This window comes from Leptidea sinapis, chromosome Z, assembly GCF_905404315.1.
Source record: "Leptidea sinapis chromosome Z, ilLepSina1.1, whole genome shotgun sequence".
Classification (NCBI taxonomy): Eukaryota; Metazoa; Arthropoda; class Insecta; order Lepidoptera; family Pieridae; genus Leptidea; species Leptidea sinapis.
Window position 1 is genome coordinate 32,500,288 of NC_066312.1, and position 141,839 is coordinate 32,642,126.

At 34.7% G+C, this 141,839-nt stretch overlaps 3 protein-coding genes and 1 non-coding gene across 10 annotated transcripts; 3 read left to right on the top strand and 1 right to left on the bottom strand.

Moving 5' to 3' along the window:
* Positions 1–2,209: 2,209 nt before the first annotated feature.
* LOC126978783 (ETS-related transcription factor Elf-4-like) lies at positions 2,210–41,249 on the top strand. Its single transcript, XM_050827853.1, has 2 exons — positions 2,210–3,169; positions 38,460–41,249. The coding sequence occupies exons 1-2, from the start codon at positions 2,280–2,282 to the stop codon at positions 38,695–38,697; spliced, it is 1,128 nt and encodes a 375-aa protein (XP_050683810.1). The 5' UTR covers positions 2,210–2,279; the 3' UTR covers positions 38,698–41,249.
* Positions 41,250–45,239: 3,990 nt separating this feature from the next.
* Positions 45,240–89,586, top strand: LOC126978781 (cytochrome P450 9e2-like). 7 transcript variants are annotated; one of them, XM_050827851.1, is made up of 11 exons: positions 45,240–45,541; positions 46,929–47,161; positions 49,076–49,239; positions 75,613–75,750; positions 81,954–82,153; positions 83,524–83,659; positions 85,069–85,167; positions 85,774–85,995; positions 86,470–86,570; positions 86,778–86,946; positions 88,375–89,586. In XM_050827851.1, the coding sequence occupies exons 2-11, from the start codon at positions 46,962–46,964 to the stop codon at positions 88,539–88,541; spliced, it is 1,596 nt and encodes a 531-aa protein (XP_050683808.1). In that variant the 5' UTR covers positions 45,240–45,541; positions 46,929–46,961; the 3' UTR covers positions 88,542–89,586. The 7 variants fall into 7 exon arrangements, with proteins under 7 accessions (XP_050683808.1, XP_050683807.1, XP_050683806.1 ...); XM_050827850.1 differs by lacking the exon at positions 75,613–75,750 and adding an exon at positions 50,871–51,008 and having other exon boundaries at positions 45,241–45,541; XM_050827849.1 differs by lacking the exons at positions 75,613–75,750; positions 81,954–82,153; positions 83,524–83,659; ... (2 more) ...; positions 86,470–86,570; positions 86,778–86,946 and adding exons at positions 50,871–51,008; positions 54,069–54,268; positions 56,906–57,041; ... (2 more) ...; positions 65,160–65,260; positions 65,468–65,636 and having other exon boundaries at positions 45,242–45,541.
* Positions 89,587–109,833: 20,247 nt separating this feature from the next.
* On the bottom strand, positions 109,834–109,905 carry Trnae-uuc (transfer RNA glutamic acid (anticodon UUC)). The gene has a single exon. It is a non-coding gene; the product is annotated as a tRNA-Glu (tRNA).
* A 9,691-nt stretch (positions 109,906–119,596) lies between these two features.
* Positions 119,597–120,784, top strand: LOC126978784 (15-hydroxyprostaglandin dehydrogenase [NAD(+)]-like). The gene has a single exon (XM_050827854.1). It carries the CDS (start codon positions 119,624–119,626, stop codon positions 120,377–120,379), a length of 756 nt encoding a protein of 251 aa, XP_050683811.1. The 5' UTR covers positions 119,597–119,623; the 3' UTR covers positions 120,380–120,784.
* Positions 120,785–141,839: the final 21,055 nt, after the last annotated feature.

The window sequence follows — 141,839 nt, forward strand, 5'->3', positions numbered from 1 at the left end:
AACTTGGTAAGTAGATGTTTTCTGTGAACCGCATTAACATTATCACACAAAAATCGAAAAAAAAACAATAAATTTTGGGGATACTTATACTTAGAACTGAAACTCAAAAATATTTCTTCATCAAACCCATACGTGTGGGGTCGATCGACAGGTCTTCAAAAATTATATTTGGTTTTTAATATCATTTTTTTTTCTACAGAGAACAGTTTGCGCGAGAGACACTTCCAAAGTATAAGTTTGAACAAATATTTTTTGCCTTTTCCATTTAAATAAGTTAATATTTTTTGTTATTATTTTTTTTTTATAAGTTAATTTGCTGCTACGGAACCCTTTATGGGCAAGTCCGATTCGCACTTGGCCGCTTTTTTATTATGCTAGTCGTGAACCGATTTTAATGGTATATTGCTATGGGTCAATGCTTCCGATATCAATACCATCTTTGTGCTGCAGTATTTATTTAATCTCAATATTTATTCTTGATATTCGTTATGTATGTACATAGGCACATAAGTGAATTTGCTAGAAACTGTTAAAACCAGAAACAGACATAAACTTGTAATGCTTACTACTCGGCTAAGTCTTTTGTGGGGCGAGGTATGCTTTTACAACAAGGTACTGGAAAAAATTGTACAAAACTAATGTATTACGAAATTCAAAAGAATTGTTAAAAATACGTCTGTGTGTTGGTAAAGGTAACATAAATGACTTTTTTAATGATACCACAGTTTGGGAATAGTGCGACCGCCCTCAGGCTTATATAAAATAAATTGTACACTATAACCATATCTCTATAATAAAAAACGAAGGCTTTTGTGTTACTTGCGCCCGTGCTTCTCAGGTCTGAGGCATACTTTTTCAAATGGGTGGTTTTTTTTTACTTTCAATAATTTCATATTATATCCTATGATATCACCATCGTCACCACAAACATATTATTATATATAAAATATAGTATTGTGTGTACTCTGTTATATATAAGAATACTTTGTAACACGTACCTAACACAAAAAAATACTTTCTCATATACCTACTTGTTTGTAGCAAAAGCCATAAAACTGGGGCGCTTCTGAACACAGCTACTAACTGTCACAGATGGCCAGATTTGAGCGAAAAAAATATGTTATATAACTATCTGATTAACCTGTATTATATGTAGAATGTTCTTGCGTCGCACGGCCATTTTGTGGAATCAATTAACGGCTGGAGTTTTTACGAACCGATACTATTAGGCACCTGTAAAATCAGACCATATTCCTAACTTAATAGCCGGATGTCTATTGCCCCCTTTTATATGTTATATAACTATCTTATTAACCTGTATTATATGTAGAATGTTCTTGGGTCGCACGGCCATTTTGTGGAATCAATTAACGGCTGGAGTTTTTACGAACCGATACTATTGGGCACCTGTAAAATCAGACCATATTCCTAACTTAATAGCTGGATGTCTATTGCCCCCTTTTATATTAAAAAAAACGCTTTATTTTTCCCGACTAGAATGCGACATAATATTATAATCTTTTTCTTTTAGAAAAAGATTACAACCCTACTTGGTGCCTTAAAACAAAACATTTAACAAGTACTACTCGAAGTAACTTATTCATGATCCGAATACCTAGTAGGGATGTTCTAATATAAGTTATAACGAATTTCTAAATATACCTAGAAAAAAGTAATATTTTTTAGAGGGAGGTGCAGTTCACGTGATGGTAATTTATACGCCCTGCCCATTTCAATGATGTACCGCTCAGGATTCCTGTAAAACTCAAAACTTCTGAGCGGCTCTACAATAATTGCGCTCGTAACCAATAGCATTATATTAGTGCATCACGACAGAAAAAGGCGCCGTTGTGGTACACATTACATAGCTGGCATCCTCGCAAATAAGCCTCCCACTGATGAATACCCTAATAATAAAAAAATACTATTTCAATAATAAAATATTGACACAGTAAACAAATCTCTCCGGCGAGAAACTGATCACTATTCATCACGTGTCCATTACATAATAATGTGTCAAAACAAATACGATATTCATTTTTATCATCGTACATAGTACCTTATTCATTTATTCATAATGGAAGCACCTTCCAAGCGCTCTACATCGGATTGGTAAACAAAAACAAGCGAGCTACCGTGCCTGTTCACTACGCACTACACGAAACGAGTAATGATGTAAATAAACGGGCTGCAGATATCGCAGTATGAATATCGTTCGCATCACACCCGCCGCTCATTCTCTCGCGAACCGCCAGCACTGACGGACGTCGCCTGTCGCCATGATCGATTACGCGCGCCCGTACGACGCAAACATTAGCGAGTTCTACCAACTGCCAAACTCGCCGGCGCCCGCGCGCCTCGACGATTTCCAAGTCTTCAAAAAGAACCACATCACCTACACCTATGGAAGCTACTACAACACTTACGATGTTCTCGCCGAACCTGAAGTGGAAGCAACTGCAAACGTTTACCACAACCTCGTCAATTCCAGAGATTACTACAACGACAGTTGGAAATACAAGACCGTTGTCGAATGGAATGCGGATGATACAATCTCCTGGCTCTCCGATTGTGCTGTTTCTCATGGATTCTTCGAATACGATATCCCGTACTATAATTTCAGGATTCCGGGAATCGATCTCCGAAATCTACGGCGAGAGGACTTTCTAGACAGAATGAGACTACAAACCATGGACCATTATTTATCAATGAAGATTGCTGACACTGTTTTCGAAAAGTTGCAGTGTCGACTTAATGATGAAATTCACCGGCAAACGACAGTTTTCAGATACGCGGAAGAGTCCGATTTTTTAGACTTGGACTCTTTAGATAATAATAAAAACAGGTGGAATACACATTCAGAAACCAAGCCGAACATTATTAATTTATTTCAAGTTGATTCGAGTGATGACACTGAAGATGCTTTTGGTCCACCTGAGGCAGCCTCGCCGGAGTTTTCATACGTGAGTGATGGCAGTAAATCCAGTGATGAGGATGAGAAGAGGAAGTTGTTCAAGCGACCTCCAGGCAGACCTAAAGGAAGCGGTAGGAGACCCATAAAGCGACCAAAAAGTGTGTCCGTCCCAGAGTTCCTTAGAAACTTATTGTTCGATGAAAGATACTGTCCGTCAATTATAAAATGGGAGGATTACTCACAAGGGAAATTTAGGTGAGTTTAATATATTTTTTTATAACTTGACTGTAATAATTAACATACTTCTTCTGTTTTATGTGCTGCGATAATATCATGATATACTCTTTTTATAAATTCTGTAATATTAATCTTTTTATTTTTAATATTCTTTTTAATTAATCGATAGTTAATTAAACTGTCGATTTTTGGTAATTGTTCTGTTTTTTCTCCAAATAAATTAAAAATACTCAAAGTTTCATAGGATATGGGCAGCATTGTAACATAAAAAATAATACCTTTTATACTGTTAATATAAAAATTAATTATGCAACGTTTTTTCACGTAAATAAATATTAATTAGCCAATAATTCTGAAAGCTACCTTTGAAATGGAAAAAAGAAATGACAATATGGGTTATATGATTGAAAAGTCTTTTGATAGTCTTTTGATAGTTTTTTTTAAATTTAGATTATTGAACTGTCTCTTACAGAGAAAATTTGGTATTTTTTTAGTCAGCTGTGAAACTTACACTGACCTATGTTTTACGTAAGTAAACTCTGAGCAAAGTCTTAGTACGCTGTATAAATCTCAGCCTGAGTTTATGGTCCGGAACGAATCCTACTATTATTATAAATGTGAAAGTTTGTATGTCTGGATGTATGTTTGAACTTCTTTAACGCAAACACTTCTGACTGGATTTTGATGAAACTTTACAATAATATAGCTTACACACCAGAATAAAATATAAGCTATAATTAATAAAAATATTGTGTGAATTATCTATACATACAAATAAAATTGTAGTGTCTGTTTGTAATATTGAAATATCCGTTTTTTACTACATGCATATTATGAATATATATGCGGTACATACACCAAAATATTTTTTTTGCTATTTCTTTCTGTCTGTCTGTCTATCTGTTTGTTCCGGCTAATCTCTGAAATAGCTGGACCGATTTTGACTGGACTTTTATTGGCCGGTAGCTGATGTAATAAGGAGTAACTTAGGCTACGTTTATTTTAGAAAAATAAAGTAATGTTGCAATATCCAAGAAATGGCCTAGCTCTTAAAATAATTTATATGGCAAAACAACGTTTGCCGGGTCAGCTAGTCATTCATAAATAATATCTACTTAGGTATAAGGTTTTTGAAGTGAAAACTTCTATTACGACGTTGAGCGATTTTTGGTAGGGGAATATCTTATGGTTTCGCGTCACGGTTGATGATAATGGACATGTCCGTGATGATATTTGTTTAAAATTCTCTCCGAAGCCTCGCATTAGATTTCTGACGGGGAAATGAAGAAAGAACCAAAATTATTCGTTTTTATATTTTACTTACCATAAGACTTTAAAATCAGTTTTTGGATATGATGCTAATAATGCAAGAATTGTTTTTATTATGAATGTAATATGTTGAAAATTCAATTTGATAAATTTGTCTGTTTGTATGTAGGTAATAATTATTCTTTATTATGTTTCACTCAAATATCGAACTTTATAAATACGATGATAACATAAATTGTAATAATATACTTTCTTAAATATTTCTTAACAATGCAAAAACAATCACTACATACCTATTATATATAAAAAATTCCTCCGCCGCGTCTGTCTGTCTCTCTGTTCGCGTTAAACTCTAAAACTACTGCACCGATTTTCATGCATTTTTGACCAATGGATAGCATGGTTGTTCAGGAAGGTTTAAGTATATAATTTGTTAAGTTTCTAAATACAGATTTATAATACATTAACGATATTTGTTGGAGGTGTCGGCAAAAAATAAGCCGTCGGCGGGCTTTCGACGAAAACGCTGTCTAATCCCTTTGAGATATAACATAATTATGTATGGTGGAATTGTGTATCTTATGTAGTAATAGCATTTGTCTATCTCATAAGAGTAGGCATTATATCAATTTTAATACTTTAAAAAATTATAAAGCGGTAATGTAAAAGTTAATATTATTTTAATCCTTATCATTTTATTAGTACAATACGTAATCATAAAATCATTGAGAAATACGTTATTACCAATTTTCAATGGCTTTAGACGACATTATTCCCGAATACTTACCTCATTTTTTTCTATTGACAGAACAGCGTCTGACGGGTTAGCTAGTATTAACATATTTGCGAAATTTAAATTCTGCAGTCCTATTGACAATTTCGTCGTGTGTTTAAACTCGATTTTATCTGGAACTGACAGTCGGATTTGAATAATTATTTGTATATTACGATTGTAGGCTGCATAAGGAAGGCTATATATAATTATTACTCTTGACTTTGCAAGTCTGAAGAGAAATACAAACAGAAAGAAAAACTCTACCGAGTTGGGTTTTTCGCGTCCTCTAAGTAGTACATAAATATTATGTACTACGAAAATATTGACTTTATGTAGATACTAAATACTAAATATTGACTTAAAAAGTATCCGCAGCTATACTAATAGTACTTATATTTAATTGATAAATCTCAAGAACAAATTTTGTATCGAGAATAATTAACAAACCCTGGTTAGGTTTAGCTTTTGGTTACAAGTTTTGCCAACTTGGGGTGAAAAACTGCAAACTTGACTTTTGTATTGGGCTGTCTTAGCATAAGCTAATCATTATTTCAGCTGTCAAATGACTATAAAAATGAAATTTAAGTTTACGTTAACTCACCCTCTGTTGAGTGTTACATGAGTTAGCCTTAGTTAGCTTATTAATAACGTATTTTTATTGGTAGGCTATCTTGATATTCATCTAATAATCAGAGCTTGTAACTCAGAAATATGTTTTACAGTATGTTGTGCAAACAATTGAAATGTTAATAAGTGTCGCATAAATCTAGAAGAGTATTTAAGATTCATTTCTACTAATCACTAATACGTGTTAAAGGCTCTAACACACGTTGCATGAGTTCAGTCGTATTTTGTTATCAGCGAACAAATAGAAATACTATTGGACAAATACACATAAACTATTATTTTATTTAATTAACCAGAAAACATATTTCTATATATATTCTTTGAGCAATGCGAGTGTCATTTAAATAAAATACTTTTAAAACGCAAACTCGTACAATTGTAGTTTAGTTTTAACATTAGTTATAAGTAGTGAATAAAATGTTAATGATATACCAAATTTAGCTGAAGCGTTTTCAATTGCTAACAGTGTTTGAGCGAATTTTATCATAAACTTATTTGTCCAGTAAATTCTATTAGAAATTTTGTTGTAAGATAGGATTATCAGTGGGAGGTCCTACTCATGTCGGCTAGATTATGGGTTCCAAAACGGCGTTTATTTGTGCCGTGAAGCAGTAATGTGTACGCATTACTGTGTTTCGGTCTGAAGGTCGCCTTAGCTAGTGAAATTACTGGGAAAATGAGACTTAACATCTTATGTCTCAAGGTGCAAGCGCAACTGTAGTGCCGCTCAGAATTTTTGGGTTTTTCTAAAAATCCTGAGCGGCACTGTGTTGTAATGTGCATGGTGTATCAATTACCATCAGCTGAACGTCCTGCTCTCAACCTTTATTTTCCTAAAAAAAAGGAAAAGGTAAGTACATAATATATTTAAAAGAAACAATAACTTTGTAGTATTTATTGGTATTTTCAATATATATATATATATTATATAAATAACAATTAGTTTCACATAATTATTATTCATAATTAAGTTTTGTAACATAAAGTATTTGAATCGTAATTAAAAAAACATGCACCATAAACTCGGAAAAAGTAGATCATATAAGAACACAAAATAATCTTTGGGGATAATACATTTTCTATACTATAACGGACTTTATTTAAATACTTTTTAAGGGATTGAAACGCATGCAGATGTGACTGTATTTTTAAAAATAGGGTGTTGTGTAAAAGGAACATTTCATTATTATTATTTAATAATCTGACGTTTCGTGATCTTTACAGGATCTTGTTTTTAGTGGGCTTATATTGATATATTTACGTAGGCGAATTTTAAATGGAAATAAATTAATGAAGGTACGTTAAAATTCGAAAAGGATGTAGCCGTAAACCATCTTGGATAAATTTCGTATCGAATGGTGGTAGTTTTATATCGATACCGATAGACCATTTTCATTATATATATATGGACCAGCTGACCCGACAGACGTTGTCCTGTACATAATAAATAAAATACTATTTTTTATGTATTTGTCAATAATTTTTCATCACATCAAGAATTATTTCGTAACGTATGCTCCTTGTTGTTATAATGAAATTGTTTCACAGCAGAACTGTCAAACCGTGCGTCAATAAATTCTCTCACAAAAAATATGTCCATACAAAACAAATACTGGAAATAAAAATAAATGGGTCCCAAATCAAAATAAAAAGTATCCTATCTCTCAAGTTGGACCACTGCACTGCACTCCATGAAGTAATCCCCATTAAAAACCGTTCATTAGTTTAGGAGTCCATCGCGGACAAACAACGTGTCACGCAATTTATACATATTAAGATTTGACACTTGAATGTCTAATTGCATGATATTTTAAACCTTTAAATCCTGTCAAACAAGCAATCATTGCCTAGTACGATTGATGAAAGGCTAGTAATGTACTAGTCCTTGAACTATTTTTAAACCAACATTAAAAATAAGAGGTCTGAAATTGATCTGTTTAATGTGAGACATAAAACTTGTTTAATTAGTCTGTAAACGTTAGCTTAGTACAGGATCTCACAGTGGTTTTATTTGGCGATCTCAAAACATATTATACTTAAATTAAATTAAAATTAAATTATTGCATTGTTATTTTTTTACTTACTCTTTGAGTATTTGTATTGTAGATTGTATTTAAGCTATTAACAACATGGTGAAGCTGTAAACATTCATTTAAAGGAGTATTTATTTCCACTTCTCTCTCATTAAATTTCAACTTATCCGAATTTGTGGTAGATGGTGAAATGCATAACTTTCACATGCAAAAAGTGTTTTTTTTTCTTGAATCTACTAGATGAATAAATAACTTTGATTAGATTTGAATTATCATTTTTATACTCATGGATGATCATAAACATAACTTGATGTTAGAATTATACCCATGTATAACTTAAGTATATAGTATATACTTAACTTAAAGAAGATTCACTACTTGAATGTAACGTCAGTATTACGCTCAGCCCCTATATCTTTATGTATATAATTCTTCTGTACGTGTGTTGACAGTGAACTCCTCCTCAACGGCTAGACCGATTTGAATGAATTTTTTTTAGGTGTGTTCAAGTAGATTCGAGGATGGTTTAGATTCACAAATGAAGTACCTCCTAAGCGGCAGGACCGATTTTGGTGATTTTTTTTGTGTGTTCCAGTGAATTTGAGAATGGCTTAGATTCTCAATTCTGTCCATATTTAAATATCCTGCCCACGTGTACGTGTGTCAGTGAGCTCCTCCTAACGGCTGCACCGATTTTTCAAAATTAAGACGTGTATACAGGACAACGTCTGTCGGGTCCGCTTGGCAACTTATGACAACCGGCCAGGTTTATTACTTTAGTGTGGATAACAAGCTACGTCTTACACTCGTGATACGTATGTAACTTTGTTTTAGTGTGCGTGCGTTGCTATAAATAGAGATTAACAGCTGTTTTTTTTTTGTTTCATTTAAAATCTACTCGGGAGATTTCAATTAGGTCTCTTAAGTAAGACACTTCCGTTTATCTAAAAAAATATTGCGGTATCTACATTTAATATAAAGTAATTATAGTTTTAAGAGACAAAGATTTTTATAAGCACCTGGTGCTCAGTCGCGAGTATCAGCTAGGTATTCTACATTTAAAGGATTAGTTTACACATTTCAATAAAATAGTTTTCAAAGATTAAAACGCTTGCTTTTGTAACTGTATTTTTACATTATACTTTTGCGTAAAAGAAGCCTTTTTATTATTATTTTACTAAACCCGACGTTTGTACCTTTTCGAGCACTTTCCTTCTTAGAGCATGTTTTCAGGGGGATACCTCCTGAAAACGTGTAGTTTTTGTGTATCTTTATATATATATATATTTCTTATGTGCGTGTGTATGTCACTGAACTCCTCCTAGACGGCTGGACCGATTTTGATGAAATTTTTTGTTTGTTTCAGTGAATTTGAGATTGGTTTAGATAATCAATTTCGTCCATATAATATAATTCTCCTGCTAATGTGTATGTTAGTGAACACCTCCTAACGGCTGGACCGATTTTTCAAATTTAAAACGTGTGTACAGGAAAACGTCTGTTGGGTCCACTAGTAAAATATAATAATGCAATAACAATTACATGCGTTTTCATCCTTTGTAATTTTTTTTTTTTATTTAAATTTGTTAGTTTATATTTCGAACTGCATAGAATCGAAACATGTACATCATGACATTCAAACTATAAATTATATTTAACATTACAGCCACGTAAAAAGTATGAATCAATGTTTTTGTCGTCAATACAACCTTGTCAGATGCGACCTTAGTGAGGCACAATAAAATTATTCGCTAACAATCGTTCACGAAGCGATTCCTCGAACATTAGGAATTAATTAATTTTTAATTGATTCTTACTAATTACATTCAATTATTGCGTTATACTGGATGTGTTCTTGAACAGAAAGATAATCTTGAAATCTCCAACAGTTTAAAGTGAAAAAGTTAATTCAATTCATTCATTGAATGTCTTTAAGTTGACTACTTTTCAATACTAAAGTGTCGTTATGAACTTATAACAATCTTGACTCATTTTAACCGCAGTCCAAACAGAAGCGTTGGGTTAAGTAAAATAATAATAAAAATCTAACTTACAGTTACTTAGAATTAACAATTACAAGCGTATTAATCATTTAAAAAGTCTTTTTTTTATATGTGTAACTCTCGCGTTATTCAAAGACAATATTATACATATGAAGTAATACATTATTGTAAAAATTATGTAATATTTCGACACCTCTTATTACCCCATCTACTTAGAACAAGTGTTGCCTGCGCCTGCTCATTGTATCAATTGTCATATGTAATGAAATGTCATTGACTGAATTAGTTGCATTGCGAATATAAAGGTATTTCAAAGACAAAAATATATAGGTTCTGGTTAAGTAACCTTTTTCGAAACACGCTGCATCTCGCCTATTTCTTCCGTGAAGCAGTAACGTGTAAGAATGTGTTTCAGTCTGAAGGGCGCCGTAGCTAGTGAAATTACTTGGCAAATGAGACTTAACATCTTATGTCTCAAGGTGACAAAGCAGGTCGTATCAATTACCATCATCTGAACGTCCTGCACATCTCGTCCCTTATTTTCATAAAAAACTCTTATGGTATAAGTACTATTTCGGTCGGTTCAGTAGTAGTCAGTTAGCAGATAGTGAACTGGTGATTTGGATGTGTAACGTTCTTCCACAATACGGATGTCAAGTAAATATCTTCCACGTACAACCAGAGTGTGGAACAAGCTTCGTGATGAGGTATTTCCTGATTGATACGACATAGGTTCTCTAAAGTGCGTACATTCACTTAAAAGGTAGGTAGGCTGTTATTTCGCTTGGTGTTAAAAGATATATAGTCATATTTTTCTCTCTGGGCACGAGATGCTCACGCGATGAGGAGTGGTAAGGCAACTGCCCATGGACATCAGCAACACCAGGGGTCAATAGATGTTATGCTGGCCTTTAAGTTGAGAGTATGCTATACGCTTGAAGTTACGTCGTATCAGTAGTTGCCGTTCGGAGCCACTCTTTATGTATTTTACAATGACTGTAACATTTTCTAAATTGGTTTGAATAAAAAGCATTAAAGAATGAACTGTATAAATATAAATTATCATATATTGAATGCATCAACCTTTTAGATCTTGAAATCATTGTTTGTGTAATGATGTTTGCTACTTGAACATGATGGTCGTGATTACTGTTATATTTCTTAACTTTACCATCTCTACCTGGCAACACAAGCAGTGTCCATTCAGGAATTGACGCAAGTATCAGTCATCGTTCCCTTCGCACATATTGGCGCGAAGAAGACAATGTGGCACATGATGCCGTCGCAAGAAAGACCATTCTAGTGTATATCTTTGTTTATTTCGTATTAGTGAAGCAGTATTTTCGGTGATGTCTCAAGTTCCTCCTCCATAAAATATGTACATAACATTTGCACTCACTATTACTAGGAATGGTCTCTGTGTACTTTTGATTCCAAGTATTTTATATGTAAAGTACCGGCGACCTTGTCACAGTTTTATTGATACAGATAAAGTCACACACGATGCTACATTGAGTTGATAGACAAACACGTAGAGTGCTCTGTACACTCTATATTAATACGTTTTTACGAGTCGAGTTTTTACAATAATGTTTGTCATTAGTGGTGGTTATTCATGTTTAATAAAATAAATACCATACCGTGCTCGATGGCCTCAATATAAACCCAAAGAGTAGGTCTCAAAATGAACATGGACAAGACGAAGATCATGTCAAATGTCCATGTCGCACCTACTCCAATAAAAATTGGGAATTGTACTCTGGAATAGACAGGACCAATTTCGCGATAGAGGTCCCTCGTCGAATCCAACTCGGATGGGCAGCGTTCGGGAAGCTCTGAAAGATCTTCTCGTCCCAAATACCACAGTGTCTGAAGACGAAGGTTTTCAACCAGTGTGTGTTGCCAGTGTTGACTTACGGTACGCAGACGTGGTCGCTAACTGTGGGCCTGATGAAAAAGCATGCTCGCTCAGAAGGCAATGGCTCACTTTTGGGCGTAGTATTTAGCTGCCGCAATTTGCGACTACGGCTGCGGTATCTAGTTGTAGTACAGCGGCGACCAGTCCTTAATCTAAGTGGGTCTGTTATAGATATGAGACATTTCAGTGTCAGTGTCAATTGCGACATGTTTACTTACTCTATCACACAGATTATAAATAGTTACAAAAGATAACACAGTGTTGATCTTATATCTTTAAACGAGCAATTCTTGTACATATATATATATATATATATATATATAGTAATAATGGTCATTGTTTGAGGCTCTTTCACACCTAAACCACTGATCGTATCGACATGAACCTACCACCATTCGATGCGAAATTTATCCGAGATGGTACTTATTTTTTTATTGTATTTGTTATTACAAACGATGAATAAAAAATAATTTATTTCTTTTTAAAATTCACCCAGCAGGGCGTTTACGAACGGCTTTTATATGATATATATAATCTGAATTTAGGAAACGACTCCAACGATTTCAATGAAATTTAGTATATACTACCGATCTAGCTACGTTTTAATTTAAAAAAGGTAGTTTTATCTGTGTTTTAATGAGAAACTGCTAATAAGAAATGTTATTCTAATGTATACAACGGTAAATTTCGCCACTATTTGCAATTCAGTAATAGCTCAGATGGGACATTGGGTGTTCCGAAAGCAGAAGACCCCGGTTCAATTCAGACGTCCTATAAGTTTATTTTTGTTAAAGTTTTGTACATTCTTAAAAATCTGGGCAAGGCTTGGTGGTAAAAATGAAATCTTGTAAATAGATCGCATAGGTCTGAGGCTTTTTCATGAAAATAAGGGACAAGACGAGCAGGAAGTTCAGCTGATGGTAATTGATACGCTTTGCACATTACAATGCAGTGCCGCTCAGGATTCTTGAAAAACTCCAAAAATTCTGAGCGGCTCTACAATTACTGCACTCGTCACCATGAGACATAAGATGTTAAGTCCCATTTGCCCAGTAATTTCACTAGCTACGTCGCCCTGACCGAAACACACTAATGCTTACAAATTACTACTTCATGGACGAAATCTAGCCGGCAAACTGTGCAAAGGAGCCTCCCACTGGTAGTAGCTATCGCTAAATGCTAAACTTCTCTACATAGAATTCGATATAAATAATTACAATTCTGATTTCCGATCAGGTTTTTTACAATTGGTGTGCAGATAATTCTCAAATCCATGACGTTTTTGTTAACCTTAGCCTTGGTCGCTTGCGTCCTTGCTTGGTTCACACATAGCTGGAACAATAATGAGATTTATATTAACAGCGTTAAAGTATAAATCTAATCGTTCTCATAAAATAGTTATAGTCTTTTAGCCTTGACTGATATGTTAGATTTATCAATTCAAATAAACCAAGTAAGCTGGTTGGCTTTTCTCATTTGCGAGCTAATGGTATGGATTCTTCTTGAGTATTTAGATGAAAAAAGAGTTTTCACATGTTATATTTTATTAAAGATTTTTATTATGTAGGTTTTACTTATAATAAGTAAATATCGACTAAATTAAATCATAATCATAATAACTAGCTGATATTTTTTTTTAAATCATAAATTTGGTTCGGGTGAACCATTATCAATTATTATTATTTTTTTATGAAAATAAGGGACGAGACGAGCAGGGCGTTCAGCTGATCTGTCCAGTAATTTCACTAGCTACGGCGTCCTTCAGACCGAAACACAGTAATGCTTACACATTACTGCTTCAAGGCAGAATCAAGCGCCCTTGTGGTACCCATAAGATATCTAGCCGGCATCCGGTGCAAAGGAGCCTCCCACTGGTATTATTACCGTCCGGACGGTACCAATCACGAGGCCGAACTAATTGGTGCGAGGCGCCCACCAGACCGTCCGATGGTCCTGTCGTACCAAATCCGACTATTTGTTAAAGCTATAAATATAACTAAAATCATTATAACTTTGCCCTGTTAAATGAGTCGACAATGCAAAAACCAGTCTTAACCAGTTTATCAACTAAACCTTTAATAACTAAGAACTGTAAAATCTTTGTAAATAATAAAATTGTTGCAACGTAATAACACTGTAAAATGAGAATAAAAATGATGATTGTAAGTATGTTTATCTCTTCGGGAAATATGAAGAACTACTGAATAGATTTAGATTTAGAATATTATGCAAAAACCTCTAACCCATTGGCTTAGCGAGAATCATAATTAATATGACGAGTGAAAAACATCTGAATTTGTTGTTATAAATTTAGACAAATATATTAATGTGTTAAATAAAATAAAATAGGCTGCAAAGTGTATTATTACTATATAATGTAACTAATATAAATAATTTAAGCATTTAAAAATCATTCTAAGTCCTAATATTTCATCAATCACATTTTAATATACATTAATTATATCTTCAAATGCTTATCAAAATTGCCTTAAATTTCAAGAATATCTTATCAATATTTTACTTCATACTATAATGCTTGTTAAGATATAAAATTAAGATAATCTTTATCAGTGTGTGTTCGTACACACCTACAATATTACTATGTTTACAGCACACATATAACGGTAATACAATTGAGTGCGGCACACATACAAACATTTATGCATAATATACAATAATTATGTTAAACACACCTACACCTTCTTTTTTTAAACCAGTTGTATAATTGCAGTATTCATAGACAAAGTAGTAAGCTAGACCGCCGTGAAATATAATAATCATTTCGAAGCTTTTTTTTTTAGTCACAAATGACAGTTATGTTCAGATGTTTATACATCTTGTAAGTATTTATATACTTACAAAATTAAAACGGATTATTGTTTCATTTACGGCAGTTCCCCATATTCAGTCGATTTCCGGTTGCGGCCATCTTGAGATAAAAATCGTAACTATCGTTGACTTTTCTGTCCCAATAAATTTATCGACGGTAACTCACATTATCCGTACACGCTGTCTGTCAATGGGACGACGTAAAGCTTACCAGCGATAGAAGTTTGTATGTAAATTGCAATTCACGCGTCCCAATATAAGGCGATAAGAATGAATTATCGGGTATATTAGGACAGCTTCAGATTATTGACAGCTAATTACTGCCAGTAGAAGGTAGTAATTTATAGGTATATGTAGATAGTATATTGGGAACTGCCGTTAGTGTATAAGCATATGTTACTTGATCATTATTTCAAACTCTTGAAGAAAGTTTTATAAAGTTAGGCCCAAGATGGACCAATGATCTGGTCAAGATCGCCGAAATACGTTCGATGAGTATTTGTCCAGTATTGGACAGTTTCTGTCTGAAAAAAAAAAGAACGAAAACTCTACCTAATAGACGTATAGGCAGAGTATTGCTTCGGACAAGTTTTTAACGTTTTTGTAAGTCTAATTTTTAGTTGTAGGCATAAATGACATAAAACTTCGATCATTTATACATCTAGATGTGGCTGCTGTGTGAACGTCGAAAAAAATTGAGTTTGACAGTTAACCTCTATATTGAGCAATACACGCACACTAACACAAAGTGATATACAAATCGCGAGTGTATTGTAGCTTGTCACTCACCCTAAAATAAACTCGGCCTGTTTTCATCGGTTGTCTAGCAGCAAGAGTCTCTAACTAGACATATACATTATGTACGATATATAACATTATGAATTTGCGTAGAGCAAAGCTTGATACAATTAAATCATTATAAAATAGTTGGTACTTTTGTACAGTCGCGTTCAGATTCACAATTAATATATCTTATTACACAATAATCAAAGTGTAAACATAGATATGTTCGCGACTGTACACTGTATTTTCCCAACTAGGCCACCCTCCTTCCTATTATAGATTTTTTCTCGTTGCCACGCAGGCTCAAGGACGATTTTCGCTTCCGGAAGCTTTTCTTTTCTCTAACAGAATACATATACATAGATCCTTCAAATATTGAAAGAAATTTAGCCCTTAATAACTGAAATTTTATTTAATTAACTAAAATTATACTGTATAATATAACGTCTTATACAATTAAGATGAAGAAATATGACGTATAGAGTATACGAGCTATAATAGCAGTTTATTATGTTAAAAACATTAACTTAATGCAACTCCATGCTGTTTATATAAGTAATTGTTATGGTGTAGTAATATTAACCAGTATTGAATTATTAATTACTTTCAACATTAATTTGAGGAGGTATTTTATAAAGAGAGATGTCACGAATGCTTATTTAAAAGTTTTTTAAGATATATTAAAACCTTATATTTAAAAGCAAAAAATTTAAAATTATATAAAGTATTTCGCTATTACTTTGCATTGTAGACTCTAACCATGGAACCCCGGTTCGATCCTTGCCGTCACGTAGGTACAATTGCTTCAGAATTTATAAATACAATTTTCTATGTTTTTAAAGTTATAACCCTCACTTCTAGGATTAATACACAAATAAAATTTAGAAAACAAAATTTTATGAACGACGCGGGACTCTAACCCACGAGATCTGGCATTCCGTGCCAGTGCTCTCAACAACTGAACGGTTGTTACTATTATTTATTTATATTATTAATCATTTACAGAAAGAAACTTAAAAGCTAACATAGTCCCGCAAAACTGTTTCAACAGTTTGTCTGCAGGATCAAGTCTCTTGTAATACATTAATGCTTATTAGAACATTGATTTTATGCAAGTGTAATTAACAAATATTGATAAAAATATAATAAAAAATCTAATTTTAATTTTAAGGCATAGTTGACAATATATATGTTTAAAAGCATGGTTAGCTCAGTTGGTTAGAGCACTGGTACGGAACGCCAGTTCATAAAATTTTGTTTATCGTTTATAATTTTTTTTTTTGTATTCATAAGTACGTGTATACGCCCCTTTATAAGGTCGCCACCGCTCTTGTGATTCCTCTGGTGTTATAAGAGTATTTAGGCTGCAGTGATCATATACCATTAAAAAAATACCTGCACTCAACACAGCTCCTGAACAAATTTTTAGGAGACTTCAAACCGAAACAACATACTATATACTTAATCAGTTTTAAAATTTCATAAAAATCGCTTCCGGAGGAAATTGAAACGAACACCGCGACATGAGAATTTTATATAATATTAAATAATAGCTTATCTTAATTTAAATATAATAGTTAAAGTTGAAAAATATCTAATTACATTAATAAATTGTTGCTACAAGCAATTCCGCATTCCTTGTTTTTTAATGTAAAAAGGCCCACGCAGAATCCTAAAATGGCAATATTAATAGAATCATTTAAGTAACAAACTCGTATTATAAATACGGCCGAAGGCAGCCCCGTTGCCATGGAAACCCCGGGCAGCATCCAGCCACGTGTCATCGTTTCCGTTTTCCGCGTTTTTCTTTCGCATTTTTTTCACCCCCCGATGGGGGCTGTACCCCGCCAGCTCGTGTACACGAGCCTTAATTGCGTCTGTGAGAGTGTGGTCCAGAGAAATTAGGGCAAGATTAATCTACATTCAGAGGCTACAGTATGTAAAAATTTTTTCGAGTTGTTGTTTTATTTTTTTTTACTCTGTATTTATATCTGCGGTTTCTTTCACGGATTCTTTACGAACGAATATTCATATTAATGCAAGTTAATAAAGTGGAAATTGAGCTGATATGTGATTTCATTACAAAATATTAAGATTTTAAAATATCATATGCGGAAGGATTTTTGGACTATACGTTGTTTTTTTATATTTTCCAGATGGCCAGTACAATGTGGTCACGCTTTTAGATATTCATCGACAATTTTGAGCTCAAGCACCACATATCTGTAATATAATATGTTCTTGTCTATCTTCAAATAAAGTTGGCCAATGATAGCAGTATCTATATATAAATACGTCACGCGAAAACTTTGTACAACTTTTAAAAGAATTGCGCGAACGGTAAACGTGAAATTTAATACTGTTTATGTAGGGAAGAAGTGTATAAGTCTATTTTTATGTATACTTCTTTTTAAATAAATTCAATCATTAAAAATAAATTTCAATGCTTAAATGACTCACATATCTTAGATCATTTATACGTCTAGATACACTATAACAGCTGTGAAAAGGTCGAAAAATATTTTGTTTGGAACTAACCTCTATTTTGACCAATGCACGCACACTAACACAAAGTTTCACACAAATAGCGAGTATAAGACGTTGCTTGTCACGCACACTAAACTAATATTCCTGGCCTGTTTATATCGGTTGTCTAGCAGCAAAATACTCTATCTAGGCGTATAAACTATATAAGAGGTATAGAGTGTACAGTCTTTGACATATAATCCAAATTATAAAGTATAAACCAAACAAAAAAGTTCAAACCAAAAAATTTTATGAATTATGGACGTTTTTCGACCTCTGAGCGTCCACGACTTATTTATAAAACTTCAAAAACTGGTTTTAAAACAAGTTTAAATCCAAAGCGTGTTTACTAAAATTGCCAAATTTTTTTGACACCCAAAAGCATTTGTTGTCTCCTTCCTAACTTGCACTTTAGTAACTTTGGTGGGTAGTTGTACATTAAAAGTGATATTGTCTACATTACATTTTTATGCAATGTTTAAATAATTATCCTTAGGATACTTAGGATCTCATTTAAATGAGGCCTTAGGTGCTATAATTTACATATTTACTACATATTTGTTGCTAGCTTTGTTTTATTTTTGTTTAGTGTCTAATTAGAGACACACTACAGGCAAAACCAGATCATATGTAATAAATTACTTACACATAAGATCAACACCATTAATTAGTCGTAGTAAATTGTTAATTGTTTTCATGTTATTGCAAAGTAAAGATTTCAACAAGTGAGATAACTCCACGTGTAATGATATAATGGATGTTTCGATTATTATTATTGTAAGATGTCTTAGGAACTTAAATAAATTAGATCGTTTATACGTCTAGATAGACTGACGCAGCTGTGAAAACGTCGAAAAAAAATTAGGTTGACAGTTAACCTCTATTTTGAGCAATGCACAATAACACAAAGTGACATACAAATCGCGAGTGTAAGACGTAACATGTCACGCATGCTAAACTAATCTCTGTCTCTAGTCTCTTTCTAGACAGCTAAGTTAAATAACTATAAATCACACAAAACACTAAAAAATATTAAAACTTAAAAGGCTTAATAAAAATAAATAGGAACACCTCTGAATCACTTTAGTACTCTGTGCGACAACTTGCACCAAAGTCCCTGTAACGTTTCTTTTTCGAGAAAATCTATTTATAACTAGGGCAGGCTCGTGTTGCTTAGACGGAACAAATTTGTACTTAATTTTCGTGTAGTAGGGTCTACTTTTGCTTAGAATGAACGAATTCTTACATAAATGTATAAGTACATATATTTTTTCTTATAGTGCCTCTATTATATTGATTAGTAGGCCCCCTTCCGGGTGCTTTTGCTTGGATTCTCTTAAGTTTTCTTTGTTTCTTGTCCTTTTAAGATTTTCAATATTAGATCTCAAATGCTCCGTGCTACACGATAATGCGTTTGTTTTAAAAGTTCATATAAACGTTTCTCAATCTCTTTTATTTCGTACTAAACAATATAAAATAGTAAAATAAAGTGTTCTGCAAATAGAAATGATGGTTTTATAATACCTTATCAACAACTATAAATAATTTATTTTTATTAATTTCCTATAATTTCCTATACTGCCGCACTATCGGTCAGTTCGGTGGACACCTCGCACCAATTGGTCCGACGTCGAACTCGGTACGGTCCGGATGGTAATAAAAATAATTTTGTGCCATGGACAATGTGACATACCATCGCATATCGTCCGCTACCAGACCGCGTCCGATGGTCCGGTAGGACCAAATCATATCATGTATTTAGAATTTTAGAGATCTAGCCTTAGTTGGTTGACCTTTACAACAATTTATACAAAAAGTCCCTGCCCAACGAATAATTACGATTAATAAAAAAATACATTTGTGTAATCGCAGTCGCATTATTAACAGATATTGTACGATCGTCAATGCGACATACCATCGATAATGGTCGGTACCGGACCGCGTGCAATAGCTCGGCCGGACCAAATTCGACCATGTGTTTCGGCTATTATGCCCACATGAACAAAAGTACTAAGAAAGCTTGTAATTCAAGTATACTAATCTAAATTACATAAGACTATCAATCTCCTACTTAATAAAAGGATATTAAAAATAATACTAATATTTTTTTAATAATATGATCTGCAAAGTCGTAGTTTTATTCTGTCATCAATACGTTTCGCAGCGCACGAGAAGTAAAGAATATTTTAGACAGATAAGTTTTTACACCTTGGGTTGCATTATTGGAGTTTTAGTAAGGATCCCTAATTTTTTTAAATATAATAATGCCTATGTCACCGGAGGATAGTGTAGCTTTCCAACAGTGAAAGAACTTTTCAAATCGGTTCAATAGTATCGCAGCCTATTGCAATGCAAACAAACAAATAAATAATCAAATCTTTCCTTATAATATTATTATAGATGTATGCATAGATGAAGTACAATTTCCATGTACTCATGCTCTTTCACGTAACTTTTCGCTAATTCAATTGAACTTATTTTTGGGGTAGAAGAATTCCTCCAGAAGGTTGACAATGTTCTTGTTTTCCCTCTGGCATAGCAAGAAAACATGGAAAGTGAACATTTTCCAAGAAAGAAATCAAAACATTCGTCGGTGGTCCTCTCCTTTTTTTTGAAAATAAGGGACGAGACGAGCAGGACGTTCAGCTGATGGTAATTGATACGCTCTCTCCATTACAATGCAGTGCCGCTCAGGATTCTTGAAAAACCCCAAAAATTCTGAGCGGCATTACTGCGCTTGTCACCTTGAGACATGATGTTAAATCTCATTTGCCCAGTAATTTCACTAGCTACGGCGCCCTTCTGACCTAAACATAATGATGCTTACACATTACTGCTTCATGGTAGGAATAGGCGCCGTGTGGTACCACTGTATTAGTATCACGTAACTAAGATCATATGAGTCATAAAATTATTTGTATTACTCATTCACATAAAACCACGCAACAAGCAAAAATATGTTTGCAAAAGTGAAAGTGCTGCTTTTAATTTATCGACAAAGAATTAATTGGTTTGATTTAAATTTTTATCTGATTTATCACAGCAACCACACAATGCGTGGAGCGATAGTTACAGCACTTGGTAACTATCGCTCCACGCATTGTATTTTGCTCGATAGAACAACGACAGGAAGATAATATGTATAAATTGCAATGCATAAAACGTAATTTTGTTATGTAAAGTCTTTTATATTTCTAAGTTTCTTATTTGTTATTAATATATATTTTTACTAGCTGCCTCGACAGACGTTGTTCTGTAGATAATAAAAAAATACTGTTTAATAGGAATTTACCAATAATATTTCAAAACATCAAGAATTATTTAGTAAAATAAACTCCCTGTTGTTATAATGAAATTGTTTCACAGCGGAACTGTCAAACCGTGCGTCAGTAAATTCTCTCATAGAAAATATGTCCATATAAAACAAATATTGGAAATAAAAATAATTATGGGTCCAAAATCGAAATAAAAACTATCCTATCTCTCAAGTTAGACCAAACTGCACTCCATGAAGTAATCCCGATTAAAATCTGTTCATTAGTTTAGGAGTCCATCGAGGACAAACAACGTGTCACGTAATTTATATATATTAAGATTATTTAAAATATAATACTTTTAAAGGATTAAAACGCGTGTAATTGTAACTGTGTTTTTAGTTTAGATTTTGTGTTAAAGTTACATTTTTATTATTATTTAGTTAACCCGTCGTTTTACGAGAGACTACGTTTTAGGGGAACTGATCTGATGTTAAAACACAGGTACAATAACACGCGTCTTAATCGGGTTAAAAACTCAAAGAACATACTATTTCAATTGTTATAATATATATATTTACATTTTTCTTAACATGATTATGCTATCAGTCTTACATTATTTATAAAACGTTGACCTCAGGAAAAGTTGGCACTCGTCTCACACTCACTCTCGTCTCTAACTCACTATACTCTAACAATGATATAATTGAAATTAATGTTCTGTTAAAACACAATTGGTAAAAGTTTTTGTTAGCGATAGACTCACTACGGGGGAAATCTGTAATGTTACCTAAATGCGACTCGTGAGCGTTTCTTGGTAGGCTGAAAATAAGGTGATACAACAATTTGCACCGGGGAATTCCCCGCGGCCGATGTACACATACACATAAGTATTATCAACGCACACAAGGAAATAACAACACAACACATCGACAGTTTCGCGATATGTCACGTTACCGCGGAATGTAGAGCGAAAGGTATACTTCAAAGTGTCTAAATTAAATTAGTCAAAAAAAATATGGTCATCCTATCGAACTGATGACCTGAAATAAGTCCAGCCACTTAGGAGTCCATCTGGGGAACTGTAGATTAAACAAACACCACTCAATCCTAGGCCTCAGAGATTGTAGATTTCAGATAGCGCCGATAAAACCCCGCTGCACATCCTCTCTGAATGTGGTCCTTTAATGCGTAAACGTAGAATCTCTTTGGGAAGTCTAATTATTCAACCTTTTGAGAAACGTCAGCTCACTGCAAAAGATATAACAAGATTCATGAAAAGAATAAGTCTTAGCAGTGAGCTATAGGTAGCAGTGGCTATCACAATAGATCACATTGGTCGCAGTGAAAAAGGACTGAACTGAACTGTAATGACGGCTTTATTACAGTTCAGTTCAGGCCTTTTACAAACCATAACCATAGGAGTCCATAGGAACATTTGGCTTGGAAGATTGGCTGCATGCAACTTTGCACGCACGACCGCGACGTCTACTTAGTAATATGACCTTTGGTTAAATAGTATGAAATTTCAATAGTTCCGTTAAATGTATATACTCCGCTAACATTCCACAACAATATATTAAGAATACAATAGAATTAAAACTTTTTGATTACAAACCATCGCACAACAATAATGAAGTCTTAGACACAATAAAACCAATCAAATAATACATTCATTACTAAAAATGGAAGAAAAATAGTAACTTTGAGGCAATGAATCTCATCAAATGTAGCTAGCTCAGTAATAAGTTGCACTAGCGTGGCGCTAGTGTAGCGCTGGTTTTCAGTAGCACCAAAAATTGACTTCTTCAGTAGCACCTAATAGTAACTCATTAATTACCAGTTATGATGAATATAACTGATTAATTAAAGTTCAATCAATAAATATGTACCAATCTTAAAAAAACCTAAGAAAAAACATCAAAATGTACAATTGTATAATCTGAAATAGATTGTTATGGTTTAAGATCAAAAACATGTTCTAGTAGTCACGCATTATAAACCTAATAAATTTCACTAGGTAGGTAAGTTTTGGATTTATTATGAAATTCTAGATATTTGTGTCAAATATCAATTACCATCACTAAAGACGCTCAGCAATGAGATGACATCTAAAAATTCTATTTAACAAAAATAATTCTAAACGAATAAATTTTGAGAATATGCCTTTAGCTTGTAGAATATCTAAGTCTAAAAAATATTATGAGCATATTAATGATGAAGTATCATAATAAAATAATTCTCATCGTAATTTATTCATAATTATTATTCAAATGAGTTTATGTTACATTATAAAGTGTTAAAGAATTACTAATTTGTTGAATAATATAACTTAGCAATGTCGGCTATCTTGTATTACTGGATTTAACAACTTTGTGATACAAAAAATAATATGTAAATAAACAATTATTGTCTTTTATAAAAGCGCCTATATAGTTTCTGATTTAGCTGCAACATACACAGACATAGACTCGGGCGTGCGAATTAATCAGAGTAAAGGTGTATACACACAGGCACCTCACAATGATGCGGCGATACAGTTATTTTTAGTTAGTTAGGGAACATGCTCAAGAACAAACCTACTGTTTGTACAAACTGTTACGATTTTTACCTTCAATAATTAATTATTTAAGTCATTTATTAAATTGTTTAAGTATAAACAGTTGTACCACGGATATGAGCAACACTAGGTAATAACATTTTATACTAACAGTTTTGGTGTGGCCTCGGCTTTACAGATAAAAATAGCGGTGCAATTATATTGGCGATGGCATCTTGACTGGTGCGAGAGAGATGGCATGAGGATAGCGTGAGCTAAATCGTAAAAGTGATTTATCTCGTACGATCCATCGAGTGACGTTGACATCGTAAAGTCATCGAGATGTGACTGTTTTGACATTTCCAGCTAGAGCGCTGAATACGTCTCATAAGCGTGCAGTACACGGGTAGAGTAAACGGTATACCGTTTACTCTAGTAGCAAAGTAGAATACTAACTTTTATTGTGACAATAAGGGACGAGACGAGCAGGACTTTCAGCTGATGGTAATTGATACACCCTGCCCCTTACAATGCAGTGACGCTCAGGATTCTTGAAAAACAAAAATTCTGAGCGGTACTACAATAGCGCTCGTTTCCTTGAGACATAAGATGTTGTCTCATTTGCCCAGTAATTTCACTAGCTACGGTGCCCTTCAGACCGAAACACAATAATGCTTACACATTATGTCTTAACTGAAGAAAAAGACACCATTGTGGTACCCATAATCTGGCCGGCATCCTGTGCAAACCTTACTATAACAATGTAAACAATATTGGTAGAGTAGAGTAATAAAATATAATAGAGTTTCACGGAGAAGCTCCTCTACCACTTACTTTCGCTCCTACTGCGTCCACTCTACTTTTTTTTAATGTATGAGTTCTTAATGATTTGATTTGACGATTACAATCAAAAACACGGAAGGACAGCAAATACTATATCTATGACTCTGAGGATAAATCAAATCAAATCGATGTCACCTTTCTCATTAACATCAAACCACTTAAAGCATATCTTTTCCATTGCAATAACACCTTTTTTACTATAATAATAGTCGACGTCATCTTGGTCACTTCCCAGCAAGCGGTCCTGGTCAAAAGTCAGTTGCAACTTGATTTCTGGCATTGAACTATAGAATGAAAAACCCAGTCGCCTTGACAACTCTTTCGCTAACAATTTGTTCGAATACACAACAAAACCCTATGCCATATACACGGGCCATGCAGTTCTCTCTCGGGAAATCGTCGACCAGTGCCGGGAGAAACTTGTGTCTTCTATCGAGTCCTCTCTTGAGAAGGTCGCGGAATGGGGAAAATTGAACCTTGTCCAATTTAACCCCCAGAAGACTCAAGTTTGCGCGTTTACCACTAAAAAAAACCCCATTTGTCGTATCACCGCTCTTCGACAACACTCCCCTCAAAGCCTCGCCTAGTATCGGAATACTGGGTTTCGAAATCTCGAGCGATTTCCAATTTCGTGGTCATCTGGAAGGCAAAGCCAAATTGGCTTCAAAGAAACTGGGCGTCATTAATAGAGCACGGCAATACATCAAGCCGGCCCACATACTAGCGCTCTACAAAGCGCAGGTCCGGCCACACATGGAGTATTGCTGTCATCTGTGGTCTGGCGCACCCTAGTATCAGCTCGATCCATTTGACCGCGTGCAACGCAGAGCAGCTCGAATTGTCGCGGACCCAGTGCTCTGTGAACGGCTGGATCACTTGGCGTTGCGTAGAGACGTCGCTTCATTGTGTGTCTTCTACCGCATTTATCACGGGGAGTGTTCCGAAGAGCTGTTCAACCTGATTCCTGCCGCCGAATTCCACCTTCGCACGACACGCCACAAGTTAGGATATCATCCTCACCATCTGGATGTGTGGCGGTCCTCCACAGTGCGGTTTTCAAGGAGCTTTCTTCCACGTACTACAAAGCTGTGGAATGAGCTTCCTTGTGTGGTGTTTCAGGGACGATACGACATGGGTACCTTCAAAAAAAGCGCGTACACCTTCCTTAAAGGCGGCCGACGCTCCTGTGATTCCTCTCGTGTTGCAAGAGATTGTGGGTGGCGGTGATCACTTAACAACAGGTGACCCGTACGCTCGTTTGTCCTCCTATTCCATAAAAAAAAACCCTTGTCATCACTAGCAGCCGTTTTCAATAGCCTGTCGAATTTATTAATTTGTCAATAATATTTCATATCATCAAGAATTATTTCGTAAAATATGCACTGAATGAAATTGTTTCACTGCAGAACTGTCAAACCGTGCGTCAATAAATTCTCTCATAGAAAATATGTCCATACAAAACAAATATCGGGCGACGTTGTTTTTGTTTAATTCCGAACACTTCCATATTTAGTCACCTTTTAAACCTTCCCTGGACTTCCACAAATAATTCAAGACCAAAATTAGCCAAATCGGTCTAGCCGTTCTCGAGTTTTAGCGAGACTAACGAACAGCAATTAATTTTTGTATATATAGATGTACAGAACAACGTCTGTCGTGTCAGCTAGTACAATATATAAAAATCCATTTTTATAAGAATAGATAAGTAAAATATCAGACACAAAAAATATTTAGTTTGCGAAATTAACAAATTTTTAAATTATATTCTCACATGATGACGCAGTTTGATGCAATTGGTTTTTATCACACGGAATAATATCAGGGGATTTTCATATTATGAAGTCTCAATAACTGGTTTTGAATATTAAATTTAAATTAGCATTATATTCTGACCACGTACTATAACACCTGCTTACGGGGAATCACCAGTTTTATTATTTTAGTGTTAATATTATTACATAATTTCATTGCAATTAATCTTAATTATAATATGGGTTTTTTAATAGTTGTTTCCAGTAATGGTTTTGCATTTTTAACATCGGACCAAGATTTTACATAATGTTATGTAAAATCTTTAGGAAGATGTTCTTATATGAGATGTTATTAGCTTTTTACGTCTATGGAGGATCCTAAACACATCCTTCTGGCATGTGAGGCGCGCAATGAGGGCAGGTTGCCTCAAGGCACTTTATATCCAGGCAAAGGATGTACCCCACCTGTGGTCCTTTGAGGATACTGCGCCTATTAAAGGCTATACGCCTGGAGGACGTGATTTAGGTACAAATTGAAATCCGAATGTGCAAGGGAAAAATTCAGTAAACGTTTTCCAACTGCCTCATCACAATGAGCATAGTCATCGCCAGGGCGTGCGTCCAAGAACACGTAGGGGACACAATAGATTTAAGTGCTTATTTACCCAACAATAAAAAAACGTCAATTTAGGGAATTAATATTATAATTTTCCTCAGAAAACATTGTTTATCAGATATAAATAAAATAATAGTGGTTATACTATAGATAGTGGAAAATCTACTGGATATAAATTGCAATTAAGTCTTCTTAGTTTTATTCCTTAGACAAAAGTGAAAGTGGGTACTAATTGAATTTATTATTTAACTAATCTTACACAAACAAAAATTAAGTTGGATATTTTTGAACCACATTTACATAAAGTACACAACAGGCAATAAACTTTGTACACATCCTTGGTTTATTGACCTCCAGTAATTCTTTGTAACTCTGACCAGCACAAATAACTGAATATCCTTGTCATCGCATTTTAGCAAACTATGTCATGTATTTACAGTCCATTTTTACTTGAGCCTATTCATGTACAACATGTTGTATGTATACATCGAGGTAGGGGCTATACAAGTGAACAATTTGCATTACGCATCGAGAATTGGTTCCTTGACCGACAAAAATAACAGGTTGAAGTAAACAAATAATTTCTACAGCAGAGTTCATATAATACTTTGTCGTTTTCATGTATAATAAGTTTTATATAAAATTTATCTGTGTTATATATATATATATATATATATATATATATATATATAACACAGATATATATATATATATATATATATAATGAATATGGTCTTTGTTTGAGGCTAAGTCACGCCTAAACCACTGATCATATCGACATAAAACTACCACCATTCGATGCGAAATTTATCCTAGATGGTTTGTGGTTATTTATTTTTCGAAATCCAACGTTCCTTCATTAATCTATTTCCTTTTAAAATTCTCCCAGTGAAGCAGGCGTGAACGGCTAGTTATATAAATAAATACGAAGTAAAATTACTCCAAGTAATTACTTCTCCCTGTCATGTAATTTGACAGCTGTCACAATCTATCTAGTAGTTATATGAATACAATGTTCCGTGAAATTTCAACGAATATTAATTCAACTTTTCAACGAATGAACAATTAGATCTTTATGTGTATTATATGATGTAGTTTGGCAAATAAATTTATAAATATTTTATGCTACATAAATATAATTATGTAAGTACCAAATTTATTATATATTTTCTTTTGAAAATATTACCCTTCATTTTTGGGGATTTTGAAGAATAAAGTCAAAAATGCTAAAATAACTAGAGAATTCTTTGTGAGTCACATTGCTTCGAGTTTACTGTTACAACCTTTTCTGTTTTATTAAATATTAAATGACATTGTTCATTTGTGTATGATTAATATTAAGTCGTTCTTCATGACCTGGTTTATGCTACGGATCAACAAGGAAGGCCAGAAAGAGTAATCGAGCATATAGAAGATTTAACTAGGCATGCAGTACCTTGCCAAGTTTAATGTATCGCCAACATTTCAATAGACATGATGACATTATTATTTAAGATCCGGAAAAAAAGCATATCGAAGAAAACTTAGAATCTGCGAAAAATATTGCTTAATACTATTTTCTTACACCGTTTATTGCTAGTTTCTACACTGGTAGTAACCGATTGTATAACACACTCACAAATAAGCATTCTTTTGTTATTTTTAATGCTTGTGTTAACAAATTCTGATTCTTATATATAGGGGTGAGGTCCTGATGATCTGGATGTACAGGTTAAACCTACTTCAGACACCAGCTGCTCAGATATACATTCTTAACAGCTGGATAAGATTGTAACACTTATGTACAGCTGTATTTATTAGTTTTAAGATCTTTTGTGACGAGATAATAAACAGGAACAGATATATTTTTATTATTATTTTGGATTCCCCATCTATTATCCAGGTACACTTTTACTTGCTTAAAATGATTATAAAAGATATTAAACGAAAATTTAAACATTATATGAAAAAAATAGTTCTGAATGTGACTCTATTTTAATTACCTATATATGTCGACTTAGCTCTATACTGGATTTTTTCTTTAGAATAATATTAACATCATTGTACAGGGTTTTTAAATTTCTATAAATGTCTAGTAGTATTATTCTATAAAAACAAATTCTAATAACTTACGAATATCAAAAACTGCAAAATTCATCATATCAGTTTATCTTTATTAAACAAAATTAAATTTTCATACTATATGAATCCTCTTAAAGTACTTATTTTCGCAATAAAATAACGTGTAACGCAAATTAATGTATTTTATGAATCCAGTTTGATGAAGTTGTGCAGAAGTAACATATTTATGAATGTTCTTGATATTATATTTTATATAGTAATTTCTTTTCAAGGGTTTGATCTAGTGTGAGTTTACTGGTTTTTTTTACTATACTTACTTTGATAATACTTATATTTTAATAATAAAATTGCTAACTGCTCACATAATATTATATAGCAATTAGAATATATATTCTCTATAAGGGAATATTGTAATATTCTTTTGAGAAATAAAGTTCTAAAATCTTAAAAACGCGAGGAGGTATCATGGAGTTAACATTATGACGTCACGCCTCAATGATTATGCTATAGCAAGCAAATCTTCAAGCGATGCAGTGATGGTATGTGAGGCGTGACGTCATTCACGTTTCAGTTAACATGGCCGACAGCGGCTGATACTTTTATTCCATTGAATATCTTATTAATCTCAATATTTATATCAAAACTGGTCATTTCATCGTATATTTTTGCTTATAAATGTTATTATTCTTTTATTATTTAATACTATCAGTACATTCTTACAAATGAAATCTATTGCATTTAAGTGTCTCTCTCGCCCGCTTTCTTTGTCTCATCATCATCAGCTGGAAGTCGTCTACTACTGGACAAAGACCTCCCCCAAAGATCTCTACGACACTCGGTCCTGTGCTGCCCTAATTCAACGTATTCCGGCGATCTTGACCAGATCGTCGGTCCATATTGTGAGGGGCCTATCAACACTGCGTCTTCCGGTACGTGGTCGCCATTCCAAGACTTTACTGCCCCACCGGCCATCTGTCCGACGAGCTTTGTTTCCTGCCCTCTGCCACTATTTCAGTTTCGCAATCATTTGGGCTATATCGGTAACTTTGGTTTTCCTACGGATCTCCTTATTTCTGATTCGATCTCGCAGGGAAACTCCGAGCATAGCCCTTTCTCCATTGCCCTCTGAGAGACCATGAGCTTTCTCATCAGGCCTCCTTTGTAGATACGCCAGTAAGTCTATGTTCAAAACAATGTCATGGGACTTTTCCAGTAACGTATTCGAAAGTCCTTTGTAATAATGTCACAAGTGAATCATACAAATTTGGATGCTGCCCGCGCCTGCACGAGGTTACAGTTTGGCCTTGCGAAGTATCGCGTTGTCAGCTGGGCCAAGGAGCAAGCATGTTACGTGCGACGCATCCGTTACGTGATGGCAATAATCCAAACTTCGCATTACTTAAGGGCGTTTTGTAAAATTTCTGTGACGAAATTAGGTAGCGACATATAATTTGTGATGAAATAGACATTCAAATTCAAATACTTTTATTCAAAATCGTAGTAAGTAAGTAGTTTTTGAGTTAATTGCGAACAGACAGACAGACGCGGTGGAGGACTTTATTTTATGATGTTTAATGATTCCACAAATACAAAGACTATAGAGTATGTATTATAACAAGTTTTATATGTCCAATATTTATATATTTTATGAGCCGGCGGTCACGTTCTGTTCCATCCTGATTGCTCAAACAAGCCTCCAAATGATTCATTGTCTTTCAGTCATGAACTAATAGAAGTGCCATTGGCTCTTAAGGTTAGCGATTCTGTATTCAATGTGCATCACTACTCCAATTCCGACAAAGATGGTGTTAACGAACTAACTATAATAAATTTCGCAGAATACCTCATGTATACAGGTTATAATTAAGTTTTAATTTGCTTCTATAATTTTTTTTTTATTATTATTTATTTATTCAGAAACAAACGGTTACACAAAACTAATGACAATTTATACTTAAAAATACTTAAAAACCTATAGTTTCCTTTATTTTTAAATATAATGAACTAGATTTGCGCTACATAGAGGTAATATTAAACAAAATTCAATATTTGACATAAGATAATATACTTATATATAAAGAGATAGGGGATATTATAAAGATACAAATAGCATTAAATTAACAAATCAAGATTTTTATGTGGAAGAGGAAGACAAACTAACGTACAGGTCACCTAATGTTAAATTCTCTTGCAACACCAGAGGAAGCACAGGAGCGCATTTTTTCAAAGTACCCATGTCGTATCGTCCCGGAAACACCGCACAAGGATGTATGTTAATACACATTTGCCAACCTTATTTCGTCACACATATTATAACTGATTATTTTGGACGGTTCTGTGGCGCAGTAGGTAGAACCGTTGGCTCTCACCGCGGAGCCCCCGGTTCGATTCTCGCCCGCCACGTAATAATGTGTTTTCGGTTTTCCAATTCGTATTATACGTTCATTGGACGATAGAAGATCGGCAACGCTCTGATGATTCCTCTGGACAAGTGAGAATGGGTCGAGGTGATCAGATCCCATGTCAAACCAGTTCTACCAGTGGGAGGCCTTAATTATGGGTACCATAACGGTGCCTATTTCTGCAGTGAAGCAGTAATGTGTAAGCTTTATTGTGTTTCGGTCTAAAGAGTGCCGTAGCTAGTGAAATTACTGGGCAAATGAGACTTAACATCTTATGTCTCAAGGTGACGAGCGCTATTGTAGTACGGCTCAGAATTTTTGAGTTTTTCAAGAATCCTATGCGGTATTTCATCGTAATGGGCAGGGCTTATCAATTATCATCAGCTGAACGTCATGCTCGTCTCGTCCCTTATTATCATAAAAAAAAGAAGCTCGTTTGTACACCCGTTACAAGCTATACATCTTTGGCGGAAGAAAAAACTTTAAAGTAGTAAAAATGATAGATTAATCGGAGAGAAAATTACAACAATCACTCATTTCAAAGGTTTTACGTTAACATTAAATTTAATAAGCAAAATATAAAAAAATAATTATCGATATCACACGTCATTTCAATAATAGACTTAAAATTGAAATACATTCTCATCATTCACAAACATTTTTTTCTGTACCATATTCAACTTCATCAAACCTGACTACTATATATTGGCATAAGTCAAATTCGAAGTAATACATTGCTTGTCATAAGCTTCGCAGGATTTTTACTTTATTTAATGCATCTCCAATGTATATTACACTGTAAAAAATTACGTGTTTGGGTAAAGCGATGAGTTACAGAGTTATTATTAATATTGTTCATGAACACAATACTGATTCTCCGAGGTTAGGTGTTAGGTTTTATTAATCATTTCTGCCTCATTATAATAATTATCTTGAATGAAGCATAAATATTGAAGACAGTCCCAATGCCAGTACTGAGGGTGAACTACAAACTTTACGATCTATAAAACATACATATATTTTTGTTTACAACTATTATATATTACCAGCTGACCCAGCAAACGTTGTATTGCGATATAAAGTAATAATTAAAATAATCCATTGCCATCTTGCAACCCTATTGCGGATCTATGGATGGAACAGAATAATAATATAGAAAAATAGGTGTTTATCGTAGACGGGTGAAAATTTGAAGTTGTATGTATTTTTTAAAATTAAAAAAAAATACGGTTGGACCACCCTTAACATTTAGGGGGATGAAAAATAGATGTTGTCCCATTCTCAGACCTACCCAATATGCACACAAAATGTCATGAGAATCGGTCAAGCCGTTTCGGAGGAGTTTAACTACAAACACTGGGACACGAAAATTTTATATATTAGATATATAATATTACTAGCTGACCAGACAGACGTTGTTCTGTACATAATAAATAAAATACTGTTTATGATGAATTTGTCAAGAATTTTTCATAACATCTAGAATTATTTCGTAACATATGCTCCTTGTTGTTATAATGAAATTGTATCACGGCAGAACTGTCAAACCATGCGTCAATAAATTCTCTCACAGAAAATATATCCATACAAAACAAATATTGGAAAAAATAATAATTATGGTTCCCTAATTGAAATAAAAACTATCCTATCTCTCAAGTTGGACTAAACTGCACTCCATGAAGTAATCCCCATTTAAATCTGTTCATTAGTTTAGGAGTCCATCGCAGACAAACAACGTGTCACGTAATTTATATATATTAAGATAAATACCATACTTAAAATATATTTAGATATTATAGAATAACAAAGCAAGCTAGAGAGAAGAGTATCTCTAAACGTACAGTAAGATAGACAATGAAACTCTTGACTAAGAAACTGAAACTCTAACGCAAACATTGATAAATTGAAAGTTATCGCTAGTTAGTATATTGTAAGTATATAGTATTTCCTACGTAAGAATATTTATTATTTTCTTATAATAATAATAATAATAATAATAATAATAATATTGACACACTTTTCACACAAATTATCTTGCCCCAAGTTAAGCATATATTGCCTGTGTTATGGGTTACAAGACAATGATATATTTAATACAATATACTTACTTACATACATAAATTCATATAAACATACATATAAACATACATAAATACATTTAGACATCCATGACTCGGAAACAAACATCCATATTCATCATATAAATTCTTGCACCTTATGTATACACTTTTATAAAGTCTCAGCCACTGTTCAGGCATTATCTAGAAATAAATTTATATGTTTTATAAAAAAATGGTTATGTCGTAAATGCTATTACTCTACAGCTGAATATTTAAGTGATCGGACATCCCGGGACTAGATTATTATTATTTTATAGCGATAGAAATGACTGTACAATATTGTATATTTTTATTGAAAAGAATGCTGGGAGAGTTTCTTGCGCTGCTTCTTCTCTCTCAGAGCGCCATTTATTACCGAAGCGGTAGTAGTATATTAGAAATGACATCAAAAAGAATTCTAAAGGAATCAATTTTGAGAAAATAAATGCCCTTTATCCCTTTTTATGGTAGAAGGAGACAAATGAGCGTACGGGTAACCTGATGTTAACTGATCACCGCCGCCCACATTCTCTTGCATTTTGCTAGCCAGAGGAACAGGAGCGTTGTCAACCTCTCAAGAAAGCTAATTTCATAGTTTGGCCAAACGTGGTAAAAATATCCATATTGCGAATAAGTAAATTGTTGATTTAAAATTTAAATTTTAAAATGCTTGGCTGGCTTATGCAAATACTTGTAAGTAATTTAAAAACTACAGATTTCGACTCGGCAATTGCATTTTTCTTGCTGTGCATATATATAATACATTTAAGTACAGTATACCAAAAAAATACTTAACAAATTCAACTAATATATTTATTTAATTAACGTATCATTTGTTGGTATGAGTTGGTATATTATACTTAATAACTGCCTGCGAAGTTGTCCGCAATAACTTTTGCATTGCGTTCTCTCGAGAAAATATCCTTTATCTGTACCTCTGACTACATAATATGTGCTTACGGAATTTCATCGATTATGATTTTAGTAATCCTAGAAGTGAGGGATTCATTCATTCATTTCAAGATCGCCATGAGGATCGGACCTGCGCTGCCCTCATCCAACGTGTTCCGGCGATCATGACCAGATCGTCGGTCCATATTTTTTTTTAATATTTACACAATTTTTACACAAATTATCTTGCCACAAATTAGGCATATAGCCTGTGTTATGGGTTGCAAGACAACGATATATTTAATACAATATACTTACTTAAACATACATAAATATATATAAACATCCATGATTCGGAAACAAACATCCATATTCATCATATAAATGCTTGCACCTACCGGGATTCGAACCCAAGACCTCTAGCTTAGTAAGTAGGATCGCTAACCACTAGGCTATACAGGTCGTCAAGTAGAAGTGATCACTTAAAGATAACTACTTGGAATGCCTTTCTTTTAGAGATTTGGTCTGTGCCCATGTATTGCAACAGTACCTTAGCATAAACAAGAATTATAAATGAAGACGCCATCTCAATTATGGAGATTCAACTATGATAGAGCATGCTATACTCAAGCGAATTAGTAGCATTATTTATTTTTATGTTTCCATAAAGGTAAACACCTCGAGGTAGTCTGATATAATAATATGTTAACAGTACAGTGTTGGTTACTTAATGTTTTGTAAACCTTGTCATACCATTATAAGTATTATCAACCAAGCGATGTCCGTAAGAGATGGCATCTTTATTGTTAATATATAACTTCGTAGTAACTCTTTGGTTTTTATTTGCTTCCACGCAAGGTCAGATTTAATTATATTCACGCTTAACGCGGCGAAATAAAGATTATTTATGTTTTGTCGTGTTTAAAGGAACTTCAGCGTAATTTAGAGAATAGTGGAATGAATAAGATTTAATAAGATAAGAGAATTTGGCGATTTAAAATATGTTCTTGCTACATAAAACGCTGTGCATACTTATAAGTTAGATATTATGTAAATATTAAATATAAGCAACCTTACAAATAAACTTGCTAATAAGTTGTACCTGAGAATAAACCAATAAATGTATTTATGTATGTTTAAGTAAATATATTGTATTAAATATATCATTGTCTTGTAACCCATAACACAGGCTATATATGCTTAACTTGGGGCAAGATAATTTTTGTAAAAAGTGTGTCAGTGTGTCAATAGATATTTTGCTTATGATTGGTTTATATAAGAATATATGTTACTAGCTGACCCGACAGACGTTGTTCTGTAGATAATAAAAAATATACTGTTTTATAGGAATTTGCCAAAAATATCAAGATTAATTTCGTAAAAAATGCTCCCTGTTGTTGAAATTGTTTCACAGTGGAACTGTCAAACCATGCGTCACGAAATTCTGTCATAGAAAATATGTCCATACAAAACAAATATTGAAAATAAAAATAACTATGTTCCCAGATCGAAATAAAAACTATCCTATCTCTCAAGTTGGACTAAACTGCACTCCATGAAGTGTTCCCCACTTAAATCCGTTCATTAGTTTAGGAGTCCATCGCGGACAAAGAACGTGTCACGTAATTTATATATATTAAGATTTATTATTATTTACAATCAACTTCTATTCTACGCTAGCTAGATACAGCCTCAATTTATAAAATCCCACTCGAGTTGCCAAGGCAATTATTGTCTTATAGCTTGTGTTCGTCACGTTGCAACCTGTTAATGACTTTAACAAGGAAACCTTGACTCTTATTTCAATTAGCTGGACAACATCATTACTAGGTGTGTGTGTATATACAGTATTATGCTCTTAGAGAATCCATTTAATGAGCTGCAAATTATATGCGAGGTTTTATGCTGTCGAACTTGACTCGAATATTTTGCCTTTGGTGATGGGTTTTTATCGATGACCATTTGAATGGGTTGACTGTGGGTGGTTTCTTTATATATAAGGACTGGTGGTTCCTTTATGTATCGACTTGCATTGAGTAGGGACTATTGATTTTACAATTGAGAGTTATTACGTAAATGTAGATTATTGAATTTTGTGTATGTACATTATTAGTATCATTATTTAATTCTATAAAAGTAACAATTGGTTAGAGTGAGAGAGGAGGAGCCTGCCTACCGTTAACGTATGCGTGAGAGAAAGGGAAGCCAAACAGACTAGCGTCGTAACGCGTTACGTTACGAAGCGGCTTATCAGGGGGAGGCTCGTTTGCACGGGGTGCTGGCTAGCTATGGGTACCACAACGGCGCCTATTTCGGCAGTAATATGTAAACATGATTGTGTTCCGGTCTAAAGGGCACCGCAGCTAGCGAAATTACTGGAAAAATGAGACTTAACATCTTATGTCTCAAGGTGACGAGTGCAATTGGAGTACCGCTCAGAATTTTTGGGTTTTTCGAGAATCCTGAGTGGCACTGCATTGTAATGGGCATGGCGTATCAATTCACGTCAGCTGAACGTCCTGCTAGTCTCTGCCCTTTTTTTCATAAAAAGTCTCGCATAGGAAGTTATCACTTTAAAAATATAATTAAAATTTTAACTGAAATATAGTGTTCAGTTTTATATTGCAACATAGTTCATAGCTATTTTATCGTAAGCAAACGACTAACGGGTACCACTTTCTTGCAAATAGTAAAGAATCTCTTTCCGCAACATTTTAAATTCAAGGTTTTAAAAACATGACAAGGCTGCCTATACAGATGTCTGATTCTAATTTACTGGAACAATGAGATGAAATAGTCAATTATATTAATAATGTTTAATAATAGGAAGTTATTTCTGCGCTGATAATCTTAGAATAAGTATTTGTCACAGTGTATTTTTTATTCCATGTTCAAGAATAGCTATTGCATATATATACTTGTGTAACGAATACATTTACCCCCTTATTCATTATGGTCCGCTAACTTTAAACAGCCGCTAAGGAGTGTTTTTTCCCATTCTGACTTAGGTCAATAGAAGAAGACAGAGTGATAATTAGCAATGCTTTAAGTTAGCACACTATTATGTATAAGGGGGTTATAAATTACTTTGATCATATATTATTCAAGTCTACTCTAAAGGGCCTTATATACTGCGTGTAGATGACCTAACAAGCTGAGAATGCGTAGAAAATTGTGATTTAACAATGTGTGCGTTAGCTAGTGTATTTTATTACTCGAAATACTAAGGAACTAACATCAAGCGTGGCTGACTGTTGACGACTTGTCATTCAAAATCGGTTACAGTAATAATAGATTCGATTTCCTTTTCTATCTTGCTGTATCTTCGTTAGAAATGTTCTTTCTCTTGCATACTTTTCTCTTCTGTACGCTATTATATTGTAAATCTATATGGCAATTACTTGAGTTCGTCCCGGGGCTTTTAACACGTAGAGAAAAAGTTATAAGAAACTCCCAGTCCATCTTTTAAATCATATAACAACTTAGTCGATTATATATAATACTAGCTGACCCAGCAAAAGTTGTATTGCTGATATTAAAATCGCGATACAAAAGTAACTGTTGATCGTAGATGGGTGAAAATTTGAAGTTGTGTGTATTTTTAATGCTGACTCATAATCAAAAAAATTAAAAAAAAAATGTCAATAAATTTAAATAAGAATTGGCGTGGACAACCCTTAACATTTAGGGGGATGAAAAATAGATGTTGTCCGATACATAATCTGCACTCAAAATTTAATGAGAATCGGTCAAGCCGTTCCGAAGGAGTTTAACTACAAACACCGCGACATGAGAATTTTATATATTAGATTATACAATATAATATAAACCAGACCAGAACCATACATCATTATCCTCTATATTATCTGCTTAACTATAGAAAGCCTTCTGTGTCAAAGAAGCTTTAATATATTTCTTGAATTTGTGCTGAGCGATTCCTAGTATACTGTAGATATATAGTATTTTATTGTTAAATTTAATATGAAGACCTATGAAGGAGCAGTTAACTCTAGCTAACCGTCTTCTATATTTAAATTGTTTCTTTTTTTGTAGTATAAAAAAATGATACAATTCCTTTCTTCTTTCCAGATTCGTGAAGCCAGATGAAGTAGCAAAGCTGTGGGGTCAAATGAAACAAAACGACAATATGACCTTCGAGAAGTTCAGCAGAGCAATGCGATATCACTACCGGCAGTTCGTGCTCGTCTCTGTACCAACAGCGAGACTCGTCTACCAGTTCGGACACAAAGGTCCAGACTATAAGACCGATAACCCCAACTTCGTCAAAGTAAAGTCCGAAATCGACGTCCCATACTCAAACTCATAGTTTGTTATTCATACGATTAACTAACTACCAGTTTGTTTTAAATGGGTTTGATTTAAATGCTCAGAATTAGATGTGCTCAAGGGAAGTTACTAAGGTGTGGTAGTGAAATTGTTTCTGGTTGGAAAGTGTTGCCCAGGAGCTTAATTGTTTGAAATTATTATAGGCTAGTTTAATGTTGAAGAGTTTGCATGTTGATCTTTCAATGGTTGTATCGAAATAATTGTTCCCGTCAATTAAGGTTGTTAAAACCGGTTTGTTGAAGTGTCCATATTATTTTAAGTGAGTGAATTTTACTTATACATTTTCGTAAAATTTTCAGAGTTACGAATTTTTGATAAACTATTTTTGACAATCGAAATATTGTTGTTACCGTAGCGTAAGCATATTTTTTAGGTAATTCGAACAACATTCCATTTTTAAATGCTTTATGTTTTTTGTTATGTGATGCCATACCTAATCTATCCGTATATTAAAACTGAGATCTTAAAGGTGCTATTCATTTGAAGGCGATTAGAAAAACCCGATTATTACGAGAATTTTTAATTTCGTACCTTCACTGGAATTGTGTTGTCTAGTATTAATTTTAATTTTAACGTTTAAATAAATCTCAGTGTTAGGTTAAGATATAAAAAGGCGCGAACGTGCAATATGACAATGACAAGTAAAGATCTGTAGGCCAAAGATTATGTATTGAACAGAACTTCTTAACGAGTTTATTTTAAGGTTAATTATGTAAGTTTTTAACTCTCTAACAATAGCTGTGATGTTTAGGTTATGTTAATATTTTATCTATTTTATGGAACGTTATCAATTCTTTAATTTTTATTTTATAAATTAAGCGAACTATATACACGCATTTGACTTATTGAGATGCCATTTTCATTAACAATTGATAAAATATATTCAATGTATGGAAACGTAAATAGATATTATTCTGCAGTAGAATAAAGAAGTATTGATTTTCTTATTGGCATTTAATGTCGAAATCTATAATTCTAATAATAGTACTCTACATCAACATGAGAATAAGTAATCAATGTAAGAGACAATTTTTAATTTATTATTTTTTATACGAATCTCGTTATTGAAACACAAACACATCACAGTTATTTATTAGGTTATTGTTAATATTTTTGTACTATATTATATTATGAATATATTTTTAGTTCACTAAATTTTTATATTGTTTACATAAGGTAATTGTTTTCATATAAATATCAAATATCACATAATCAAAATAACATTCCTCTAACAAATTATCTGACCTCAGTACAACGGCGTTGTCTTAAACTTTACAATATAAAGTCTAGTTTTGCGTATATTATTTAAATTTAAATGTATTACAATAAAATATATTGTCATAATATTAGATATAGGTTACTGTAAGTTGTCTGATTCTATCACAATCATTTTATATTGTTACAAACAATAAAATTACATTAACATTTTTTTTTACTTGAAATCTATTAATTGTACAATTAAAATAGATATCTTTTATCTAGAGATGAAACGAATAGTTATCTGGCTGAAATCAGCAATCTTTAAGGCCTATTGCCGAATACCTACTTGTTACGCTACGTCAAAAATTGCGATATGTTTATTTAGACTTCCGGTCGCGCTGATGCCACGCGGTTTTTACCATAAATTACTGATTATGATAGTTACTAATGTCTTTTTCATCACTGCAGTTTACCACTTTGATAATATAGTGAGCAAATTACATACAAATTCAATAATAAACAACAATTTATAAGTCTTTAATCAAGCTAAATATTTTAAAATTATTTTATAAATAATATGTTTATAAGCTATTGTGTTATGTATATTATCACTTAAAATCAGGTGACCCCCTAAACTTGCTTAACCTCTTATTCCATTAATAATTACTTGATACTCTAACATATGCAAGGACTTACTGTCATGGAAACATGAATGGTAATAATAGCAAGTCAAATTATATTATTTCTTTACAATAATATAATTTTGTATAAAAGTATTGATGATTAGACGTAACATACTCCATTTTTCTTAATTAACAAATATATTCCATCTGAATTACTAACGCCACAGATTACGTAGATGCTCTTAATGAAGATATATAAAAACCATTGGCATAAAGCCTATGCAATCGCTAAATTAAAAAAAAATAAAAGTATACAACGATTAATTAATTACCATTATCGCCATCCATATAAATTATTTATATAACTAATTTGTAAACTAAAATTTTTGTACACTAAAGTCACTTCAAAGTTCACATTAAAATTCTATAATTACAAACGGAATGCAAAAATTTATGGTCATCATGTCGAGTTATTCTTTTTCATGTATTATTTGTTTCCACCTATGAGATTTGTACTTAATTATAATTAAACGTTACCAAGATTCTGTTATTTTAATTTAAGACATAAATATTCAGTTTGTTCTTAAAGTAGGTTCTAATTAATAAATATTTTTAATCTATGTTAAGATTGAACTGTTGAAATGGATGTACCTATTCTTAAATATGTCAGATGTAAGAAAAAAAATATGATTTATAAATGTGTAAATAATTGTTTTATTTGATATCCTTTTACATAGCTAACATTACTTATGTAATTAGTTAATTAAGCTACAACTCAAACTACAAGTTGCATAAACGCTGAAAGAATTCCTCTGCGTCAACTGTAGCTTGAGAGAGGTAGCCTTTAGTAGTGGGAGGCTCCTTTGCGCCGGATGCCGTCTAGATTATGGGTACCACAACGGCGCCTATTTCTGCCGTGAAGCAGTAATGTGTAAGCATTACTGTGTTTCGGTCTGAAGGGCGCCGTAGCTAGTGAAATTACGAGGCAAATGAGACTTGACAACTTATGTCTCAGAATTTTTGGGTTATTCAATAGTCCTGAGCTGCACTGCAATGTAATGGGCAGGAAGTATCAGTCACCATCAGCTCAACGTCCAGTCGTCTCGTCCCTTATTTTCATAAAAAAAAAGAGAATAGGAATTGCGTCGAAACGTCACGCGAATCAGTCGAGTTGATTCAATCGTGAATCGGGTGATTTCAATTATATTCTGGGTGATTTAATAAATACAGAATAGATCTATTTCTGACCACATGAATTAATTTATTTGCATCAATCAATCAATCGGCGATTTCTGAAATAAAAATGTAGTTTCGCTAGTGAGAATACAACTCGGCACAGCAACAAAATGGCGGCCGGCGGGCGTAAGTGTGGCTGCATCGAAGCCGATCGCCGAAGCCGGGCGGGGAAAGAGATAGCATTAGAGTTTTATCTATGCGTTAGAACAGGCAGTTACGCTAGTGTTGCTTATGCTACATATGGACAAGACATGGCGAAATTAAAGCGGTTATTTGTTATGGTTTCGCAGTGGAGAAATTTGAGATTTAAGCTAAGTAAATTGGAACCTAATATAAAATCTATGTGCAGCAAGCATCAAGCACAAAGATCGCACTAAATGAATATAGAAAAATCAATATTATATTATATTATTTTGAACATCAGTTCTTCATTAAATGTTTTGAAATTTGACTTACGATGTTTGGATAGCAATTTGATAGTGATTTCTTCCTAAAACTTATCATTTATACTTCTTAAGGGAACAAAACATTTTTAAAAGGTTAAAATTAGAATTTGAATTTGAAAATGCAAAATACATATACTTAACTATATACTTACCATTTTTATTTGTAAGGCCGAATGATTTAAGACGTAGTTAGGTGAACAACCCGTACGTAAGCTTTATAATGTAATTGTATGATAATATGTTTAAAATACCTACAATATAAAAAGGAAAGTACCAAAATAGAACAATAATAATTAAAAAAATTGCAAAATTATTTGAAAAGGTAATAAATAGGTAGAAATGTTTCCTTATTGTTACGTGTTTACAGCGCCATCTACAAATGTACTAAAACACTGATACATCGTTGCTGGAAGACACGAGATCTTTGTTTTATCAATGTACGATAGATGGCAGGCTATAGTAAATTTTGACTTGACTTCTCATGATTTGTAATTATTATTGATGGATTTTCCAATGTTAATTACTCTTTTAAAGCCTATTCAAGTAGAATTTTAAATTATTACTGTTGTTTTTTCATTCTTCTTTTCGCTGCGCTCCAACTAGATAAAAGCCAGTCTCGAACAATGAGTAACGTTGACGTATCACGTGTTCTGTTAAACTTTGCTAATAATTGAAACTAAACTTTGTAAAAATAATAGTACTACAATAATACTACTACAAGAAATAAGAAAGACACAGCTGGGATCACATATTATCTTCAGTAAGTATTATTAACCGACTTCAAAAAAGGAAGGTTCTCAATTCGTCCGTATATTTTTTTATGTTTGTTACCTCAGAACTTTCGACTGGGTGAACCGGATTTGATAATTCTTGTTTTATTTAAAAGCTGGTGCTTCTCCTGTGGTCTTATTGATTTGATCCAGATCTGACAATTGCAACCATGAGAAAACCATAAAAGTATTTTATTTGCTATAAGTATGTGCGCGACAAATTTACGAATAACTCAATATCACGGCAACCGATTTCAATGATTCTTTTTTTATTGGAAATAATATAGTAACATCAAATAGAGTTTGGTTGTGGCTTAGTTAGATTCTGATTCAAAGTAACGGAACTCTTCAATTCTTAGGAGCAAATTAACGATACTAGGCCAAATCATTTTTATGCTATTCGGATCTTTGGGTCACCTACCGTAATGTCGTTATGGTCAAGTAATTGTCGTAGTCAAATATGATGTTCAATAGAACTCCTTAACGACTTATAGTAAGGGTGCGATGTGTGGCAGAATTTCTGTCTGTAACAAAATTGCAATCCGCTTACGTTCATTGCTTAAAATATTTGCGTTATTAACATTCAGTCACTTAGGTTTGCTTAAAAAAACTGGACTAGTTCTTTATTATAAGTAATTTTTAATTATTTAAAGACTCATGAATATAATAATAGATACTCATTATTATACAGTTATAGTACCACTGCAGCTTCAATATCCATCTTTACTGCATATGTAGGTAGTTAATTGTCATTTATTTAAGTAAACTCCAGCGTGAACACAATATCACTTCAAAATAGTGTTGCCATAGCATTATTAAAAAATTGGGCTTTCAAACAAAGAACAATGATTTTTTAACCAAATTATTTTCATTAAGATGAACATCATACAGCAATTAATGAAATCTCAATCCAAAGTTAATTAAGTACGAAAAATTATTGCAGTCAGATACTGGCACCTTTTCAAATTTTAGTTTTTTTTTTATTATAGCTCTCGTTGCAGCAGCAACAGTGTGTATTTAAAAATCAAAAATAATATGCTATATCACTAGTGAACGCTAAAGCTGTCATCATTCAAATCCCCTAAATGGGGGGGAAAAAAAATCTAAAAGCTGTCATTGTCAACATAGACAATAACCAATATTCACGTATAAATTTATATTTTTTCAACGTCATCTTTAAATATCATAGCATATTAATAACTATTTCACAAAGGCATAATGTGACACGCACGTTGTTTTATGGACGTACGATAGATGGCAGGCTACCAAAACAGATTTAAGCGGTAAAAAATAAAAATATAAATAATGTTATTGTCCCGCTAACACACCGTTGATCGTACACACTGTAGACATACTACTATGCCATAGAGCACTTGAAGTTGTCATCTTCAATTCTTCAAACACGCACTGTGGATTGCTGCTTAGTGCGAGGATGGTAGCGGTATGAGTATATCCCAAGTTCGACAGTTGTTACAATGTAGGATAATTATCTATCATTATTAAATTTTAACGTAAGCCTCACCTTACATTTGCTGGGATGCTATTATTGTCTGGTTATAGTTATGGTTTATAACAGTAACGCTGACTTTAACATAGACTACGGAATGTATGGTATTACTTGGCATAATAGCACAAAGTAGGGATGAATACTTATTTAATGTAAATAAGTGAAATATCCTGTCAATATTGAATACTTTTATAGGTATGATAAGAGCTTTATCAGGATATGATTGAATAGATACGGTTAAAAGTTATGACGTCATCTAAAAATTGTCAATTGGCAACTCATTCCTTGCTTAACCGGTACCTTAACATGTTTGCCATTTGCTTAAGTTAGTTAGCAATAAAGCCTATGTTTATAAGTATGGCAAAAAAAACACGAAAGCAGAAATAACTCAGTAAAGATGCCATCACTGCGTGGTATATGTGGAATATACGAGCGCGCTGTGGTAGGAAAGAAGATGTCCTGACAAGGATTGAGAAAGGAATCATGAAAATGTTTGGACACGTGGAGCGAATGAAGAATGACATGAATCAAATATATATAATGCAAGTATGTGTGGGCAAGTCGGTCGGGGACTCGTAGAACAATCGACCAAATTTGAGACGTTTTGAAAAAAGGAAATTTCCCCTAAACCGGCGAGGATGTATGAAGAGTAATAAATGTAGAGCAAAACGCGAGAGTTTTGTAAGGATAAAAGCAAGTGGCGTTCTGATGTCCTTGCCTACCCCGACGGTAAAAAGGCGCCAGACGCCAGTGTGTGTAATAGCGCGGAAGGCAGCGTGTAATTCGCACGCACTGCTAATTATAAACATTAGTTCGTGAGTGATTTTTCTCTGAAACGCATAATAAAACATCATCAACTTTAAATAACGTGTTATTATAACCTGCTCGAAGTACACAAAACAAATATAAATAATGTATATATAGAAAGATAACACGAATAGTACTTCTAAATATAAATTCAAACAAACATTGTCATTCAAGTGTTCTTCACGTCAACGGTGTGCACTCTGCATCCGTGTCTGACAAAAACAGCTGATTTAAAGTAAGATTTTATTTACCTTTATTCATATTCAAATTCAAATCTGTTAATTGCATTAAACATAGTACAAAGGTGTCAAATGGGCAAAGGAGTTTGCAAGTTCGACTATTATACAGCATGCAATAAGAAAAACATTAATTGGAACAGAGGAGGACAAACGAGCGTACGGGCCTCATGTTAGGTGATCACCGCCGCCCAAATTCGGCTTACAACACCAACGGAATCAAAGGAGCGTTACCGGCCTTTTAGAAAATTATACGTTGGCTAATTATACGCTATTTTACCAGTGGGAAGCTCCTTTGCACAGGATGCCGGCTCGATTATGGGTACCACAACGGCGCCTATTTCTGTCGTGAAGCAGCAATGTGTAAGCATTATTGTGATTCTGGTGCCTTACCTTACTCAAGGTGACGAGGTTGGATTATTCAAGAATCCTGAGCGGCACTGCATTGTAGTGGGCAGGGCGTATAGATTACCGTCTAGTCAGCTGAACGTCCTGCTCGTCTCATCATTTGTTTTCATAAAAAAGCTCTTTTTTGTAGGTATCCATGTCTTATCTTTCTTGAAACACCGCGCAAGGGAGCTTAATTCCACAGGTTGGTTGTACGTGGTCTTAATTCTTTAAAACCGCACTGTGGAGGAGCACCAGACATCTAAGTGTTGTGTAATCATAGTACATAACTCGTCTCCATCTTTTTGGAACGAAGTTCCTTATCGCGCGTTGCGAAAAGGGGCTAGACGGAAAAAATTAAGACCAAAAGTTGTAACGACACTTTTATTTATATATAAATAACTGACAAGTAAAAATTATTGACATTTGACACATTTCTGACAAATTACATTGATTGTTTATTTTATTTATTTAGAGCATTGGTAACAAGGCCAAATCAAAGCAAAATACAATAAACTATAATGACGTTTACCTGTACCTTTTTGATGTTATTGAAGATAAACTTCATAAAAATAAGTTTTCAGAAATTTTCTGACGTTTGCGACATTTGTATTTTTTTTTTGGTTTCTTTATCTATTCTTAGGACAGGCAAAGGGTTCAAGCCAATACAGCCGTATTCCTTAATATTCTTTAATTTATTTTACAATTTTTACAATATTGTTTTTTCTACAAATGTAGAATAATTAAATAAAAAATAATTTTAAGGATTTGTTTTGTTACGCCAAAGAAGTACAACTTCTTGCGTGCATACATAAGTGCACTCACACTTTATTTTTATTTTTGACAGTGGAATTTAGTGCAAACTGCCCATTTTTTTTTAGAAAATCAGTAAAATTAATATTTTTATGATAAGGAACTTCGTTCCTATCCGGTGTCCCACGACACCACACGGCTCATTTCCTCACTACAATATTATGAAACAATAACTCTTAATTTTAGAATTGTTCTTTGGATTTTGGAGTCAAATTAAACATGCTGTTTCTAATATGGACGGTGGTACTGTTTGCTACCTTGTACCTTTATCTGCGGCGTGTCTACACGAAATTCTCGGCTAGTGGTGTGAAGAATCTGCCCACAATACCACTGCTGGGAAATCTGCTTCCCATTCTATTGCGGAGAAGACATTTGGCCGAGGACATGGATTTTTACTACAACCAATTTCCTGACGAAAGGTAATTGTTTTCATGCTCTCAAAAGTTACAGAAAAATCGGTAAAATGTATTGAAAACAAAGGCATTGTATTTATCGCAACTCAAAAAAGAGTTTTAACTGAGATTTATTTCGAATATCACAGTCGTAAAAACGGTTTAATTACCTTCAAAAAACGGATAGTTCTATTTTGTCATATCAGCCAGAAGACGACCTCCTCTAATTATCTCCATGACGATGGGTCCTGCGCTGCCCTCATCCCGTTCTATTTTAAATCTGGCAAAAGTAATGTGTCCCTTATGAGGAGGCCTACCCATATCTGTGAGGCAATTAAAGGGTTGTGTGTGAAGTTTGCCAACTTGTACCAGACCACCGTGGTGAATAAGAACTTCAGCCTTAGCGTTATTTCTGCGTTTCTTTTATTATGCAATCAATGTGGTCACTGGTGTCTGTGCATTAGTATTGTAGTACAAGGTTCGAAAGGAAACAATTCCCATACAAGGTACTATGACTAGCAATAATCCGAGCAGGAATGGATGACTTTTACCCTCGTAAGATGGACTCTTATACCTAGTCATAAATACTGAAACAAAGAAAAAATATTCTATTGCAAATATCATTTATTACTTTAAAAGTGTGTTAGTATAATACATAAATATAAAATAACTTAAAATATATAAAGCTTATTCGAAGTTCACTCCATTGGCTGCAATACAGTCCTTTAATCGTTGAGGCCAGTTATCAATAGAATCACGCACTCTTTCCATGGGAAAATTCTTCACTGCCAATCGCACGAATTGTGTTAGGGGCTCCAAATTATGATGGCGTCTAAAACAAGCCGTACCCTCTTAAAATAACCATAAATCATAATCCAGCGGATTAAGATCGGGACTAGACGACGGCCAGTTTTCTGCTCTGATGAAGTCCGAAACCTTCGCGGCGCCGAGTCTTGCTGGAAGGACTATTCTTGGTTACCCCAACAAATTATCAATGAAGTCGGATAGTGCCCACGTTGAACTATGTCGACTAATTGGGAAGCTTCCTTAGAGGTTTGAGCATAAATACGGTCATTTTGTTTGTTAAATTGTTGGTCAATTGTAAAAAAATTCTCATCCGTAAACAAAATATTTCTGTGACTTCCCTTTGCGTACCGCTTCAGTAGTGATTTCGATTTTACCACCTTATTCTTTTTTAAATTATCACTTAAGAAATGACTAGTACGTCTCTTATAGGCTGCAATCCTAAGTTATCTTTTGAAATACGCGACATGGTTCTAAGTGCTATCTTTATCTCCCGAGATAAACTCTTTTGCTTTCGGACATGATTTCTTCGAATTCTTTCCCTTACTGCTTTCACCATAAGAGTTCTCATTGTACCTAATAATAGCCCGGTACACAAACATTTAACTGATACTAAGCGTTTGGAGAGTTTTAAAAATTGCATTTGGCTCCATACTTACTTTGTGTAATGCAATCACAGGGATTCGGTTCTCTTTATCACCCCACTCCATGTTTGTTTGTTCAAAAATGACACAATCCATATAGTATGTTAAGTGATAGACATATGCGATCGCGAACTTTTCGGTAGACCTATAGAATTCGGTAGAATTGGGTATCTCATAAGATACCCAATTCCACCATACATTATTTTGTTATATCTCAAACGGTTAAGATAGCGTTTTCGTTGAAAGCTCCCGGATGACTTATTTTTTCCGACACCTCCAACAAATATCGTTAATGTATACTAATATATATATATATATAACCAAACCATACCAAACTAATCAAAGTATATTCTAAAACCTTCCTCAAGAACCACGCTATCAAATGGAGAAAACAGCATGCAAATCGCTGTAGTACTTTTCGAATTTATCGGCAATAGACAGACAGACTGACGCAGCGGAGGTATAAGTTTAATAATATGTAGTGTATTTTTAGGTTTGTTGGTCGTTTCGAATTTGTCAACCCAATCGTGATGGTTCGCGACTTGGATTTAATAAAGAGAATTACGATAAAAGATTTCGAATACTTCCTCGATCATCGAGGCTTTACTGATGAGAAGGTGGAACCCTTATTCGGTAGAAATCTTTTTTCACTCAAAGGTAAGATGGAAATTTTAACAATTATGTTTGTTCCTGTGAATAAAATACGAATGGAGATATATCATCATTTCAGCCGGAGGACGTCCACTGCTGGACAAAGGCCTCCCCCAAATATCGCCATGAAGATGGGTTCTGCGCTGCCGTCATCCATCCTACTCCGGCGATCTTGACCAGATCGTCAGTCCATCTTATGGGGGGCCTACCAACACTACGCCTTCCGGTAATTGGTCGCCATTCGAGGACCTTACGGCCCCAACGGCCATCTGTTCGCCGAGCTATGTGCCCTGCACACTGCCAATTCAGTTTCGCAATCCTTTGGGCTATGTCGGTGACTTTGGTTCTCCTACGGATCTCCTCATTTCTAATTCGATCTCGCAGGGAATCCGAATCAGGGATCCCGCTGAGCAACAGTGAGCTTCCTCATAAGGCCCATAGTAAGCGATCACGTCTGTGTTCCGTATGTCATCACTGGCAACACACATTGGTTAAAAACCTTCGTCTTCAGACACTGTGGTATTGTGGACGAGAAGATTTTACGAAGCTTCGCGATCGCTGCCCATCCGAGTTGGATTCGACGAGTGACCTCTTTCCCGAAAATGGACCTGCCCAACTGGATTATTTGTCCAAGGTAGACGTACTCGTCAACAATTTCGAGAGTATAGTTCCCAACTGTTACGGAAGTAGGTGTGACATGGACATTTGACATAATCTTCGTCTTGTCAATGTTCATTTTGAGACCTACTTCTTGGGAAGCTGTATTGAGGCCATCGAGCATATGGCTTAAGTCTTCCATGATCTCTGCCATGATTACGATATCATCTGCGAATCGAAGGTGAGTGATGTATTCGCCGTTGATTTGATGCCCAGCCCGTTCCAGTCCAGAACCTTAAAGACATCTTCAAATGCAGCGATGAACAGCTTCGGCGATATAACATCGCCTTGTCTGACTCCCCGCTGCAGTCGGATAGGCTTCGAGAACTGATCCTGGAGACGGACTGACATGATGGTGTTAACATACAAACACTTCAACGCTTTGATATATCGATAATCAATGTGGCACCTCTGAAGAGACTGAAGAACCGCCCAGATCACGATCGGATCAAAGGCTTTCACATAGTCCACAAACGCCAAGCATAGTGGCTGGTTATACTCCTCCGTCTTCTGTATAACCTGCCGCAGCATATGTATGTGGTCGATGGTACAAAAGCCTTTTCGGAATCCGACTTGTTCGGGGGGCTGGACGTCGTTGAACCTACGCACGAGACGATTCGTGATAACCCTAGAAAACAGCTTATATACATGGCTCAGAAGTGATATGAGCCTATAGTTCTTCAAAAGCGTTTTATCGCCCTTTTTGAAGAATAGCGCCACTTTGTGCCATGCTTGCGGCGTTTCGCCCTCGAGGATGACGGAATTGAATGGCTTCTGGAGAATCTTCAGCAATGGAGTACCACCAGCTCTAAGAAGCTCAGCTGTAATTCCATCATCACCCGGCGCCTTGTTGTTTTTAAGTTGTCTGAATCCAAAAAATAATATGAAAGACGACTATCTACTAATCTGACATACTTTTCTTGCTTTCATCAGTCACAGCTTGAATATGAAAGAATGCATTGTGTTTATGACTGTTGTAGGTGATGAATGGAAAGACATGCGATCAACTTTGAGTCCAGCCTTCACCAGCTCTAAGATCCGATTGATGGTTCCATTCATGGAGGAGGCAGGGAACCAGATGATAGCGGCACTCATGAAGAAGACTGCTGAAACTGGTGGTAAGACTTGTTTTAAAACCCAGGACATTGTTTAATTTCCAACGTAATTGACATAAGACCAAGCCATAAGGAATTGTGACTAGGCTTTATATAATAATTAAATAATATATTAAATCGAGTTTATAGCTAAAATTATTTATTTCATTTATAATATTTATTTTTCCTGACTAACTGACTGACTGACTAAGGTTACCTTAGCTAAAAGCTTGAGCTAAGATTAGCGCCATTTATTGCCTGTGAGGTTGTATTTATGGTTCATGGACTGCTTTTAGTAAAATTGGCTTACTTTTGGCATCAATTGGATTAATTATTTTAGCTTTATCTTTTAATGGACATGGTGGATTTGTATTGTTAATATTATATACAAACCTTCTCTGTTTTCTCCTCGAATTAAAACCCCTAGATGTAGTTTTTTTTAAATAAGATATATCAATATTATCATTATTTCTGTTTTTATTTTTTGAAGTATTTAATACGGCTTGTATGGAAATGTAAGCAGTCAGTCAAGGAACATTTCCTCCTAATTCAATTTTTTAAATTTCTCATATTAATCTTATCATAATCTGTCTCTCTATTTTGTTTTTTTGATGATTTTTCTTTTGAAAGTTCTGAAAATGGTTTGTTCGGAAATGAAAACACGCCGACACAGAGTTGCTATTCGGATTCTAAAATTTTCTTACGATTGATAAAGTTTTGGTGAAGGATGTAGTCGAGAATAAAACCCTGATTGTCAGATTTATTGCATAAGGTTATTAAGTTTTTAGTCTCAGTAATTTTACCACTTAAGACGCACTCCTGTTCAGTTTTGTAAGGGAATTATAAGGAAAATTATAGGTCTTCTGGTGGTAAGTATTCAACACCTACCAATGCTGTCTGGTCTACCACAACGGCGGCTATTTCTGCCGTGAAGCAATAATGTATAAACATTACTGTGATTCGATCTGAAAGGCGCCGTGACGAGCGCAGTAATGCCGCTCAGGATTTTCGGGGTTTTTCATGAATCCTGAGCGGCACTGCATTAAGACATGGCGTATCAATAACCATCAGCTGAACGTCCTGCTCGTCTCGTCCCTTATTTTCTTTAAAAAACTCGCTTGTTTTCATTGGATCACTTAAGAACTTGGCATCAGTGCTTCTCGCAATGTTACTCTTTTTTTTTCTTTATTCTTTTTACAATATTGTGCACTGTGCCCCATTTGTTATAATATCAGATGTCTACTCGATTGAATAACATGAAAAATAGATATGATTACTCATATGCTAATGGATGTATAGTCAGACTTGTTGATTACAATTCAAGGTTATATTCATAAAATTTTTATTGCAATGTCAAAGATGTCGTTTGTGTTTGAGTTTTGGGATCGTAATAAAGCTTTGGATGTGAATAAAATAATAATGTATATCCATAAAATTAAATATAAGGCGAGGTCAGAATTTTACAGAGTGTGCTACTTTACTAGTATGCTTGTCGAAGATAAATACGTTATTTTGTTTAATATTACTCGTAGATAGAAGATGAACACTAGATTCGCTGTCAATGTATGTAAATGAGATATCGATGGTATGTGACGTGTGTTATGTTTTCGTTTGTACGAAAAGTTTGTTTCTTTTTTGTATTTTTTTCAAGTCGAACTGAATTCACAATCAGAATTATTTCACTATGGCAGCCATTGTTTCTTGGGAGCCGATGAACAGGGTCGAAACAAAAAAATCGCATACCGGAAAGGAATAGCAAATATTGTAGTGTATCTCGCTTACTCTCAATACCAATTTAATTTATTTGTCTCTGTCATATTATTATTGTTATTTAGTGACGCATCACGACGCAAAATTTGCCTCTAAAAAGATTGTTGTACTCTTTCTAAGGCGCAAATTCGGCCTCACATGGAGTACTGTTCTCACCTCTGGGCGGGTGCTCCCCAGTACCGGCTTCTACAATTAAACCGCATACAACGAAGAGCGGCTCGAATCATCGACGTTCAAGTCATCTCCGATCGGCTTGATTCTTTGGCATTGCGTAAAGATGTGGGTTTTCTCTGCAGCTTCTCCCGCATTTATCACGGGGAGTGCTCAGAGGAGCTGTTCGGGATGATTCCAGCGACCGAATTCCACCACCGGACATTACGTGCAAAGTACCACCAGCATCATGTTGACGTCTGCGGTTTTTCCGAATAGATTCAACTTAGGAACCTTCAAGAAAAAAACATACTCCCTTAAAATATCAAGAAAACTTGAGACATCACCGAAGAAAATTTTAGGAACCAATACGACTTAGGGACCTTATTAAGCGAATAACATATTCTCACCTTTAAAGCCGGAAACACATTTCTTGCCACTTGTTGTTGCGAAATTCCATGGGCGATTGTCTCACCTCTTCCCATTCCGTGAGCCTCTTGCCCGTTTGCCCCCTTTTATATAAAAAAATCAGGTTCATTTCTTTTATATATTGATAATGATGTTGATTTTGAACAATAGTGATAAAACAAAAATATTTATTTAGGTAAGTATAAGTTTCTAAGGCCTTTGACATCATATGACGTCTTACATGTCATTAAAAAATTAAAAGACACAAGTAAATATAATTGTTAGGAAACCGAAATGTAATAAGTTGAAAACATATTAAAAAACTCTTAATATAAATTATTTTCTGATTTATTTGTATAATATGGATAGACAGGACTTATGACTGAGGAATGAATGCTAGAAAAATCAAATACAGAATTTATATTCTTGATTTTTTAGTTTTACTAATAATTTCACACAATAACATAGAGAAACCTTCACTGGCCAACTTTACTGTTCAATCTGATTTTCATAATTTTATTACCAATAGAATTGTACCGACCGGTATTGGGGTATCCGACCCTAAAACGAATGTTAGCAACTAGTTAGCAAGTCTGCTTTCAGTCTATCATATAAACTTTCATATACTTTTGGTTTAGATTTAAAAAGGAAAAATATGCGTAGGTACTATTTACACTTTGCTATCAATTTTATTAAAAAAATATGGTAAATATTTACACTTTACAGTACGCTGTAAAAATAAACTTTACCTTTCAGGCCCAATTCAAGTTGAATGTAAAGACCTAACGAGTCGTTACGCCAATGACGTCATAGCATCATGTGCATTTGGACTAAAAGTTGATTCACACCTGGATGCAAACAGCACTTTCTACGAAAAAGGGAAGACTGCTTCCTCGTTCAAAATGCGGCAAATGTTGATGTTCTTTGCATATAGTGCTTTTCCCAGTATTGTTAAGGTAATTTCGTTGTGTCGGTCTATATTATTTATTTTAATATAATTTTATACTTTTTTTACCATAAGGGACGAGACGAGCAGGATTTTTAGCTGATGATAATTGATACGCCATGCCCATTACAATGCAGTGACGCTCAAGATTCTTGAAAAACTCAAAATTTCTGAGCTGCACTATAATTGCGGTCGTCTGTTTGAGACATAAGATGTTAAGTCTCGTTTATCCAAAATGTTCAATAGCTATGGCGCCCTTCTGACCGCGACACAGTGAACGCTTACACATTACATCCTACCTACTAAGCTAGAGGTCCCCGGTTCGAATCCCGTGTAGGTGCAAGTTTTTCTATGATGAATATGGATGTTTGTTTCCGAGTCATGAACATTTAAATGTATTTATGTATGTCTAAGTAAGTATATTGTATTAAATATATCATTGTCTTGTAACCCATAACACAGGCTATATATGCTTAACTTGGGGCAAGATAATTTGTGTGAAAAGTGTGTCAATATTAATTAATAATAATAATAATTACTATTTCACGGCAGAAATAGGCCCTTTGTGAAACCCATATCAGCATCCTGTGTTAAGGAGCATCCCACTGGTAAATGTTTATTTATTTGCTAAATAACATATTAAGTACAATAGACTTTGTGTATAGACGTCGCCTCATTGTATGTCACCTGTCGCAGTATCCCGAAAACCTGTAACTATATGGAATTTTATCATCACACCACTTGCCACAATCTTAATTTATGCCATCGTAATCATCTGAATCATCATGTACAACTGCACAAACCATAGACATAGAATAAGCTGACATGATAATCTTCTATACGTTATTAACAGCTTGATCATGCGTAACCACTTTTGATTTGATGTGTGCGTTAGCTATTGGTGTAATATTCAAAATTCGTTTGCGACTTATTAATTTAGTTCTCCGTAAATCTCCGTTAGAGATCCTGTTTACCCTTGCACGCTTATTTCGTCTATAGTTAGTCTATATACTGGCACATAGTCTGGCCATAAATACTGTTACAATTAAAAATAAACAAAATATTACATTTGAATTTGAAATGAAATGAAATGATTTATTTGAATGAATCGTGGTAACATAGTTGTTAACAATTAATTGGTGTACAGCACAATTCGCCAATTTATCGGCATACAAATATTTGATTGTCAATATTGGAATTTTTATATTTATACGTCATTAATACACATTACATAGCTTTAATTCAATAATATAATATAAAAAAAACATTAGCTTGTAGGTACCTCTCAAAAAATTACATTTAAATACTATTATTTTTGGCTAAAGAATTCATACTAATTAATACTATAAAAGCATTTATCTATTAGCCATCATTTTAATTTTTTATACATTAATGTTTTAGGCATCTCTCTAATATTCTTTGGAAGGTGGTTAAAGACCCTAATACAAATACGAGTAACATTTGGAATCTGTCATTTTTATATGATTGTTCATTGAGTTTTCTCATTTTGGCGCCAATACATTGTACAATATTTTGCGATATTAAAATGAATTGGGTTGGTAAGGAGAACCGAATCGTTGTGATTGATGTTACACAAAGTAGGTATGGAGCTAAATGCAATTATAAAAACTATCCATTCGCTTGTAAAATGTTTGTGTACCGAGCTATTAATAGGCACAATGAGACCACCTCTGTTTGTGACAGAAATAGATCTGACCGTTCACGAAGTGTTCGTACGAAAAAGGTGGCCAAAGCAGTAAGGGGAAGAATTCTAAAAAATCCTGTCTGAAAGCGAAAGACATGTCGCGTATTTTAAAAGATTACATAGGACTCACTGCCTATAATAGACGTACTGGTCATTTCTTAACTGATAATTAAAAAAAAGAATAGGGTGGTAAACATAGAGGTCACTCGTCGAATCCAACTCGGATGGGCTGCGTTCGGGAGGCTTCGTAAAACCTTCTCGTCCCAAATACCACAATGCCTGAAGACGAAGGTTTTCAACCAGTGTGTGTAGCCAGTGACGACTGACGGTACGCAGACGTGGTCGCTAACTATGGGCCTTATGAGAAAGCTCATGGTCGCTCAGAGGGCAATGGAGAGGGCTTTGCTCGGAATTTCTCTGAGAGATCGAATCAGAAATGAGGATATCCGTAGGAGATCCAAAGTTACCGACATAGTCCAAATGATTGCGAAACTGAAGTGGCAGTGGGCAGGGTACATAGTTCGACGGATAGATGGCCGTTGAGGTGGTAAAGTCCTCGAATGGCGACCACGTACCGGAAGACGTAGTGTTGGTAGGCCCCCCACAAGATGGTCCGACGATCTGGTCAAGATCGCCGGAATACGTTGGATGAGGGCAGCGCAGGACCGATTGTCGTGGAAATCTTTGGGGGAGGCCTTGTCCAGCAGTGGACGTCTTCCGGCTGATGATGATGATGATGATGATGATGAGGGTGGTAAAATCGAGACAACAAGAGTTATTTGCAATAGATTTTTTTTTGTTTCAGTATTTATGGAAAGACTAGGTATTGCAAGTCTGTGTTTCAAACAGTATAGTATTTATTCTAGCATTCAGGTCATTTCCCAGAACACAGCCTGCTAAGATGGAAGCTATGCTTAAGATTTTTGACATTTGTTTTTACAGAGACTGAAGCTGACATTATTTTCGAAAGACACTACAAATTTCTTCATTAGCCTGGTATTGGATACGATGAAGAACCGAGAAGAAAACAATATTATTCGTCCTGATATGATACATCTCCTCATGGAGGCTAAGAAAGGTTTTTTTGAATTATATTGAAATTTAGGTCTAACATTTTTAATGTCCACAAAGCATATACTAAGGTATAGACTATCTGTCCAATTTTGTCAATGTGTTGGCTAGTGGTTTAATATTCAAAATACTAAGGAGTGTTTACATCTTCAAATCAGTCAATAATAATCGGTTACGGTAGCAATATATTGACTTACCTTTTCTATCGTGCTGTATTGCCGTTAGAGAGCTTCTTCTCTTTCGCTTGCTGTGCTTGTCTATAAGCTAGTATATTGTAAGTCTATGAATTAAATAGTGGTGAACGGCTAATGTTCATAATACATTGAATGTCTTCACTAGAACTGTTATATTCCAGTGACGTACTATAAACAACTAGGCTCCTATTTAAAGGTCCTCAAAAATGTCCAACGGGCGTTGTATATACATATATTAACTTATATAGATACTTTATTCAAACAAAACAAATCTTATACAGATAGATAGATATGCTGTCTTCTTATACAGATAACATTCATTCAAATTAACACCTTAAATGTTCAATATACTCTCATAACAAGTGTTAGCACTAGGTCACGCACAACGGACGCGAACACGAGGCATGAACATTTTGTTTTAGCAATATAAATGTACATAGTATTTTCTTTGATTAACGCGAGTGTTACACATTTAAATAAAACACTTTTTTAAAGGATTAATACTCTTGTAGCCATAATTTTTACATTAGATTTTGCTTAAAAAATACATTTTTATTATTTATTACTTTAGCTAACCCGACGTGTCGAGGCCATTCCAGATCACGTTTTTAGGGGGACTGCGGCTGAAACGAGTCAGTAACACAGTTACAATTACACGCGTTTTAACTCTTTAAACGAGTGCTTCATTTAATTTTATATGTAATTGTTTAGCAAAAATGATTAAAAACGTCAAGTTAGTTACACAATTTTCTTAATGTAAAGCGATACTCCATTATCGTTAAGTTTGAATATGCTGTTATTTGGACAGTATTTCATTGAACACTTTGGTATTGCGTGGCGTTGAATTCAAAGCGCTGTCAAAGCACAACTGAACTCTGCATGTTGTGATTGTGAGTTTAGATGTTTCATGTGCGTCAATGCTATACCAACAAAATTTCCGGCCACTTCTTCTTCATTGAAACTTCAAGCCTTGATGGTGGTCATAATTTGAAACTTAAATATAAAACTTGGAGATAATATTTATTAAAGAAAATTTAATAAGTGTGTTTCCTGCATCGTTTGAACTTGGTTCAGATGATTTTGCAATGAATCATCAATTTTCGTAGATTTGTACTGAGACCTTTAATTTTTCTGATTTTTTTTTTATAACATTACTTTGTTTATAATTACTTATCTGCGATAACATGTTATTATTAAACATTATCAATTAAAATCTTGAATTAGTACTTATCTACTATATTATCATGAATCAATTGTGAACAACATAATATGAATACAAGTATACTGCGTAATTTTGCCCTGTACTTTTCCCGGGGCGTAAAAAGAATAGGGGAGTCCCAGGCCCATGGGTGTCGTAAGAGGCGACTAAGGGCTTTTTAGAAGTGGGAGAGTCACGCTGACGTCTTTTGACGTCAGCACAATCGGGCCAGACTCGTCCGGGTTAATTACCACACTCGCACAGAATACCGGCGTGAAGTAAGATTTTACCCCAGGAGGGTACCGGCTCTACAAGAGTTGGATAATCCCTCCCCGGGCACTCTAGCCCGGGCTGCCCTTCGTATTCTGGAGAGGGCACAGAACCGCGCATGACCAAGGACAAACGAGGCAGTATCACCACGGCACTCCGCTCCACACTCAACGTGGACTTTTGCAATATCAGGGGAATTCACTCCAATTTAAACGCCGTCCACCACCACCTTGAGACGGCGCAGCCGGCCTTGTGTTTCCTTACTGAGACGCAGATATCTCGACCTAGCGATACGTCATATTTAACGTACCCCGGGTACAAAATTGAGCACAATTTTTTGCCTCATGCCGGGGTATGTGTGTACGTTAGGGAGGATATCTGCTGTCGCCGTCTCGGCAATTTTGAGGGTAGGGACCTGTCCACTCTCTGGCTCCGCGTAGATTTAGAGGACCGCGTCCGCATGTGTGTTTACAGGTCCCATAGTGGTAACGCAGAAACCGATCATCTCATGGGCTGCATTCAAGCGGCAATTACCGACGTACTACGATTACAGCGGAGGGGATCTGTGCAGATCCCCTCCGCTGTAATCGTAGTCTTGGGTGATTTCAACGGGCACAATGCCGAATGGCTTGGATCACGTACCACTGACTACGCAGGGCGATCTGTGCATAATTTTGCATTGGCGTATGGTCTGTCCCAATTGGTTGAGTCGCCAACGCGGCTCCCGGATGTGGATAGCCACATGCCGTCCTTATTGGATCTTCTGCTGACTACACATCCCGATGGTTTTTGTCGACGCCCCTCTCGGAACGTCCGACCATTGCCTGGTCAAGAGTGTAGTGCCTATCCGACGCCAACGTCGCAGACCACCAGCGACCCGCCGCGTTTGGCACTACAAGTCAGCAGATTGGGATAGGATGCGTTCCTTTTTTGCATCCTACCCTTGGAGCAGGATTTGTTTCCCTTCGGATGATCCTAGTGCCTGCGCCGTTGCAGTAGCCGATGTGATACTACAGGGTATGGATATTTTTATACCAAACTCTGTAGTACCCATCGGTGGCAGATCACAGCCCTGGTTCGATGCGTCTGTTAAAGCATCTGACTGCAAAAAACAGGCGTATTGAACTTGGGTTGCGGCGCTAGGCACAAAGGATCCGAACTGCACAATTCTTAAGAGGAAATATAACCGTGCCTCCAGATTTTTTAAGCGGCAAATCGCCCGTGCAAAGTCAAAACACGTCGTCAAAATCGGCGAGCAGCTTTCCAGTTCCCCGAAGGGAACACGCAAGTTCTGGTCGTTGTCGAAAGCTGCTCTTGGTAACTTCAGCCAGCCGTCCATGCCGCCGTTGCACATGAGGAATAACACCCTGGCCCATACGGCAAAAGAGAAAGCCGATCTCTTGTGCACTCTTTTCGCCTCCAACTCGACTCTTGACGACAACGGAAAAACACCGCCGACCACCGCGGTGTCAGAGTTCTATGCCTGAAGTACAGTTCAGACAGAAAACTGTTAGGCGAGCTCTGTTTTCGTTGGACGTCTGGAATTCGAGCGGGCCGGATGGCATTTCTCCAATCGTGCTTAGAACGTGTGCCCCTGAGTTGACGCCGGTGCTAACGCGTTTATTCCGGCACTCTTATTCTAAAGGCGTAGTCCCTGACTCATGGAAGTCAGCCCTTGGCCATCCGATCCAAAAAAAAGGAGACAGTTCGGATCCGGCAAACTACAGGCCTATTGCTATTACCTCCCTGCTCTCCAAAATCATGGAGAGCATAATTAGCCGTCAGCTCGTGGTATATCTAGAGGGTCACCAGTTGATCAACGACCGACAATACGGGTTTCGCCACGGTCGGTCGGTAGGTGATCTTCTGGTATACCTAATACATAGATGGGCTGTGGCTATTGAAAGCAAGGGGGAAGGCCTGGCAGTTAGCCTGGATATAGCGAAGGCCTTTAATCGTGTATGGCACAAGGCTCTCCTCTCCAAACTTCCATCATTTGGGCTTCCCGAGAGCTTGAGCAAGTGGACCTCCAGCTTCCTCACTGGGCGCAGCATACAGGTCGTTGTCGACGGATATTGCTCGAACCCGAAGCCCGTGAATGCTGGAGTGCCCCAAGGCTGTGTGCTGTCTCCCACGCTGTTTCTTCTGCATATCAATGATATGTTGGACACCTCCAACATTCATTGCTATGCAGACGATAGCACTGGTGATGCCGTATACACTGGCCATGCAGGTCTCTCTCGGTAAATCGTCGACCAATGCCGCGAGAAACTTGTGTCTTCTATCGAGTCCTCTCTTGAGAAGGTCGCGGAATGGGGAAAATTGAACCTTGTCCAATTTAACCCCCAGAAGACTCAAGTTTGCGCGTTTACCACAAAAAAAACCCCATTTGTCGTATCACCGCTCTTCGAGAACACTTCTCTTAAAGCCGCACCTAGTATCGGAATACTGGGTCTCGAAATCTCGAGCGATTGCCAATTTCGTGGTCATCTGGAAGGCAAAGCCAAATTGGCTTCAAAGAAACTGGGCGTCATTAATAGAGCACGGCAATACTTCAAGCCGGCCCACATACTAGCGCTCTACAAAGCGCAGGTCCGGCCACACATGGAGTACTGGTCTAGCGCACCCCAGTATCAGCTCGATCCATTTGACCGCGTGCAACGCAGAGCAGCTCGAATTGTTGGGGACCCAGTGCTCTGTGAACGGCTGGATCACTTGGCGTTGCGTAGAGACGTCGCTTCATTGTGTGTCTTCTACCGCATTTATCACGGGGAGTGTTCCGAAGAGCTGTTTAACCTGATTCCTGCCGCCGAATTCCACCTTCGCACGACACGCCACAAGTTAGGATATCATCCTCACCATCTGGATGTGTGGCGGTCCTCCACAGTGCGGTTTTCAAGGAGCTTTCTTCCACGTACTACAAAGCTGTGGAATGAGCTTCCTTGTGCGGTATTTCAGGGACGATACGACATGGGTACCTTCAAAAAAAGCGCGTACACATTCCTTAAAGGCCAGCAACGCTCCTGTGATTCCTCTGGAGATTGTAGGCGGCGGTGATCACTTAACAACAGGTGACCCGTACGCTCGTTTGTCCTCCTATTCCATAAAAAATAATACTTAATGTGACAATTATGATTGTACAAATAAAATCTTGTATGTTTTGTTGTCTCTTAGGTTGCGCCTTCATCTACAGGATCTACTTTACATTTGATAACCTGCTCGACCTCAATATTTGCATATTAGGGAATAGACTGAGATGTGGCTCTTGCAAATCTAGTTCGCTCAGTTGGAAAGAGCACTCGCACGGAAGGCGAGAGGGTTCGAGGTTCGCTGGTTCGAGTCCCCCATCGTTGTTTAAATTTTGTTGTCAGTTTTTTTGTGTAATTAATCCCAAAACTGAGGGTTATCACTTTAAAAACATAACTATTTTACACATACTACATAATTATTGTTTCTCTTCGTCAATAGATAGTTGACTGTTCAATTTGGCGAGTTTGATTCGCTTCCTTCTTGATTTATCACTAGCATTCACCCAAGGCTTTCCTCGCATTGATGTCCTTTAATAAGCGTCAAATATTAAGTATTCCTCTATTGCCTCGATATCAGTACACCTTGTTAGAAAAATGCTCATATAGCATTATTGCAAAATACGGTTTGTCATCTCTTATTCTTGTTCATCATCATCATCATCTTCTCATCTTGTGGGGGGATACCAATACTGCGTCGTCAAATACATACGTGGTCGCCATTCGAGGACTTTATTGCCCCACCGGCCATCTGTCCGTCGAAATATGTACCCTGCCTAATGCCACTTCACTTTCGCAATCACTTGGGCTATGTCGGTAACTTTGTTTCTCCTACAGATCTCCTCACTTCTGATCCGATATCGCAGGGAAACTCAGAGCATAGCCCTCTCCATTACCCTCTGACCGACCATGAGCTTTCTCATAATTTTCTCATAGCCAATCCTGTTCATTTGCTGTAAATATAGTAGCTGAAAGTTTACTACAGTCAGATCTGAACGTACTATATGTTTTACAGTAGGTACAAACATTTGTTGCCTTATCAGTTCGCTATGGCCTGTTTGCATGATCGCTGTAAGATTCTTATCGCAGTTTTAAAAAGTATTTTCTTATAAAAGTCAGTAAGAAGACAGTACAAGATATGTAGTCAATTTAGCCTAGTAGTAGGCATAATAAGTCTATGTCTGCTCCTTGTGTTAATCATCCAAATACGTGGGGTGCCCAAGTAATGATGTCAGACGAGGATTAGATAGATGTCATTTTTCTTTGTCCCTTTTTAAGGAATCGGTAAGAATTTTTCTTGATAAAATGTGTCCTCTTCTGTACCCCTGACCATGTGTGTACAAAATACCATAAGGCCCGGCTTCCACCAAAGCGGAGAGAAGAGGAGACGAGAGGAGATTAGCCCCGAAGTGGTCAGGTTATTTCCCCTAAAGCGGAGAGGAGATGTGAGCTGTGAGAGCTCGAAAATCAAAATGAGTTATTTGATATCTACGAAATTAAGACGTCATGTTGTTACAAAAGTCATATTTCAATTTGCTCGAGGAAGAGGAATTACAGGTACACAATTATTTCTTCAATATTTAAACTTTGACGGCAAATATTATTTAAAAAAAACCGACAACAATAACAAAAATTGCTTAATAATAAATATTTAATGTATTACCGACTATATTATATTTACAACAGTTAATGTAATTCTATAAGAATATTTTTGGAGCCTTCTCCTTTTTTTGAGTTAAAACACGTCGCTAAACTACTAAAGTTGGTTAAAAATACGGAAGGAACGCCTTTTGCATTCAAGATCAGTGAATCGAATAAATGACGCCTTTGGGTGTGCGAGACGCGGGGAGAAGGTGCGGGGAAGAGCCCAACAGGAAAAGACCGCCTGACTACAGACATCTCACATCTCCGCTATGCCGCTTGCTCGCCCGCGGCACAATATCAAAGAAAAATTAGACCTAATCTCCTCTCCGCTTGATCCATTTCCACCGAAGCTAAGCGGAGAAGAGATGTGAGAATAACGACATCTGATTGGTTATCAAAACGCATCTCCCCTCTTCCCCGCTTTGGTGGAAACCGGGCCTATTGATAGGCAGAGTTTGTTACACCATGAAAACGTAACAAACAAACAAATACATATTCGCATTTATAATATAAGTTAGGATGGTAGACAAGAGTTAATAGTAAATGTTGTGAACTCTATACCCTAATACGCATCGATTATTATATCGGTCTTTTAATTAAATGTCGTGCATGAACCGTTTTTGACGTGATAATGTCTTATTATTCGATGAACGCCGCGGCCGGCTGTACGCACGAAAAATGTCACGTTCCGTCTGAGCCGAGGGTGCAAGCGAGAGAGAGGAACAAGCGATAGAGAGGCACGATAGGCCTCAGCTTCGGCTTATGACGCATCTTGTTCTTTTATTATTAGTATCGGTCGGCGATTTCCGTAATAATAGCAATAATAAACCAACCACAACCAATTTTTTACCTTTAAGGACATTTGAAACATGATGAAACGACAAAAGACAAGGTTGGCGATACTGGTTTCGCGACCGTTGAAGAGTCTGCAGTTGGAAAGAAATCATCACATAGAGGTAATAATCAAATAACATGTTATTTATTTTTAATGAGTTCAGATGTACAAGTTTAATACATGCGGTACAGCAGATGGTAAAATAATGTGATAATATCTGCCCATATTCTCTTGTAACACCAGAGAACCTATAATAACGTTTATAAACCAATGAATTAACGTAAATATAAATTCGAAAGCTGAAAATTGTTACTTACTTGGCAGGCGAAGATCGAACCGAAGCACCATTAGCAAGAGTTAGATCTATTTTCAATAGTAAATGAATTTTAGAGATAGACTGAACTTTTAATACTTCTTTTAATGTTTAATATTTCATTATATTTTGCTTTATTAAAAATGTATCATAAAATGAAAATGACAATATTTTCAGAATGGTCTGATACAGATTTGGTCGCCCAAGCTGTGTTGTTTTTTATCGGAGGATTCGAAACCATCTCAATCGGCATGTCATTCACTCTTTATGAGTTAGCACTCCACCCAGAAGTTCAAGAAAGACTAGCTCAAGAGATAAAAGAGACACACAGCAAAAGTGAAGGAAAGTTGGACTTCGATCTGATACAGAACATGCAGTATTTGGATATGGTTATATCGGGTAAAAATTTTAAGATAAAACCGTCATTTCTATAGGCTTTTAAGAATTTGTTAGTAATGTACAAAGAAACATGTGTCTCATAAAATATTTTTAAGTAATATTATTTTAATAGATAAAAATCATTGCTCAAACGAATATATTTTAAATTGTATCCAAAAGACAATCATGCCGGATATTCCGGAAAGAAATATTACACCGTTTTGTTAAAAAATACGATTAATCAATTTTCATATTATGCCCTTTCAGAGGTTCTGAGATTGTGGCCCCCAGGCATATTGCTTGACCGGATCTGCTGTAAAGATTACAATATGGGAAAACCAAACAAATATGAAAAAAGAGATTTCATTGTAAGTAATTTTAAGCATGATAATATAATTTATTCTACTAAGAAAATTAATTAGTCAAAAAGAGAGACTTGCATGACACACAGACTACAAAATTAGATGCCATCGACCCACAAATAAAACGTATATACTTCAGTTTTGTTATTTCTCCATTCAGACAACATTTGAGTTATATTAATGTGTTCTAAAATAATACTTAATGTTTAACAGCTTCGTAAGGGAGATCTGATCGCGATTCCAGTGTTTTCTATCCATCGCGACGCAAAATACTTCCCTGAACCTGAAAAATTTAACCCAGAGCGTTTCTCCGATGAAAATAAACATTTGATCAACTCAATGACTTATATGCCGTTTGGTTTTGGGCCCAGAAATTGCATTGGTAAGTGTAATAAACAGTATTTTTCTGAATCTTGTTAAGGCACGATATTTAAAAGAGAATCTATTTCGAATTTGTTAAGATTCTCCCTAGATGCATCTCTATCTCGCCTTCAAAAATATTACTATATAGCAACATTTCTGAATTTTTAATTTTACGTTTTTTGTCCAAGTGTCTTAAAATATATTCTTTTAAAAATAATATTTAATGATTCTAGACAATTATTTCGCAGTAATATATCATATGAATAGGAATTATTGGGGTTTTTCAAGAAACCTGAGCGGCACTGCATTGTAATGGGCAGGGCGTATCAATTACTCTATCGGGCGTGTCTCTATATTTCTATTGTTACATATTTATAAACTTTCGTATATATGTACATTATTTTAATTTAGTGTTCAATTATGAATAGTAAAAGTAAAATATGTAGTTCAATTTAAAAGTTTGGTAAAATCATGGTATAACACTGACCTCTACTATATACCACTGGACTGGCGGCTGTCAAAGTGCTTTTGTGCCTGTTTGATTTTCGCCATTATGGCGCTGTTGGCCATGTAAAGAGTCTGCGGTACTAAAACTAGTGACGACAACCTCAGCAAACATCAATAGATAGTGGGAAACCATTTACAAAAAAAAAATTGTGTACTTTATTACGTTGATTCTTGAAGTATAAATAGCACGAAAAACGAACGAAATTAATTCAAAATGCAAAAATACTTCAGAGTTTTGTTCGTTCCTTCGCAGCCATTTGTATTTTATGTCAAAATTCGTTCCCTGGACGTTCGCGAGTGGCGCTTCAAATAGGCACAAAAAAATTACTGTCAAACATATGGAACAGCTTGTTCAGTGGTCTTATACAGGTCAGTGTGGTATAATAATATACTCCGCCTGGTATTCTCTTCCAGTGACAGCTGGTTCACATGATATTCCTAAGAATACATTATCAGTTGCGTTGACTGCTCTTAAACTATTTTCGAGTGAAACAACGCCATAGTTTGTGATGTGACTACAGATCACAGTATAACAGACAATATGTATGTATATGTCTACTGTGAGGATATTGATGAAATGGCGAGCTGTCAGAATGACATACATTATATCGTGTCGTCATCTTCGGTCATTGTGAGAAGAGAATACCAGGCGGAATAAAATATAATTAAATATTAATATAGTTTAATGCCAATGTATATTTTGTCAAGTCTTCACTAACTGTAAAGTTTGGCGATTGCCAAACTTCACAGTTTTAGATAAGTTTAAGATTTTATCGTCAAGCCTGATTAGGCTGAACAAGGCATAAGGCTCTCTTAAGTGATGATTTCTATACAATTTTTGGTCTAATTGTACCAATAAGTTAAGTGATTCCATGGGTATTAAACCATCTCATTTAATTGTCCTTCATTTATAATAATTTCTATTTTAATTTCAGGTTCAAGATTTGCTCTCCTAGAAATCAAGATGCTGATCTATCAGGTTCTACTGCGCATGGAAGTATCACCATGCGAGAAGACCTGCATCCCATCAAAACTGTCCCCAGAAACCACTAACCTCAAGCTTGTAGGAGATCATTGGTTGAATTTTAAAATTCGACAATAAATTTTAAATTGGCTCTACGTTCGTCTTTTAATGTTAAAGATGGTATGATAATAACAATCAGGGTTGAACAAAGCATATAAGATTTTATGACGATACGTCACTCGAACGGTACGCTCAGTTGGAAGAAGACTCGCACGGAACGCGAGAGGTCGTGGGTTCGAGTCCCGCATCGTTCACAAAATTTTATTTTCTAATTTTATTGTTTAATAATATTATATTAAAAGTTATAAGTATTTTAATAATATATTAAATGTAACGCATTTATTCATTCTGATTTTATGTTAGAATTGCATGTTGTAAGTAGTGCAGTTATTAAAATTTGAAATTGAATAAAGAAATTATTACATAAATGTAGCTTAGATTTTATACATGAATTCAATAAAGTTTTGCTAAAGATGGTTTTTAATTTGAGAATTGACAATAAACCAAAATTATTCATTATAATAAATACTGAATTTACTGTTAGCTTATACTTTTGAAATTATTGATTTGAATTCTGTTGGTGATGGTGGATTACAGAAACAAGTCATAATAGCTATCAGCGTATGAAACAATTAATTTGAAATATTATTTGTTACTTATAGACTAAAAATCAATTCAATTTTAACTCAATGTTCTAAGTAGATAAATCTAAGAATGTGTTCATTAGCACAATTCTTATTGTGTCTATTAAGGCGAAGATAGTATATTCTTGTGTTCTTTACACTAAGTATATACGAGTAGTAGTTATAGCTATTCACTGCTCTATAAATATTAAACTATGTTATCACTACACTAACTCAAGAGGATTAGTTATTTTGAGTCTTTTCTCTAGGTTAGTGTTGTCAAGGAGTTGGATACACTCAGCGTTCCCATGATGGGGAAGTCTTAGCTCATGAACTTCTGCATATTTTTGAATAATTTGTACGACTTAATCCACCTTAAGGTCTCGATGAAGGTCGTCGTTTCTTACGTACCAGGGGGCATTTACAAAACCTCGGAGCACTGTAATCTGAAAGAGTTGTATAATTTATATATTGGGTACAAACAGTTTACCAATGGGAGGTTCCTTTGCACCAGAAGTCGGCTAGATTATGGGTAACACAACGGCGCCTATTTCTGCCGTGAAGCAGTAATGTGTAAGCATTACTGTGTTTCGGTCTGAAGGGCGCCGTAGCAAGTGAAATTACTGGGCAAATGAGACTTGTAGTTACTTAAGTCTCAAGACTTAAGTAACTACAAGTTGACTTAAGTCTCAAGGTGACGAGCGTAGTAATAGTGCCGCTCAGAATGTTTTTTTTTAGTAATGGGCAGGGCGTATCAATCACTATCTAACTCGAACGCTGTTAAAAATTCTCAGAAATTTGAAAAGATATTAATCGTCATCCTATCCCGACTACATGAAGTACGAAGCCAATTTCACCGTTGAAGTAGAACGTGATTAGACCTCTTGAACGAATCTTACGCGTGTAAACGAGTTTACAATTTCGAATCGGGTTTCACCAACACAAAATAAAGGCAACTATAGGCCAAAACGCATTCAAGTTAACAATTGTAATATTGCTCATACTTAGCGATGACATTCTTGTCAGTTATTTGATACTTTCTTTTGTTTAAGACATGTAAACTCAGTTTACGTCAACATGCTCAAAAGTAATTGGTGAAATCACTTTGTGTTTAATCTACATCAGGGGTGCTCAAACGGTCGAATGCTTTTTGAGTCGATCTCGAGAAAAAAAATCCGATATAGAACTATTCACATATTTGACAGTTAGTTACGTACCATCTTATGAAAAGTATATAAACATCCAAAGTATACATCCAAAGTCACTCTTTAATTAAGTTTAGAATTTTAGACACTAGAACGCGTTTGTTTCGTAAGAACCATTAAACTCTCAATAAAGAATAATTACGACTTTTTCATTGATATTTTATACCTTATGCAGAACTACACTTACCTTGACTAAAAAATGCATATTATTGTGCGCAAAACTAATATCTATGTCATCGTGACACTCGACTTAGACGACAATCCTTCATCATACATACTTGAAGCCTCTCAGAGCCGATCGATCATAGTCTAACTATTTTGAGGTTCTAACTAACACTATCTAGAGCAATACTGGCATTTGAACTCTGTCTTATCAAGTTTGAAGTGTCATTGGTGAAATCGGGCGTTAAAAGTAAACACGAAATCAATCCGGCGGTTTTTGGCGTCACATATTAGGCCTCCTTTCGAAAAGTGGATTCGAACTTGGCCAACCTTTCTCAAGTGCTGCTGTTGCAGATGCTTTCATAAATTTCTTTGCAAGCATGTTTTCTACAAAGCCGATGTACAATCGACGTAGATGTATCTTATATGTAGGACACACTAAAAGTTTTGCGTAACTTAAAAAAAACAACATGTTATAACAAAAATATTAAGTTTATTGCTTTTCAAAATACTCTCCTTTACATTTTAAACATGTTTTAATGCGATCGAACCATTTTTTAAAACAGGACGACCACAGATCTGAAGGCATGTTTTCTACGTGCTGATTAAACGCTATCACTGCCTCTTCGGAATTGGTAAAAGTGAAACCTCTCATCTAATCTTTGATTTTGGGAAAAATACAGAAATCGCAGGGTGCTCACACACAGGTCGGGGCAATGTGCAGGATAGGTGAGTTTTACTTTTTCGGAGATAAAAATGACTTAGTTTTGTTGGCCGTGTGTGAAGAAGCGTTGTCATGATGTAGGAGAACGCGGCTTTTTGGTCGTCTTTCGCGATTTTTTTTCAAAACCCTGGGTAAAAAATGGTAGAGTACCACTCGGCATTAACACTCTTTTCATCTTCTAAGAATTGCGCAGATGGGACCCGTAGCTGAGAAAAAAAATTCGATCATTTTTTTACCAACGTTTCTCGCCTGCCTCACTTTTGTTGGCCTGTTCTAATTTTCAAACTTTTAGTGTGCCCCATATAGTTCCTATTCATATATTGTAAAATAGTCTATTGATTGAAAAGAGTAGCCGTTGAGTATCTTGAATGTTCTTCTCACGAGCTCTACATTTTCCAAACTTAAGCTAGATTTAGTTATTCAAAAAAAATATATTTATAGTGACGATTCAGAAGCGCTTACCTTAAGCCTTATTATATTATATAATAAGGTTTATTTAACTTTGGTATGACGAATAGTAATTATTTCGGCATCTTTCGTATAACGTCTGATAATGTAAATTATTTTTCGGGACAATGTAATTATTATGGTTCTTTCACCCATCATTCATTGTGTATCACTTTTTCAGATACGATGCACTGAAGTGGTTAATCAAATTTCCACGAAATGTTTCAAAATATTTCAAAAGAAATATTGTGCAACATTAGTATTGCACCATTATTATGATAACAATTTCTCCGTGAACCGATCTCACCGTGAAAAAGGACTTATTTATAAATCTGAAATTCGATAAAATACAGTGTTTAATCTGTTTTGACTGTTTTATATAAAACTGATATTGACAGTTACGAGGGTGATATATCATTTTATGTATTTACATAAATTAAGCGCTGTCTGTATGTTAATAAAAAATATCATATTGAAAATTCAATCATAACGCAAATTGAGTAAACATAAGTAGATCATCGTCGCGATGAATAGGCGATACAAGTGAGAAGGGGTGGTGCGCGGGGAGCACGCTTGCCGGCGATCTCTACGTGAGTGCCGGTAGAAGATTCAGGGTTTACACATCTAAGTTATTAAATTATAATTATTTAATAATAAAATACCTCGGAGAATAATTATTATTTGGAGATAACAGCGAGGAGGAAGAAGTCGAACGCGGGGTGAATATAACCTGGAGAAAATTCTGGAACTTAAAACAAATTTAAAAAAAGTGTTTTCCTCTGTATTTGAAAAAAAAAAAATGCACCTGCATTATACCGACTCTCACATGCGTTTGTCAATCGTGTACAAACAACACAAAAATAAAAACAAAACTATCTCACTGACGACCTGCCAGAAAGCAATGAAAAGGAGTCTGTTGAAAAGAAAAAAAGATTATAAGAGAAAACTTTAGGAAAAGGAGTCATCAATAATAGTTCTAATGGCATCAAGTTTGAAAAAATAAATGCCTTTTATGTCTTTTAAGTACGCTCTAACAAAAGGGCAGATCATGTGGTGAGATTCATGGACAAAAGATAATGAAGAGACAGTTGAAACGACAATTTGGGAAGGATCATCCGGCAGAAAAAAAAGAAGACCGCCCAAGAAACAGATGTGTTTATAAAATAATATAAAAACAGCAGGAAAAGAATGGAGAGGCAAAGGACAGAAGAGGGATGCATGGAGTAATGGAGTAAGCTGAAGGACGCCTACTCCCAGAGTGGGCTAACAATAACTTAACTTTTATATACGCGTAGTCTTAAGAAAATTTGGCAATAATGGTTGGAATAAAAAAGGCATATTATAGCATAAAATATAAAATCTCAGGTAGTTCAAAAATATTAGATTGCAAGTGATTTTTCTCAGAAACGCATAATGATACATCACCAACCTAAAATCACTTGTTATTGGAACCTGTTTGACGTACGCAAAACCGCGCGGTAATATTATATGCCAAACCAGATACAAATCATATATATAAAGAAAGATAATATGAATAGTCCTTGTAAATATTAATTCATACAAACATTGATACTCTAGTGTGCTTCACGTGAACGGTGTCCATCCGGTTTCGACTTAAACAGCTGATTTATAGTAAGTTTTTATTAACTTTATAACAAGATCTTATATTATGTTTATTTTGTTTTTAACACACTGATTTATTTAATTTTTATTATTTATTCAAGTTTACATACTAGATACATAATTTAAAATGAATGAATAAGCAATACTATAAGTGTTACTAAGTTTTTATTTACTATATAACTAACTCTATATTATTTTGGTTATAACACATTGGTTAATTTATTTATTTTTATTTATTTCTTCAGGCTTACCAACTAGATACATAATTTAACATATTATACAAGTAAGATTATAAGTGTTACTATTTATATATCTACACTAAAGGTATGCACATCGTTAATAAACTCAACAAGAAGAGCACTAAACAATTTTTTGTAATAAAATAAAGAATTATCTACAAATTACGATATTTACTAATCCATATTTATTATTTTAAATGAAAAGGATACATAGTTTTTTTTTAAAAATTAAAATAATAGGAATCAATTTTAAGATCTAATAGTTTATTAGTTAAAATGAAGTTTAAGTTGTAGCTATTTCTATAAAATTTATTAAATATTCCGCAATAAGTGCCATTATTTTGGAGAACATTAGGACAGTCTATAAGGTTTTATATGAGTTCGTAATAGAAAACCAACTCTTACGCCTTTTTCCACATATCATTTATATTTCATTCTTTTCTAATTCTTCCATTAATTTAAAACTAGTATTTTATCAAAATACTAGCTGACCCGGCAGACTTCGTACTGCCTCAATCGATAAATAAAATACCTAAACTTTTGTATAAAACAAACAAAAGGAATCATTTTACTACTTACGGTACGAATAAAATATTATTATTATTTTCGTTTAATTTACAAAATAGAGTTTTCCTGAAATACTAGCTATTTATAAGGTTTCGTTTTTGTTGGTGAGGTTAGGTTCAGATATATTTTTGGACAAAACTTAAGATTTATCAATCTACATAAAAATGCTGTAGTTAATCAACCTACAACAGTTACCTAAAATTAAGTTTATTTTTTACATCCCACACATCAAAGAAAAATTAAAATCGTTGTTTTTATTTAATGCCAAGCATTTTCATATTCATTCAATTCTTTTAAACCTTCTCTGGACAAATAATTCAAGACCAAAATTAGCCAAATCGGTCCAACCAATTAATTTTTATATATATAGATGTTGTATTGCTGTCAAATGGTTTAAGTAATTCAATATTAATAATATAGTCTATTCATCGTCCTTGTCTAATGTATCATGTATAACTTATCCAATGTTTTTATCGGTCTATTAATATCGATTGCGATTTCCGGAATCAGTTTGCGAATCTTCTCAGTTCCTTTTTTTATGGAAAAGGAGGACCAATGAGCGTACGGGTTACTTGAAATAAGTGATCACCACCGCCCACATTTTCTTGCAACACCAGAAAAATAACAGGAGCGTTACCTCTTACCATCTCCTATCCATCCTATAGACCCCTCACTCTATTGGTAACCCACTCCTTTTTTGAGGTCGTTAAAGTAAAATGGAGTTATAATAACATTAGGTAACAAAACAAATTGAAAAGCCTTGATTATGTCTTTCATAAAACATAAGCAATAAGAAAATGCGATGTTTCATCGACAAGTAATGACTTGGTAACCGAAAACTTGTCTTCAATTTTAGATTATCCATTGGACTTTGGAGTCCCGAACTAAACATGCTGTTTCTAATATGGGCGGTGGTACTGTTCGCTACCTTGTACCTTTATCTGCGGAGTGTCTACACGAAATTCTCGGCTAGTGGTGTGAAGAATCCGCCCACAATTCCACTGCTGGGCAACGTTCTTCCCCTTCTGTTGCGCAGAAGACATTTCGCGGATGACATTGATGTTTACTACAACCAATATCCCGAAGAAAGGTAATTTGTTTTTGTTTCTGATTTACTATCCGTATTTTGGTATTTAAATGATACTGCTTATTATATACTTCAATATATCTATGAGTATTTACCTAATATATATATAAAGAGTCATAATCTATCAAAATAAGATTAGATTTTATTTCATAAATAATGGAATAGGTTGCACGAAGTAATTATCGATTTTGTTCGACGTCGTACATATTGAAAGATAGAATACACTAATCTTAGCTAGTCGAAAAAAACTGACTTGACAGCTAGCCTCTATTTTGAGCAATGCATGCACACTAACACAAAGTTACGTACAAATCGCGAGTGTTAGACTTAGTTTGCCACGAAGACAAAACTAATAAACCTGGCCTGTTTAACCATTAGTTGTCTAGCAGCAATAGGCTCTATCTATACTAATATGTGGATAACGAGATATAGATAATAATAATATAACGCAGAACACAATAATAAAATTATTTTTAATTAATATCTGAAAACACAGAACAATTACGATAAAACATTAAAATTAAAATAGGTCCAATTTGACAGGAGACTATTGGAGACTAAATTGTGTCAAAACGTTTTTATGTAAGGATAGTTATCTCACTCTCACACAGGGTTCGACTTTTACGTAGTATACTAAGGTTATGGTATAGTTGGTTACACATTGACAAAATATATACGTCTAGTATAATCAAGATATCTGCTATGATTCTTTTACCAGCCAAGGTGTGTGGAGCACCATCTCCGGAGCATGTGAAATGATAATAATGAAAAAAAAAAAACATATATCGCAACTAAATTAGGTATTTTTATTTTGATTTCTTTGATTGTATGTCTGATGCGGTACTATCAATCATCATCAAAACAACACAATATGAAACTACAAAAAACAAACATAATATTAAAATCACATTTCTGAGAAGGCAATCAATAATACAATGTTTTTATAAACAACAATATTACGTGATAACCGGAATCTTTTTGCGACGGTAATTTGTAGTCATAATAAACATTACATAAGATGACGCATTAAAATATAAATCATAATATTGTCTAAGTAAAATACTTTTTAATGAATTAAAACGTGTGTAATTGTAACTGTACTTTTTAAAATAGGTTTTAGCATAAAACTTTTATTATTAATATTATTTTTTTTATTTTACCCGACGTTTCCTGAACAGAGCACGTTCTCAGGGGGACTGCGGTTGACAGGATTCGAGATTGGTATTTTTTATAGCTGTCATTGTGAAGATTTATCTATTTTCTTTTGGCAAAATTGTTAGTTAGTCAAAACCTAGTTGTTTTTAATTTGCGCAATGCGTTTTTATATAATAATAATGTCTTTTAGTATTTGTATTTAAATTATCTTTTTAGGTTTTTCGGGCGTTATGAATTTCTCAATCCATTAGTGGTGGTCCGCGACTTGGAATTGATAAAGAAAATAGCGATCAAAGACTTCGAATACTTCATCGATCATCGAGGCTTTTCTGATGAGAAGGTGGAACCATTATTCGCGAGAAATCTTTTTTCGCTCAAGGGTAAGAAGGCCTTATATATGTAATATTTCCCATCTATCCTTATCTTATCTATCCAAATCAGTTCCAGTAATAAAAGATTCGCTTTCCTTTTCTAACTTACTGTATTTCCATTGGAAATTTACTTCTGCGCTTTCATTTTTGCACTCGTGTTCATCTTTCCGCTAGTATTTTGTAAGTCCAGGCATACTTTTCTTACTTTCATCTTTCCCAGCTTGAATATCAAAGAATACTAAATATTAATGACGGTTGTAGGTGATGAATGGAAAGACATGCGATCAACTTTGAGTCCGGCCTTCACCAGCTCTAAGATCCGACTGATGGTTCCGTTCATGGAGGAGGTAGGGAACCAGATGATAGCGTCACTTAAGAAGAAGATTGAAGAAACTGGCGGTAAGATTATTATTTTAATATTCGGCATTCTATAGTTCCTAACATATCTTTGGTATTGGTATTGGTAAAGGGCTCCTGCTTCCGCAATTAGACCGCTTAATTGGGTCCATTTTGCGTGCAGTGTTGGCCAGTCATTCCAACCAGCCCAGCTCCTTCCAGAAGTTCAGAACACTCCTGGGGTGTTCGCAGACTTCCTGGAGCGACCTTGTATTTACTAAGGTTTGTGCCCGTTGGTTGGCCACCCCAGCTAACATATCTATTGTAAGAAAAAAAAAATTGTTAGCTTGACGTGACTGTACTTTAGATTTGTTTTCCATAAAGCGGTGAATAAGGTGATATACCACAGACAGTGGAAATAGTGCGAACACCCTCAGGCTCTTTCATTATAATTTTTTTTGTACGATGTAACATTGTAATTCAAATTTTTATTTTAAAAAGCCCGCCGAGTTTCTTGCGCCCGGTATTCTCAGGTCTGAGAATACGGGCGGATACGGATCGGACTCTGATCAGACGTAGTGCGAAAGCTCTCTGTGGTACACTATTTTTAATGGGTGGTGGTTTTTGACTTTAAATAAGTGATTTTAAATCCTCTTTTGAATAAAAATATTTGAATTTGATTTTTAATTTGAACAGTAGTAGTATGTTTGTAACTGAATACAAATATACAAATTTCATAACAATTTTCGGTCAGTCTGCCTGTCTGTCTGTGTTTTTTTCACGGTTCTATTGAACAGATTTTCATGAAACTTTCACGATATCCTTTAACGTAGATTGGAGCAACATTCAGGCTATATTTAAACAAATTCTAAAGTTTATGAACAAAAGGGCACAATATTTTATGACGCAGATATTATAGTATTTTTGATTTTATTATTTAAAAAAAATATATTTGAAATACATTGTACTTCTCAAATACATTTCATACTCCCTCGTCATTCATTTAAAATTCGTTTTATAATAAAAATAGATTAGCTGGAGAATCGCGCCGTGGGATCTTGTACTATTGCGTGAATCATTGCACGCTTCAAGTACATAGCCATTATTTTTCAATTTGGTTAACCGTCTCCTCGCCTATTATATCATTTAAGTAAGACGACAGATAAGTTTATTTTGGGAGCAAAGGGGAGATTGGTTAACCAAGGTCAATAGGTGTAATACGCAATTCACAGTGTTTAGATATTAGGTATAAAGGTTTATTTGTATTTTTGTTACCCATATAGCCCAGTGGTTAGTGAACCTGCCTACTGAGCTAGCCAGGTTCGCATCCCGGTAAGTGCAAATATTAAAATGATGAATACCGATGTTTGTTTCCTAGTCAATATCTATTTATGTATGTTTAAGTAGGTATGTTGTATTAAATATATCGTTGCCTTGTACCCATAGTACATGCTATGCCTAGTTTGGGGAAACATAATTAGTGTAAAAGTGTGTTAATATTATATTATTTGCAATTATAGTCATTTGTGATTATAGTCTGACCACTTCGTCTCACGTGGTGTCAGACGGTGTACTAAAGATGTCAGCGGGTACTGTTTACGGCAGTCTCACGCATTACCTTACCCCGCAACACCCGTTATCCGCTGACATACCCCGTCCCCGCCACCCTCTGTCACCCCGTGGAACGGTCGCGCACGAAGTCGTCGGTCTAAGGTTGTCAGCATCTCTACTAAGTTGTTTTTCTTATTTTTTAACAATTATTCTATGACCTTGAAAACCAAGAATGAAATGCATGAAAAATCTTTATTACTTCTATTGGAGATAACTATAGCATATCATTTTTATTCAATAGTTAATCCTAAATAAATTCTTACTGCAACTTGAATATTGAAGCTTGACTGTGTTATTAATAAACGCGAAGTAAATTTATTCAAAATTTTAAACTTTTTTTCTTTATCTTATCTTTGTAACTACAGAATTACATGACAGGGAGAATTAATCTTAAACTTGGAGTAACTTTACACTGCGTAAATTCAAACCTAAACATCCTAATAAATAAAACGCAAAGCTATTGAAGATAAAATATATTAGCATTTATTTGACTTTAGCTGGCGGCGCCATTTTTAGAATTAGCTTAGCATACAACAGGTATATTTTTAGAATAATTTTCTAAAAATCTTCCCAAAACATCAAAATCTAATGTAAAAACACAGAAACCATACATAGATAATTATTATATAGAGTCTCTAGCTGTAAGGCAACGCATGATAACAGGCCCGGCTTATTACTTTAGTGAGCATGACAAGTTACATCTAACACCCGCGATATGTAATGTCACTTTGTTTTAGTTTGCGTGAGTTGTTGAAGATAGAGGTTTACAAATCGACGCAATTTTTTTTATCATAAGTATATTATTATATAAAACCTGATATAGTATATGATACAATAACATAGTCATGCTTATTTATTATTCAGCAAACATTCATTAACATATCATTTACTACTGCGCAGTTTGAACAAAGGTTATATGTCGCACTATAACTGGAAGGTAATTAATATTATGTTGTTATCTGACGAAACATAAAGTTCTAAAGAAGTTTTTAATTTACCTTCAATCTATTGTATAAAATGATGACAACTTAGAAATTTGTTATTGTTCCGTAAGATTAATTATATCTGCTCAGCTAAGCAAAAATATTTACAATCAGTAACGGTCTATACATATAGATAAATCACTTCGTATAAAAACAAAAGCCGAAATATGGAAAATGTCACAAATTACACCATAATAAGCTTCAACTGCTAAATGTATATCTATACATTGCGGCATTTACTCCAGTTGTTTAAAATAATCTTGGTTAATAAGAAGCAATGTAAAACATTGTTGAAATAATATTGAATTTAGAACTCACAGTGACAGTTGAGACACAACTAAGGAGAAAAATTTGCTTACATTGTCTTTAAGCACTCTATTACCGTTCCCCTATGAGACAGCGAGTGATATGTCCTTATATGTTTTATTATATAGGAAGGCAAGTTTCTTTGAAGCCTAATTGGCTTCAAAGAAACTGGGCGTCATTAATAGAGCACGGCAATACTTCAAGCCGGCCCACATTCTAGCACTGTACAAAGCGCATGTCCGGCCACACATGGACTATTGCTGTCATCTCTTGTCTGGCGCACCCCAGTATCAGCTCGATCCATTTGACCGCGTGCAACGCAGAGCAGCTCGAATTTTCGGGGACCCAGTACTCTGTGAGCGGCTGGATCACTTGGCGTTGCATTGAGACGTCGCTTCATTGTGTGTCTTCTACCGCATTTATCACGGGGAGTGTTCCGAAGAGCTGTTTTACCTAATTCCTGCCGCCGAATTCCACCTTCGCACGACACGCCACAAGTTAGGATATTATCCTCTCCATCTGGATGCGTGGCGGTCCTCCACAGTGCGGTTTACAAGGAGCTTTCTTCCACGTACTACAAAGCTGTGGAATGAACTTCCTTGTGCGGTGTTTCCGGGACGATACGGCATGGGTACCTTCAAAAAAAGCGCGTACACCTTCCTTAAAGGCCGGCAACGCTCCTGTGATTCCTCTGGTGTTGCAAGAGAGTGTGGGCGGCGGTGATCACTTAACAACAGGTGACCCGTATGCTCATTTGTCCTCCTATTCCATGAAAAAAAAAAGGCTTTTGCATGGGGTGCCGAATGGTGGACACCACAGCGGCGATATTTTCTGTCATGAAGTATAGTAAGTAATGTGCTATCCATATTGTGTTTTAATTACAAATGTATAATTTTCAGACTTTTACGTGTAATATTAGACATAATTCCATAGCTTTATGTCAACGGATTTAACAACCTTGAGAGAGTCAAAATACACGTTTTTTGCGCCATAAACGGCGGTATCTTTTTGTAACGGTAGCTTAGAAGTTTTGATGTTTCACAGCTTTAAAATACTGTCGACATGAGCATTTCGTTTTAATGTCAACTCGATACCTCCACGCGTACCTGAGATAAAGGGTCTTGACAGACAGAAGGACGGATGTAAGGACGGACAACAAAATGATCCAATAAAGGTCTCGCTTTTGCCTTTTGAGGAAGCCAAAATAATAATATATTGCCTTTAATTTTGATGGTGAATTACTAATCATTAATTTTTTGGCTAAGGACCACCTAGTGTTACTGGATGTAAGAGGAATTGCACAGGGAGATTACATAGTTTGGTTGTATGCGGGAGAAAGTCTTTTTTAACCCAGCTGTGAATAAACATCTAGATAGTAATCATGTTAGGTATTCTTGGATACTCTGCCTAATATGTAGGCAGAGTTTTGCTTGAGATAAGTTATGAGCGAGATTGTCTTGAATGAGTCTAATTGTTTATTTTACGTCAATGATTAGAATTTTTGAAACTTATTAGTCATTACTTTAGACTCAGCCTTGTGACCATTCGTTGTTATATCGGGCAGGAAGGGGAGAGACAGTATGGATCACCTAGACCAGAGAAATAATGGGAGCGTTACGGGCTTTCAATTGATTTGACTTTTTAACAGACTTTAAACAGTCCACCTGTTCTCAATCAGTTTGGAAACTTTGTTTTTATGTATGTACACCGATTACGCTGAGATTTATGGTCTATTTTACGTGATTCTTTTGTAGTTATTTGGTCCCATAAAAATTTAGCACAGTTTTACCCAGTACTTATCATGTTATGATAATTATTGCTTACATGGACACTATAATTTTAGTTCAATAAATAGTTATTTACTTTACCTATAATTAAAGGTTGCAGGAGAGGAGAGAAATCTTTATTAAGTATAATACTTTTTCGTTTTTGAATTCGGTTTTCATTTATTATAAGCATCGCTTCATCTATTAGGTATACTTAAAATTCTTTGCACCTGTTCGTTGGAGTATGTTAATTGTACTTTATACAATAAAATGCGATAATTTATTAGATATGGACGAATGATATTGTTATCAGTATATCACAGCACATTGACTTGTATAATCAATTCAAGGTTATTTCTATAAATTTTATGATAAATTAACATTTTATGACTGTCTTATTATACTAATTTTACGATTTATGATATTTTCGTCAATCTGTGCGTATTTCTTCTTTTATAACTCGAGAACGGATTGCATGATCTTGATGAAAATTGTTGTGAATATCATAATTGTTTGATGCGATTACTACTAATGACAGTAATCACGACCATCATGTTCACGAAGTAACAGTACACAAACACTGAATTCAATGTTTGATACAGTTTATTCTTTATCTTATTTGTTTATTTTCTTAATCTAATTTGTTTTGTATATTATAGCCATTGTAAAATACTCTATTGATTAAAAAGTGTGGCCGTTGAGTTTCTTGTATGTTCTTCTCAAGAGCTTACTAGCTACGTTTTCAACATATAGTACATTCAGTAATTTAAAAGAAATATTTATAGTGATGGTTCAAAAGCGCTTAGTTTAAACCTAAATGAATAAAGTTTATTTGACTTAGAGTTTGACTTTGACCGGGTTAATGGATGACTATATTTGTACCCAAACTTTGTCGATTTAAAATTGGTAGAACAAAAACTACAACAATATTATTATAACCAAATGATTTCTATTGAAGGGTGAATTTTTTTCGTCATTTTCACTAAGCAATGTGAATGTATGTGGATTTGTGTGTTGTTGCTGTAGTTTTCCACGGTCTAGGTTTAGATAAATTATAGGTCTAGATGGAGCCTCTTGCTGCTAGGGAACCGATGAAAACAGGTCAGGTTTATTATACTTTAGTGTGCGTGACAAGCTACGTCTTACACTCGCGATTTGTATGTCACTCAGTGTATGTGTGCGTGAATTGCTCAAAATAGAGGTTGAACTCTCACCCTTAGTTTTTTTCGACGTTTTCACAGCTATCACAGTCTATCTACACGTATAAGTCATCTAATCTAATATCTATCTATGTATAGCTCTCTCAATCAATGTGTTGCCATTCGTATTGAATTAAGTATGAATTTTAGCAAAGCACACGTTTTATCCTTCAATTAAACCATCAATTATTTATATATCTCATTTCAATACCTATACATTGCCACATTTACTCCAGCTACTTAAAATACTCTTGGTGAATAAGCAGCAATGTAATGTAGAAAAGTGTGTGTGCTTACATTGCCTTTAAGCAAACTTGCAATTCCGCAATCAGACTGCGAACGATATGTCTTTATATGTGTATAGACCATAATTTGCTGTACTAATACACTTTACCTTTCAGGCCCAATTCAAGTTGAATGTAAAGACCTAACGAGTCGTTACGCCAATGACGTCATAGCATCGTGTGCATTTGGACTAAAAGTTGATTCACACCTGGATGCAAACAACACATTTTACGAACAAGGAAAGACTGCGTCTTCGTTCAAAATGCGACAGTTGTTAATGTTCTTTGCATATAGTGCTTTTCCCAGTATTGTTAAGGTAATGTTTTCTTGATATGAGAATGATCAATACAAAATGTGTTAATAGATATTTGTTTTACAAGATAGTTTCCGTTTTTGTTGCGAGTGCCGTGTTAGCCATGAAAAGCGAATTTTTCTATATTATATTATTGTTATAAAGGGTCTAAACTCAGCTGAGTTTTACGTAAGTTAAGTCTGAACAACTTATAAGTACGCTCTATAGACAGCCTTAAATAGAAAGATGAGCCTAGTGAGGGACTCAACGGCAAAAGAAACAAAATATTTGGTTGTCCTGTGACACATACAATTATTCATTCCTCTAGTGAAAAAATAAAAGATGTAACAATAATATTTATTTACATATATCACCATTGTCTGTTAAATGAAAATATAATATCTCCTTCATACCTTCTCTAACCAACTCGGCATTGGCGAAGTGTATGGCGCTTATTTCCATACCTAGCGATGTTGTTTTAAGAGCAAGCAAAGTTGACCTGTAATTGGATCTGCATCTCTATTTTATATCGAAACTTGTTGTCATAAATATATGTTTGCAAAATTTGGGTATGGAACAAGATACTCAATATATACTTGATGTTTTATGTATAAGTACACTACTTTAATCTACAGCTGCATGTCCAGTTAGTCCACAGTGCGGTTTTCAAGAGACTTTCTTCCAGGTACTACCAAAGCTGTGGAATAATCTTCTATGTGCTGTATTTTCGGGACGATACGCCATGGGTATCTTCAAAAAAAAGCGTGTACATTTTCCTTAAAGGCCGGCAACGCTCAGGTGTGATTCCTCTGGTGTTGCAAGAGAATTTGGGCCGCCGCGGCGGTCACTTAACACCAGGTGACCCGTGCGCTCGTTAAGTCCTCCTTTTCCATGAAAAAAAGGTTTAAAAAAATGCACGGAGAGGGGCCGACAGCCTTGACGGGGAAAATAGAGGGTAAAAAACCTAGAGGCGGTAGTTCTAAACAGTGGTTGGGTCTAATTTCCGAAAAACCTAAAGATAACCTCCATAAGCGACGCAATCCACCAGGGGAGGGAGTGAAACCGATTGAGACAGCTCGTGCCCTATATAATACCTACTATATGTAGTGTAATGTGTATTTAGTGTGTGTGTAGATGTCTTTTCATTGAAAGTATCCTATCGTAGTTCTGAAATCCTTATAGTATTTAATTATTTTGATTTCTACCGCTGAATTTCATCATAACACCACAAGCCACAATCTCAATTTATGTTCTCCTCATCTTCTGTTTACAAGGTGCTTTCGTCCACGTACAAAACTACCACTATTACAGTGGTATATTGTATATAGCTTTATGTCTCTTCTAAGACCGCAGCCTTCTTAAACACCGTAGATTATTGGCATTTGTTTTTACAGAGACTGAAGCTGACATTATTTTCGAAAGACACTACAAATTTCTTCATTAGCCTGGTATTGGATACGATGAAGAACCGAGAAGAAAACAATATCATCCGTCCTGATATGATACATCTCCTCATGGAAGCTAAGAAAGGTACTTTATGTAAATTCAAGCAAAACATTGTATTGATAGTCATGTAACATTTTTTTATAATTTTTGTGTAAAATGAACTTAGTTTAAATTTACAAGTATTTGCCAACATTTCAAAAGCAACAAACGCTTGAAATAATTTTATTCGCTTATTCAATATAAGAAATATTGATGAGCACGAGAAGAACTTGTCATTCCAACAAAATTTTTCGCCAGTTCTTCTTTATTGAAGCTGCAAGCCTTGTTGGCGGTAATAATTCGAAGTTGGAAATACTTAAATACTTAAAATTTTGAGATGAAAAATATAAAATGATTGAGTATTCTGCATCACTTGAATTTGGTTCCGGAATTCAAATGATTTTGCAATGAAATATGCAAATTCGTGAACTTTGTCTGAGAACATGAATAGTTTTACCTGATTAAAATATTTATTATTCAAACAAAACAAATCTTATAACAATATATACAATACTACGACTACATAAAATTAAAACTTTCATTACGTGGAATCGTACCAAGAATACTGGCAGCATTACCGCGTTGGATAGCAAGGCTGATCCGTTGACCGAAATAGCTGCCAGCGCTTGGGTTTCCAGTAGCCTTATTGAGGCGCGAAGATAGTATTTACCTGATTGTTTTCTATATATGACAGGTATAATAAAATTAGTTAACCTGTGATAACATAAAATGCATTATCGTTCATATTTACATTATTAAAGCAGAAACTTCAAGTAGTACTTATCTGACTACTACAATATTATCAATAATCAATATTAAATAACACAACACTACAAGTACTGCGCAGTTACTAAACATGACGATTTGTTTATGCTGATTTTGTATGATAATTGTTTCTGTACGACTAATGATTTGTTTAATTTCCTTCTTCTATATATCGCAGTCGCTTAATCATATTATCCATCGATTATTCTAAGAACAAATACTTTTATTAAACACTAGCTGACCCAGCAAACGTGGTATTGCCATATAAAGTAATAATAAAAAAATCAATAATTACAATTTTTGTGGTATAAAATGATGACAACCGAGTTTATTATCAAATATTAAATCGTACATAAAATCTACCAAGTATAGGCAGTTAAAATTAATTTTGTTTTTTACCTTCAGAGAAAGTTAGTAAGATATTCTTATAAGTTATTCGTTTAAAACTATTTGTTAATTTCTGAACGACGGGGGACAGATCAAAGGAAAAACAAATTTGTTGTTTTTATTTAATTCCGAATATTTTCATATTTATTTACTTCTTTATTTTATTTCCTTCCACAAATAATTCAAGGCCAAAATTAGCCAAATCGGTCCAGCCGTTCTCGAGTTTTAGCGAGACTAACGAACAGCAATTCATTTTTATATATATAGATGTATCAATATTTTTTTTGTTTTTTACCTTTAAGGGCAATTGAACCATGATGAAAAGACAAAAGACAAGGTTGGTGATACTGGGTTCGCGACCGTTGAAGAATCTGCAGTTGGAAAGAAAACTTCACAAAGAGGTTATAATCATGTTATTACGTAATATCTAGGTTTTTTCATGTTATAACGTAATATTTCAAAAAGCAAATACAATGGTTATTAAAATTAAAGACATATGGGACGCTACGTATAAAGGTACTGTAATGAGCTGTTAGTCGAAAATCTATGTTCAATAAATATCACAGATCCAGAGGTAAAAATCATGTTAATGCTTACAAGATATTAAAATGGTCACGTTTATGAATCTAAAATTTGTATATGTTTAGTAATATATGTATTTTGTTTAGTAAAATATAGTTCATATTTTTTTTGTTTTTAAATGCCGGATAGATTATAGGTACCACAATGCGCCTATTCCTGCCGTGAAGCAGTGGTGTGTAAACGTTACTGTGTTTTGGTCTGAAGGGCGCCGCTGCTAGTGAAATGAATAGGCAAATGAGACTTAACATCTTATATCTCAAGGTGACGAGCGTAATTATAGTGCCGCTCAGAATTTTTGGTCTTTCCAAGAATCCGAAGCTGCACTGCATACTAATGGGCAAGGCGTTTCAATTACCATTAGCTGAATGTCCTGCTCGTCTCGTCCCGTATTTTCCTAAAAAAAATTAATAAGAAAATGTTTTCAGAATGGTCTGACACAGATTTGATCGCCCAGGCTGTGCTGTTTTTCATTGCTGGGTTCGAAACCATCTCAGTCGGCATGTCATTCGCTCTTCATGAGTTAGCATTGCACCCAGAAGTTCAAGAAAGACTAGCGCAGGAGATAAAAGACACGCACGAGAGGAGTAAAGGAAAGTTAGACTTTAATCTGATACAGAACATGCAGTATATGGATATGGTTGTGTCGGGTAAATTATATCTATTGACTTCGTTTAATTATTAATTAATAATATTATGTATAACGTATGTATACAAAACCTTCTTCGTAAGGGGTTGTTTATTGTCTTAGGATGAGATACTTGAACTAACATTAGCAATAACAAAGATGTCAAAGTAACGGTTAGGGAAAAATGTTTGTCAAACAGCTATTGTTAATGTTTAATGGCTATCAAAAGTTTCAAATAAATGTTCGAGCCAAGGAATACGATTGTGCAACACATTTCGCAGTCTATGTTAAACTCAACGTTACTGTTAACGTTAAATTTGACTTAGACCTTAACTATAACAGCAAAAATCATGCAACCCAGCCTTACTATTTGGACAGAAATAAAATCGTCCCTAAAACGAATATTACATTTTATCATTGGCTGAAAATACTGAAATGATCGCGCTGAATATGTCGTATATTAATTTCATTATTCATATTATGTGTGTCGTTTCAGAGGTTTTGAGATTGTGGCCCCCAGGCATATCGCTTGACCGGTTATGCTGTAAAGATTACAATATGGGAAAACCAAACAAATATGAAAATAGAGATTTTATTGTAAGTAATTTTGAGTATAATAATATAATATAATTGTGCAAATAGATATTAAGTTTAATAGAGGGATCCGCTGTACAAACAGCTGGTTACATTAAACGCTTTCAAGCGAGAATTAAAATATGTATTTCAGAATTCTCATACTTCTTCTTTGGTGATATCAACTAATTTTTGTGTGATCTAAATTATTATTTTATGTTTATAAAACAGCTTCGTAAGGGAGACCTGGTCGCGATTCCAGTGTTTTCTATCCATCGCGACGCAAAATACTTCCCTGATCCTGAAAAATTTGACCCAGAGCGTTTCTCCGATGAAAATAAACATTTGATCAAATCAATGACCTATATGCCGTTTGGTGTTGGACCTAGAAATTGTATTGGTAAGTGTAATATACAATATTATATTGAATCTCGTTAATGTATAATATTAAAGGTTTGCAAGGTGCTGTTCAGATGTTAAGATTACTCTTTTGAGGGCGTAATGCACCTCATTCTACACCTGCAGCCTGTTGAGTGGGAAATTAAAATCTCTATAGCACGGTGCAGTCTTGCAGAAAAAGTGCAAAATTTTCAGCTGTTTATTGTATTTTTAACCGACTTCCGAAAGGAGGAGGTTATCAATTCGATCGGTATTTTTTTATGTATGTACACCGATTACTCTGTGATTTCTGATCCGATTTACGTAATTCTTCTTTGTTTTGATGAAAAAGGGATGCCATTTGGTCCAATTTTACATAGTTTGGCCCAGTAGTTTTCATTTTATGAACATTTATATGAAAATTTTCGTCTACCTGGATGACATAATTATTGTTTTCTGTGGACGACTTTGTTTGGAGTTTTCATTCAAGTTGATTATATATTATTATTAACTGACACTAAAATGTTAAAAATAAAAAGTTTATTTATTCTGTGAACATTGTCAATTACCAAATTAGATCGGATTCCTTTGTATTGTCCATCTTTTGTGTAAAAAGTATTCTTGCAGTATGTCAATTATTATAGATAATTATTTTCCGTCTCACTAAGATTTCATCTTAAAATGTTGTGAAATATCTTAGAATACATAGATAGATTTAGACTCAAGCTTAGTTTCCGTCATGTTTGCAAAAGTTGCATATGGATGGAAGCGAGAGGTGGGTGCTTGTAACTTCCTCTCAACGTGTGTAAAAAAGGAATTTTGCTTGTCGTTACACCGAGAACTTAAAGATTAGGTCCTCAACAACGCGTATGTTGTCTATGGTATTTCTCTATCTACTGGAAATCGTCGGCGCTATAAGTTGCCATAACCAAACTACAAGAAAAGAAATAATTGCGGCGCGTCCAATGTTTTACAATCGTAGACAGTGCGCGTAGTGTTTAAATTCTCTTTGGACAGTGCATGCCTGGAATAGCTAGTTTAAACTGACACCGCAAGTTTGCAACCAGATATTAAAATTATACCTTCTTATTACAAGTATATCATTAAATACTTCCGGAAGTTGCATATAGTCTATGTAAATGGTCTAAGCGGAGACCACAAGGTTTTTATTGCGATTTTTAAATATAATTACGAACTCCGAGATGCAGCTTGCACTTATAGGTCATTCGTTGAACTTACATCTATTTCTATAATTGAATGGCAACAATTAGTCTTCCTTTAAAAAGTATTTTTTATTGGTGTTTACCAAATTTCTATTGTATAAATGGAATCAATCAACAGCAGCAATATGCGAATCCCAATAGCTGTATTTCCAAATCGTTTCAGAAATCTTTGTTTTATACGACAGCTAAATAATGATCCACGAATATAATGTTTGTTTTATTTTTAGGTTCAAGATTTGCTCTCCTTGAACTCAAGATGCTTATCTACCAGATTATTCTTCACATGGAAGTGTCGCCATGCGAGAAGACCTGCATCCCATCAAAACTGTCCGTAGAATCTGTCAACCTCAGGCTTGTTGGCGATCATTGGTTGAACTTCAAAATACGTCAGTAAAATTAGACGTTTAATAAGATAATATTGTCTTAAATTTATTTCGAAATTTAAAATATTAATTAAGATTATGTTATACCTTAGATTATATATAATATATTAGATTATTTATACTTCTAGATAGAGCCTCTTACTGTAAGGCACCGATTGACAGCTACGTTTTACACTCGCGATACGACAGTCACATTGTTTTAGTATGCAGGCTTTGATGAAATAGAGGCTAATAGTTTGCCACTACTTTTCGTTTGACGTATTCACAGCTGTGACAGTCTTGACGTATACATCATTTAAGATAAATAGTAAAATAAACTATAGGCAAATTAGCCAAATAAATCATCTCGATTATCTGTTAGATGTACATCTTATGTGTAAGTAAGTAAAAGTTCTAATTAAATATAGAAAATGCCATGAATCTATTAGATTCTGTAAATAGATTTTATCTACACTTATGCTTTAAAACCTCTATTAAAGATTCTAAAACAGTTAGCTTAGTGTTTTATTGTTGCCAACATTAAAACACTCAATGTCCTAATTACCATTACATCAACCAAACGAGTGTTGTAATGAAATTCAGTACAAAATTACAACACTCGTTTGGATGATGTAATGATTACTAGGACTGGCTTTTTTAATGGTAGCAGTAAGCTAACTGTTTCAGAATCTTTTATAGAGGATTCATATTATGGGTGTAGATAAAGACTTGTTAATTAGGCCTTGTCTTGATAATTAGGTATTAAAACACTCATGGGATACTATTATCAACCCACATTCGTGTTTTAACACCCCTTGTTACACAACAGTTGCATAAATAACTATTAAGAGATCTACAAAGTAAGATTTTAATTTGAGAATTGATATAAAAGATTAATAAAGGACTAAATAACATGTACTACTGAATTTACTGATTTTTTCGTCAGTTTAGATTTGAAATTATTTATATGAATTTGGTGGTGATGGATTTGAGAAAGTAGTCATAATTGTTACCTATTATTAAATTATATTGTAATGTTGTATTCATTTTTTATAGAATTAAAATTTCATAACATGAGTTATTTATTTTTTAATACAGCAATCCTTTGATGCCTTCTTGAGATAGCAGTACGAAGATTAATATTAATATCAAAGAGGATGTAAATACTACGTAATATAATTTAGTAAGAAACGTGCAGTTATTGGTCATAAGCTTGAAATAGTAGTAAACAGCATGGCGATTGGCGACGAAGTATAATTCGCCTGAAAAAAAAAACGAACAGTTGCTTAAAACGTAGTGGATTTCGGCTATCTCCGTTTTTTTCATGATGATAGCCGTCATCTGTCAATCTATCAATGACTGCACGTTACATACAATCGAGTGAATTGATTTTTCTTACATAGTTTCGATAGGCTGCTAATATGTTTATCTTAGAGGCAAATAATCAAATATAAGAATAGTAAACTTTTACCATTTCAAATTCAAAACGAGAAAAGATCTTACAAATGAATGTTTGTGATAAATAGTTGTTAGATAACTGGATATGGTCTTTAATAAACATCTTTTTAATAGAGGCATAACTGACAGCTCATCGTGCAGAGCCTTCATTGTGGTTGAAAATACCGCCTGCGCATGTACTTCTGCATTTTCCAGGTGTAGCGACTTACCGGCCCCAACATCTTGGCACCCCACACACACTACCCGAAGTCCTTAGGAAGGAGAGTAGGTTGCTAAGGTTTGTGGAATATTTGGGGTGGCAGGAATAACAAATATATTACCACACACGCTCAATAATTATACCAATAACTATACGACACCATACTATAACATACCATAGTTGATGGATTTGGAGTAACCGCTTAAATTAAACACGTAAATAATAATTCTAGTAGCCAGTAGGTAGGCGGTTTTAATGTCATTCTATTTACCATGATCCAAACCATAGACTTAATATATACTAGCGTATAGATGTCTTGATAGCCTGAAAATGCGTGGCCAATTATGAATTGTCAATATGTGCGTTAACTAGTAGTTTAATACTAAAGCTAATGGCAAACGTGACTGTCCCACTGACCTGTATAAATACCAATGGACAGGCTGTTCCATATGTTTGACAGCAAATTTTTTGTGCCTATTTGAAGCGCCACTCGCGTACGTCCGAAGAACTAATTGTGACGTATAATACAAATGGCTGCGAGGGAATGTATAATACTCTGAAGGATTTTTGCATTTTGCATTAATTTCTTTCATTTTCCGTGTTATTTATACTTCAGGAATCAACGTAATAAAGTATACAGTTTCCCACGATGTATCGATGTTAACTGAGGTTGTCATCACTAGTTTTAGTACCGCAGACTCTCGCTACATGGCCAACAGCGCCAAAACGGCGAATATCAAACAAGCACAAAAGCACTTTGTCACCCGCTAGTCCAGTGGTACATAGTAGAGGTAAGGCTTCCAATCCCGCGGCCTGTTTTCAATCTCGGCATTTGCGGGACTACGAATTTTCAATCCCGCGGGATCTCGGTATTTGCGGGATCCCGCATATTGAAAATATGCACATTTTAAAACAATGAATTCATCAACTCCACAGTTATTTACGTACATATTACTATTAAAATGAGATCAATCAAGTTATACTGTTTTTTTAATTATAAAAACAATAACAAATTCTGAATGAAAAACAAAACAAAACAAATCGTTTTCAAAAAATACACAACTCAAAATTACAAAATCAACCAAAAAACAGCCACATTTTAAACTGATAAATTATTACTTGATTATTAAGTTCTTCAGCTTTTAATATTAACTGAAAATGTTTGCCAAGGAAATACAACATTTTCAAACTGTCGTCTGCCAAACTACTGCGTATTTTACTCTATTACCTGACCAGAAAATGCCCTTTCTGCTTCCACACTTGTGGGCGGTATTCCTTTTAAGGGTGTGTACGTGAATGAAAGATTCTTTCACGTACACACCCTTAAATTTTTATTCTATTCTAAAAGGATGTATCAATAAACATCACGAAAATACGAAGCAGTTAATAACTTGAGTTTTTAAGAATAATAATTCACGCAGATTATCCTGCATCGCATACACGTTTTTTTTCAGTCCCGCAGATCCCGCACCTCGCGGGATTGGAAAATGGTGCGGGATCCCATTGGAAGCCCTAGTAGAGGTCAGCGTGACTGTCTGCTAACGACTTGTCAATCAAAAACGGCTACAGTAACAATCGAATCACTACCAAGTGGGAGGCTCCTTTGCACCGGAGGCCGGCTAGATTATGGGTACCACAACGGCGCTTATTTCTGCCGTCAAGCAGTAATGTGAAAGCATTACTGTGTTACTGTGTTTCGGCCTGAAATTGTGAAATTACTGGGCAAATGAGCCTTACCATCTAATGTCTCAATGTGACGAGCGCAATTTTAGTGCCGCTCAGAATTTTTGGGTTTTTCCATAATTTCGAGCGGCACTGCATTGTAATGGGCAGGGCGTTTCGATTACCAACAGCTAAACGTCCTGCTCGACTCCTCCCTTATTTTCTTAAAAAAAAAAACAAACTATTCATATTCGAGAAGTTTTAAAATTTTCTTTCAACAGTTTTTTAATTGGGGTCATAATTGAATCATCATGCTTAATGTTTTATAAATATTTATTAATATATACACGTATAAATGTAAGAATTTGCGGTTAAACGCCAGCAACACTTGATCATCATTTATCTTCATTACCGGATAGTTCCCATGTTAATATCAAATTCTTGTAATTGTCATCAATCTAACGCAGTTGCAAAATTTCAGAGTGATCAATAAGCGATGTTCATATGGTGCTAAATATCACTTCAATATTCACAAGTGGGGAACACTTTCAAGCTATAGCATATCTATTTTCATAAACTAAATATTCTTACATTACCGTGCACATATATATTCGAAATATGTAAGTGTTGTAAGAAAACACCCAAATCTATACAGTAAAATCATAAACGTGCCCCGGCACAACACACCTCGCTATAAAAATAATCTTATGCAAACTAACTCTAAATTAGCATTACACAGTTCCGGTCCCTACCCAATGTCAGTTAAAATTTATAATAAGTTACCAGAACACTTAAAAGCCGAAACCTATATTAAATTAAATTCATAAGCTCTTTGAAAAAGTTACTTTTGGAAAAATGTTACTATTCTATTAATAAATACCTAGAGGAAAAATATATTTGAATGTCTGCCCCTCTGTCGTTCATTGCCTTATTGCCTTATTACGAGGTGCATGTGATAATTATTTAGTACAACAATTTTGTTTAGTAACTAAGTTGCATGTAACGCAATTTAATTAAATAAATAAATAAATTGTATATGTCGGTATATTATATTATGTGTATACCCCTAAGGGTTGACCTTTTCATATTATCCTTTAAGAATTACTAGGCCTGTAGAAATCAACACGATTACCGGCTAAAACCGCAAATCATGATGTAGTTCCAGTATGTTTAAGTGGTCCATTAAATACAAAAAAAAATGAAGGTTCTGTCCCTAATTTAGTCCTCCTCTTTAGACTTCGTAACACTACCAAACAGAGAAAGAGGAATTCAAACTAATAGTCTTATGCATTTCAAGCTTTTGGAGTTATTTGATTAGATAGTAACTTAGATAAAACTAGCTGTTACACGTGACTTTGTCCGCGAACACACATCGTAATATGATAATGTTAAGTGTCTAAGGAATAAAACTTGATTGATTTGAGTCTTGTTATTGAAATCTATGGAGTATATTATGATCAAAAATGTAATCTTTAATTAGATAAGTAGGTAATGATATTAATCTTTTCAGTTATATATTTACTTTTACATCGTGCCAATATATAAATTCAATTTATTAGAACAACTCTTGCATAAAGTTGTTATTTATTTTATTAAAAGTTTAACATTTAAGTAAAACTGAAATTTCGAATAGAAGCTTGCTTTTAAATTTTTAATGACACATATTTCTATTTTAGTTAAGCTTCAACTTTGCGTTATTCTGCAGATTCAGATCTTTTACAGGTCGGCTTACTTTACGCCATTTTAGTGTCAACGCAACCTGGAAATATTTGAAACTTTTAAATGAACAAAATTCTTTGCAATAGCGCTTTTTCTTTAATGTGTTAGTTTAGGTAAAGATCGATTTTTTGAATTATTTACAGCGATTGAAAGAAAGCATGAATGAATTTTCGTACGTATTTCAACGTTGCAAAGTCAAATCATTTTAATCCCTTGAGGATTTCCACGTTTGAGTATTTTTATTTTATTATTTATCACTCTTAGAGTATTAAAATTACCATCTTTGTAACTTTCTTATATTTCAAGAAATACAAAAATACTACCGCCATTACTAACATGGTTATTGCTATCTTTTAAACTAGATTCATCCAGGAGGTCATCTTGAATTCCAAAAATAATACCAAATATGTCATCTACTGTCCCCATCACCAAATTATGTTGTAACACTATGTATATTCAAATATACATAGTGTTACAACATAATTTTCTGCGGTGGATTCCTGGATTTCACAAATAATTACATATTCGCTGTAAATGTATTTTATTGAATTTTGTTCCCTCTTATATATATATAAAAAAAACTTTATTTAATAGTCACAGACTACTAAGGTTGACAGGAATCGAAATTTAATTTAAATAGTTTAGCACTATCTAATAAGACTGGCAACGTATAATTTGACCTATGGTTTTGGGAATATCTTTGGACATCAATGACGTTCTATATATGTAGACAAATACCGTCGTATAAAAACAATTATTATCGGCTGATATATCTATGTACTGCATTGCTGCAATATTTTTTGTTGTGTATAACCATTTATTAAATTCAGGTTACGTTGTTACGTTTGGTGAACTTAGAACCCAACTCGAACAGTGAAAGTTGACACACGACTAAGAAGAAAAGAGTGCTTTACATTGTCAAACATCAATGGAGGTGCGTTATATAACTCGTTATTTTTACGAAAACACCTAAGCAAACATTTAATTTGTAATTCAAAAAACTATATTTATTTATAATACTATTATTTAATAAGTACAAAAAAAGCTTAATGGTTTATAATTTGACGCTGTAAACCGGAATTTTAAAATGTTTTTTTTGGTATTTTCTACGCAAAAAATCCGCAAAAATCATATCACAGACAAATTTATTTTGTTCATTCTTCTTAAGGGATCCAAACGCGATTCAGTAAAAGGTACTTCATGGTACGAATTTTAGCGATTCAGTTTAGGTACCTAAAACGAACTGCATCGGAATCGCATCGCTTATTAAAAGTTGATGGTAGGCCCTCTGTTCTGTGTGCGAATCAATCTGCGAATTATACCTTATAATATTGTGTGTATACAACATCATTGATCGGCAGTCATTAACTCTTCATTAATGTCATTAATATTCATGAAGGCCACGAACAAGGTTATTGTCTTTTACAAAGCAATCTCATCTCATTAGCGTACAGCAGAAATACAACATGGCACTGTTGAAGAAAACTCTTGTAGAAGCTAATTGCTGTTTCTTTGTATTTCTTGAATTTTCACAAACGCTTTTGTCTTTTCAAGAACGTTATGAGGCTTTGAATGTTTTAGTGAGTGTGAAATTGTTTTTGCTTTTCGTTGTAATTTAGGGCATGACTGAACACATTAAAAAATAAATTCTAGATAACTGGCACCAATCTTATTCTTTATTTTAGTAATGATTTTTACTATATTATCTATTTTCAAATTTTATTAATTACATAAAATATTGACATTTTAATTGTATATTGAAGAGTTTTTTAGGTATTGCTTTACGTTGGCTGACTGGAATGACCAGATATTGATTAATGTTAGTTTATAATAATAATTATAAAAGTTTTCTTCCACGTACTACAACACCTTCCTTAAGGGCCGGCAACACTCCTGTAATTCTTCTGGTGTTGTTACAGAATGTGGGCGGCGGTGATCACTTAACACCAGGTGACTCGTACGTTTTTTATAAAGAAACAGTTTTATAAAATTAGTAATTAAACTAATAAACTTCATATAAAGTTATACCTGAGAATAAATCAAAAATATGCAGAATGTTGACTTTATCTCTGACAACTCTGTCATTACAATGATAAATCTGAAGTTTTCATAACGTCAGGCAGCCTTGCAAATAAACGCGGGATTCTTTATACGTCCGAATAAACCAATCTTAAACAATGTCTATTTTGCACATTCTTGGTTTTAAGGGCAGGTAAATTTTAATAAAATGTCATGAATCATTTTATTAAATTTATTTGCTTATACAACATACTCTTAACATAGGTTGGTATAGGTGCTCCGAATACATAGTAATTTGTTTAATTTTCAAGTTTAGTAGGGCAAAAGATTTGGTAAAGCATTGGCAAAGATTACTGGCGGGATTACATCGCTCGTTTATCAACTTCATCTGGAGACGCGCCTGAATCAAGCTCTTTGTTGGTCTATGTCATAAGCGTAGCGGGCGAAGTTCTTAATTCGTTTTTAATTCAGCAATAAATTGAGATAGAAAGGTCAAGTGGGCATAGCACGCCTGCGAAATATTCGCAACATATTGCATACTATTCTAAACGTAAAAATATTCACCAGTGGGAGGCTCCTTCGCACCGGGTGCCGGCTAGATTATGGGTACCACAACGGCGCCTATTTCTGCTGAGAAGCAGTAATGTGTAAGCGTTAATATGTTTCGGTCTGAAGGGCGCCGTAGCTAGTGAAATTACTGGGCAAATGAGACTTGACAACTTATAGACAACTATGTTTCGAGCGCAGTTTTTCAATAATCCTGAGCGGCACTGCATTGTAATGGGCATCGTGTTGTATCCCCGTTAGAGATTCCCTCGCATACTTTGTTTGTTTGTCGCTATTGACAGTCTATGGATTATACAAGGGTTCGGCAAGTAGTTTAAGGTGGGTCCGGAAACTGTGGGAAAATTCTCACAAGATCCAAAAAAAACAACATTAATTAAGTACTACCTAGTATTCTATGGTTTTAAAAAAAAAAAGAAACGGAACCGACAGTCTTTTTTTATAGTTTAGTTTTCGAGAATAACAGTAAAATTCAAAGATGTTCACATACGTACGTCGAGCCAAACATAGGCTAAATTGATAGCTAGTTTTTGCTATTTTCATATTTTTCGTTATCATAATATTTTAAATAGGCTAAAATATCATTCCGATAAATAAAGATATAGAATACCTTATCTAAGTGTTAATTTGTACCTAGTATAGAATACATTACAATATTTGGCGGTCCGCGGTTCGACCTTTGGATTATACCTTGTAAGAATGGTAATATACTTTGACTAATAAGTGTATCTTTTGAACTTCTATATGACTATAAGTTCTAAATTTATTATTTAAAATAAGTAACCTTAATTGAATAAGATATATGAATTATATATTATTGAGTTAAGAAAGTAAAATAATCCGTGGCTGCCAAAATCTTTAATCTTGTCCCAAACTCCTACCGGGCGTGACGAGCGACACAGGGTGTCGTTCGATAACTAACGCTCAAAGAATTTTCGACGGGAAACCTAATTCAAATCTTCTATTTTTTCAATGATTTCTCCATTCAAACAATATTAATTTTCGTTAGATTGGAGATTAATTAAAATTCTCTGTAGACAATTTGATAAGTAACTCAACTAATTAATTCTCTTTTAATCTTTGAGCCGTGGACGCAGGAAAATTTGGAACATATTTTGACATTCATAAATAATTATTGTAGTGAATAGGAGAGAAATATTTTTTTTTAAATTTATGATGAATTGCACGACATAATGTTATTAATTTGAATAAACACTTTATATTAATTTGACTCATAACATACAACAAATATTAAGAAAAAAAAAACTTTTCATTCTATTCTTAGCCTTAAGCACCGATATCTAAAAATGCTCATAATAATTTCTAATGATGAATTACGTTTATGTTATGACCCGCATTTTTTTAATTCAAGTCAAGAAACTCATGTACTCAAACAGTAGAACCTTACTAATAATATACGTAAAAAAACCAACAAAAATAATTTGTTAAATAAGGTACGTTTATTCTCAAGCGTCATAAAAAAGGCTTCTAATATGCAACACGACTTAAAAAAATTTGAGCTTAATGAGACGAAGTGCCGAGAATCTAATTGCCACTCTTTAAATCAATATTTACATAATCAGTATTTTCAGTATACATTTTATACAATGTTTGCACCAAATTGTACATTACTTTTTTTCCGTGCACTGATTTTGATCAGACACAGCCTTAATGTTGAAGGCATTCGTGAAAGTCTATCCAGTGGTCCCAGGGCATACAAGAAACAGACAGATTATAGAAGTAGGAAAAGAATTAAATGGATATGTTATATAGATCGGTAAGTACTTTTTGTGGTCTTACTAATCTTAATCTGGTTCCTCCTTAATCTTTTTTTGGGTATATATTTTTCTTCATTTTCCTTTTCAAGTTGTAGTTTATAGGGTGAACTACTTAGTATTTCCGACTTTTTGTGCCCACTTATTATACCCACTTGTCCTATATCTGATTTAAGAAATGGAGATATATCTGTTATTTTAATGATATTTGGATCATGTTGTATACAGCTACAGGATGAAATAGGTGAAGGAGCTGGAAGAGTTTCATCATGACTGACTTCTTCTCACATGCTGCATTTCGATAAGAACGTGAGTTCCAGATTCAGTTTTCTTGAGCTCTGAAGAATCTTCAAGAAGATGTTCGGCTTCCGTTTCATTAGTTTGATAACACACCTGGAGACACTTTTTGATAATTTTGTACAGTAGGCATTTCTTCTTGAACCTCTATCACATTAGATGATCTCTTTCAGTGACAGTACAAGGCAGAAAATTAGCTTTAGATAATATGGGTATATCCCAGAAACTTTAAAATATTCCGTAGCGCAGACAACTGTGGCGGATTTGTTAAATGCTGGGGAAAATAAAGAAGTTATTTGAAATGTTTTGATAGCTCTGCCAGGATGGTTGCTCATCCAATTATCACATTCGATCGAAAAATATATTCTTAACGCACTATGAAAACCTTTGTCCAAGGACTGCTTATTGTGGCTGATGTGAGGTGGCAAGCACTGTTGCGAGTTGCGAGATGTTGTTCTGTTGATAAAAATCTACAGCTTTAATTGTGCAATGTGAGATATGATTATCAATGAAGCACCAGGAAAATTTGTTTTTGTTACGTTGATGTTTGAAATGTACCAATCACTCTAAAAATAGGTCTTTAATAAAACTGGAGTTAGATACCATCACAATGAACCCTGGTGCAGCACCATCAAGCAGTTCTGTCTTCATTCTTTTTCGAAGAATATAAACGCCGGTGGTATTAATTAATGGGCAGTCGCATTCATTGCAATAATGACTCTAACGTCATCGTTTCGTCCATGTTGTAAATGGATGTTGTGTAGGAAAATTATACTTGTCCATTAAGTCTACAAAAACCTATGTAGAATCTGTCGCACTGGGGCTTGTTAAAACCCATTCCTCTAGCAATGCTCGTAGATGTAGGATTTCTCATTGAAAGATCTGGATGTCTGTTGAGCGCGTACTTAAAAACCTGTGATTCCTCTTCATTATATTAGCATTATTTTATCATAGTTTTGATCAAATTCGTTAATATGCTTATGTTACATAATAATAATATCTGACTAATCCACATTTCTCCAACGGTTGAAGTCTGAACATGAATGGATTTTTATGAGATAAGTGATAGATTGATAAGTGCAGCATCTACCTTTTTTATACAGCGTAGCGTTAACACCATCCTTACAAACTCGATGTGTGGTGCTATAGGAGTGGTGTTGCAAGAGAATGTGGGCGGCGGTGATCGCTTAACACAAGGTGATCCGTACAATCGTTTGTCTTCCTTTTCCATAAAAATCGATAATTTTTCTTGGCCATTGATAATAAATTACAGTGGAGTACACACATCAGTAATTTGGCAAATATATCTTAAGTTCTGCAGCTTCTACCGTTAAAAAGATCAGACTGTTGACTTTTGTGAGTACAGCTCATTCGGTCTATTTCTACCTATACCTATGTAATTTAGGGCATGACTGAAAACATTAAAAAATAAATTCTAGATAACTGGCACCAAACTTATTCTTTATTTTAGTAATGATTTTTACTATATTATCTATTTTAAAATTTTATTAATTACATAAAATATTGACATTTTAATTGTATATTGAAGAGTTTTTTAGGTATTGCTTTACGTTGGCTGACTGGAATGTACCAGATATTGATTTATGTTAGTTAATAATAATAATTATAAAAGTTTTCTTCCACGTACTACAACACCTTCCTTAAGGGCCGGCAACACTCCTGTAATTTTTCTGGTGTTGTTAGAGAATGTGGGCGGCGGTGATCACTTAACACCAGGTGACTCGTACGTTTTTTTATAAAGAAACAGTTTTATAAAATTAGTAATTAAACTAATAAACTTCATATAAAGTTATACCTGAGAATAAATCAAAAATATGCAGAATGTTGACTTTATCTCTGACAACTCTGTCATTACAATGATAAATCTGAAGTTTTCATAACGTCAGGCAGCCTTGCAAATAAACGCGGGATTCTTTATACGTCCGAATAAACCAATCTTAAACAATGTCTATTTTGCACATTCTTAGTTTTAAGGGCAGGTAAATTTTAATAAAATGTCATGAATCATTTTATTAAATTTATTTGCTTATACAACATACTCTTAACATAGGTTGGTATAGGTGCTCCGAATACATAGTAATTTGTTTAATTTTCAAGTTTAGTAGGGCAAAAGATTTGGTAAAGCATTGGCAAAGATTACTGGCGGGATTACATCGCTCGTTTATCAACTTCATCTGGAGACGCGCCTGAATCAAGCTCTTTGTTGGTCTATGTCATAAGCGTAGCGGGCGAAGTTCTTAATTCGTTTTTAATTCAGCAATAAATTGAGATAGAAAGGTCAAGTGGGCATAGCACGCCTGCGAAATATTCGCAACATATTGCATACTATTCTAAACGTAAAAATATTCACCAGTGGGAGGCTCCTTCGCACCGGGTGCCGGCTAGATTATGGGTACCACAACGGCGCCTATTTCTGCTGAGAAGCAGTAATGTGTAAGCGTTAATATGTTTCGGTATGAAGGGCGCCGTAGCTAGTGAAATTACTGGGCAAATGAGACTTGACAACTTATAGACAACTATGTTTCGAGCGCAGTTTTTCAATAATCCTGAGCGGCACTGCATTGTAATGGGCATCGTGTTGTATCCCCGTTAGAGATTCCCTCGCATACTTTGTTTGTTTGTCGCTATTGACAGTCTATGGATTATACAAGGGTTCGGCAAGTAGTTTAAGGTGGGTCCGGAAACTGTGGGAAAATTCTCACAAGATCCAAAAAAAACAACATTAATTAAGTACTACCTAGTATTCTATGGTTTTAAAAAAAAAAAGAAACGGAACCGACAGTCTTTTTTTATAGTTTAGTTTTCGAGAATAACAGTAAAATTCAAAGATGTTCACATACGTACGTCGAGCCAAACATAGGCTAAATTGATAGCTAGTTTTTGCTATTTTCATATTTTTCGTTATCATAATATTTTAAATAGGCTAAAATATCATTCCGATAAATAAAGATATAGAATACCTTATCTAAGTGTTAATTTGTACCTAGTATAGAATACATTACAATATTTGGCGGTCCGCGGTTCGACCTTTGGATTATACCTTGTAAGAATGGTAATATACTTTGACTAATAAGTGTATCTTTTGAACTTCTATATGACTATAAGTTCTAAATTTATTATTTAAAATAAGTAACCTTAATTGAATAAGATATATGAATTATATATTATTGAGTTAAGAAAGTAAAATAATCCGTGGCTGCCAAAATCTTTAATCTTGTCCCAAACTCCTACCGGGCGTGACGAGCGACACAGGGTGTCGTTCGATAACTAACGCTCAAAGAATTTTCGACGGGAAACCTAATTCAAATCTTCTATTTTTTCAATGATTTCTCCATTCAAACAATATTAATTTTCGTTAGATTGGAGATTAATTAAAATTCTCTGTAGACAATTTGATAAGTAACTCAACTAATTAATTCTCTTTTAATCTTTGAGCCGTGGACGCAGGAAAATTTGGAACATATTTTGACATTCATAAATAATTATTGTAGTGAATAGGAGAGAAATATTTTTTTTTTAATTTATGATGAATTGCACGACATAATGTTATTAATTTGAATAAACACTTTATATTAATTTGACTCATAACATACAACAAATATTAAGAAAAAAAAAACTTTTCATTCTATTCTTAGCCTTAAGCACCGATATCTAAAAATGCTCATAATAATTTCCAATGATGAATTACGTTTATGTTATGACCAGCATTTTTTTAATTCAAGTCAAGAAACTCATGTACTCAAACAGTATAACCTTACTAATAATATACTTAAAAAAACTAACAAAAATAATTTGTTAAATAAGGTACGTTTATTCTCAAGCGTCATAAAAAAGGCTTCTAATATGCAACACGACTTAAAAAAATTTGAGCTTAATGAGACGAAGTGCCGAGAATCTAATTGCCACTCTTTAAATCAATATTTACATAATCAGTATTTTCAGTATACATTTTATACAATGTTTGCACCAAATTGTACATTAATTTTTTGTCTGTGCACTGATTTTGATCAGATACAGCCTTAATGTTGAAGGCATTCGTGAAAGTCTATCCAGTGGTCCCAGGGCATACAAAAAACAGACAGATTATAGAAGTAGGAAAAGAATAAAATGGATATGTTATATAGATCGGTAAGTACTTTTTGTGGTCTTACAAATCTTAATCTGGTTCCTCCTTAATCTTTTTTTGGGTATATATTTTTCTTCATTTTCCTTTTCAAGTTGTAGTTTATAGTGTGAACTACTTAGTATTTCCGACTTTTTGTGCCCACGTATTATACCCACTTGTCTTATACCTGATTTAAGAAATGGAGATATATCTGTTATTTTAATGATATTTGGATCATGTTGTATACAGCTACAGGATGAAATAGGTGAAGGAGCTGGAAGAGTTTCATCATGACTGACTTCTTCTCACATGCTGCATTTCGATAAGAACGTGAGTTCCAGATTCAGTTTTCTTGAGCTCTGAAGAATCTTCAAGAAGATGTTCGGCTTCCGTTTCATTAGTTTGACAACATACCTGGAGACACTTTTTGATAATTTTGTACAGTAGGCATTTCTTCTTGAACCTCTATCACATTACATGATCTCTTTCAGTGACAGTACAAGACAGAAAATTAGCTTTAGATAATATGGGTATATCCCAGAAACTTTAAAATATTCCGTAGCGCAGACAACTGTCGCGGATTTGTTAAATGCTGGGGAAAATAAAGAAGTTATTTGAAATGTTGTGATAGCTCTGCCAGGATGGTTGCTCATCCACTTTTCACATTCGATCGAAAAATATATTTTTAACGCACTATGAAAACCTTTGTCCAAGTACTGCTTATTGTGGCTGCTATGAGGTGGCAAGCACTGTTGCGAGTTGCGAGATGTTGTTCTGTTGATAAAAATCTACAGCTTTAATTGTGCAATGTGAGATATGATTATCAACGAAGCACTAGTAAAATTTGTTCTTGTTTCGTTCATGTTTGAAATGTACCAATCACTCTAAAAATAGGTCTTTAATAAAACTGGAGTTAGATACCATCACAATGAATCCTGGTGCAGCACCATCAAGCAGTTCTGACTTCATTCTTTTTCGAAGAATATAAACGCCGGTGGTATTAATTAATGGGCAGTTGCATTCATTGCAATAATGACTCTAACGTCATCGTTTCGTCCATGTTGTAAATGGATGTTGTGTAGGAAAATTATACTTGTCCATTAAGTCTACAAAAACCTATGTAGAATCTGTCGCACTGGGGCTTGTTAAAACCCATTCCTCTAGCAATGCTCGTAGATGTAGGATTTCTCATTGAAAGATCTGGATGTCTGTTGAGCGCGTACTTAAAAACCTGTGATTCCTCTTCATTATATTAGCATTATTTTATCATAGTTTTGATCAAATTCGTTAATATGCTTATGTTACATAATAATAATATCTGACTAATCCATATTTCTCCAACGGTTGAAGTCTGAACATGAATGGATTTTTATGAGATAAGTGATAGATTGATAAGTGCAGCATCTACCTTTTTTATACAGCGTAGCGTTAACACCATCCTTACAAACTCGATGTGTGGTGCTATAGGAGTGGTGTTGCAAGAGAATGTGGGCGGCGGTGATCGCTTAACACAAGGTGATCCGTACAATCGTTTGTCTTCCTTTTCCATAAAAATCGATAATTTTTCTTGGCCATTGATAATAAATTACAGTGGAGTACACACATCAGTAATTTGGCAAATATATCTTAAGTTCTGCAGCTTCTACCGTTAAAAAGATCAGACTGTTGACTTTTGTGAGTACAGCTCATTCGGTCTATTTCTACCTATACCTACTTTCATGATGAGCTCCAAAGAAGGCTACTACCTACTACCTATTAGAGCGACCAATAGACTCGCTTAGGGACAAAAATCAAGTTTCAAACAGTTTCAAATTTTACAATAAAATACCAGACAGTAATATTACACCTAACTGAGTTCAAATTTAAGAAAGATTTTAAAGCCTCTTTGCCGAAGAAATATAAATTAAATGAAAGATATAATATAATGAATGGTTCGCAATTGGTTCTGAGCAGGCTACCTAAATTTTTTAAAGTATTCTTAGTCTTAGTTCCTCTTCCCAGATTGTGTTTATTCATTATATTATAATCAAATATCTTGTAAATAACAGTCACTAAACGTCTACATCTTAATATATATATAAATTACGTGACACGTTGTTTGTCCGCGATGGACTCCTAGACTAATGAACGGATTTTAATGGGGATTAATTACTTCATGGAGTGCAGTTTGGGTCCAACTTGAGAGATAGGATAGTTTTTATTTCGATTTGGGACCCATAATAATTTTTATTTTCAATATTTGTTTTGTATGGACATTTTTTCTATGCGAGAATTTAGTGACGCACGTTTTGACAGTTCCGCTGTGAAACAATTTCATTATAACAACACAATGATATTATAGTATTAAAAGAGGTAACAACAGGGATCATATTTTACGAAATAATTCTTGATGTTTTGAAATATTATTGGCAATTTCCTATAAAATTGTATTTTTTTATTATCTACAGAACAACGTCTGACGGGGCAGCTAGTATGACATAATTTTATCTTCCGCTCCTTTCAATTAATAAATTTTAACTAAAATGTTCGTTAGATTCAATTTTCTGAGTAACAGTAAAGTTGGTTAGATGCTATAACTATATCGTTGTAACCTCCTATTTTGGACGCCTCACTTTTATGGAAAATGAGATTATGAGGCGTGCACTTTTGGATTTTCCAAAGTATTTAAAATTGACATTGAATTAGATCGTCATATTACTTAGATAAACATATTATAAACAAATTAATGACTGTTAAAAAACAATTCATTTGAATATCAATTCTATAACAACTATTTAAGGATCATTTTGATAATCTTTTAAATCGGGAAGTCCCCGGAGTAAGTCGTAATTTATCATGGCTTTGTTAATATGTTATGATAATTGATAATGTCAATTGTTGATCAATTTAATGCCTTTTTATGCCTTGATCCCACATGTAGTTACTATAAAACGATAAATCTAATATTTATGTAGTCGTCTAAAAACTGTGAAGATTTATAAACGTATTTAAATATGTTTCAATTGTGAGAAGTAATCCAGAAAAGTGATGATAACATAATATCGGAAAACAAACACCACTACCTACGACTAGAGTGGGGATAGTGAAGTATATCGACTGGTGGAGTGCAAAGCACCACCATTTTGAAACCCTTAAACATGTATTAACTTGAGAACACTTCCATACAGGTGGACAACCTCAAAAATAAGGGAAAAAACAAAGGTGAGCGATGTATTAGAAAAATAAGAAAACTCAAATGGAATTGGACTGTACATATATTGAGGCCGGACAAAGGATGTATTAGAGTGGTACCCTAGAAATGGGAAAAGACAAAGAGGACGTCAAATTAAAAGATGGGTGGACAATTTACCAACAGGATGGAGAGGGTGAGCTCGAGATAGAGATAAATGGAAGAAACTGGGGGAGGCCTATGTAGAAAGACAACCTGACCAACAAAGTGGTTGCTGAACATTAATATAATTTTATTTAATTTTACTTATTCAAACAAAACAAATCTTATAACTATATTTACAATACTATGACTACTTAAAATTAAAACTATCATTACGATTTTACTTATAGATTTAAGGAAACATGTTTTATAAGTAAAATGTAGTATGGTCAGTAAATAAAGGCTTTTATTATTATTACTATACTTTCATAATATATCTATAAGCAGGTATGGGTCAGGTAAAATCAACTTGAAGAGTACTTGAAAGTAACTTTATTGATAGCTGAGAAAACACTCTTCAAAATCATAAATAACATGTGGCTGTTATCTAGAGTGCCTTGTTATGTTGCTACTAAATACAAAACAATTGTTAATCAATAAGTGATTCCGGGATGTTATCATTGTAGCGATTATCTATAAGATTTTCTGAAAATAATACAATTTCAAATGGCGTCTTTGTTATTGTATCAAAATGTTCTTCTTTCTCTTATATTATTATTCCGTCTGTCTGTAATAGCTGAAAGTTTATTAAATTTTGTTAATACAAATATTAAACAATATGGCGAACTTAAGTATCTAGTAGTTATCAGAAATGACATCAAAAAGAATTATAAAGTAGTCAATTTTGAGAAAATAAATGCCTTTTATGCCTTTTTTAAAGTGGAAGCCGTGTTAGAAATACTTAGAAGGCGAAAAAAACTGTTAGTTACAGTACTACACCTCAAAAATGAAAAATTATGTTCACACACTTGTGCCTATGATATAAAGGATGTCAACTATTCCGTATTTATTTCTCTTTATATTCCTATTTATTTCTCTCAAAGAAAAATTTAAAGAAATAAATATTATGACGGTTCATTGTCAGTACATTTATTAAAATTTAATATACGTTCACAAAAATCGTCACCTTTTTGCTCTTAATAGTGATTTTCATTACTATAACACTAGAAATAAGGGATTGCTTGTAACTAATTCTAGTAGGCTTCATAAGATACATAATAGCTTTAAGGGTAAATGTATACACTTCTACAATAAAGTCCCAGCCACTGTTCAGGCATTATCTATAAATAAATTTAAATGTTTTATAAAAAATGGCTCTGTCGTAAATCCTGTTACTCCACTGTTGAATATCTAAATGATCGGTCAGCCTGGGACTAGATTGTGATTATTTTATAGCGTTAGAAATGACTGTACAATATTGTATATTTTTATTGGAAAGAGCGCAAAAAATAACGCTGGGAGAGTTTCTTGCGCCGCTTCTTCTCTCTCAGAGCGCCAATTGTTTCCGAAGCGGTAGCAGTATCTAGTAGTTATTAGAAATAACATCGAAAAGAATTCTAAAGGAATCAATTTTGAGAAAATAAATTCCGTAACTATTACACATATCAAAAAAAAATTATCTGTCGTATAATATAAAAATATGTTACTGTACAATTATTAATACTTTTTATAATAATACTGACACACTTTTTATTACACAAATTAACTTGCCTCAAACTAGGCATAGCCTGTACTATGGGTACAAGACAACAATATATTTAATACAATATACTTATTTAAACAAACATATATACATATAAACATTCATGACTCGGAAACAAACATCCATATCCAACATATAAATGATTAAACTTACTGGGATAGTTTACAGTCTGATCATAGCAGACTCAGTATATATTATCTACCTTCCTCTCATCTTATACGCAGTATCATCATGAAAAGTAGACCAATAGCTAAGTAGGTATCGGTAAAATAGGCATAGTTAAACTTAACTCGGTATTATATACTTAAGTTGTTACAAGAATTATGATAACAGTATTTTGAATAACAACTTTAATCAGCCAGTGTACGCTAAAAATTAAAAAAAAAGTATGTAAAAAGTAGTATATTACGTATCTAGGAAGAAATATAGGTCATTCTCACGCGATTGTCAATATTCCGCGCGTTGCAATGTCCTACTTATCTCACGTGGTGTGTATACGATTTTTTTCCTAACCGGATTAGTCCCTGGTACGAGTGACAAAAGTCGTCTTGACGGGAGAGAATCGGCTACTTTTGTCCCTCGTACCAGGGACTAAAAGACAGCTTTTCATCGAGGTGGGAAAAAAAAATACACTTTTAAACAAAAATTTAAGGATTGGGATACTAGAGGAATACGCATAAGAAGTGGCCGTTTATAAGAACTGTATGTTCTCGCGGTGAAAAACCACAAAAAAACAGGATGCAGTAATTAACATTCTCTACTCAATGTAGCAATTTCTTTGTTTTTTTTATAGAAGTCTCCCTTTGGCGTGGCATACTTGGCGTCGACGTTCAGTTCCGTGGTCACTTGGAAGAGTCGGCCAAACTGGCCTCTAAAAAGCTTGGTGTACTCAGTAAGACGAGACACTACATCACTATAAGCCATCACCTGCAACTATCTACTCACATGGAGTACTGTTCTCACCTCTGGGCGGGTGCTCCCCAGTACCAGCTTCTTCCTATTAACCGCATACAACGAAGAGCGGCTCGAATCAACGACGATCAAGTGATCTCCGAACGGCTTGATTCTTTGGCGTTGCGTAGAGAACCGCATATATCACGGGAAGTGCTCAGAGAAGCTGTCCCGGTTGATTCCAGCGGCCGAATTCCACCACCGGACATTACGTAGGAAATGCAAATTACCACTCGCATCACGTTGACGTCTGGCATTCCACAGCCGCGCGTTTCGTTAGTAATTTTTTGCCTCGCATAGTCACTTTGTGGAATCAATTATTGGCTGCTGTTTTCCCGAACTGATGCGACTTTAGGACCTTCAAGAAAAGAGCATATCACCACCGTAAAGGGCGGCAACGCATCTCTTGAAACCTGTTCTTGCGGATGTCCATGGTATGGTCCATTATAGAAAAAAAGTGGAGGACAAATGAGCGGGTCACCATCAGCAACAACAGTGGCATCACAGCAGCTAGACTTTTTGGAAGGCTTTCGCGCTTTTTTAGAATTAATCCATTTCGTATCATCCTGGAAACAAAAATGCACTGCACAAGAATTGTAGTACTGTGAACTGTGATTGTTTCCCGGAAGTTATTGATGGACGTATTAAAAAAGCAATAAACGCCGTATCATATTGCACAAGAATCTAATGCCTAATAGATTAGTATAGCAACCATATATCAGAGCGTATAGAATTTGTTTCTGCATACTTGTCTTACAATTTTTTTTTATCTGTAATGCGAAAATTTTGCCTTGAAAATATACAGAATATGTACAGCATGTCTAATCCGAATTAGAAAACGAAAAATATGCTCATGATATAACGTCAATGGGTGCAAGATCTTATGAACCGACCTAGGTTGACCGTTGATGTTTTAACCGGTTGGTATTTTCGGTTCCCATCGTGGCTTTCGTACTGATAATGTAGCAACATGAATATACACACACACGAAGCACCTAAATAATATTGTTAACATCAATGTTATAATACTAATAACTTTTATAATATTAATTCTCGAAGTTTTACAAAAGTGGGAACGAAGTAACTTCCACAATCCATCATAAAATTAAAAAATTCAAGCACCATTTAAATGCTCATGTTGTTATAAAACCAAGACTAAAAATAGACAAACGCTTTGAAATTATAGATAATCAGAGAAGACAAACTAACTGTGCAATCTGTTGGCCTTTACTTAATAAACATATTTTTTGTAATTTAATTTAGGACTAAGCGCATAAGTGATTTTAGGGTATGTATATGTATGTAACATTAATTAAAAAAACATAGGTTTTAACTAGGGATTAAATTCGTTGCTAGTTATTTAAATATTTAGTAGAATAAAATATTAAAAAATAAAACAAAATAAATTACTTCGAAAATTATTCAATTGAATAAATTTTATTTGGTACATATAATAATGATTCATTAAACAGCACAGTGAAATAACTATACTATTTAATACATTGATACTAAGAAATTGCATATCAATCCAAAAATAAAGATTGCAAGTTTCTTTAGCTAATAAGTTTTTACTTCTGACATGTAGACCTACGACAGAGATCGATAAAAAAATTATACAACTTTAAGAGATATAAAATCTAATTCCCGTACCGGGAATCGAACCCGAGCCTCCTGGGTGAAAGCCAGGTATCCTAGCCACTAGACCATACGGGATCTATCAACCGTGTTGAAAATGTGTAATTTTATCTTTGAAATTGGAAGTTAGAAATATAAATAGATTTACATAATCATCTTTATCGTTTTTATAACGATTCAAAAACGATGTTCCCAAGAGCTGTTTTGCCTTTAAATTTATTCACCATTTGTGATGGCTATCCATAACCAGCTCAACTCAAGTACTTCCGACAACGTACCTACGACCAAACTTTATAAGGAATTTCTTCAGCAAAGTTTTGGTCAACACCGGTCCTCAAACATTGCTTAAGTTATACAACAGCAAAAGACTACTTAAGTTTATGAAATATTTAAACTTAAGATTTAACGCGGCCATTGCTGGCACTTGAGATGTTCACATAATCCACATTCCATATGATAAGCATTATTGTGACTAAGCTATTTTTGTGTTAACAGTGCAGTTAACAGAAATAGGGACGGTAATTATTTTAAAAAATTCTTCGGAATACTCCCTGATCCTAATCATCATCTCCAAGGTGTCTACTACTGAATGTGTTTGTGGCCGTTGAGATCTTCTCACGAATCAACTCAAGTTTTTACGAATATAATATGATAAATTCAGCAATTTAAAAGATTTATTTATAGTGAGGATTCAGAAGCGCGTAGTTAAGCCAATGTAAGTAACTCCTATTTTTCCAAGGGATGGTCTGGCGTACCCCAGTGTCAGCTCGATCCATTCGACCGCGTGCAACGCAAAGCAGCTCGAATTGTAGCCGTTCACAGAGAACTGGGTTTCTCTGTGAACGGCTGGATTACTTGGTGTTGCGTAGTAACGTCCGAAGAGCTGTTTCACCTGATTCCTACCGCTGAATTCCACCTTCGCACGACACGCCCCAAGTTAGGATATCATCCCAACTATCTGGAGTGTGTGGCGGTCCTTCACAGTGCGATTGTCAAAGAGCTTTCTTTGACATACTACAAAGCTGTGGAATGAGCCTCCATGTGTGGTGTTTTTTTATGTTTATTTTATTTTCATAAATAAAGGGATGAAGTCTGAAGATGAATGGTTTTTATGAGATAGTGATAGATGGAGAAAAGCAGCATCTACCGCTTTTTCACAGCGTACTCATGTTGACACCATCCTTACAAACTCGATGTGCGGTGCTAAAGGAGTGGAATAAGCTTCCTTGTGCGGTGTTTCCGAGTCGATAAAAAATGGGTCAAAAAAGCACGTACTCCTTCCTTAAAAGCCGGCAACGCTCTTGTGATTCCTTTGGTGTGGCGGGAGAGTGTGGGCAGCGGTCATCACTTAACATCATGTTCAATAAAAAAGATTCCTCCAAATTACAAATGAACTATGGAATGAATTTCGTTTGCGTGGTATTTTTATCTCGATGAAGAAGGATAACAGCGCATATCAATCACCGAAAGGTTTATATACCTTCTTTCTTAACGGCTTGACTTGGCACTTGACGCTGAGAGACGTCGCTTCGTAGTGAGTGTTCTACAGTATTTATCACGAGGAGTATTCCGAAGAGCCTTTAATCCTGATCCTTGATGCTTAATTTAACTCATTCTCATCACTCTTACCGCTCTTCTCGAAGCCATGCTTATGCCTAATTATGAAATATTTGCGGATGGATGGCAGACGATTATAACAGAGTGCTTGCGTTTTCGTGACGGATGGATGAACGGTATTTGGATAAACTTATATATTATTTCATCATCATCATCAGCCGGAAGACGTCCACTGCTAGACAAAGGCCTCCCCCAAAGATTTCCACGACGATCGGTCCTGCCCTCATCCAAAGTATTCCCGCGATCTAGATCAGAGCGTCGGTCCATTTAGTGGGGGCCTACCAACACTGCGTCTTCCAGTACGTGGTCGTTATTCGAGGACTTTACTGCCCCAAAGGCCATCTGTCAGTGATTTTGGTTCTCCTACGGATCTCCTCATTTCGATTCGCATTCGGATTCGATGTCAAATCAAAATCAAAATCAGTTTATTCATGTAGGTCACGGAAATGACACTTATGTATGTCAAAAAAAATTGTTATTGAATCTACCGCTACTTCGTAAAGGGTTGAGCTAATGAGAAGAAGTAGCAAGAAACTCATTGCCACTCTTTTATATCAAAATGTACAAATCATTTCAATTACATGTTAAATGTAAAATGATGCAACAAACACACTCAAACGTCAAATAGTCAATGTCTTACACGAGTAAGTCAAAAAAGTAAATGTAAATTAATACAAAAGTTATTAAGTACAGTAGCTGCATCATCCACATACACCATAAATCAATAAAGGTATTTTGTGAGCATTGTATAAGCGATTATAAATAAATCAACATGTAAATATCCATACATATATATATATATATATATATATATATATATACACAATAACTTTTAAGAATCTGAAACCGAGTCTCCGGCAACAGGATCATCCTGCCACACAAGCAGCGCCCGTTCACGAGCATGACGCATGAGCCAGCCATCGCCTCCCTCAACCGTATTTTAGGGAAGGGAAATAATATGTATTTCATAATAACAGTAAATTTTGTATTTATTAACTATTACATTGTTGTATGTTTTTAATAAATTACTTACTTTAATATTGTAATTCGATCACGCCGTATTATTAAAGTATAAATAAATAACCAAAATGATTCTCAGCACTTGGTTTTTTAGGAACTTTACGCCGCGTAAATCAAAAAAGTGGTCAGCTTGGACGAAGGTGATCACTTGTCAGCTGGTGACTCAACTAATAATATTATGATCTGTAATACGAACCCTATCATGATTCACGTGTCACTTAAAACATCGTACTAAGAGCACAGCAATGAATTTCAAGGAAGTAAAGACAACAGTTTGCGCCTTGTGATATCTTAACAGCAAAGTTTAACCTAATCAAATGTAAGTGAAAAGGCATTAAATACATTAAAGGCGTTAATTTTTGCAAAATTGATTCATTTAGAAGTCTTATTGATGTCACTTCTAACTCTACCACCGCTTCGGAAACAAATGGCGCTCTGGGAGAGAAGAAGAAGCGTAAGAAACTGTCCCAGCATTATTTTTTGCGTTATTTTTAATAAAATATGCAATATTGTACTGTCATTGCTATTGCTATAAAATAATCATTATCTAGTCCCAGGCTGTCCGATCACTTAGGTATTCAGCTGTGGCGTAGTAGAATTTACGACAGAGCCATTTTTTAATAAAAAAATTAAATTTATTTATACATAGACGGCGGCGACGTGGGGCGGGTCGTTCCCTTCACTAAAATATGGTCGAGGGAGGTGATGGCTGGTCCATGCGTCATGCTCGTGAACGGGTGCTACTCGTGGTGGCTGGATGATCTTGTTACGGGGAGGTCTACTTGATGTGTTTTTTTTTATTATTATTTCCTTTAAAGTTAAAGTTATTATATATTTTATTTTATAAAATGCTCACATAATGCCTCTATTTATTTACGGTGTGTGTGGATTGATGCATCTACTATAATCAATAACTCTTGTGTTTATAAGTATTAATTTACTTTTTTTTCTTTTTTTGACTCACCACGAGTAAGTCTTTCCGTTTTTGACATTTGAGTATTGTTGTTGCGTCATGATTTGTAAAACAATTAAAATCTTGACTTAAAAGAGTGGCAATGAGTTTCTTGCTACTTCTTCTCATTAGCTCAACCTTTACGAAGTAGCGGTAAATTCAATAAGATTTTTTTATTTTTTATTTTTTTTTGACATTCATAAATGTCCTTTCCGTGACCTACATGAATGAAGTGTTTTTGAATTTGAATTTGAATTTGAAAATGCCTGAACAGTGACTGGGACTTTATTATAAAAGTGTATACATTTACCATTAAAGCTATTATGTATCCTATATTATTAGATTTAATTATATGTTAGTAAAGCCAAGATGATACTAAAAATTGTCTAAAAATTAAAAGTACATCACCTGTTTTTTATTTTTCATCTTTCATTCTTTCTAATATGTTTTGGAATTAATAGCAATGTTCGAATCGTAGAATATCTTCTTATTCATAAATTCTTACAAGTTTTGATGTATCAGGTTTTTTATTTTTTATTTTTATATTCAGGCCATGAATTATGTGGAAATAGAAGAGCTATTTAACTACACGGAGTAAATTTTAGGTATACCTTCTTGATATTACAATAAGTAGTGTTTTTTTGAAAAGTAACAATGACACACACCACACACACGCACACCTAAACATACACACACACACACACACATACACACACACACACACACAAACATAATGTTTGTATAATATTTTTCTTTTGTTACATTATATTTATAGACTTAATTTGTGATCCCTAGTTTTTGATTTTAATTGGTATGGAAGAGCGTGGCCTTTTGTCACAGGTGTCTCTCACTTAATAAAAGGTCACATCCACTATTATGTTTGTACCATTTTTGTTACATATTTGAAATACTTCGTGATTGTTGTAACTTAGAACATGGTTATGAGTTTGATAATTATTTGTATTAATTCCTATGAATAAACAACAATTTTATCAGACATAATGTGTAGTTAATTATTATAACTGATTAGGAATAATTCATGTGGAAATGATGTATAATTACTTATTGGAACTTCGTTACAACTAATTATGTAACGACGGATTACTTCTTCATTGAGTTATACTGAGGTCATCGAATCAGATTATATATCGAAAATGAGATATAGACTAGGAAATAGATATACTTCAAGAACGTTAAATACTATTTGAATTTCGAAGTGATAGTCCAGTAAAGAAAAATTTAAATCGACATTTTTTTCGGAAGTTTAAATTCTCGATCATATTTTCAGTTTTTTATGTAAAATGAGGATACAGAGTAAAAAAAATCGAAAATTAGCTTGCAGGGGTTGTAAAAACAATAAAAACTACCCCCGACAAGTCTATTATCACTCGTAAATGCAATAGAAAAAGAGATATTTACATCTTAAAATTGCCTTTGAGCCTGCTGCTACTGATAAAGTACCATAAGTTTTTCAAAATTCATCAAAAATTAACAAATTAACATTTTTTTATGGTTTTTTTTTTAAATCTTTTCTATTTTTCATGATTGACATATCTAGAGAAAAAAATTTAATATTTTTGACTCCGAATCCGTATTTTACATAAAAAAATGAAAATATGATCAAGAATTTAAACTTCCGAAAAAAATGTCGATTTAAAACTTTTCTTTACATAACATCTATAAAGAATATCATGAGATCAATTTCCGTGAGATGAATAGATGGACCAATCTATTTATGTTATTGTGACAGAAAAATATAATTTCTAATAGGCAAACTCAGACAATATGCAACATTTGAATAAGCTGAAGTTTCTGTTATTTAATTTATACTAAAAAACACAAAAAAACAAGTAGCAGAGTAAAATTAACTGCAAAAAAGTAAAAACTAACTTATAATAAGTTTAATTACCCTTTGTCCAGAAGTGGCCGTCTTCCGGCAGATGTGATGATGATGTTGATGAAGTTTAAAACCTCTTTTATTATGTGAATCACATTTTTCTATTAATCGTGAATACCTCTTATAAATACTTTTTGTATTATTGAATTTTATAAAGGTTTACGGAAGTCATATTCAAGGAGTTTGTTAATACTACGTAAGCGATTGGCCAAAAAACACATTGACAGAACAAAGCGAATAGAAAAAAGTGTTTATGTATAGACATTGTAACAAAATATATTTAATAATAAATTAGTTTGTTATGTTCTTACTAAATCAATTTTAAACAATCAAACATCTTATCATCATACTAATACTTCTTGTAAATAATGTGAATTTAATTAATGAAGAAATATTTATTATTTTATGTACATACTATTACTAAATTAATTACATAGTACTACATACATTTCACCTTCGCACGACTCGCTACAAGTTAAGATATCATCCCCACCATCTGGATGTGTGGCGGTCCTCCACAGTGCGGTTTTCAAGGAGCTTTCTTCCATGTACTACAATGCTGCGGAATGAGCTTCCATGTGCGGTGTTTCCGGGACGATACGACATGGGTACCTTCAAAAAAACCGCGTACACCTTCCTTAAAGGCCGGCAACGCTCTTGTGATTCCTCTGGTGTTGCAAGAGAATGTGGGCGGCGGTGATCACTTAACACCAGGTGACCCGTAAGCTCGTTTGTCCTCCTATGCCATAAAAAAAAATACTATGAATATATGAATTGTATTGCCGATATTAAAATCGCGATACAAAAGTAACTGTTGATCGTAGATGGGTGAAAATTTGAAGTTGTATGTATTTTTTAAATGCTGACTCGAAAAAAATGTCAAAAAAATTTAAATAAAAATTGGCCTGGACCCTTAACATTTAGGGGGATGAAAAATAGATGTTGTCCGATTCTCAGACCTACCCAATATGCACTCAAAATTTCATGAGAATCGGTTAAGCCTTTTTGAAGGAGTTTAACTACAAACACCGCGACATGAGAATTTTATATATTAGATAATAATAATAAAGTGAATTGGCATGCTATCATTGGAAGAATACTTACATATTGGTTTTACTTTTATTTATTGAATTATATGGATCTTAATAATACAATCCTATTGATATAACTGAAGTATTCCAATTTCGCTTGTACACTTCATCTAACATATCCCCACAAGAAATAATCTAGTGTGGTTGCATAGAATGACCTCCCAGACCATTTTTCATCATAAGATAATAAGGGACGAGACAAACAGGACGTCCAGCTGATGGTAATTGATACGCTCTACCCATTACAATGCAGTGCCGCTCAGGAAAAACGAATCCTGAGCTGCACTACAATTGAGCTCGTCACCTTGAGAAATAAGATGTTTAGTCTCATTTGCCCAGTAATTTCACTAGCTACGACGTCCTTCAGACCGAAACACAATATTGCTTACACATTACTGCTTCACGGCAACAATATACGTGGTTGTGGTACGCATAATCTAGCCGGCATCCTATGCAGAGGAGCCTTCCACTGGTAAATGCGCTTCTTACGACACCCTTGGGCGTGGGATTTCCCTATTATTTTTATGCTATTGGGAAGCACAGGGGACATTTGATACAGCCGTTCAATTGTTGAACGGAGTACTAGTTTTTTTTTTTTTAAATCTATGAATGCAGTTATTCTTGTCACTAAAATCAATAACATGGTTCCAGTGTATAGTTTATAATTTCATATATTGCTTGCCTTAATTGCCCATTGTCCACCTGTTTAGATCAATAATTAATTCCAACGAATAATTAATTAACAAATTGGGCTGTTAAGTATCGTTTACGAGTCTTAACTGTGAACACAGGCCTTAAAAATACATTTAATCAATTCAACAGTACAAGAACAAAAGAAAATGGAGACTTCTTCGATGTTTTTTTTATAATCATGGCTAAATATAGACAGACACGTTGTGTTAACCTTTAAAAATAGTTGTTTTCCTACTTCTTATCGCATTTACTATATACTGAGTACAATTATCTACTTGCAAACAAAATTGATGTGTCCGTTTGTATTGTCAAAATAACAGCGTATTATTCAAATTCAAATATTTTTATTCAAAATAGGATTTAAAATCACTTATTGAACGTCCAAATCTACCACCCATTCAAAAGAGACTGCCTCAGACCTGAGAAGAATGGGCGCAAGAAACTCAGCGGGCTTTTTTTTTAATATAAAATATGGATTACAATGTAATAAATATCGTACAATAAACATTTATAATTAAAGAGCCTGAGGGTGTTCGCTTTATTCCCAGTCCGTGGTGTCATTAAGAAAATCGTTTATGCTATAATAACCTTTCCCACACAAACGTTTTTTAACAATTCTTTTAAATTTCGTAACACATTTGTTTTGTACATTTTCTGGGATCATATTGTAGAAGATATACATCGCCCAACAAAAGACTTACTAACTCGACCCAACCGAGTAGTAGGCATAACAAGTTTATGTTTGTTTCTCGTGTTAACATTACGAATGTCACAGTTTCTAGAAAATTCCTCAATGTGCTTATGAACATACAAAACATTATCGAAAATGTATTGAGAAGCAACAGTCAAAATGTTTATTTCTTTAAATTTTTCTCTTAATGATTCTTTAGGACCTAGGTTATAAATCGCGCGAATAGCCCTCTTCTGCAGCACAAAGATAGTATTAATATCGGCCGCACTGCCCCATAACAATATACATTATATTAATTAAAACATAATATTAATGTGGACATTATAGTTAGACGGATCTACGATCATTTGGTCCCAATCGTCATCCTCACTTACATCCGCGGCAGGATCATGCAAGTATAACTGCCGTGGTATACCAGGGCACCATGGTTCTCCTGATAGATAATCAACGAGGCATTATTGACCAAGAAATGGCGGTCACCGCACATCTGATAGGGCAACCGATTTAAAGATGCTTCAGCAACATTGTGGCTCAAATAGCTCCAGAACAGACTTGTAAACAGAGTCAGAAATAAAACTTCATGACAACAAACTCCAGAAAATAAATTGATTTCGAAGTGATAGCTTCTTATTTATTTATTTTACTTAAATTGAAACGGTTTAGTTACAGATTATTCATTATTAATTCCGACATTCGTCTCGCTCATAGTACTTCAGCCATTCTGATATTATTCCCGTTCATTGCCGATCAAGTCACACTCAGGGTTTGCGTTCAGATGAGGATGCGGGTAGGAGATAGGTGACTGTGCATGCGCTACTTTGCGCCTCTGCGGAATCGCAAACAGATCATGCCTACGGTTGCAGAGGTATATGTTCGGAAAACACACCCGACACAGCTTATCACCTAACTAATCGATCTTACCATCAAAAACTCTACAGGCAGTAGTGAGTTGTCGGTACTCCCGCCGAACTTTCAAAGAATAATAGTTCAGAGAATCCAGAGTAAATTTGGTTGGATTTAGGTAAAGATAATATGGGAGGGTTAACCGCTTCGTAACGTAACGCATTACTGCAGTCTGTCTGGCTTCCCTTTCTCTCACGCGTATGGCAGTGGTAGGCAGGTTCCTCCCCTCTCACTCTAACCAAATGTTACTTTTATAGGATACTAATAATGTTAATACACGAAATTCTAATGTAATTCAGGAATTGTAACTAACAATTAAATATATTTTATAATCTGAACCTTTCCTATCATTATCGTTAATATAAATAATATTTAAGTACTAACCTATAACTTATATTAGGTTAAGTTATCACTTCTGTCGGGGGTCCCGAGACGCACACGTTTTTTTTCTTTCTTGTGTTTTTTTAATCCGGCTAACTTCAGAAAATGGACGGGTCAGAAATTTCCCTGGCAATAATTCATGATAGAATTACTTAAGCTATAATGTCAAATGTCACTTTTAATGTTGAACTCTCTTAGTTTAGAAACCAGTCTCTCGCAATTACCTGTATAATTCGATTCGATCATTCGATTCTTGCATTCTAATGTTAAATGTGAAATTGTATTGCGAAAATAAAGTATTTATTGTTTATTTATTCATAGATTATTATTTATTCATAATTTGAAGTTCCGTTTAAAAATAAACTCTCAAAATAATGATTCAAGTTTGAGATTGCCACGCAAACGAAATCTATGCGGGTGAATAAGAATGATTTTATTCGTGCGTCGGCTGCTTATGACCTAACCGGTTTAGTAATCAGTTACACACACAACACCAGGTAATCTATAAATATAAGGAGTAGTAAGAATGTTGTTCATTTCAATCGTAAACAATGTCGGTGGCTGTGATAGATAAAGTTGTGCTTATCACTGGTGCTGCTAGTGGCATTGGGCTATCTATGGCAGAAGCCTTTCTGTCAAAGGGTGCCAAATTAGTCTTCATTCTAGACATTAACGAAGTTCAAGGCAAGGAAGCGGAAAAGAAATTGAAAGACCAATATGGGAATGATAAAGTTGTTTTTATAAAATGCAATGTTGGAACAGATCTCGAAAAAGTTTACGATGAAGTTACAAAAATTAGTGAGACTATTGATGTTGTAATTAATAACGCTGGTGTTCAGAACGAGAAGAATATCAATAAAACTATAGATATAAACGTAGTTGCTCTTATGGAATGGACTATGAAGTTTTACGAGCGCTTTAGAAAGGACAGAGGAGGTCCTGGGGGTACTATTATAAACGTTTCGTCAATATTTGCTTATAGAATAGAACCGTTCATCCCATACTACCACGCGTCCAAATTCGCTGTAATGGGCTTTTCCAGATCTTTGGGTCATCAGTACAATTACAAAAAATCTGGTGTCAGGGTTATAACGCTGTGCCCTGGACTAACAGTAACGCCTATGGCAACTAATCCAAATGTCCTGGATGACGAAGGAATAGATGATTTGCGTAAATCGTTAAGTGAATATGAATGGCAAGAAGTTGATGCAATGGGCCGCGGAACAGTAGAGGTATACCAAAATGCTGAAAGTGGCTCCGCATGGGTGGTTGAAGGTGATAAACCTGCAAAAATAGTACATGCATAGAATTTGAAACGGTGCTTTTATTGGTGTAAAATTGGAAATCTTTTTAAAATCTCTGTCAAAGTCTTGACAAATTTAAATTAAATATTTGGTCGATATGATTTAAAAAGTGATCCAGTGACCATAAAATGTAGCTTCGTGATTATAGTGTAGTTTAAAAGTAATTCATAAAAACTTATAATATCAATACCTTTATATTAACTAATAATTATTCAAAGTATATTATGTAGTTACTATATTATCTTATATCTACTGATTTAAATTATATTATCTGATTTTAATGTTATGCAATCTGATTAAAAATATATATATATATATCATGTTTTAGTATCTACTTGACCTTGGCTGCAGAGTTCTATGATTTATATTAGTTTCAAGATAGACATTACAATAAAAACATAACCATGCCATATGTTTTTACTTTAAATATGCTTTTTAAATAAGTAATACACAATATACACAATCACTTGGGTGATCGAAAAAAAAAATATAAATGTTATAAAAATGGGATATAATGGGATAGCATCGATTTTAAAATCACCTTTAGATTAATATTAGCTAAAGAAGAAAAGCTAAAGAGTATTAAAATATATTTAAAATGAAATTGGGCTTGATAAAAAAACTGCAAATCGAAGTTATTTTGGTTCTAAGTCTGGCAAAAACGGGGAACCTCTTAAATAACACTTTTTATTAAGAAATCAAGATCATATTATAACGTATCCACTATAGTAAATATAATACAAATAATTCAATTTCAATATTTTTATTTTGATTAATGATGCAGGCGGCATTTCCGCATTGGATAGCTATGTTGATCCGTTGACCAAAATAGTTGCCAGCGCTTTGGTTTCCAGTTATAGCGCTATTGAGGCGCGTAGATGAATATATATAATACAATATAATACTTTGTAGTGAAGTGTCTCGACACCAAACATGCCCTTGATTATCAATAACTAAAATATATCAACCAATCAATAAAATATCCATTACTCAATGTGATTATGCTCATAATTCAATTGTTTATCTTTTTATAATTTTATAAGTTTAATATTAAGGTGAATCATCTGAGCTTCTGTCGTTCGCTCGCGCGCTGTTGGGATGCCTGTAGTTTTGGTGCGCAACAAATAAGTAAAAATGGACAATTTACAATGAAATTGACTGTTTTGATACTCGAAAAAGATATTTCAGGCCAGTATAGGAGTATCCAACACGTAGTGTTTAAATTATCTTTGTATCCAACTGCTAATTTGGTTTAAGAGATTGAACTGTCGTCGAATCGTCTATGATGTTTTCCTCTAATTTCACTAGATGGCGCTCTTTCGACGCTATACAAATCATAGTTAATTTACGCGATCGATAAGGTAAAAAATCTTATACTTGACACTCTGGTCTGTCTAGTTGCCGAGGGCTGTCCAAGCTGGATCAGCTGCCGTGTGCGGCATGCCCGTTCTACTAGATTTATATATCAACATATTGGCTCGCGCGGCAAAAGAAGGTCAACTTGGGTCGAACATGGACTCGCTGCCGCGCGTAATTTGTACGCACCATTATACGAGAATCTAATCAAATATTGTCGCACCTAGCCAAGGTTAATGCCAACTTGAAGGTGAAGATCAACACATTATTTATTACAATTTTATTACTACTTATCAAAAGTAATATAATATATCAGATGCACTTTGTTTATCGTAAAGGAAAATATAAAATTACTGCATTGAACGGTTGGTAAGTTGTCAATATTTAGTTCTTTGTGTGAAAAACAAACATACAGCCATATTTATATCATGTTAATAATTACTTTATAGGTTATATAACATAGTGAATCTTAAGAAAGGATGAAGGAGGAAATTACAAATTAAGTTTAAAGAGCCAATCGCTCAAGTTAGAGATATAAAAATAACCTTAATGGTACCATTAATTTTTTTAATATAAGCTACAAAATTCTAAACTCTACTAATTCTAAACAATTTTAAATCGAAAAACCTAGTTGTGGGCGGTCAGTTGAAAATATTGACACCGATTCTTTTAACCAATCACTAGATAACATAATAACAGTGATGACCTACGGTACGCAGACGTGGTCGCTAACTATGGGCCTTATTAGAAAGCTCATGGTCGCTCAGAGGGCAATGGAGAGGGCTATGCTCGGAGATTTCCTGAGAGTTCGAATCAGAAATGAGGAGATCCATTGGAGAACCAAAGTTACCGACACAGCCCAAATGATTGCGCAACTGAAGTAGCAGTTGGCAGGGCACATAGTTCGTGAGACCACGTACCGGAAGACGCAGTGTTGGTAGGCCCCCCACAAGATGGACCGACGATCTGGTCAAGATCGCCGGAATACGTTAGATGGGTGATGATCATCGTGGAAATCTTTGGGGAAGGCCTGTGTCCAGTGGAACAATGGAAAGGACCAAAATGTTGTTCCTCTATGAAGTAAAATAATAATAATTTATTTATAAAAAATAATTGTCGTGTGTTATATTATCTTGTCTTTAAGAACTTTTAAGCTTTAACTTAAAGACACAAATATACTACTATTAACTGGCAGAAAATTTATTGAATTAGGCGTTACTTTGCGGAAATCCATAATTATATATTTGTAGTGGCGGAATTAACACTAAAGAAAACTTAAATCATTTGTATTATTAACTGGCAGTTAAAGTATTCAAAAGCAGCTTCATTCAATGTTTTAAATTAATACCAACTTAACGAGCATTTGGATACACCGTAAAAGGAAACAGATTTCATTCTGTCATGTTGATACTTCATTGCAATATTGCAAATGGTGATATTTCGTCGCTAATTAAAGGCGACTCAAAGCCAAACATGCTTTGCTCACTAATTGATATGGCAGATGTACACTACGTTCTGAAATTCGTATTGAAATTGTTTATCATTTATTGAAAGTCAAAAAAGGTACATTGGAAATATGCCACAGGCCTGTAAAAGAAACAGCACAAGGAACTGGCAACTTTAGCAACAAACAGAGATGCAAAAAAAATATAATTGTCGAAATCAAGAACGTCGAGCCAAGAAGTTAGGAAGAAGTAGGAAGATGTTTTCGTACTCGTCTTGGCTCGGGTATAATCAGCGTGCGGTGCGAGTGCGGTCGAGTCGGGAGCGTCGAGCGACCAGGCAGTCGAGGAACGCACGCGCATGTGCACGAAATAATTTATTTACGAATTAATCTCTGTAATCTATTATAGCTATTTGTGAAGTGAAAAGTTTCTTGCTTATTATTATACAGTATGTTTATAACACTGTGTTTTACTTGATAAACGCCCACAACAATGGACAATCTCGAGATACTGCATGAGACACAGTACCACACAAGAAACGAATTATGGCGGTAGATGAAAAATATTGTTGGAACAGAAAAGTCCAAATTTATGGCGTTGTTAAATGCTATGAATGTAATGACTAGGGGGTTTTCTGTGAAAAATACACAATATCTCGAATTACCCGAATTCGACAGATAAAACTGATGTAAATGCAAGATCGGAGATCTCTTTAATAGACATTTGCATGGCGAATAATCCAGTTCAGAGGTCGTCGGTTATGATAGCTCTTAGCAGATCACTCAAAGGTCAAGCAGTGGCGTGGCTATCACAGATTTCATTCCAATAACGTCAGTACTAAACATTTTTATTGCCTGTTTTGATTGCCCAGAATCACCTGCCGCATCTTAATAAATATAAGCAACGAATCTCCTAAATACGATAAGCGCGATTGATGTAGTCATGAATGAAATGATGGAAACATTGGACAGTTGAACAAATAGCTGTTTTTACATAATATGGTGACAATGTAATATCGTATAATAAAAGTAATTTTTAATAACCTGAAGGCAGTCGAACCCCATTCACAATCAGTGGTATCATTATAAAAATCATTTATGTTGTAGTAACCTTTACCACACAAATGTTTTAAACAATTATTTTGAATTTCGTAATACATTTCTCTTTAACATTTTATGGAACTAAGCATGTACATCGCCCTACAAAAGACTTACCAACTCGACTTAGCCGAGTAGTAGGCATTATAAGTATGACATATACTTGTGTAGTTCCTAGTGTTAACAGTATGGCTATTACAGTTTCTAGCAAATTCACTTATGTGCTATGCACATACATAACATTATAAAGAATACATTGAGAAGCAACAGTTAAAATGTTTATTTCTTTAAATTTTGCTCTCAATTATTCTTTAGGATCTATTTATTACTCTATCCTATCTCCGCACTAGGTTATAAATAGCGCGAATAACCTCGTCTGGAGCAGAAAGATTGCATTAATATACCATAGGACATAATACTATTAAAATATCTAAAGTAAACTAGTCGCGCCATATCTATGGCAACTATTTCAAACAAAATATAATTATCTAAATTAGTTCAGGGGTTTTGGAGTAATCGAGGTAAATTTCGTCAAGTTCGTTAGGTAGTCAGTTCTTTTTTGAAGTCCGTTAATAAGCATGGTTAAGTAATTGAAATATATTCCGAATTCAAAAGTTAGTATTTCGGATAACAAACCATTAAGGCTGAAAGTCGCGTGAATCCTTTTATTTGAGTGGCATAAAACGGCAATCGATTCAAAGGTTCTTTCGAGTTTTCGGGTTATCCAATCATAGCTTTTTTGTTAAGGCACCGATCCGAAAACAGAATTACTGCCGGATGGTCGATAACGAACTTAAAACACGATGCAAAGTTTCCACAAACAATCTATTTTATTGGTTTTAAAATTGTCATGTGATTTTATGGATCGGAATGTCAGGCGCACCAAATAGACGAATATCTGCACGACGAGTGCAGATGTCGCTTCATCATGTGCCTTCTACCGCAGGTGAATAATAAAATCTGTTTAACCTAATCGCATAAACGTATTAACTTTTAGTAAGAATGTTGGCACCAATTTTTGGGAAGGTATTTGAGGCAACTGAAAACTAGTTCCATTTTTTTTCAAAAATATCTGGCAATATGCAATTTTTATATCTTATAGTTTTATATTTTAAAAAATAAAAGTAAAAATAAGCCAGACGATTAAGTCGGGTCGTTTTAACATTAACAGGCGCGTGGAAAAAAAAATTGCAAAAAATATAAAAATGTATTTGAGGCAACTTGAAATTTTTATAGGGTATTATTTTTAAGTAAAAAATAAGATTCTCAAAAAGGCAGATCATTTTGGTGAGACTTTCTAGCTGCCAGGTAACCCTGACTAAATCATCTGGTTTATTTTTACTTTTATTCTTTAAAAGGAACAGTCCTTAAATTTCGCCAACAAAACTAATTCATTATACTTAGTTTGTATGCGAGAAAACAGGAAAATACGAAACATAAATCTGTTCTAGATTTTATAACCGGTCAGAGCTGCAGTTGTTCATATCTACGGATGGAGTTTATTGGCTAGAGTCATACATGAGCGCCCGAAACGACGCATGCACACATACACACGATTTACATGACCGCTAAACAATCTTGGGAAGACAAACCAATTGAGTGCCACGCCGTGCCCACCTGAGACTGGTCGCTGTCCGAGTTAAATTAGCTGCACCGCGCCATCCGCTTCATCAATCTTTTTGTATGTACCGTACCAACCCTAAGGGACTACGCGCACTTAGTCAGCTCCATTCGCGTTTCGCTGAACGATTTTGGTCACACTTATACAGCTCTGCTTCTATCAGCCGCGTACGGCGTCGTAAGAATGAGAATAATAACTTTAAATCACGTCTGCACTCTTTAATCTTTGCGTGCATAATAATACAGGTCCGCCGTATTCGACGGCGAACAGCGCTGTACGCGGCGGAACAGCGCCGAACGCTCTCAATAGCATTCGCATAATAAAAACACATTTATCCTCATTTTATGCTGGTTTGCCGCGAAAGCAGAATGGACGCGGAAAGCTGAATCGACGCGTACACGTCTCCATACAAAATTGTTGTTTTCTATGGACAAAAGCTGAATAAGTGCGCGTAGTCCCTAAGGCTCCGCCCAGTTGTAGATATAAATATCATGGAGACTGCTGAGTTACGCTACTGTTCTATTACTTGTATTGTACTAGAGTAGAGTCACACTAAAAAATGCACGCGATGGCAATAGCTTCTTTAAATATTAAATACTCAATTACATTGCAGACCAATTGATACGATCTCAAATAGTCATCAAGCCAAAAACTAACAATAAGTTTCCCAATAAATTTGAAATACTATTCTTTAAGTAAGTATTCTATGATATCTAAGGCCATTGAAATTTTATTTTGTTATTATATGCAACGGTTGCTTTGTACATTCGAAAAGGCGATCTTCACCGGGACCTTAACAATAAATTCGTTAACAAACTTATAAAAAATACGTTGAAATTCATCAACATAGACTTCATCATCCCGTGAATGTCGAGGTAATCCAGCTCCTTGACAACACAGATATAGTAAGATGACTAAAACGAACAAAACCATTTGAGTTAGTGTAGTGCTAGTGAATTACTGTAATACAATATAAAAATAATTATATTATGAAAGACACATCAACAAAGTGTTAATGGACACATTCTTAGTTTAATATATCTAGCAGTTTAAGTTAATGTACAACAACTTTTTAGCCTAAGTTAAGCTTGATTGTAATGCAAGTGGGGCAAAATTATAATTTTTTATTATTATGTTTCCTGAATGAAAAAATAAATAATTGCAAAAGCTCTTTGAATCTCCCTATCAATAACTGAGCAGCTGGATGGTTCAGAAATTTTAATGCCTTATTAATAAACGCAATGTAAAGTTACTCCAAGTTTAAACTTACTTTTACGGTAAAATACGATAAAGAAAAAAGTTTTAAATATGGAATAATTTTACTTCGCTTTTATTAATAATACAGTTAGAGTATGAGTATAAAGCTCGCACTTAAATACCTGAAATATTTGAAGAAAATGAGGAGAATAGTCTTGAGGCGAATAAATGTAAGGTCAAAGTCCAGACTTCTGTGACATTTTTCTTAAGTAACGAGTTTCTCGTAACCGAGGAAGTAACTCAAATAATAATTGTGGAGATGCGCTTTGGGCAAATCTGTCATAAACATTGCTTAAAGTAGACCCTCAGACTTATATAATAAAATAGACGAATCTAGGGATTGGACAGTGCCATTAAGGCGCGCGAGGCTTATATGTTATACTTACAATTTATGTTTATGTTGCGCTTGTTGGTATATATCAGTGTATATAGCAATACTATCAGATTGTAATACACCGGTATATGGTCTTAAAGAGCTTCTAGATAGATCCATTAAATTCTCTAATTGTGTAGAAATATCTTACGAGGACCATCGAAAATGCTACTTATTAAATTTTAAGTCTGAAAAGTATTAACATCTAAATGTGAACGAAGAACTCTTAACCGTATGCTTAGAAAGGTAATAATGATAAATTGATGAATAATGTTACACCTTTTTTCATTTTTTTTAATGAAAATACGGGCTCAGCTCATTACAATTCAGTGCCGCTCCGGATTCTTGAAAAGTCCAAAAATTCTGAGCGAGCACTACAATTGCTCTCGTCACCTTGTGACATAAGATGTTAAGTCTCATTTGCCCAGTATTTTCACTCGCTACGGCGACCTTCAGATCGAAACACAGTAATGCTTACACGTCACTGCTTCACGGCAGCAATAGGCGCCGTTGTGGTACCCATAATCTAGCCGGCATCCTGTGCAAAGGAGCCTCCCAATGGTAAATAGAAGATCAATAATATTTCGTTTGAACCTTTTATTCTCATTTTCGCGCTTATCTGTCTTAATTTTCTAAGTCGATGTAGTGGTTTGTACGGTTTGCTGATTTTGAGTAAAATCTGTGTTTATTATCCGCAATTTGTTAAGTAAAGCATATTCTAGACGGATGTAATCCAGCGTCCCATCAAGGGTGACCTTGCTGGATGCCATCTATGTAGAATGCAGATGTAATCCAGATATTTATATGACCTTTATCATCCTTGGATCGTGGGCGCGTGATTCCCTCCGCGTTTGGAGAGTGTGGATTACATCTGTTTAGCCGGCGGATTACATCTAACAAAGACAGTTGCGCTGTAACATGTAATGAGTGCAGACGTATTCTCACGAAGACAAGAGTCCCCAACGCGAAATTATAAGTTGCCTCATTGTTCTTTATACATATCTTCCATGCGTGTGGAATATAACGTCCTAAACAAGCAATGACGTTCTGCAAAAGAAAAGGAATTGGGAGTTACTACTGCAAAAATATAGAACAGTTGGAAAATAAAACTGCTAAAGCAAGATCCACTTTTTGAAGTTAGTTAGACAGTTTGACATCCGTATCTTTCAGGGGAATATTCACTTTACTGGTCTCAAAAATTGCTGGAACTTCTTGTGTAGCTTGAAAATTGTATTAGTTGGAGCTCGATTTAGGATCTTGCTAATTCTGTCTGTAATACCCTTTACATATAAGGTAGCATTATTGTTACAAGAGAACTGCTGCCGATAAACTACTTAGGTAGTTTAGCGGATTGTTATTAATTTGAAATATGTAATGCCCACTTGAATAAATGAATTAAAAATAAACATGGCAGGTGTGCTGGTATACGAAGAGGCTGCAGTTTGTTCTCATGGAGTATTTCCTTGACATGCTCTAACTCCTTATTGAGATGGTAAGCATCACATAGACTATGGGCTCTCTGGAACAAACATTTATCTACAAGAAGAAGTTGTGATGGGTGGTAATGGTAATTCGTTAGGTACCTATGAGTGTGGATTGCCTTTCTGTAAATAGTGTGGCTTATTGAACCATCAACTTTGCGTATAAAAGGTCCAAAAAAGGCAGTCGGCAGTAACTTTCGATCCACAGTGATCGTGGTTCGTGCATTGTGATTAACAATCGCAATGTACGAGCCGAGCGTAGCGTGCCGCGGTAGCAGCGGACGAGTGCCAGAACCGAATCGTCCCCTGTTATATTATGTCCCATGTTTACTATGATTGTCTTGCAAATTGCGTATGAAAAACAATTGACCAATCAGAACGTTAGACGTCTCACATTGCTAACTTCATTTGTAATATACCTAGATTTAATGTAATATTACTACAGTGTACCCGTGACACTACAATGTCACTAAAACCAGGCCGTTAAATTGCAAGAAACGAAGTCGATTGATTATAATATCACTAGTGAAATTGTAATAACACGGCTTTGACAATGTACCTACGACATATCTAGCAAATTAAGTTAAAGTTGAATTACTTATTAGCCTTAGTTGAGGCTAGATTGTAATATAAATGGGACAAAATTATAACAGTTATATTATTAAGTTCCATGTAGGAGAAAACAATAGCTTCTATTATTAAGCTGAATTTTGGTATCTATCATAACAAAATTAATTGTTGATGGTTGTTTAAAAATGGCAAAATATTCAGTTCTATTTCAAAAGCTGAATAAGGTTGTTGCAACCTCAAAAGTAGATCTGAACATTATTCAAGTAACTGACATCCGAAGCAAGATTCTTATTTTATTTTTAATTAGACGAGACAGTAATTACACAGTTGAAAAGATTAACCCTCAGTGAGAGAGCGGAAGTCTACATTATATTTTAATTACAAGATAATTAGTTAGATATTATATAAGAGCGTAAATAGTAGATATTTTGATGAGACTTTCAAATAATATAGGTCATCTTAGATCAATTTAAGGCTGCGGTGTACAAAGCGTACTTAGACTTAACTTACGTAAAACTTTGCTGAGCGTAAGCTTATCATAATCTTTGATTTCGCTTTTGTAATCACTTGACAGAGAAATTATGCTGAGCTAAGACAGCCCAATACACAAGCCAAGTTCGCGTATTGTCATATTATAATATAAAAATCGTCTGAAGCTAAACTCTGCCTACGCTTCTATAAGTTAGCGTTTTCGTTCAGTTGTGTTTTGACCGCGCTTTGACTACACCGCTACGCAATAACAAAGTGTTCAGTGAAAAACTGACCAAATACAAACAGCATATCCAAACTTAAAAAGAATGGAGTGTCTTATTTCAGGTAAGTGCCCCTTTAAATTAACAAACTTATGTAACGAACTTCTCGTTTCTAATCATAATGCTAAACATTTCAATTGCTAAAATAAAATATATAAAAGACAGACGTCTCGTCTCGCGAACATTCTAGTAGCTTCTACTGAGGCATTAATCAGAATTAAATGTTGTGAGCCTTCTTGAGTGTAAATTCCGCTAAGACTCATCTCTAATCAATTCGAAACGTTTTTCGCGTCTACACTAGGCATCCTCAAGAGATGTTGTTTCGTCAATTTCTGGCATGAGACTTAATTGAATAAGCCGGTAACAGCTGGTAACAATGAACTCTTTTATACACTCATACCATCATTTGGCGCGCTGTGATTGGTCGGCTGTTATGACGTATTACTCCCAAAAGAGATACGTAACAATGGTGAAGAGACCATTCTACTATGTCTATTAATATTCCACAGTATTTGTTCATTTAACAATGTAAACATGTTAATTTTGTGTTTTATTATTTCTAATTGTTCCAACATATTTTAGCGGAATCCTTTTTCACAGGTATGTAGAATAATTATATTATTGTTTCCGGTTGAGTGACCGATGTCAATTAAATTGCGTAATATGATTTGTCAGGATGATTTCTAAATGCGGCAATATGTTATTTTAACCGAATTTCAAAATTTCGAACCGTTTGACCTATATAAACCCCGTTACAAGTGTCACAACTAACTAGGTGTTGCTTATTATGAAGGACAGCATGTCACTTACTGCGATACAATCCCACTATATATACTAACTCGAATAAAAAGTATAAAATCATAATATCTATACATGAAAAGCTAAGCAAGATTTGTGGTTACTATTTATATTAGTCTCGGAAACACTGTTTAAATCATTGTTTGATTGAATCTTAAATTTTTATATTATTTATATTTCTTAATTAGGTTTATGATGAAAAAGCCATAATATTGTGGACGAATTAAATGAAAACTCGACGACAAAATGCCTCTAAATAAGCGAATGCCCTATAAGAGGCTAGTTATTATAATTAAATGAACCGTTCCTATGAACGCTGCTCAACGTAGCATTATTACATGCGAAAACCGTACTAATACCGCAATTGTTTCTGAAAACGTATAATATCCGCCAAATTACCACTCTAGTACAATTCCAAGTTAATTAAAACGTCTGCTAAAATTATATACACTCTAGCCTTCCCGTTAAGGAGCATGTACAATACACGGTTCTTTTTGAAGTAAAACTTGACATGGGGAGTAACTTGGTGAGTGCGTAGCGAGAGCGTTACGAACGAACGCTAGCGTTACGCGAACGGTAATATCTTGATTATTTCATAATTTTATTTCGTTCCTAAGCAATTTTATAAATTAATATTTTGTTTTACTTCAGTCATGTGGTCTAAAGCACACTCGTTTTTAACCGACTTCGAAAAGGAGCAGGTTCTCAATTTGATTGGTATTGTTTAACGCTGAGATGTATGATTCGATTTTTGTGATTCTTTTTAAGTTTGATGCGGAATGTTTGCCATTTGGTCCCATAAAATTTGACATAGTTTAACTCATTAGATTTAATTTTATGAAGATTCATCTACGGATGATGTTATTATAGTTTGTGTACTGCTTTTTTAGGAGTTTTCATATTGATTGATTATATATTATTATTATCAACCCGTTTTCTGATAAGTGGGTCGTAGGCTATCTGTCATTCATAGCTAACTAATGTTCTTCACGATATTTCAGTGTCTCACAAGAACGTGAATTAGGAGATCTATATTGTTTAAAGCACGCGGAACCTTTCGCAGGCCTATACATAGCTACTTAAAAAAATTACTATTTAATATATGACGGTAAAAAGCAACGGAATCTTAAGTTTGCCGGATTAATGACACTGAAAAGTAATAAATAAAACAAACTAAGTTTATAGAAACTGACTTCAAAAACTGAGAAGTAAAAAATAATTAATAGAGAATTAATTTAATACACCTCTTATGCTACTACTAATACTAATCTTATGCCTAATATTAATAAAATACTATTATTTGTATGTGCTACCTATTGATAGTTTTGAAGTCGGTGCCAGGCCAAACGTAAGAGCAGGTTATGCGTGAACCAAACAACCCCAGCGGGCAAGCACCGACTTGAACTCTTTTAATAGGTGGCACATCAGCGGACGGCCAAAGCAAACCTGGCAGCGGACTGTCATTGACGAAGCGAAAGATCGATCACGATGGAGATGCACTGTGGGTGCCCTCTGCCCCAGCTAGGGGATACAGGAATTAGGAATTTAATGTACGCGCTTTTTTAAAGGTACCCATGTCATATCATACCAGAAACATCGCATCATATCAGCTCATTCTATAGCTTAGTTTAACGTGAAAGAATGTTCCTTGAAAACCGAGTATTTTGGTGAGCTGATATATCTATTTAAAAATACTGCACAAGAAAGCTTATAACCGACCTAATAATACGACCTTAGTCGGTCATACGTGAAACAAAAATTAGAAATAGTACTATGAAGTCAGACGGTGAATTTAATATTTTAGTGTGGGGTCTAATGCGATCACGTTAAACAGCTCATAGTTGACTAGTCACAGCATTTCATAGTTTGGTTATACGAGGCTAAAACATTCTTCAAAAGGGCACTCTCTCAAAATAGAAACTTTAACTTCAAACTAGAGCGTCTGAATTGACGCACGCACACATACACACGATTTACACGGCCACTAAGCAACCTTGGGAAGACAAAACTATTGATTGCTGCGCTGCGCCGTTCACGTCGTCAATTTTTTTGTATGTACCAACCCTAGCGCTCCGCCCAGATGCAGGTATAAATTTCAAAGAGACCGCTGAGTAACGCTACTGTTATATTTCTTATATTGTGGCAGTGTTGAGGCACATCATATCAAGACGTTGAGGATGCTATGTAAGTTTGTGGTATGTTTTGCCAAGGAGGAAGCACATCGGTAAGAATCAGGTTAATCAGGTCGTAGGTGATGTAAGTTATCTAAATAGTTTCTTCCAACTAACATAAAATATTGTAATTACATCAATTACTTGTTTCAAGGTCAGAAGCTATACTTATCTGACACGTGGAATGAAGCAAGTATAAATGTTATTTATTTAAATATGTTAATATTAATAGTATTGACACCTTCATGTAAATAGTTTTAGTAGATATAACGTCTTTATATATGTGTTGTATTTTGTGTAATATTTATACGTGAAGATATATCTTAGTACGCTTTTTACATTACATTACATCATATTATTGAGTAACAGTCAAAACAGATTAAATGTATGTATAATGAGAGATCTTCCGAGGGAGCAGTTAGTAGGCACATGGTGAAGCTAAGGGTTGGAAAGACCTACGCGATTAGGGAAATTCCACTTTCTCCTTAATGTTATATAGAGTTTTATCTGCTTGCAATGGAGTCGTGGGCCGGGTCGTCTCCTTCCCTTAAATATGCCAGGTCGCTTGTTATGTATAGTAAAAAAAAAATTTTTAGTGAAAAAAAAACTCGCGCTGAGTTTGTTGCACCCGTTCTTTTCAGGTCTGAGGTCTGCATTTTTTTGGAATGGGTAGACGTTTTTGACTTTCAATGAGTGATATCACATCCTGTTTTGAATAAAAATATTTGAATTGTATTTGTTGGATACGATTATTAATTAAGACAGTAATTTATAATGCACCTTACACAAACAATAAATTCAAGCTCTAAAGTTTGATGCATCCAACATATCGTATATTTAATTGATATTTACATAGTTTATTGCTTATAACTTTATATGAAACTTAACAGGTTGATAATATTGTAGTGAATACTCTTCTTAACACCATTTTGTTAATATTACCCTCGTTATTGTGCCAAACACATACGTAATATCAGCGTTCCATAGCGGTTTTATGTCGGTTATAATATGACACTACACTATTAATAACTGTAAGTTATAACGCTTGTTTAGCGCCAAAAAATTTAACGAGAATGAATATTATATAGGACTTGTTAATGTGCCAAAGGTTAGTATGATATTGTTATAAAGTTTATATGTAGAGTTTATATTTCTGTGCTAGAGTCATAGTCTAGCTGTATCTAAAAGACATTTTTGAGTTGGAACAGTAGCTTTACATTAGGGTTTTTGCGAAAGAGTTAGAATTTTATTATTATTTTATTCAACCAGTTGTTTCGTGACCTTTGCAGAGCACGTTTTCATGAGACCAGTAGACCACTGAATGTATCTTTTACGCAAAAAATCAAATGTATAATTATATTTACAATTTCACGCGTTTTAACTATTGAAAAAGTACTTTATCAAAACGTAGGGGAGAGTGGGGGAATTGAGAACGGCGGGTAATTGCGAATAGATCTTGAATTATATTTCCGACTATAGTGTATTTATAAAGATTTTAATGTGCATTCCTACTTACCACATACCGTTCCCATTTACCCCGCGGGATGATCTAAATTACCCCATTGGGTATCGAGTAAAAAGGAATGACAACATTTTTTGTTTTAACTAATTTTTCTAATAAGCTGTTGCTTTTTTTAATTTTTATGGTCATTTATAAGTAGATAAATAAGCAAAGTTTATGTTGCAATTAAAGTTGATTGCCTCAGTGACTTTTTTCTTTTATTTTTGATCGTCGGAAGTTAAGTGTTCCCAATTCCCCACTTTCCCCTACAACAATTGCGTTAATCAAAGAAAACTCTATAACTAAGCAACTCTACAAGTAACATTAAAGGAAAGTCAGCTTAAATTCGAGCCCAAAATCCGCAACAAAGTAATATTAAAGTTCCCCTGCAATAATCTCCCGACAAGAAATATAACAGATATTAGAAAATGTTGATCCTGTTAATAACTCGGTATTACGTGACCTGCACCTCAATAAACGGGTATATTCAAACGTATAAGACGTTTACGTCTCAGGGTTATATTTCACCGGGACACCACGGCTCAACCAGTCGCCACTACCAACAAACTTTACCAGTATTAGGCTCCATTGCACATGAGGCCGGCTATGGGTACCACAACTTCTGTTGTGAATCAGTAATGTGTAAACATTATTGTGTTTCGGTCTGAAGGGCGCCGTAGCGAGTGAAATTACTGGGCAAATGAGACTTGACATCTAATGTCTCAAGGTGACGAGCGCAATATTAGTGCCACTCAGTACTTTTGGGTTTTTGAACAATCCTTATATACTAATACCTTTCTCGAGAACCACGCTATCTATTGATGAAAACAGCAGAAAAAAACCCATGCAGTAGTTTTTGAATTTATCGCGAAAATTCAGACAGATAGACTCGGTGGAGCACTTTGTTTCATAATATGACAGTAATAATGATAATTAAACGATAGAGAATTGAACGCTCGTGTTACTTTAGAAATTAAAAAAAATACCGTAGGATAAGTTCACTACCACATACATCCTCGATGTGATTTACAGTGTTAACACTTCGTGCGCTTGGTTGTGGGTGTCAAAATCAAAATGCTAAAGCCAGAACCGAATCAGACCTTGTTTTCTACTATTTCAACAATAATTTCAGATGGAAAATTACATACACGCTCTAATGTTTTGAAAATTACGTATGAAAAGAAATTGACCATACAGAATGCTTGACGTAAACGCTTTTCATTTGTAATATACCTAGAGTTATTATAATATTATCAGCTTAGTTTTTGTCGTGTGTTCCGTACATATATATGTATGTTTATATGATATATATATATATATATATAAGGTACACTTACAAAAAAAGGATTTATTTTATTCTTCGTAATAAATCGAAACAATATACATACAATTAAAATCTGTTTAAGCTTGTGCCAATGAAGCCCTTTCATATGATACCCGACATGACACGGTAAACTTAATTCAAAACTTAGACCACCGTTCCTTGCATGAAGACCCTTTTCTTAATGATTCAATTACAAATGTATAGTTTTCAGATTTTTCCTTATATTTGTGGTATAAGATGGTATTACTTACTATATTTCATAGTTCTAGGTGAATGGAAAATACCCTAAAAATTTGGTTCCCTTGAAAGTGCCGAAAGTATCTCTTAACTAGACTTAAAAAAGTGTGATTTTGAGTAGAAACCGTTTTAACCCTATGTGACCAACATTTGGAAACCCTTTAACATCTCTATGCTCGCCAGACCTAGCCCAAACCAACTACTATATTGTTCGTGATTTGGACAATTTATTAATTGGTAAAAAATTTGGAAAACGGTTAACTCTAAAGGCCATCGCTGCAACTTCACGCTAATTCTATACCTAAACGCTTCAAATAGTACTTATAACGATTTTGAGCTCTTAGAGCTCAAAGGGTTAGCTGTTCCTATGTATTTGAGCTCTTTATAATAAACTCCAAACATGCATTTGATCAGATCAAATTATTCTTAAAATCATATAATAAAAGTTTAATAAAACACTATTTTTTTAATTTTCAAACGGCAATAGCTTTTGAGCGAATGAACCAATTTAAACGCAATTTCAGGTGGCATCCGATGTTTTTTGAGCCTCATAAGAAATCATTGAGTTTCAATTGATCGAACTCGGAATTTTGAGGTAATTTTGAAAAAACACTTTTTTCGGTTTTCTTTCGTCAACTCTAGAACGAATCAATCTATTTTGACTGGCTTCTGCTTTGCGAAATCCACGTAGGTTTTTGATGTTAAGAGCTGATTAGTTTTTGGAATCGATCGATAAAGCCGTTTAAAAGTTATTCCAGAAAAAACACATATGAAAACCTAGTTTCGTGGTTTTTATTTGAGATTTCTTAAAATCTACCGGTCCGACTTGTATTCAAAATCTATGTTTGGACAAGCCCTTTCGAATGGCGCCAGCGGCGATGATATCGGTCGAGGCGTTCAAAAGTCATAAGAGGTTTACATACATCCACAGATACACACACTTGTACAGACATACGGGCTCCGTCGCGAGAATAATCAGGAAAGCTTCCTAGGACTTCAAAACGTCGAGATCTGATGAAAACTCGATTTTCGAATGACTTTTCAATTGTTTTAGCGGGAAGTTAAAATTTCTTCTGAAGAAGTACTACAAAATGCCTTTCAACTTCCCACAGTTTGTTAAGTTAGAATTACCAGAATTCTACTGCAATGGCAAAACGAACTTATATATTTTGTACAACCTCATTCCTTAACCCCTAATATTAATAGATCCTTACTTCAATACAACGTAAAACTTAACATTACTTGGAGTAAACACCTTCTACTACTGCACCCAAACTTAGTGTTTAGTTAGTTAATTAGTATGATTTAAGAAGACACTGGATGTGGCATTTATTGGTACATTTTTAACCGACTTCAAAAAAGGACGAGGTTCTCAATTCGTCGGTATGTTTTTTTATGTTTGTTACCTCAAAACTTTCGACTGGGTGAACTGATTTTGATAATTCTTTTTTTATTTGGAAGCTGGTGCTTCTCGTGTGGTCTCATTGTAATTTGGCCCAGAACTGACAATGGCATCCATGAGAAAACCATAAAAATCTTAAATTTGCTATACATACGTATATAAAAGTGGATGATAAATTTACGAATAACTCAATATCGCGCCAACAGATTTCGATGATTCTTTTTATGGGAAAAGATATACTTCAAAGGTAGTTTGGTGAGAATTTGGTTAGATTCTAATTGCGGAATCCACGACAAAGTAACGGAACTCTTCAATTAAGGATCTTACGGAGCAAATTAACGATACTCGGCAGATTATTTTTTATGTTTTCCGGATATTTAAGTCATTTACCATAACATAGTTATGGTCAAGTAACTGTCGTAGTTGAATATGATGATCAAAGGGACTCCTTAACGACTTACAGTAAGGGTGCGATCTGTGGCAGAAATTCTAACTGTCTGTAATCAAATTGCAAAGCGCTTTCGTTCATTGCTGCATTGAAAAATTTAGTATATCTACACATATTTAGACAAATTGTTAGATAGTGTACTTCAAATTCTCTAAAAAATTGAGCTATGCCAGAATCCTACCTTGTTTCGAATGTTTCTGCATATCCTTATTGCTTTAGCTTATAATATATTATATACTGTGCCTAAGTCTCATTAACCCAGTAATTTCATTTGCAACTTTAAAATTAATCGTGAATTAATTGCCACATCCATAATGTTTGGCATTACGGTTTGTAGGGTAAGAATAATTAGCAGGTTGCGAGGGATGAACGCAGTGGAGTTGCGGCCGACAGATAAATAGTTGGATCAAGACGCTTGCAGTAAAGTTCATTCGCAAAACATTAGTGTACCAAACAACAATTATTAAAGTATTAAGAGTCTCGCGAGGCAGATAATCAATGGTTTTTTTAGCCTTAAATATCTGCTCTTAAGGTATTTTTTTTTATTTTATGGAATAGGAGGACAAACGAGCGTACGGGTCACCTGTTGTTAAGTGATCACCGCCGCCCATACTCTCTTGCAACACCTGAGGAATCACAGGAGCGTTGCTGGCCTTTAAGGAAGGTGTACGCGCTTTTTTTGAAGGTACCCATGTCGTATCGTCCCGGAAACGCCGCACAAGGAAATTCATTACACAGCTTTGTATTACGTGGAAGAAAGCTCCTTGTAAGCCGCACTGTGGAGGACCGCCACACATCCAGATGGTGAGGATGATATCCTAACTTGTGGCGTGTCGTGCGAAGGTGGAATTCGACGGCAGGAATGAGGTAAAACAGCTCTTCGGAACACTCCCCGTGATAAATGCGGTAGAAGACACACAATGAAGCGACGTCTCTACGCAACGCCAAGTGATCCAGCCGTTCACAGAGTACTAGGTCCCCGACAATTCGCGCTGCTCTGCGTTGCACGCGGTCAAATGGATCGAGCTGATACTAGGGTGCGCCAGACCAGAGATGACAGCAATGCTCCATGTGTGGCCGGACCTGCGCTTTGTACAGCGCTAGAATGTGGGCCGGCTTGAAGTATTGCCGTGCTCTATTAATGACGCCCAGTATCTTTGAAGCCAATTTGGCTTTGCCCTCCAGATGGCCACGGAATTGGCAATCGCTCGAGATTTCGAGACCCAGTATTCCGATACTAGGCGAGGCTTTTAGGGAAGTGTTGTCGAAGAGCGGTGATGCGACAAATGGGGTTTTTTTAGTGGTAAACGCGCAAACTTGAGTCTTCTGGGGGTTAAATTGGACAAGGTTCAATTTACCCCATTCCGCGACCTTCTCAAGAGAGGACTCGATAGAAGACACAAGTTTCTCCCGGCACTGGTCGACGATTTCCCGAGAGAGACGTGCATGGCCCGTGTATACGGCATCACCAGTGCTGTCATCTGCATTGGAGGTGTCCAACATATCATTGATATGCAGAAGAAACAGCGTAGGAGATAGCACACAGCCTTGGGGCACTCCAGCATTCACGGGCTTCGGGGTCGTCCGTCGACAACGACCTGTATGCTGCGCCCAGTGAGGAAGCTGGAGGTCCACTTGCACAAGCTCTCGGGAAGCCCAAATGATGGAAGTTTAGAGAGGAGCGCGTTATGCCATATACGATCAAAGGCCTTCGCTATATCCAGGCTAACTGCCAGGCCTTCCCCCTTGCTTTCAATAGCCGCAGCCCATCTATGTGTTAGGTATACCAGAAGAACACCTGCCGACCGACCATGGCGAAACCCGTATTGTCGGTCGTTGATCAATCAATTATGCTCTCCATGATTTTGGAGAGCAGGAAGGTAATAGCAATAGGCCTGTAGTTTGCCGGATCCGAACTGTCTCCTAAGTGGCTACAATCGGAGGTAGGCAATGCTTTGCATAAACTTAACCAGGAGTTTAATACTGCAAACTTATTGGTCACTTGGCCTTATTGAATCCCGCCTACGTAGATTCTGAAAACAGACCTGTTTTACGAAGACATGTGCCAGAGACATTTTAAAAATATAAACAAAATAATTTTAATGAATTGCTATTAACTGGTTCACTGAAACTAACTACTCTTGCTAACTGTATTAATCATTCACACGCACGACAAGTAATAACATTTTAACTTAGCTCTTCAAATAAAAATAATGTAAGGTGGCTTAAAGTGGTTCGTTTGACCTGAAAAGTATACCAACATTATATTTGTAACCAATGAACGACGTGGGACTCGTACCCGCGACTTCTCGGGTTCCGTCCGAGCGCTCTTCCACTGTGGATACCTACAGGATTTCCATTACAGTAATTTTGAACTATATAAACTTAATATTTGTTACTGGCATTGCATGTTGTTGTACCTATAATAATAATAAATCCGTTATATCGACCAACGAAGGATCATAATGTGTTAGTAACAAAGTAACTTAAAACCTAGTGTTAGTACAAGATATCTTAAAATCTAAAACCTTCATAACCTAGGACAGGACGGACTTGTCAGAACATGTATTCAGGTACTGAGAATCGAACCTGTGCGAATATGCCCTTAGAATACCATATATTCATATATATATATATATATACATATATATACATATATTCAGTGCAATTACAGTTTTGTTTATATATATTATTGTGGATTAGCATATTGTATAGCTTAAAATTACATAAACTTGATATTTCTTACTTCATTGGTACGTCGTGGCACCTATATTCAGTGCACTTATAGTTTTTATAGACATTTACTCATACTAAGATTACTTTTAATGGTTGTCCGTATATAAACAAATAAATTACATTTAACAAGATAAATTAATACGATAATATGACAGCGTTTAGCCGAAAAGAGATTTAATGCAAGAAATTTGATGGATTGTTTTTATTCTTCAAGATATGGCAACACCGAACGACACGGTTAATATAAGCACGGATAAATCTTCAGTAAAATGAGAACCATCAGTCACTGTCGGTGTCCCTGACTGCTACGATGGATCCCTCCTGAAACTTAACTGATAACGCTTGTACTGTGTGCTTTCCGGCCATTTCAATTTATATCAAAAGAAATTTTATTGGAAATCAAGCGTGTTGGATTGCTTTTTTTTAATAAGAGACGAGACGAGCAAGACGCTCAGCTAGTTCAGCAGTAATGTTTACACATTACTGCTTCATGGCAGAAATAGGCGCCGTGCTTTTATACCACCTTTATTAATAATACTCGGTTGATGTGAATGATTTATTTTTTCAGTGTTATAGATCGATGTTAAAGTTCAAAAGAGTAAAGGTTGTGTTGTGCTGCTGATTATAACTATTATAATGATGAAATTCTACCTTCGCACGACACGCCACAAGTTAGGATATCATCCCCACCATCTGGATGTGTGCGTGTGTGTCTCCACAGTGCGGTTTTCAATGAGCTTTCTTCCTCGTACTACGAAGATGTGGAATGAGCTTCCTTGTGCGGTGTTTCCGGGACGATTCGACATGGGTACCTTCAAAAAAAGCGCGTACACCTTCCTTAATGGCCGGCAACACTCTTGTGATTCCTGTGGTGTTGCAAGAGAATGTGGGCGG

Bases quoted from the DNA above. Each gene is read 5' to 3' on its own strand.
- LOC126978783 (XM_050827853.1), top strand. From the start codon at position 2,280: ATGATCGATTACGCGCGCCCGTACGACGCAAACATTAGCGAGTTCTAC. The intron at 3,170-38,459 runs GTGAGTTTAATA...TCTTCTTTCCAG, and splicing joins TACTCACAAGGGAAATTTAG to ATTCGTGAAGCCAGATGAAG.
- LOC126978781 (XM_050827851.1), top strand. From the start codon at position 46,962: ATGCTGTTTCTAATATGGACGGTGGTACTGTTTGCTACCTTGTACCTT. The intron at 49,240-75,612 runs GTAAGATGGAAA...TGACGGTTGTAG, and splicing joins AAATCTTTTTTCACTCAAAG to GTGATGAATGGAAAGACATG. The intron at 82,154-83,523 runs GTAATGTTTTCT...TTGTTTTTACAG, and splicing joins CTTTTCCCAGTATTGTTAAG to AGACTGAAGCTGACATTATT.
- LOC126978784 (XM_050827854.1), top strand. From the start codon at position 119,624: ATGTCGGTGGCTGTGATAGATAAAGTTGTGCTTATCACTGGTGCTGCT.